The 101,604-nt window shown below is 48.1% G+C and overlaps 9 protein-coding genes across 23 annotated transcripts; 4 read left to right on the plus strand and 5 right to left on the minus strand.

The window, feature by feature from the left end:
* Nucleotides 1–1,889: 1,889 nt before the first annotated feature.
* SDHAF1 (succinate dehydrogenase complex assembly factor 1) lies at nt 1,890–3,746 on the plus strand. Of its 2 annotated transcripts, none has more exons than XM_016119771.2 (2): nt 1,890–2,095; nt 2,214–3,746. In XM_016119771.2, the coding sequence occupies exon 2, from the start codon at nt 2,723–2,725 to the stop codon at nt 3,077–3,079; it is 357 nt and encodes a 118-aa protein (XP_015975257.1). In that variant the 5' UTR covers nt 1,890–2,095; nt 2,214–2,722; the 3' UTR covers nt 3,080–3,746. The 2 variants fall into 2 exon arrangements, with proteins under 2 accessions (XP_015975257.1, XP_015975258.1); XM_016119772.2 differs by having other exon boundaries at nt 2,287–3,746.
* Nucleotides 3,747–9,987: 6,241 nt separating this feature from the next.
* SYNE4 (spectrin repeat containing nuclear envelope family member 4) lies at nt 9,988–13,950 on the minus strand. Of its 3 annotated transcripts, XM_016119748.2 has the most exons (8): nt 13,499–13,950; nt 13,166–13,316; nt 12,523–12,666; nt 12,143–12,322; nt 11,799–12,047; nt 10,915–10,992; nt 10,291–10,349; nt 9,988–10,212 (listed from the first exon to the last, which is right to left on the minus strand). In XM_016119748.2, the coding sequence occupies exons 1-8, from the start codon at nt 13,624–13,626 to the stop codon at nt 10,029–10,031; spliced, it is 1,173 nt and encodes a 390-aa protein (XP_015975234.2). In that variant the 5' UTR covers nt 13,627–13,950; the 3' UTR covers nt 9,988–10,028. The 3 variants fall into 3 exon arrangements, with proteins under 3 accessions (XP_015975234.2, XP_036088088.1, XP_036088089.1); XM_036232195.1 differs by lacking the exons at nt 9,988–10,212; nt 10,291–10,349; nt 10,915–10,992 and having other exon boundaries at nt 11,204–12,047; XM_036232196.1 differs by lacking the exons at nt 9,988–10,212; nt 10,291–10,349; nt 10,915–10,992; nt 12,143–12,322; nt 12,523–12,666 and having other exon boundaries at nt 11,204–12,047.
* A 115-nt stretch (nt 13,951–14,065) lies between these two features.
* Nucleotides 14,066–19,133, minus strand: ALKBH6 (alkB homolog 6). Of its 8 annotated transcripts, none has more exons than XM_016119750.2 (7): nt 19,020–19,132; nt 18,187–18,265; nt 17,823–17,891; nt 16,455–16,515; nt 15,945–16,096; nt 15,622–15,738; nt 14,066–14,499 (listed from the first exon to the last, which is right to left on the minus strand). In XM_016119750.2, exons 2-7 carry the CDS (start codon nt 18,238–18,240, stop codon nt 14,236–14,238), a joined length of 717 nt encoding a protein of 238 aa, XP_015975236.1. In that variant the 5' UTR covers nt 18,241–18,265; nt 19,020–19,132; the 3' UTR covers nt 14,066–14,235. The 8 variants fall into 8 exon arrangements, with proteins under 8 accessions (XP_015975236.1, XP_015975235.1, XP_036088113.1 ...); XM_016119749.2 differs by having other exon boundaries at nt 19,046–19,127; XM_036232220.1 differs by having other exon boundaries at nt 18,899–19,024.
* A 412-nt stretch (nt 19,134–19,545) lies between these two features.
* CLIP3 (CAP-Gly domain containing linker protein 3) lies at nt 19,546–29,600 on the minus strand. 2 transcript variants are annotated; one of them, XM_016119773.2, is made up of 14 exons: nt 29,429–29,600; nt 28,904–29,127; nt 25,900–26,039; nt 25,719–25,812; nt 25,370–25,531; nt 24,881–24,999; nt 23,733–23,969; nt 23,360–23,495; nt 23,077–23,205; nt 22,297–22,440; nt 22,105–22,228; nt 21,843–21,907; nt 21,437–21,509; nt 19,546–21,084 (listed from the first exon to the last, which is right to left on the minus strand). In XM_016119773.2, the coding sequence occupies exons 2-14, from the start codon at nt 29,067–29,069 to the stop codon at nt 21,030–21,032; spliced, it is 1,644 nt and encodes a 547-aa protein (XP_015975259.1). In that variant the 5' UTR covers nt 29,070–29,127; nt 29,429–29,600; the 3' UTR covers nt 19,546–21,029. The 2 variants fall into 2 exon arrangements, with proteins under 2 accessions (XP_015975259.1, XP_015975260.1); XM_016119774.2 differs by having other exon boundaries at nt 28,904–29,144.
* Nucleotides 29,601–31,657: 2,057 nt separating this feature from the next.
* Nucleotides 31,658–41,293, minus strand: THAP8 (THAP domain containing 8). The gene is given in 6 exon segments (XM_036232673.1): nt 31,658–31,808; nt 33,193–33,326; nt 33,329–33,510; nt 33,592–33,601; nt 33,829–34,021; nt 41,205–41,293. Coding segments are annotated over 6 exon segments (759 nt in total).
* On the plus strand, nt 41,269–83,292 carry WDR62 (WD repeat domain 62). 4 transcript variants are annotated; one of them, XM_016119666.2, is made up of 32 exons: nt 41,269–42,103; nt 44,912–45,003; nt 45,876–45,938; nt 49,949–50,006; nt 50,247–50,417; nt 51,292–51,429; nt 51,855–52,037; nt 53,319–53,479; nt 54,988–55,177; nt 62,263–62,400; nt 63,938–64,116; nt 65,558–65,649; nt 67,240–67,365; nt 70,431–70,498; nt 70,579–70,700; nt 71,525–71,600; nt 72,377–72,488; nt 72,584–72,647; nt 73,395–73,520; nt 74,556–74,689; nt 76,349–76,401; nt 77,868–78,086; nt 79,079–79,212; nt 79,525–79,628; nt 79,979–80,089; nt 80,379–80,513; nt 80,792–80,903; nt 81,018–81,159; nt 81,240–81,300; nt 81,484–82,155; nt 82,706–82,863; nt 82,960–83,292. In XM_016119666.2, the coding sequence occupies exons 1-32, from the start codon at nt 41,924–41,926 to the stop codon at nt 83,221–83,223; spliced, it is 4,638 nt and encodes a 1,545-aa protein (XP_015975152.2). In that variant the 5' UTR covers nt 41,269–41,923; the 3' UTR covers nt 83,224–83,292. The 4 variants fall into 4 exon arrangements, with proteins under 4 accessions (XP_015975152.2, XP_015975153.2, XP_015975156.2 ...); XM_016119667.2 differs by having other exon boundaries at nt 41,270–42,103; nt 81,529–82,155; XM_016119670.2 differs by lacking the exon at nt 41,269–42,103 and having other exon boundaries at nt 44,976–45,003; nt 49,847–50,006.
* A 3,059-nt stretch (nt 83,293–86,351) lies between these two features.
* On the plus strand, nt 86,352–90,077 carry OVOL3 (ovo like zinc finger 3). The gene is made up of 3 exons (XM_016119736.2): nt 86,352–88,570; nt 89,302–89,503; nt 89,820–90,077. The coding sequence occupies exons 1-3, from the start codon at nt 88,340–88,342 to the stop codon at nt 90,026–90,028; spliced, it is 642 nt and encodes a 213-aa protein (XP_015975222.2). The 5' UTR covers nt 86,352–88,339; the 3' UTR covers nt 90,029–90,077.
* On the minus strand, nt 90,071–91,667 carry POLR2I (RNA polymerase II subunit I). Its single transcript, XM_016119735.2, has 6 exons — nt 91,211–91,667; nt 91,079–91,133; nt 90,726–90,799; nt 90,560–90,634; nt 90,409–90,460; nt 90,071–90,180 (listed from the first exon to the last, which is right to left on the minus strand). Exons 1-6 carry the CDS (start codon nt 91,267–91,269, stop codon nt 90,118–90,120), a joined length of 378 nt encoding a protein of 125 aa, XP_015975221.1. The 5' UTR covers nt 91,270–91,667; the 3' UTR covers nt 90,071–90,117.
* A 202-nt stretch (nt 91,668–91,869) lies between these two features.
* TBCB (tubulin folding cofactor B) lies at nt 91,870–99,763 on the plus strand. Its single transcript, XM_016119734.2, has 6 exons — nt 91,870–92,054; nt 92,398–92,541; nt 95,549–95,645; nt 96,393–96,584; nt 99,234–99,306; nt 99,489–99,763. Exons 1-6 carry the CDS (start codon nt 91,941–91,943, stop codon nt 99,601–99,603), a joined length of 735 nt encoding a protein of 244 aa, XP_015975220.1. The 5' UTR covers nt 91,870–91,940; the 3' UTR covers nt 99,604–99,763.
* Nucleotides 99,764–101,604: the final 1,841 nt, after the last annotated feature.

Consider the following 101,604-nt stretch of genomic DNA (forward strand, 5'->3'; position numbering starts at 1 on the left):
TTCACCCTGGACTTCTCAGGACCCACTGACCTTACCTTTTCCCCAGACCTGCTGAACTCCTAGGAACTACTGAATGATCAAAACTGGAATAGAGGAAGCATGGGCCAGTGATCAGGGCTGGGATGAGGGAAGCACAGGCAGGCTGTGGGAGCCCAGAGGAGGTGCCCCCAGTTCAGTGAAGGCTTTTTGAAGGAGGTAACAAATGAGCTGAGCTGGGAAAGAGAACAGGGAGGAGCATTGCAGAAGAAGGCCAGTAAAAGAGGACTATATTTTGGGACTGTGGCAAAAATCAATAAGTATAAAATAGCCCACTAAATGTCCATGGACCTAGGGCCAAGGAGGCTGTTGGTGACTTAAATCATAAGATCCAGGAAGCAGGGGAGCAGCACCTGGATTGGAAGGTTGAGGAGTGAGACTTAAGAAGAGACAGCAAGCATAGATATCACTCTCAACAAGTTGTCCATGCAGAAAGAGAATAGATATCAGCCAGGAAAAGGTGAGGGTATCTTAGAACTGATTTATTATTATTATGATTTTGAGATGGAGAAACTCAGGGATGTTTAAGCCAGACAAAGGGAGGCTGGAAATCCAGCAGAGATGGATACCACAGAGTGGAGAATACCTGGTTCCCCAAGGAACATGGAAACCAGAGAGCAGCAGGAGAATTGAATCTGGGCGGACAAAATGGATGGTATTTATAAGTAAGAGAAAACAAACCTGAAATCCCATGCCGACAGAATCCAGCTGTGAGTTCAAGGCTAACTGTGGGAGTAAATGAGCCAGCAAGAGAATACTGGAATATCTGCCACAACCTTAGCAGGTAAGCTAAGCCAAAATCTTTGAGGTCAAGAGACCCTTGCCTGTGTCTTTTAAACACCTAGTGTAACCTTGGGCAAGTGATTCGACCTCTCTCTCTGTGCCTCAGTTTGCTCATCCACAAAAAATGGTAATAAGAATAGTACCCACCAGAAAGGGTAGCTGTGAGGATACACATAAAGTGCTTGGCATATACCTAAGTGCCCAGTAAGTCTAAGCTATGATTGCTCTTGTTGCTACTTTTATATTATTATTAGAGAGCCAGTATATATTAGCAGAGCAGTTAAGAACGCAGGTTATGAAATCAGACCCCCTGGGCTCAAAATCTGGTTCTGCTGCTTACCAGTCATGTGAACCTGAGCAAGCTGTTATTTCTCTGGGCCTGTTTCATTATAAGTAAGAGGCAAGAGGCATATAGTATATAGTATATACTACTGCAGACCTATCTTGTCAGAATACTGGTGACGATTTATTATAATTTAAAATGAATGCTTAACAAACTTTTAAATATTTACTATTTTTAAAAGAAATGTACTACATAATATAAATTAGGTGACAATATATTAAAATATCAATTGTGTCATAATATATTTCATATTACTAGACTGTCATACATTATCTTATAAAAGAAATGATAAAATGTGAAGGCAATTGGAATAGTTCCAGGCACAGAGCAGCTATCAGTAAACAGTTATTAGATCATGAAGACACAAGTAAAAGATGTGACAGGTTAGAGAGGCTTTTTTCTTTTTCCCTAAAGCTCCCTTTTAGGAAAGTGTTTATTATGGAAAATTTCAAGCATCACAAAAGAATAGCGTTATTAAACTCCATTACGGTTACAACTATTTTGCCATTCTTGTTTTCATCTTTTCCTCCCACTTTTTGTTTTGGTCGTGCTGAAGGATTTTAAAACAAATCTCAGACCTTATTCCTCTAGCAAAGACCTGGAGATGTATTTCTGATAGAGGCACTCGGCAGGATGCAGTGGTTTGTGAGGACCCCCTAGACTGCGATTCCAGCCCCAATCCCCGCCCCTAACCCGCCTCCTCTCTCTGCAGGCGACTCCCAGCGGCGCATGCATCCCGTGGTTGGTTGCACGCTGTGCGGAGGGATCCAGGAATACCATTCGAAGTTCCCCACGCCTCTGGGTGTTGGTGGAGTAAGAGGGCCTTCCCGGCGCTACGAGGACGCCTCCTGGCGGCCTGCGGGGACTGCAAAGGAATTACGTCCGATGACCAAATACTCCTAGGAGGTGCTGGACTTGGGGCTTCAACAGCTGGTAAGGACTCTCCCTCTCCTGTCCCGGAATCCGCCGGTCTCATGTAGACAGAGGGCGCAGCCACGCCAACCCCCTGCGCCACAGAAGCAGAATCCTCTTTCTGCCTCTCTTCCCACAGCACAGAGAAGCTTGTCCTGCCCGCCGTGACCCAACATTTCACCGCATGACCCTGTCCCTCTGCATGTCCCCAGGGTTGGAACACCCGATGCACATCCGCACTGAGGGTTCGAAAGCACGGAGCTTCGGCGAGCAAGGGTCCCAACCTCCAGCTGCCTCTTCTCCCAGGACCCAGGAGTTAAGTCATAATCCCCTGTCCCCATCCGACCCCAAACCTAAGAGTCCGAGCGCCTAGCCTCCTCTCCCATCTCTCCCTCAGGGTTCCCCAAACTGCTGTCCCCTCAAGGACGTAGATTCCCTTTCGGGCTGGCGTGAGAAGCAGCAGCTCCGCCCCTTACTCTCAACGTTGTGACGTAGCCGCAGCGACAGCCAATAGGGCGCTAGTGTGCCGGATAGCAGGAGGCGGGAGTGCGAAGGTTTTGGAGCGCGGAGCGGAAGTACCAGTCGCCTTGCACCCTGTTTTCTCTCAGCGCTGCTGCTCCAGTGTTCTGGGCCATTCCCAGCTCTACCATGAGCCGACCCAGCCGGCTGCAGAGGCAAGTTCTGAGCCTGTACCGCGAGCTGCTGCGCGCCGGGCGCGGAAAGCCGGGCGCCGAGGCGCGGGTGCGGGCGGAGTTCCGGCAGCACGCCTGCCTGCCGCGCTCCGACGTACTGCGCATCGAATACCTGTACCGCCGCGGGCGGCGCCAGCTCCAGCTGCTGCGCTCGGGTCACGCCACGGCCATGGGCGCCTTCGTGCGCCCGCGGGGACCGATCCAAGAACCTATCGGCGCAGAGACCCCGAAGACACCGCCTAAGAATGATGACGGTCGGAAGAGCCCGCTCGACGGCACGGAGTCACCGGAGACCCCGCCCGATGGACGGTGACAGAAGAGCTCACCTAATAACACACGGGAACCGAGGGACCCGTCTGACTGCGTGGAGGGGACCAGGGAATCCGCCCGAAGGAAGGTGAGAGGTCTTGAGAGACTTGCTCGACGGATTAGGGGAATCGGAGAGCCCTCCTGGCTACACGGGGTCCAAAGGCCACCATGATGGATAGCGAGAGATGCCCGACCTTGCCCGACCCATGGTAACTTGTCGCGCTACCCCATGAGGGCTTGGAGCAGCCTGGGCCGCCTGCTGGCGGGACTGTGTCAAGCTGAGAGCTACTTAGTCGAAGGCATGGAGAGCCAGGACGCCCCCTCTTGGACAGAAGGAGACTGATAAATCTTTCTCTTGACCCCGGGCGCCTGAACTCTCCTCTCTGTATTTAACTCTTAGAGGGGCAGACTTTTTGCTGAGGAATTTGAAAAGCTACCCTGATGGATGGTGAGAAGCCCCGAGTCCCCCTTTGGAAAACTTTCCCCCCATTAATTGGAACGCACTAGGAGCAGTGAGGAAGGGGCCAAGGGGTCTTTCATCCCGGCTGATCTTTTAAAGACCCCTCAAGACCTCTACACCTACTGGTTCTGACGGGGAACCCTGACTCCTGCGACCTTCCACCTTCAGGACTGTTGGACAAAGGGAATAAAGTTGAGGATGTGTTAACTTCCCTGTTGGTCTTAAATATTTTGTGTTTGGGATTTTTGAAGAGGCGCACACACACCAAGAAGTGACCCTGGGAGGGATGGGTGTGGGGAGCTGTCTCTTCCCTTCTGGAGCCCTCTAGATTGGCAGATTGGTTGAAACAGAATAGGTGTCTCTTCTGAGCAGATCATGGGACCCACCCTGGTTTGACCCATTCCCCCTTCTCCTCCCAAAAAAACCCAGTTGTACAACATAGGGAATATAGTCAATAATATTGTAATAACTATATATAGTGCCAAATGGGTACTCAACTAATCAGGGGATTACACAGTTATACAGATGTCTAACCACTGTGCTATACACATGAAACTGATATAAAATAATATTGAATGTCTACTCTAAAAATAAAAATTTTTAAATAAATATTTTCAACATTTCCTTACCATAGATGTTTTCAAAAACTTTAAGGCAGCCCAAGTTTTAATTATAGCATTCTCAATTGAAAATTGTTTATATCACAACTCATATTGCATATCAAAATTGTAATTATTAAAAAAAGAAACCCCAGTTGACCACTTACTGGAGAGTAGTGAGGCAGGAGAGGAAATGGTGGAGCTGAGGCCTGGCTGGTAATCCCTGAGGCAGTAGTGGGGACCTCCAACCGGGCTGAGGAGTCCGGCCTCAGCGGCCTCAGCGACAAGTTGGGATTTTTATCAGCAAGGCCAGGAGTCGGGGAGAAAAGATAAACCCATGAGCCACAGACAGACCCTCTCCCTCGTCCCTGTATGGGCCTGCCCTAGACATTCTCTGGGGTACTGCATTTTGCAAATAAGCCATGTTTGCATCCTGGTCAGTTAAATAAGTGGAAAGCAGATGAATTCTTAGCAGATGGAGTTTGAGGGGAGGAGAAGGAGGAGGAGGAGGACCTTAGGAAAGGAGCCCAAACCTTAGACCAAAGGGAGGATGGACAGAAGAAACAGTCTTTGCCCTAATCCCAGTGGGGGAGGCAGGTACCCAAATAGTTATAAAGTAGGGTTGAAATTTAAATAATTATAAGGATTTTACTGAAGGATAGGATTCTAAGCAGGAGGATCAGTATGGGCAGAGGCCTAGAGAAGGTAAAGGGGAGAAATACAGGGTCCCGGATGGGATCTGGGGTGCCCCCTGTGCACAGGCTGTGCAGCTTGTAGTTTAGCTTTTTCTCCAGTTAGTATTCTGTTCGCTCGGGACCTTCTGCACCTTGTTCATCTCTCTCAGCCTCAAGTTTTTTCATCAGGATGATTCTGTTAATCCTGCCCTGGCTCCATCTTGAAGTAAAAGATAAAGTCTTTTAAGTGGTTAATAGGTCCTCTCCATTCGGCCCCATGTCTTCTTTGAGCCCTAACGAGCTCCAGGATGAGAGCTTCTGACAATGCTACAGGTAATGAAAGAGTTCTCACTGGGGCAGGAGATGAGACATTCAGATGAATGGAGTTTGCCTGATAGGATGAGAGAGGGGAAGGCCTGATTTGAGGGAGGAGGTTGCAGGTGAGTGTTAATTAAGAGCTTGGACCCCAGAATTGGAGTGCCTGGCTTTGAATCCTAGCTCCACCACTTACTGATGATGTGATCGTGGGCAAGTGATTTAACCTCTGTGCCTCAACGCCCTTGTGTGTGAAATGGACATCACAATAGTGCCTCCCTCATGTAGCTGTTATGATGTTCCAGCGAATTAAGTACATGTTGTGGCAACAGATGATGTCCCAATCATAGGACCCTCTCGCCTATTTGAGTTCACTTGCAGCTGCAGAAGAGGGTTCCCAGGAGGCTCCCAGCTTCCTGCCCTGAGCCCCAGCATCTCTGCTTCCCTGCTTGAGGGCTTTCCTGGAGTTATGGGAGGTGAGTTAATGCCCTCAGGGGCAATCCTCAGCCTAGGGGAGAAAGCAGTCACTGGATGAGGGCCCCAGCCTGCGTGTTGTCTGGTGAGGAGGTTGCAGCATGTGTTTTACAAGATTCCTCAGAGGCCCACCTGTAGGACTGAGCCCCAGTTGCCCACAGTGGCTACCACTCCATGAGCACCTTTTTTGACTCCTCTGCCCGGTCTCCCTCTCCCCACTCCCTAACTCCTACCTTCTGGGATCAGGAGAAAAAGTCCCAAATAAAGCACCTCACCCAAGAACTTGACTCCAAGTGAGGCCCACGGTTGGTACTCTCTGCTGCTGTTTTTCACTCTGCTAAGGCGCAGCGTTGGCATTTCTCAACCCCCTGACCCAGTCTGTTGAACGAGAATCTCCTGATCTAAGAAAATTGCTGTAAAGGACTTCATATAGAAATCTTAAAAATATTGCTAAAAGGTATATCACCTGTTTCTACTGTTTCAATGTTACTACTTGAAATTTTGGAGTAATTTGGACTATGGATCGTGCGTGGGTCAATAATAGAATTTAACTGAGTTGTTAAATTTCCTGATTCTGATGGGCTCTAGAATGCCCTCGTTCTTAAGAACTACAGATTGAAGGATTTGGGAGTAAAGAGTGTCATGTCTGCAACTTACTCTCAAATGGTTCCAAATACATGCACGTATGTAAATATATTAGCGTGTGAATGGTGAAGTACATGGAGCAAAATGTCAACAATTGATGGATCTGGGTGCATATGGGATTTTGTTTTACACGTCTTAAAATCAGCAATTTAAAACACAAAACAAAAAGTTACAAAAACAAAAGTCACTGGTGCTGTCAGCGTCTCATTGGTCTTTTATCTTTGGGCACCAGAGATCTTCACACAGCACACTCTTTACAAGATGACAAAAGTAAAAGCTGTATCTTATAAGACTTTATAAATCTCTTATGCAGCTTCTTCATAGATTTAGCAATCAATTAAAATTAAAAGTTCTGCATGTTTGACCTTTGAAAAAAATAGCATCTGGTCTCCCTTGCAGATTCTAATCTTCACCCTATTGGGAATGACAGGTTACAAGAATACATCCTCATCTTGGGTCACAAATTCAGTTGTCCCAAGGGTCAAGCCCATGACCAGGTGCCTGAGGTGGTTCACTGGGGCCTTCAGGAACTTTTAGTAACCAGTGAGAAAGAAGCACCAGCCACACCAGCAGGTTCCTGTCACTCCTGCTCAATACCCTCTCAAACAGCAACACCCTGGGTGTGAATGCTGTGAAGAAATGACTGGAATTTTCTTTATAGTAGTAAAAGTATCATGACTAGATTCTAAAACAGAATCTTGACCCGGAGATGCTCCCTGAATGGTTGGCGAGTTAAATAAAGGATATAATGTCTAGAATTGTCTTCAAAGAAATCTAGGGAGAGTGGAGTGGGCACCTGGGAGGATTCAAGGGATTGGCCCTGAGTTGGTAATTGGAGTCTATGAGGACTTGTAATGCTATTCCTTCTTTTGTATAAGTTCAAAAAGTACCAGATGAAAGTTGAAAAAACAAAACAAACTCTGACAGCGCCCATCTCACTCAGACTAGAGGTCCTCACTTGTGGTCCACAAGACTTCACCTGGTCTGGCCCCATCACCTCTCTAACCTCACCTCCTGCCACTCTCCCCCTCCACCACTCAAGCCCTACTACCTGGCCTTCCTATGTGCCAGGCACATTTCTACTTTAGGACCTTTTGGCCTTGCTCTTTGCTCTACCTGGAATTTTCTTCCTCCAGGTCTGCACTGTCCAGTATGGTAGCCAAGAGCTACCTTTGATTTGAACATGTGAAATGTGATTAGTGTGACAGGAATTTTTTTTATTTTATATATTTTAAGTAACTTAAGTTTTAAAACTCAAGCAGTGTAAAATAGTCCATTAAATACAACTTATTGTTTGGGTAGGACTCTATTTTATCTGTTGAAAATTAAGTGTCTGAATTTAGATGTGCTATAAAGTGTGAAATATACACTTTAAAAACATACTATTTTAAAAACATAGTAAGAAAAAAGGATTGTAAATGCCTCATTATGTCTTTTTATATTGATTACACATTGAAGTGACATTTTATATATACTGGGTTAAATAGGGTATAAATGAAATTATTAAAATTAATTTTGCCTGTTTCTACTATTTAACTTTGCTAGAAAATTTAAAATTATATTTGTGCCTCACATTACATTTCTATTGGACAGTACTACTCTAGGGCTCTGTGTGACTCGTTTCCTCACTACAATTTGCTAACAATGACATAATTGTTTCCCTGATGCCTTCCTCAATCACCCTAAATTGTACCCCCCTTTCCCTTTGCCCACTTTAGTTTTCTTCTTAGCACTTATCACCATCTTTTATTATATATTTCACCTATTGCTTTTATTTATTGTTGATCTCTACTAGAATGTCTGCTCCACAAGGATAAGAATTTTAGTCTTATTTACTGTTATTGCCCTGTCTTTGACCAGGACCTAACTCATAGCAGACACTCAGTCAATATTAAGTGAATGAATGAATGAATGACGATTTGCTCTGTTACCTGGTCAGTAGAGTCAGTATTGCCAAGACCCCACCCACTGTTTGTAGTAACACCAGGGAGACTATGCACCTCCATGGCTGGGAACAGAAACTTGGCCTGGCATTTGAAACAGGACAGATCCAGGTTTGCATCCTGACTTGTCCCTGAACCTGGAGTTTCCCAGGATCTGCTGCTTTCCTGCCCCCTCCCTCAGTGTCCATCTTTCACCCCACTTTGGGTAGCAACTTCCTAATTTTCTTAGGAGACCCACATCTCCCCTTATTTTAAATGGTTCAGGCAGGGCTGACTGCAGCCCCAGTGAAATATGTGACACTAGCCAAGGGAGCCAGCTTTGGGACTTTGGTTGGAACTGTAAGGGAAGAGTGACTCTCCTATTGACTGCTAAATTGAGGTGATGTATGCTTGGAGGTTTTGAGGGACACTCTGGCCACCACCAGATATGAATGAAGTCAGATCGGATGAAGGAACTGAGAGACGGAGATATCTGAGGCCCTGGATCCAGCTGTGCCTGCAGTCCTGAACTTTTCAATGACCCACAAAAATAAATTCCCATTTCCGTTTAAATCAGTGGGGACTGGATTTCAGCCATTTGCTCTCTGTGTGTCCTCAGGCCAATGGCTTCTCCTCTAGAGCCTCAGTTTCCCATTCTGTTAAGTGGGGACATATCATTGGGTGGCTGTGAGAGTTAAAGGAGAGGAGCCTACCACAAGGCTCCTGCCTCTTTTCTTGAGTCTGATTCTGCTCTACCTCTTGTCCCAACACTTTAAGCTCTGGGGAGGGGATGAGCTTAAACACCTGAGGCTGGGTACTGAACTCCAAGACAGCTCTAGAAATTTAGCTTGGTGTCATCAAGACCCGAAGAGGGGTCTCACAGTCTTGCACACTGATAGCCCAGCCTGGGAAACCACCATGTAAAATGTTTGAACAGAGCACCTGTATGGATGCAGGTCAGGGGCTGTAGCAGATGCTGTCAGCAGCTTGCTCACATCACCTGCACCCTTTAGCTTCCTGTGGCAAGCACCTGTGCTTCTTTACCTGCAAGGACTTTATAGACAAGAGAGGCTGGAAGTTCTGGGGAGCTGAGAACTTCAGGAACCAGTGAGATATGGGAGCTGGTACATAAATGCCAATCTCTTTGACCTCTGGGTGTGTTCCACACAGTCTCCTACTGGTCCCTAGTGGGATAGCACCTCAGGTACCCAGAGCAGCAACCAACTCATCAATTCCCTTCCCCAGCTCACTTCTCCACTCTATCAATCTACCTAGCATCACCCCCTAAATAAATTACTTGTGCTTGAATTTTTGTCTCAGAGTGTGATGGACTGATTCAGTTCTGTGTTCTGTGCTCAAGGCAAAGGGATCTGTGGAGGGAGCTGTCCAGACATAACAGGGCTTTATCATAGATTCTGAGTACTCAGGCACCCAATATCCTCACACATCCTGCTAGAGACTGAATGTTTGTGTCCCCTCAAAATTCATATGTTGAAATCCTAATCCCCTATATGATGGTACTAGGAGATGGGGCCTTTGGAAGGTGATTAGGTAATAAGGGTGGAGCCCCCTCCTGTAAATGATCAGTGCCCTTAATCTCTTTTGAGACCCCAGAGAGCTAGCTCCCTGCCTTTTCCACCATGTGAGGATGCAGCAAAAAGACAGCAATCTATGAACCAGGAAATAGCCCTCACCAGGCACCGAATCTATAGGCACCTTGATCTTGGACTTGTTGGCCTGCAGAACTGAGAAATAAATTTCCACTATTTATAAGCCACCTAGTCTATTTTGTTGTAGCTACCCAAATGGGCTAAGACACATCCTTTGACAGTGACCATTTATTGCATATGTCCAGGCCGTATATTCAGATTGGAGGGGGACCATTGACATAGCTGAGCACCAGGTAAGGTGTCCTGGCCAGGCGGATGAGAGAGCAGCAGGGGCCTCCTGACTGGGTCACGAGCAATGTGACCCACACCAGGAGAAGGAGGAGGAGAAGGAGAAGAAGGAAGAAGCTCAGGGGCCGCCTGGAAACAGGAGCCGGGGCTCTGTGAAAGGAAATGCAGTGTTAAATATACAGTGGGCTGCCGCCATGAGCCCCCATACCCATCTGCCAGGCAGCTCACCCAGAATTAACCTCCAGCATCACATCCTGGAAACTGGAAGATGCTTGTCTCTTCTTGTCCTAAGGACAGATAGCCAACAGCATAATGGATGGAAGTGACACTTAGTGTGGACTTTCCTTTACTACTATGGACCTACAGGGCTGGGCTTATTTCTCCTTCTTTCCTGGCATCCCCTTGATCCCTAAGACCCCTGATGGGCTTGGATATCTACAAGTGTAGTAGATGTCTATCTGTGCCTGCCCTCCAGCTGATCCCCCTTTTCCTGGTAGCAGTGGCTCCATTTGGTGGGGTGGTGGTCACACTTCCCCACTCTCCTAACCCCACACCTCTATTATCATTGGGTATGTGATCTAGATCTGGTCAATCAGAGCCCTCCATCAGTTTGGCCACTGTGATTGATGTAGGGGGACCCAAGCTGGGCAAGTGAAGTCAGTCTTGGGACTTTGCTGCTAGTTGGTCCATAGCACTCTCCTGGAGTGAGTAAACCAGTGGAAAGTGAGTGTGTAGCTGCTAGAGCAGCAAGTTTGTTGAGAAGGAATCCACCTTGAGGAAGCAGAGTCAGGAGAGGGAAGGATCGAGCCCCTGAGATTCCCAAGTGATACACCTGGCTGAGGACCAGCTCACCTGAGACTTCCAGAGCAGAGAGTGTCTTCGGTGACCTGCTAAGTGTTTCCGGTGGCTGAGACCCGACATCAGTATGTCCTGTGGGGAGAGAGGGGTGTGGGGTTCTGGAAGAACCAGTGACAAAGAGATACAAGGTTGGGAAGGGGCCAAAATGGGGAGTGTCACAGAGGAATTCTGAGGGAAGAGAAAGATCTTGGGAAGAGAGGAAGAGAGGGGCAGAGCCAAAGGAACCAAGAGAGGAGAGACATTATTCATTCATTCATTCGACAAATATTTAATGAGTGTCTATTACATGCCAGGCACTACTCCAGGAGCTAGGGACACAGTGGCAATGGAAACAGGCAAAGTCCTGGCATCCATGGAGCTTTTATGCTAGCAGGAGAGACCATAAATTAATAAATATATAATGTCAAGATGTGCTAAGTGCCATTAAGAAATAAAGTAAAAAGATAAGGAGGGATAATGTTTAGAGGCCACAGCAGGCCTCTGTGAAGAAGTGACATTTGAGGTGAGAATGGAATGAAGCGAAGAGGCAAGAGGCGAGCTGGGCCTTTGAGATGGGAATGAGTTTGGAATGCTTGAATAAAAGCCAGGAGGCTAATGTGGTTGTAGTGGGATGAGCAAGGGAAGAGTGAGAGGAAATGAGGAAATGTAGATCTAGATGTACAAGAGAGAGAGAAAGAGTGAGATAGAGGAAGATACAGAGAGACAGGGAAAGAGGGAGGAAACCACTGTGACGATACCAAGAGAGAAAGACACTGAGAGACAGACAGACAGAAAGAGAATAAGCCACCAAACCTCCTTGAAAGGGAAGGACCCTGCTGGGAGGTGTGTAGAGGTGTCCTGTGGGTGCCTGAGTGGAAGCGTCCCATACCAGCTCTCACCTCAAGGCCTTGTCCCCTACTCTGGGGGCCCCTGTGGCCACACAGCTCACAGGAATCCCCTGGTGTCCAGGTTGTCTTTTGCCCCAAGGGCCCAAGGCCCCCAACGTCCCCTGCTGGGTCCCACTCCAATTCTGCAAGAGTGGGGAGACTACTGGGTGTCCAGGGGCTACAGAGCCCACCAGGTCCTGGCCAGTCTGGGTGCCCTTCAACCTCCAAATCCTGGTCCAGTGTGTTGGCCTCCTCAAACACCTGGACAAAAGACAGAGGTCAGAGGTCGTAGGGGTTGTAAAATTGGCACAAGAGCTGGGGACAGCCAGGGTGGGCCATACAAGGCTGTAGCTGACCAGCTGGGCCTGCAGCCGCCGCAGCCGCCGGAAGATGCTCTCTCGGTGGGCTCTTAGGGCCCTCAGGACCTGCTGCAGGGATGTCCAGGCCTGAGGCTCACTCCGCTGCGCCAGCCCCTCACCGAATGCCAGCAGTGCATCTACACGCTCAGCTGCCCCACGCAGGTCTGCCTGTAATGTCTGGGGACACATGGTTGGACACCACTCCACCGTCATACACACAACAGAGGCACCAGAGACCCGGGACCTAGAGCTACATGCCCCTCCTTTCCTACCCAGACACCTAGAACATGGAATATACCCACTTCCCACCCCAGGAAGCTGTCACCTACTCCCGAGATCTTGCCCACCCTCCCACGCCTTGGCCTCCCATTGCCCACCTGCAGCTGGACCATCCCGCTCTGGGCTGATGTCCAGGGCCCCAGGCCTCGTTCTAGGTGCTGCAGCCGGAGACCCAGACCCAGCAGGCAAAGGTGCAGACTGTCCTGCTCAGCCTCCAATACCTCCCAGCCAGAGGTGGGGGTCTAGGGAACACAGGGGCTGAGTCAGTGCCCAGGGGCCAGCCAAGACCTTGTCCCCACTGCCATTGCCGCCCCTCTTTCGCAGACTCCTGCCTTCTGGATGCTTCTCTGCAGCAGAATCCACCTCTGGGTCTGCACCAAGGCTGCTCCCACCTGGAGTCCTTCCCAGTAGAGCAAGGCCTGCTGACCTCTAGTTCAGTCTCCAGGTTTTCAAGGCTCTTAGAAACTTGGACATATGGGGCCTGGGGGTCTGGACAGGCAGAGGGTATGATGGAGCTGGATACCCCCACAAGGAATGGGGCTGCACCAGGGCCAATGACAAAATAGTTCTCTCTCAATGTGAAACACTTCTATAGTGATTGGTAAAGAATCATTTTCAAGTGTCCCTCCCTCCACAGGTGCCCAACACTTATCCAGAATCATTACCTCATCCCCAGTGTGGAGGCCAGATTCTGGGGGACAGAGAAGGCTTGCACAAGGGGTCTGGGTGACCTCAGCTCACCTCACAGTATTTGCCCCCAGCCAGGTCTTCAGGGAAAGAGGGCACTGGCAATTTGGGGCAACCAGCAGTAGGCTCAGTGTCCTTCAGCCCACCCTGAAAGTGCTCGGGAGGATTCCAGGAGTCCTGCCCCAGTTTCTGGTCCCATTCCAGCCTGGCAGGTAGGGGACATTGACAGGTCTTTGGGTGAGCCTAGGTGCCCATTACCCACCCTACCCTACCCATCCCCAGCTCCCTTTCCCCAGGTGATCACAGTCACAGTACCCTACCCTCAAAGCACCCCTGCTACTGCCCCCACCCTTTTAGGACTCAACTTTCAAAAGCCCCAGCCCTTACCTGATTCTTTCCTCTCCAGAAGTGAGGCAGATAGTGCATCCAGCAATGTTCACCTCCCTGGGGGCTCCAGGGGGATGGTTGACGGGCACCGAGGGGGGTCTAGGGTCCAGGGGTGGGGGCAGGGCCATAGCTGGGTGTCTGGAGAAAGAGAGTCAGTGAGGATCCATAGTAAGAGCCTTTCTAGCCAGTAGGGTCCCCCCACATCTCCGCAGCAGGGCTCACCCCAGCCTGAGGCAGCCAGCCGGAGGCCCAGGGGCAGGCTCAGCTCCACCTCCTTCCAAGTGAAACCGTGACCCAGGTAATCCGATGCTGGCTCAGGTGACAGCCGCGCCACTTAACTCCTTCCTCCCTAGCAGACCAGCTGAACTTCTCAAGCTCACCCCATCCTACCCAAGGGGGTTCCAGATATAACCCTGTCCTCTCAAGAGTCTTGGATTCTGCCTGGGTCAGTGACCCATACGTCTGACCCCCAGAACCCACACCATCCATCTAAGGTCCCAGACATAGCGCCCCTCATGAACACAAGCGTCTGGCCTCCCACCTCCAAAAATTCAAAACCAAAGAAAAGACTTTTGTTGGTTTATTTGAAATAGGGCCTTTTACTTTGGTTCCCACGGTTATTGGGAAAATAAATAACCCAGGGAACAGCCTCTGCCCCATGGTTTCAAGATTGCAGGGTCGCAGCTGTCCGGAGGAGGCGAGAGCCCGGGAAGCCCAGCGGGTCCCGGGGCCAGGTTTCACTTGCTGAGCAGAAGACCAGCGCGGAGCACGCGGGGCACCCGACGGATGGTCAGCGAGACGCGGGTGCCGCGGACCAGGCGGGCTCCGGGTCGTGCCGAGGGGCAGGCGGCTGCGTTGAGCGGCAGGGAGGCGGTGTCGAGCGGGTCTACGCGGGCGGCCGCGATGCCGTGGAGGAGCCGCGTGTAGGCGGTGCCACGGAGCACCAGCAGGCTGCGCGGTTCCAGCAGCAGCGAGGTGGCCGGCCGGGGCGGGGGCCGGGGCTGTGGGGGCGGGGGTGCGATTGACGGTCATTGCGTTCCCAGAGGTCGGGGGGTGGGGGTGTGGGCAAGAAGTGGGCAAGAAGTCAGAGACTCCCCAGAGGCAAGAACTGAGACAAGCGTGCTCCTAGGATTTGAGCTTTGAAGTGAAAATCTGCGGGTGCCAGGGCCAAGGCTATGAGGAATGGGTGGCGGGGCGGGGGGGGGGGGGGGGCGTGGTTAGAAGTCACTCAGGAGAGGCAGGAACTAGGCTGCGGCTGGGAGCGTCTAAGGGAACTGCAGATGCAAGCTCCAAGGGGCTGGGGACAGAGGGATCAGCAGTCCCAGGGCTGAGTGGAACTGGGCTGAGGGCTTGACAGAAGCCAGGAAGTGGGGTGGGGGAATGGGGAACAGAGTGAGGCAGAGATGATGGGGTGTGGTCTGGGGGTTAATCTGCAGACATCAGGATATCTGAAGACACAGGCAGAGAAGACGGGGCTGTCTGGGGTATCAAGGAGCATGTAGTACTAAAAAGGGAAGTCCTAAGGAGCAGTTAGGTCTGAGTGTCTAAGGGGGTTTCTGTGAACGCTGGGGTGTCAGAAACGCATCATTCAGAGAAAGAAGTCAGGGAGGCTGCAGTCATCAGCAACCCTCACAGATGACAGTCAGGCTATATGGGGGGGGAGGGGTCCTTGAGTAGGAAGTCATGGGTTGAGGTGCCAAGGAGAATCTGGGTGTGACCTAAATGGCAGATCACATTATTGGAGTGGCAGAGAGGTTAGTGTTGGGGTTCCTCGTGCTGTGGGCAAGAGAGAGAATATCTGAAAAGTTGTCAGGGATACCCACGAGGGAATGATATTGGGCTATCTATGGATATCCGTGTTTTTGGAGTATTGGGGAGCCCTGCAAGGGATATGTGGACCTTGGGCTAGTGAAGCATTCTGAATGTGTGGGGCCAGGGTATCAGTAGGTGGGGGTGTCGGGTGTCTGTGGATATCGAGATTTCTAGGGCATCTTGCAAGCAGATGGGTTGGGTGTCTGGGAAAGTATCAGGGGTACCCTACAGGCAGGTGGGATTGGGGCCTCTTGGAAGATGAGGGATGTCAGAGTGCCCACGAGTGGCTCGGGGAGTGTCCCAGGGCCCACCTGCTCTGTAGGATCATCATCCTTTGGCTGCCGCGGCTCGTAGAGATCCAGAATGGTGTGGGAGCCCAGGCTGATGGTGCTGACGGTCGGGTAGTAGAGTGGCCCGTCCTCATGGGGCTGGGGAGTGGGTACCAGGGCTGGAAAGGGCAGGAGTACACACACCCCCCACCCTCTGGGGTTCAAGGGGGCTCCCCAGCTGGGGACAGGGAGATGAATGCCTAGTTGGGGCACGTGGCTGCTTAATGAGTGGAGGTGAGTTAACATGATGCCCTACCCCATGGTAGATAAGAGGTCTGGGGGTCAGGGTGAGGGTGTGTGGTTACCATGATGCCCTCCCCAGGCAGATACTGGTTCACAAGGACGTGGTTGGCTGGGAGACCCCCAAAAAGACTGAGGTCAGACACTTTGTCCACGTAGCGCTGGAGCCACAGGGGCAGCCGCTCAGGAACCATGCCCCGGGGATGGGGGAGCCCACCTGGGGGAGGGCAATGGGGTCCTGAGGGCACCCAACCAAGGAGCCCTGGCACCTGAAGCCCCCATTAGGGGTATTCCAGGGGGTGGTAGCACACTGACCTCCTCAGAGACCCCTGACTCTTTGGAGATTGCCATCCAACCCTTCCCAATGCTTCCGAACCCCTGGATCCCTTGAGACCCACAGCTTGTAAGGAAATTCCTAACCTCTGAGGACCTCCACTGACCCTTCAGAATCCTCCTGGCCCCAGGGACCCCTTGAACCTTCAAGGACCCCCCAATATCTTGAGACAAACCAATGTAAACCATCTGCTCCAGGACACATCCCCAAATCACCCATGCTCCCAGGCAGGAATACTCACCCCAGTTCTGTAACTTCCTTCCAGACAGCTGGGTCCACTTTGGCTTTGGGGCATTAAAGACCTGCGAGGTGGGGAAGGAGTCACTCCTTTTTCAGGACCACCCTCTCTGATTTTCCCACCCAAGCCAACATAGGGGTCTTTATCTGGGGTGGAAATAGGTCATCTTAGTGTCTGTAGGATTGTTCTCTGGGATAGAGTTCCCAGGATTTTGCTGTTTGCTCTTTCCCCTGTAGAGGCTGCTTGCCCAAAAGCCCACCTGTTTCTCCTGAGATTGAGGAAGGGAATCAGGTCTACACAAATGTGGTTTGAATTTACTCAAGAGGTCCGACCTGGATTGGGCTTTTTTTGCTCAGAAAAATAGTCTGTGCCATGTAATTTCCTGATCCCTGGGCTATCTCAAAACAGTGTGAGCTCTAGAACCTCCTTGTTCTTATCAATTTGGGGGAGGGAATTTGCTCAGCTGGGCTATCTCAGCACAGCAAAGAGAGTACTTTGAAAATTCTCCACTGCCAAGATCCCAAGAATCTAGAATGGGCAATTTCCAAGAAGTCCAAGGAGTCTATACTCTACTCAGTAATCTCCTCATTCTCTTTATGGTTATGAGGCTGGAATTGGCTGAGTGCAAGAGCTTGTGTTCTGTGGCTAAGTTTTTCTTGGAACTCAAAACTAGACAGAATTAGTTGAAATAGCACAGGGAAGATGTGCTCTATAACTAAGACTCTGGGGCTGCAAAGGTTTATCCCAGTGCAAGGACTATGAAATTCTTCTTTCTTCAAACCATTAAAAATAGAAATACAGATGGGGTTATCTCAGCATAGGTGATCTGTGCTTGGAAACCATTTGAGACTCTGAGTCTATGCTGAGCTATCTCAGCAGAGGGAAGAGTTTGCTCTAACATTCTGAGGCTTGGGCTATCTCAGCACAGAAATCTGAACACTGCAAATTCTTCATTCCCTAAATATTAAGGGCCTGAAATGGGCTATCTTAGTATGGGCTCTGTAACTTCCCTTGTTACTGAGGCTATAAGCTTGCAGTGGGCTGTTCTAGCACAAGGAATCCGATCTCAATAACATCCCTGTTTTGGAATCTGGACTGGCCTATCTCAGCACAGAGAGTCTGAGCTCCATAGCAATCGCCTCCTTTCTAAGAATCAGTTTCATTTCTTCTTAGCCTCTTGGAAAAAGCTCTTTTTAACAGGCCCAGCCAGTCTGGAGAGAGGAATAAGGAAAATGAGGGATGGGTGCTCTATGGCACTCTCCTTCCTGCCAGGATCTTCACTAGAGACATGGGAGCTCTCACACAGGACCTAGGGGTTGGAGAATAATCTGGAAAGAGGGGAAAAACAGACCAGAAGGGCAATGGGGTCACCTGTCGCAGCAAATACTCCTCCTCTTCCTTGGAGATGAAGTCAGGGACATAGTAGATTACAGGTGGTGCCTAGGATAAAGAGATCCCCCTGAAGGTGGGGCCCTTTGACCTACACAGGGGCCCTAGCATTGCTGAGCAGCCCTCCCTCAGGATGTCTTCTGACAGGTCAGGGCTTGAAGTCAAGGGACCAATGCCCATTTTAGGGATTGTAAGTTGGGTGAGGGAAGGACTGGGCCCTGAGGGTAAGAATAAATTTGGAGGGAACAGTCCCAGCTCACAAACCCAGGAGTCAGCCTACTTACCCCACTCTATCTCCCACCCTGTGGTCCCCACCTTCACCCTCTGTACCCCCAGTCCTAACAACCTGCTCCAGCCTGAATGTTTCCAGGGCTGGGACCCTGGAGTCCTGATCCTCCATCGACACCGAGTCCACGCACCCAGTCCTGTGGAAAGGGGAAAACACACTGAAGTCACCAAGCCTCCCACTCTTGGGCTATAATCCTGCTTTCTGGTCTGTCATGGGCCAGATCCTCACCTCAGTCCTCTAACAAAACTACTTTAGTTTCTAAAATCTGAGTCCTCAGTATCTCAAAAGGCACCCACTGAGCTCCCAGACTCCCTGCTCCAACACAGTGAGCACCCAGAGCACTCACCCAAAATCCGTCCACCAAGGGCCTATCAAACTACATATATTTGTTTTCTCAAACCTTTCACAGAGAACATCCTCTGACTCCACTGGAGTCCTTTCTTGAGAGCTCCACACAAGTCTCCAGGACTGCACCCCAGGACCCCTTTAAACACCTTAGTTTGAGACCCTATCTTAACAAATTCAGATCTGCTACCATAAGCCCCGTTCCCTAACAACATTCAGGGTCCTTATAGACCCTCCTTCTGCCTCAAGCCCTTTCAGATGCCCCATTCTTAACACTCTTGTGCCCCCAATCTGAGTCTCCTCTAACGAAGCCACTGTGTCTCCTTGAATCCCCCGACTCTGCACTCCCTCAGACTTCTCTTCCAGAGCGCCCCTTCGCTGCAGCACCCCTGGACCTACATCCCTGACGTGACTCCTCTCAAACCTTCTTTCCTTCTTGAATCCCTTAGACGCCCACACTCTGGATCTTCTAGGACTCCACACTCTGAGCTTCCTCGAACTCCTATCTGAGCTTCCCCGGGTCCCCACCCTCAGCTCTCTTGAACCTCTATTTCCGCCCTCCGCCACTCACAAAACAGACCGTCCACCAGTGACCCCTCCAATATCCGAATTCAACACCCCTATTTCTTTCCCAGCTACTTCCGCCCCCACGTTCCTGACGCAGGAGTCCTCAGACAAATGGGAATTCTCAAAGGCCTTAAGGGTCCGCCTTCCACCCAATCAGCGCTCTCATCCAGCGCCGCCCCACCCCTTTCACCCTCATTCAGTGATAGGCTGTGCCTCCTGGCCTCTGAGCCACTGGGAACCCTTCGAAGACCTGTCATCTTCTAGCACCGACCAATCAGAGCTCCAGGACGAAACCTGTTCACGCTGCAGAGGAGGCCCAGATGGGGAGGGGCAGCCGTGGCAACTGCAGGAAGGAGACCAGACTCGGATTTCCCGCGGGCTGGACCATCTGATACTCATGATGCTGGGAGGCGAGACTGAGGAAAGGACTTCCTCTCCCATCCTCCCCCAGCAAGAGTACAGAGGCAGGGCCGTAACTCCTCAAACACCGGCACGACACAGAGATGCCATAGAAACGTCTTTATTGAAGGGCGCAGGGATCATGCTGAGTTCAGGGACATGCAGTGAAGGGGCAGTCGTGAGCTGTCCTTGGTAGTCTGGGTCCCAGGTCTGCCCTAGACTTCCTGGGCCTTCAAGGTCTCCCTCAGGCCGTTGGTCTGGCCAGAGTGATGTGAAGTCCTTTGGGGCTAGTGACTCAGATTTGGTGTTTTGGACCTGTGACCAGAACGTAGATTAAAACGGGGCCTCCAGGATTTGGGATCCCCCTCAAGGCCTTGGGGTCTTTCATGTATTAGAGATAGAGGCTTTAGGATTTGGGGTTCCCTTGGGGCTGGGGCTCTTGGAATTTGGGTGTCTCAAGATCCGTGACTCAGGGCATTGAGGTCCTCCGGTTTCCAATGATGAGCCTTCCTGTTTTAGAGTCTCCTAGGGCTGGAGATGCTGTAGGAGCCTGGGATGCATGTCCTAACTGCAGTCTCCTCCATCCCAGGCACAAGGACCTCTGTCACTCAGGTTTCCTGGGGGCTTGGGATTGGAATTTTAAATTTGGGATTCCCTGGGGATTTGAGAATGCCATGGTTTGGGGGCCCTGGGAATTAGGGCTTTGGGGTCTTCTAGGGGCTATAGGGTTTGGGGGCTCAGGGAAGTTTGGGACATGTACCCTAGGATTTGGGATTACCTAGTCTCAGAAAGGGGCTCCATATTTTGGGGTTCCCCAAAGGGGGAAGTTATTACTTAAAAAATAGAGAATTTTCTGGGAACCTGGCCAGCACATGGGCTGTGGGCCATATAGGATGGGCTTCATACAAGGCACTGGGGGTTTCTTGAGGGTGCAGAGGGTAGGAAGACTTGGGGGTCCTGTAATTAGCATTTCCAGGACTGTTTTGGTGTCCGTAAATTGGAGGTGACGGTGGGCTGGTTAATGTGAATCTCTTCTTAGGTTACCCCTCAACAGGGGGTCTTTGTTAATGGAGGGGGTCTCTGATTGCATTATTAAGATTTTGGGGTGACCATGGGGGATCACAACATCTTGAGGAAACTGCCGTTAAATGTGGGATAGTGACATAAAGGTTTGTAACTCTGTTGCGCTGGAGGTGTGACCTGTCTTTATTTCAAGGGGACCTGATGGGAGATGTTCTTTTTTTAATGGGGGAGGGTTATGATCCACTGGTGTGGAGAAGGTCACCTTCATTTAGGGTGATGGGGAAATCTGTTAATGGGGCTCTGCTCTGAGGGGTTGAGAATAGGGACTAACCTGAAGGTGCTACATACACTCTGGGAATCTCTTTCTGGGGAACACGGGGTCTGTATTTGGGGGGTTCTCATGGGAGAATCTGTTAATAATGGGGCCTCGGTGATTAAGGGCTGGCTAATGGGGGTCTCTATTCTGGATGTGTTACTGGGGATATCTATTTCAGGGTGACTTGGGGGCTCCTTGCATCAGGAGTTGCTAGAGGGGACTGTGTCTCTTTGTCGGCTGTCCAGGGCCTCTAAGACTGCATCTCCGCCCTCAGCATCCAGGGAAACCAGCAACAGAAGAGCAATCTGGAAAGGAGAACTGTGTCATCCCCTGATGCAGGGGTGGGAACATCTGAGTCTATCTCCCTCGGCTCTCCCCAGGTGGCCTTGCTGGATTCTGCTTCTACCTCTCTAGCTGTGCCTTCTCAGGCTCCTGTGGAGAGCATCCTGCCTCCTTTACCTGCCCCTTTAAAGTTGAAGTCTCCAGAATTCAGTGCAGGGCCTCACTCCTTAGTGTTTCTGGGTAAGCAAACTAGTCACAAGTTTTCCTAACCTCTATTTCCAGCCCCAACCAGAACTCCAGATCCCTGTGTCCAATGACCTGTGGAAACCTCTTCCTCAATATACAGAGGAGAGGGGGCAGGGGTTGGCTACAAACCTGGAGATTGAGTTCTCTGATGCGATGTCCTTTGGGGTCCGGACTGTTGTGAAGGTGCGTTTGGGCTGCGTCACTGAAGGGAAGGGCAGGGTCTCGGGTGAGGGGATTACAGACCCACCTGTGCCCTCAATACCCACCCAGACTCCTGGACCCCACATTCTCAATACCCATCTGGACCTCTTTTTTCAATAATATTTCATGTCCCCCAATAGCTACCCATGTCTCCAGTGCCTGCCCAAAGCCTTGCTGTTAACATCCCCATATCCTCTTTGGGATCCTACTTCATCATTTTCCTGGACCCTGTGTCCCCAGTTAGATGCTGGAGATTCTGTCAGTAGTCTATAGCATGACCCTTCCTCCTATCCCAAAACCCACACTCCTCCCCACACTGTAGCCCTCAACTCACTTGTCACTTGATGTACTTTTTTGGCTCCGACATTGTCCCCAGGGGGGTCAGTGGATCCACCAATCCTGGGGAGACACAAGGAGTGGGAGGAGTCAGAGACACAGAAGCCAAGGTGTGACCTGGAGCTGGGGACCCACGCGAAAAGAGCTCGGGTGTGGCGGTGGGTATCCACACTGTCCTACTGATCCAAGAACAGGAGACATCTGAGAGGGCATCAGCATTCTAGGTGGTGCCTTGGGTTAAGGTCAGAGTTTGGGCTCACCTCTGAATTCGTGATGCTGGTGCAAAGACTCCATGTTTTGAGGGGCAGGTGAAGTACCGGACACCGAAGACAGAGCCATCGTGCTTGCCCGTGGGCTGGTCTAGCTCAATGCCATACCAGTAACCTGAAGCAGAAGTGTGTCAGGATGCCTCGAGGCCCTGCCTGGCCCACAGCCCACATCCCCATCCTCACCTGGGGCAAAGTCTGTCTTCCCATAGAAGCGCACAACCCCTTGCTTCTGGCCTGCTACAAGGACTTGGTCTCCAACCTCAGCCTTGGCTCCCTCACGTTGCTGCAGGCTACCCAGAGATGGGGATGACGGGGATTTCTTCTTGCCTGGGAATGGAGGGTATGGGAGTGTGGGTGGGGCTCCCAGACACCAGCCCTGGGAACTCCATGCCACCAGAAAGCCCCAAGGCAGAAACTCCTGGCTCCAATCAGAAGAATTCCATAGCCTTTCCCAGAACTGCAGGGCTCTGGACTTGGAAGGAAACAATCCCAGCTGCCAGAGAACTTGCAGGGGGAGGCTTTAGGCCTTAGGACAAACTGAGTCAAGAACCAGGAGAACCCAAAAATCCTTTCTCAAAAGCTGAGGATATTTGGGCCAAAGGAAAAACTGAGTCACAGAAGTCAGGAATCCAGAACTTGTCCTTTTAAAATGCAGGAGGGAGCTGAGTCTGAGGATAACTCAAATCACTAAAGCCAGGAACCCCAAATATTCTTCCCTAAAACTGGGAGAAAGCTTTTGGGCCTGAAGGTAAACTAAGTCATAAAGGCAGGGAACCCTCAGATTCCCCCAAGAACTGGATGGAGCCAGTACTAAGTCAAAGGAGAAACTGAGTCACAGAAGTCAGGAGGTCAGAGATCATCCTTTAAAATTAGGGAGTTTGAGCCTGAGGAGTCACAGAAGCTGGCCTACCCAAAGAATATCCCCAAGACTGGCTCTCCTCGCCCCTAGGCTCCCCCTCTGACCTTTGTGTTCCCTGCGGCCTTTGCCAGTGACACGGGAAAAGTCCATCCGGGGAGTCCGAGGTGTGGAGGTGACAGATGAAGGAGGTGCATCTACTGCCTTAGAGATCTTAGACACAGATGCAAAGAGACCTGGGGGGACAGAGCCTGAGCTGTGAGTTGTCCAAGTCTCTGCCCTACGCCCTCTGCCCTACCATTATCCCCCAGCCCCCATTACCCAGTCAGCAACATCAGAAGCACTAAGTGGACCCACCAGCACCCCTTTTGGGCCCCAAGTAGGACTGACCCTGCTTGGGAGGGCAGATGAAATACCGGACACCCCCAACACTGCCATCATTCTTGCCCTCAGGTTCATCCAGCTCCACGCCTACCCACTGGCCGCTGGCAAACTCTGTGGTCCCACAGAACCGCAGTGTGCCTGTCTGAGGAAATAAGAGAGGACATGGCTTGGGGGAGCCTTGGGAGGCCATGACAGGTCACTGGCACAGGGAGCCCCAGGATCAAATCTCAGCACAAACATCACCATTAATTGGCTATACAACTTAACCTCACTGTGCCTCAATGTCCTCATCTGCAAAATAGGAACAGAAATCACGCCCACCTTATAGAATTGTTATAGAGCTGCCCTGTCCAGTACAAAATCTGAAGAACACCCTGACCTTCTGGCCATCCAGGAGTACACGATCTCCCAGGCGCAGGCCCAGTGCGCTGAGCATGAGATTGCCCGGGACGTTGTCATAGTTGGGTAGCGTGACCTTGGGGAGGGCGCAGGAGAGTGGCACAGCTTCCTCCAGCAGTGTTCGTAGCTCCTTGGCCACCAGCGCCGCCTCCGCCTTGTCCAAGGACATGTCCATGGGGTCTGGCACCACCTCCGCTGGCACCTGTCCCTTTCGGTTCTGGAGATCAACGGGAAGAGAGGGGGTGAGGACTCAGCAGCATCAGCTGTGCCCCCGCTGAGCCCATGCCCCAAGACCCCGGGTCTAGGTGAAGCACAGGTGGGACTAGGTAACACTTTGGGCCAACATGGGAATAAGTGTTGGGACATTAAAGTACAGACCATGTCCCCAGGGGAGTCCACTCCTGAGATCTAAGGCTGGGGATGTCAAGTAATGGGGGTGGGACTACCGTTGAAGCCAACACGGAATGAAGGTCACACACTTAAGTGCTATAGGTCATGCCTTCAGGAAGGTCATGTCCAGAGACTCCAGGCCAGGAATGGGAACATGCGAGACACTAACATTGAAAATAATGGGTCAGGGGTCCAACTAAGCCAATAGGGAAGGAAGAGAGGCAGGGTCTCAGGGGCACAGGTGTCACCCCAAGATATCTGCGCCTGGGATGCTGCAGAGTAATTGATGTTGGCAACAGGATTTGGAAATGGATGGGTTGGGGTCAGAGATCATATTGAGGGCTTATGCGAGGCACAACCCTCTCTTCATCAGTCTGACTTTCTTCATGATCTCGAAATGCCCTCTATATACAGCCACACAATCAGTCAAGACTGAAAGAAGATATTCCTTGCTGGATAACCCTGCACAAATCACACACACTCTTTGCCTCAGTTCCCCTATTGTACACTAGTGTTCATGATGCAGTTCACCTGATATATCATGAATACTAAGTAAATGTCGGCCATTATTTCATTTGTTGAAATGTACAGATGATTTTCATATTTTGAGAGCTGCTAGAGATGCAAGCGATCAGGACCCCCCTCATCCTCTGCAGAGGCCTGTTGGCCTAGAAAGGAATTGGGGGGGGGAGTAGGAAGGAGAAGGAAAATGACATTGCCGTGCTGGCATGGCAATACCCGAAGCGCTGGGTTGGCACCGTGCTCCAGTAAACATTTGGCCGCACCCAGGCACAGGTTGGAGGCAGCGATGTGCAGGGCTGAGCCATGGTTGAAGTCACTGCATGTAGAGTTCACCACTGGGAGGTGGGCAAGAGGAGAGATCCAGGTGAGTGCACTTAGCACCTGGGCCACCCCTCTACCTTCCAGCTTGCAGAAGTCCATCTCGTAACCCGCAGGCCCCAATGCTCCCACAGAGCCCTGGCCCTCTCTTCTCAGCCACTCCCTTCCTGAACAGGTTGTGGGCTACTGAGCCCCATCTCCCACACCTCCTGCCTCCAGACTCCCAGGATCTCCTCAGTCTGGTCCCCTCTCCCAACCCTATCACTTGGCATCCCTCCTTCACTCCACATCCCCTCCCCCAAAACCCTGGGCACCCTCCTTCTACTTCCAGGCCTCCTCCCTCACTGGGTCCTGCCCCACCTCCCTAGCCAAGACTTCCCCCCTCACCTCGAGGCCGTGCGCCCTTCAGCAGCACACGCACAAGGTCGGGCACATCAAAATAGGCTGCATAGTGCAGCGCGTTCATGTTGGTCCAGCGGCTGCGCAGGGTCACATCAGCGCCCAGCGCCAGCAGCTGCTGTGACAGGCGCACTGCCGCTGCGGGGTCCCCTGTGTGACAGCCCAGGTCAGCTTGCATGCCCTCCTCCAGAGCCCTGGGACTCAGGACTGCACTTTGAGATATCAGTCTGCAGGTTCACGAAGGGGAACTGGGGACCAAGGTTCTGGATGATTTTGAGGGTGTTGAGTCTGGGGGCCTAGGTTTTAGGGCACATGGTTTGGGGGTCCAGACCCTTACCAACTCCGTGGGCCCCAGCCTTGCACGCATAATGGAGCAATGTCATGTCTGTCAGCCCATCACGATCATTCACATGGCAGCCTCGACGCAGAATCTGGGAGTACCAGAGGAAAAGGGGGGCTTACCCAAACATGCGAGGGACCCCCATCCTCTCCCTCCCTGGCTTCCCAGTATTTTTTACCTCATTGCCAATGACATCAATTTTGTGCTGGACTTGGGGCACCCACTGGCGCACAATGGCGAACAGCTCAGGGACAGTGGTCTGTGGGTCGAACAGAATCTCCTGGCACGCCGGGTCATTGGGGTCAAAGAAGGTGAAGGCTGAGGAAGCGAGAGGGCCAAGGTCACCCCAGGCAGGCTGCAGGCTGACCCTCTCATTCCATCCTGACGTAGGGGACCTCCAGGTTTTTTGTCTTTTAAAACCCTTCCAAATGCAGGGTCTCAAACTGGTGGCGCATAGGCCACAGGTGTATTCCATGTGGTCAGCATGAGGTTTTAAAGTCAGAAGGTTTCACATAAAAATGTGGATGCCCAGTATCTCTTGAAAAATTGGAAAACTGGACAATTCCCATAGACAATTCCCATACCACACCTTGGAACAACTGTGTGGTAAGGAGTGTAGTACCCTCAAGTCTGCCTGCCCAAGGAGGCTGCTACTGCTCTAACCCACTATTGCCCTGGACGAGTATGGGCATACTTTGGCCAAATCTCCAGAGTAAAAAAAAAAAATTAATTAAAGACCACAAATCCTGGTTTATAAGAAAAATATCCCCAATTTTTCAAATGCTGTACCATCCACATAAAACGTATGCACGGTTAGGATCCAACCTGTGGCCAGCCAAGGCGGTGCCCAGAGGGCCTTCCATCTCCCCGCATTAGACTCTGAGGAGTACTGTTCTCTGTAGTAACATCGGCACCCAGCACAGAGCCTGGCACACGGCAGGAACTCATTGCATATTGAATGAATGAGTAAATGAACGACCAGATGTTACAGAGCCCAGGGAAGTGCCCCGTAGATGTCTCTAGGAATCAGCCTGTGTGCTTCTTTAAAAACCCATCACAAAACAGCCCTCTTGGTTTAGAACCCTGCCCTGATTCCCATCCCATTCCGAATATAGACCACAGTCCTCCTCACCACCCACAAGCCCTGTACAAACTGGCCTTATCTATTCTCTACCCTTACTTTCCCACTCATTCCCTTCCAGCCACACCGGTCTCCTTCTGTCCAACACACCAGGCAAACTCCTGTCTTAGGGGTCTTGCGCTTGCTGTTTTCCTTGCCTGGGATAGTCTTCCCTCACATCTTCTCAAGACTTTGCAGGCCTTTGCTCAAACGTCACCTCTTCAGAGAGGCCTCCCCGACCACCCTATCTAAAAGGGTACCTCTGCCCTTCTCCATCTGCTCAACCTTTTTATTTCTTTAATCACAGACACACCACTACTTAACATAACTTGTTTATACTTCCCTCCCTTCCTTTCTCCTTCCCTCTTTTCCTCTCTTCTTCCCTCTTTTTTGCTTCTTTTTCTTATGTTCTCACTTGTCTCCCTCACTATGTTCCCATTCTGCCTTGGTCCCTCTCTTATCCCCAAAGCCTGGCACAAAACCTGGCATGCAGTAGGTGTTCAGTCAATCTCTGCTGAATTAATGTGCAAATTTAATAAACAAATACATGAGTTCCTCTTAGAGGCCACCTTAGCACTCTCTCTGTCCTGGACCAAATTTCCAGCTTTCTTCACCTTCTGTACCCAACCTTGCTTGTTCTACTAGCAGCATTCCTGGGGTGAGGTGGGAGGCAGCCCAGACCCTTATTTTTCAGTCTCTGATCCACCTCTAGTGGGTGACATGTCCAAAGATGCCAATCCTCCTGCCCTATCTTGGCAATGCCTACTCTCTGAACCTGGTGCCTAGTTTCTGAGCCTCACAGCCAATGTCTTCTAAGAGGCCCCTCTTATATCCAACTCTGACTGAGCCCCACCCTCTCTACTCTGTAGCCCGAGGGAGCTTTTAAACATAAATCAGACCGCCACTCCTTTGTTTTAAACACCTCCTCAAATGCTCTCCATCACACTTAGAATAGCTCCAAAGTCCTCACTGTGGCCTTTAAAGGTCCTTCCAGATCTAGCCATTGCCAACCTCTCATCTCAACTCTGATCACTCCCTAATTGCAGCTTCAGAGCTTTTTTGTGTCCCAAGCTCGGTCCTTCCCTAGGGCCTCTGCACTTGCTGCTCTCTGCCTGGAACTCTCTTTCTCTAGCTCTCCTATGGTTGATTCCTCCTCATGCTCTGGGTCTCAGCCTAAATCCACCTCATCAGAAAGACCCACCCTGATCTCTCTGTTTCAAGTTGCTATCCTCTAGTCGTTATCTATTATATTTTCATCTCTTATTTCTCTCATAGCACTTGCTCTGATTGGAACGTATCTGATTTGTTTATCTGTTCATTATTCAGTCTCTTCTCTCATGGGAGCAGGGATCATGCCGGACTGTTCACCATAAAATCTTTATCACCCAGCAAAAGGCTTGTCACAGAAAAGTAGCAATGGATAAATATTGGTGAATGATTATTTTCAGTCTCTCCAAGAGGCCACCCTCTCAGTCCCACGCCCTCCTATCTCAGAGCTTTTACCCCTGTGGTTACCGCTCCTGGTGCCCCTTTCCGCCAACTCTTCCCTGGTTAACCCCCAACTTATCCTTAGGTCTCTCTCAAGTGTTACCTCCTCAGAGAAACTATGTCTTTTGAAGCTCTTACAGCATCCCATTCTTGGCAAGCACAATTCTTATCATGTCTTATTATTACAGATTTATATTTTTATACTTATTTGTATGGTCATTATTGAGGCGTGTGAGTTCAGGGAAAAGGCTGGGTCTGTCTTACTCCATGCTGTGCCCCCAGCTCCTAGCACAGAACAAGGTCCAAATCAGGCTTTCAACAAATATTTGTTGAAAGACTAAGTGAATGAATAATACATCATGAGCCAAAGATTAGAATCATTCTAATTCCATTCTCCAGTGGGTGAATGAATGAATGAATGAATTAAAAGGGAGCAGAATCCAAGGACTCAGCAGCTAAGACTTCTTGTGACCACCTTCAAATACCTCCCACCATCACCACCAGCAGAGCTCAGCCCAATCTCCCTGGCCATCCAAGGCTCCGGGCCAGATTCTAGGGTGGGGAGACTGGTTACCGTAGTCCTTGGGCAGGGGGGCAGGTGCCGAGGGGTGCACAACAGGCTTCTGCCGGCGCTCTTGGGTGGGGCTGGGGGCCTCCGGAACAGGCTCATCCTCCTCCTCCTCTTCTTCCTCCTCTCCCCTGAGCGGTGGGGCCATTGGGGCTGGATCTGTCTTAGTCATGGTCCTCAGTGGGCCCCAGGGGGCAGGTGCAGAGTTGGGGGCGGCCCTCAGGCAAATCCTGGAGGCAGAGGTGAGCTAAAGAAGGCACCCCATAAGCTCTGGGATCCCAGCCCATAGGAGCTCCCAGGGCTCCATGTCCCCAGCTCTGGATTTGGGGCAATCATAAGCACACCCGTTACCCATCAGAGGACCCTGATATGTGGGCCCGGAGCTTACCACTTCCCCTAGGCCCAGCCCCCATTATTCTCTCCCGTCAGTCCCCTGAGTCCAGGCCGCCCCCTCCCAAGGTTTGTTTATCTCGGGATGCAGGATGCTTCGCTCCTCCCCTTCTCTGCGGGCCTCCCCTCTATCCATCTTACCTTGGGCAGATGGGGCTTGAGACCAAAGCTGAGACTGAGGGGACTGGAATAAAAGGGTGTCAGTATCGGGGGACGTGGTGGTGGCTGAGGAGAGGAAGGGAGAGAGAAAGGGAGAGGGAGAAAGAGAGAGGAGAGAAGAGAACGAGGCCCAGACGCCAAAGGGGGATGGGGATGGAGAGGGAGGGGCGCTGAAGGCGCATGCGTGTTACCCCTGACAAGGCGCGGGGGAGGAGATACTGGCAGGCTGCTGGCATTGATGAAAAGGCTGAGGAATCGGTTAGACGCGGAGGATGGGGAGAGGAGGTGGAAAGGAGGAAGAATGTAAGTGAGACAGACACAGAAGACGAGAGATGAAGCACAGACAAGGGCAAAAAGAGAGGGATGGGAAAGCCAGCACAATTCTTTTTGACTCCTACCCTCTCTCATGTGATGGAGCCTTTCCTGTAACAGGCTTACAAACCAGGTCACTTAGGGCAGGCGCTCAATATTGGGGGTGATGGTATTTTCTCTGAGATCTCAGACGTGACCCCTTCTCTATGATTGCCTTACGTAAGGGATGTCTCAGAGGGATGATTTCTAGCATGATGGTCGTCATTCGACATTATCATCACATAGTGCTCATACAGCAATTACCAGGCCCAGAGAAGTTAAGCCATTTGCCCAAGGGCACGCAGCAATCACATGATGGAGCGAAGATTTGAAACCAGGCAGCCTGGCTATAGTCTGGGCTTTTAGTCACCGTGTTACACGACAGTAGCAGTGTCTAGAGGATAGATCTGCCAATGGATCCCTCCAACCCTCTCAGAACTGTATCTTCCCCAGGAAGGCCTCCTGTAGCCAACCCAGGGGCCAGGCATTCCTGGATCCATCAACCTGACTTGGCTGTCACACCTGCCTGGCTGTGGCCTGCACTGCCCACAATAACCCCAGCCTGAATAGGATTGGGTGACTGTCTTCAACCCCTTCTCCCCCTCATCCTTCTATTGGGCATGGTCAATAACTCCATCTCCAAAATATTTCCAGAATTTTATTTCTCACCACCCACCCCAGGCCCTCATCCTGGTCCATCCTTCATCCTCTTCCACCTGGACTATGGCAGCAGCCTCTTGTTCTCCCTGCTCCTCCCTTCCCCCCACAGCCTGCTCCCTATATGCAGCCAGAGGATCTTAGCACCTATCATATTAAGGCTGTCCTTGACTCACAGGCATCTGCTTGCTGCACCTTACTCGAGGTACAAGCCAGTGTTCTCAACCACAGCTCACAAGCCCCATGTGAAGTTTCCCATGTATCTCTCCAATATCACCTTTCACTCCCCCCTCATTCACCCTACTCAAACCACACTGGAGTCCTTGCTCCTCCTCACCCCAGGACCTTTGCATAGCCTTTTCCTTCTCTGCCTGAAATGCTCCTCCCCCAGCCACCAGATTTGCTATTTCCCCTTTTAGGTCTTTACTTACTGGTGCCTTTTCAGTGAGACCTTCTCTGCTTTAAAATTGCACACACCCCACCATACACACACATTTCCCTCCCTGCTTTAGTTTTCACCATAGCAATACTGCCCTCCTCCAGCTGACACCCTAGATGTTGGACATTTGAAGGGGCTGTTCTTCTCCCTGGAACATCCAGCCCACATGCCTTCCAGCCCGGCTCCTCATCATTCAGGTCTCTGCTCAAACGTTGTCTCCTTAGAAATTCCTCTTCATCGCCACCACTAGGCCTGCTTCATTACAATTTCATTCAGTCTTTACAGCACTTATCAGAATCTGCAATTATCTTGTTTATTAGGTTACTAGTACATCTTCTACTCAAGCAGAATATGAGCACCATGAGGGCAGGATTTTGTCTGCTGTGTTTACTTGCTGTATGTATTCCAAGCTCAGCATCAGCCTTGGCAAGAGGTTTGAGGGGCTCTTCAGAAGCAGGTACAACTGTCCCCAAACAACCCTTGCTTTGCTCTGAGGCTGTTTTACTGACTGCAAATATTTGAGCTGAGGATGGCAGGCACCTGGTACCCAGGGGAATCAGGACTGATGAGATTCTTGGGCCCATCTTAGCCCTAAGTTTTTGAAATTTAGGGTGGGGTCCCTGGAAAGGGGTGGTGGGGACCCAGGCCCTTGAAGGAGGCACTGCTATGCCACAAAGTGGGTGGTGAAACTGGGCCAAGCCCTTATGTGATCAGTCTCTTCCTGTCTTCGGTCATCTGTCCAGTGACATTATCTATCCTGGTCCTTATGCACTGGTGGTCTGAGTATCCAGGGGCTCAGGCTTGGCATCCAGTGTGGGAGGTGCAGGACCTTGGGCAAGGACCACAACTATGTCAGGTTCTCCACAGATGATAATGAAGACATGGGATTCCTCAGGTCCAAAGAGCTGGGCAGTCCCAGGCAAAGAAGTGGTAGAGATGAATAACACAAGGGAGTTGGGGGAGGGAAGAAGGGGAGAATGATGAGGAACAGGGAGGCCAAGGTGGGAGGGAAGTATCAGGAAACAGAGATGTGTGGGTAGAGAGAGATGAGGAAACAGGGAAGCAGATATGAGAGCCAGAGTGGCATTCATGGGGGTATAGGAAAACAGGGAGAGAGATGTAGAGGACAGGAGAAATGTAGAGTAAGAGACACAGGACATATGTATGGGGGACGCAGAAAGATTCAGATGAAGAGACATAGGGAAAGGGGGAGATAAATGAGAGAAGAGATTGGAGACAGAAAGACAAAGATGAATGTGGAGGAAAGAAGAGATCAAGACACAGGGATCGAGTGGGGAAGAGGAGGCAGAGAAAAGCGATAAGCCCAGGGGCCCTGTCAGGCTTCATGAAGAGCCCCAGGCCTGAGTCTCAGCTTTGTCCTTACCCCACTGTATGTCCCTCTAGTACCCCAGCATGATGCAGGCCACAGTATCAAGTATAAAGCCTCCAAGGGCAGCCACATTGCGGCTCCGGCTGGCTTCTACTAACTGGGAATATGAACCCAGTGCTGCTAGATCTGCTGAGCCTTCAGGAAAGACCAGAAATTATTTTACACATTGTTGAAGTCATACAGACAATATCTGTGGGCCATGTCCAACCCCTCGGCTGTCAGGTTGAGACACCTTAGCTCAGAGGTACTCTGGGGCTTCTTTCTGAAACCCAGAAAGGCCAGAGCCTTGGGACCTCAAGCTTGGCCTTGGGGTTTTAAGAAGAGAAAAGGCCTGGTCAAACTTTGATTTTTAAAGACATGAACCCCTCCCCACTCTCAAAATAGTCAGCAGTAAAATAGAGTGGCAAAAGGGATTAGATAAGGTGTGGGAGACTGGAGTAGAAGACTTGCAAATTTAAGCTCTATAGGGGCCAGGGACTCTCCAAGAGAAGGGCACAGAGAGACCTCCTCTAGAGCTAGACATGTGGTTTGAATCCTGGCTCTGGGTAGTTACTGGGTGCCTGACTTTTGGCAAGTTACCATATCATTCTGTGCCTCAGTTTTTTCATCTGGAAAATGGGGACAAGTATCAAAATCATAGCGAGTTTTCAGTAAGTTATTAAGTGTCTGGCAGAGAGTAACATAACGGCTCCTTGAATATTAATAAATGAAACAGCTACTCATCTGCCCTGACCAATTGCCACCAGCACCTATGCAGCGAGCATTGCTTGGCATTGCGAGATTGATTTCTTTTTCTTTATTCAAGAAAAGCCAGAAATTTGGAAATGGGTCAAATGTTCTGATTTTTAAATATTGTGCTGTAGCTTAAATGAAAACACACATGCTGTGTGGGCCAGACAAGCAGCACTCACCCTGCGCAGCAGGCCCCCGCGGGCCTGAACCACCAGGCTCTCCCTGCACAGCTGCTGTGCCAGCTCTTCTAGAGCCCAAAGCTGCACCCGCTGCCGTTCCTGGCACCGCTGCAGCCTCTGCACCAGCCGCTGGACTGGAGCCCTCCCAGGGCTGAGCCCAGTCCAGCCCGGGGGTGCTTGGCGGGGACTCCAGGGTGTGGCCCTGCAGGAGCCGGCGAAATAATCAAGGGGGACAGGAACTTGGTGGCCGTGGCCTCCAGGTCTCCGGATGCTGGTCCCAGCATCACCAGGTGCATAGGGCCAGGTGTCCTGACAGCTGGGCCCAGGGACAGGGATGAGGCCTCCTGCGGAGGCAGAGGCATGCCTGGCTTTGTGTAGCTTCAGGGACTCCGGGGACTCTGTTGCTTCTGGAAGATAAGGCACAGGGTGGAGGGCAGACTCCAAGGGGAACTTCCCTCAGGTAAGGCTAGACCGAAGGGGAGGGCTAAGGGTCAGTCTATAGGAAGGACTTTCCTCAGGAGATGAAGGCTAGGGATCAGACTCCACAGGTTATTTCCCAAGTGGGGAACGTGGGAGGTGGGGGTGGGGTTGGGGGACATGGTCAGCCTCCAGCAGCGAGACTTCCAGTGCTTACCTTGATGGTTGGCGCCCCAGAAAAGATGGAGGGCACTGCATCCAGTCGCAGGTAGAGTACACCGTAGCGCCACTGGAAGCAGGAGGGCGTGAAGTGCTCACTGCATAGGTGCTGGTGGCAATTGGGCCCCCAGTGTTCACAGCCCATGTGCCACAGCCAGGCCTGCAGCCAGGGTCCATCCTTCAGTGGGAACCTGCCGAGTGAGGGGGTTGCCATATCAGGTCCAACCCCACCGCTCTCTGAGAACACTCCCACCCAGAGCTCCCTGGACTCCAAACCTCCCTGGACTCCAAACCTCTGCATCTCACTCAAACTCTCTCTACCTCCTACCCATATTGCATTCTTCCACTCCACTTTTTAAACACCCAGCATCAACCTGCCTCTGCCACCTCTGCTGCTCATCCCATTTAGCCTCCATCCTTTTCCTGGAGATGGGTTTTGCAGCAGCCTCCTTCCTGTTCTCCCTGCCCAACGCCACTCCCCGCCACAGTCTGTTTCTCCACATAAAACTGAGCGAGGAGTTTATAAAATCAGACAACTCTAGAATGTGGGAGATTCTACATTCATGGTGGAGTGGAGCAGGGTGGGGTTGTAGATTAAAAGAGTTTTAAGAAATAGCAACCCAAATGCAGGATGCAAACCTCATTCTGCAACAAACTACTCTGTAAAAAGACATTTTAACATAGTTGTGGAAAACTGAACTTGAATTAGATGTTAGATAATTATGAGAAATTAACTTTGCCAGGTGAGATAATTGTTATTTATGCTTTAAAAATAGACACTTGTTAGAAAAACATTCTGAAATATTTATGGGTACAAGACCTAATGTCTAGAATTTACTTTAAAATATTGCATTAAAGGTGTATGAGGGAGAAAGGTGGATGAAAAAGATTAGCAAAATGTTGACAACTGGTAAAACTGAGTGATGGATACATGAAGATTCATTTATACAACTATTTTTTGTGTATGTTCAAAAAGGCCTGTTAAAGTTTTTAGACAACAACAAAAACAATTAGCCCTTTTAAAAATGGGCAAAGAACCTGAATAGACATTTCTCCAAAGGAGATATACAAATGGACAATCAGCATATGAAAAGATGCTGAGCGTCACTAATCATTAGGAAACCGCCAATCAAAACCACAAGATATCACCTCATAACCATTAGAATGGCTAGTACAAAATAAAAAGCAGAAAATAAGCACCACAATTAAAAATTAAAACTGAAAAAAAGTTATTTTAAAAAATGAACTAAATAAAAGCTTTTCCAGTGGGAGTGGGTAGGGATTATCTGATAAAACACCCTCTAGGGGAGCCCCCCCCCACTCCTAACCTTCTTGGTGCCACTTGTTCCCAACATCTATAAAGGGATACACTTTCTATTTAAACCTGGGTTCAAGGCTATCCACAATAAAAACCTTGTTCCTCAGCTTCATTTGCAGTCAAAAGCAGCCACATGATTAAGTTCTGGCCAGTTTGCCCTGTGGCTGCTCCCAGAAACAGAGACACTAAAAATTTATTTTAAACTGCTAAATTTCAGGATAGTTTGTTATGCAGCGTAACTATTACAGTCAGTCATCCACATCCCATCTTTGACTTAATATTTTTCTTAAAACTGACCAAATTCAAGTGTTAAAGATATCTGAAAGAGAAACTTTACACAAAATTGCAGATGGAAAACCAGTGTCAATTCCATAAATAGAAGTGAACCATAAAAACACTGGGATATCTTTACTTGCTGAGGGCTATGAGGCCTGCTCTCTTTGTTACAAAGGAAGAGTAGAAGTATTAGAGAATGGGGGACAATCCCATCTATAGGAGAAAGGGTAAATAAACTCAGACATATGTACACAAAAGAGTACTAAACAACTCTAAAATAGACTGTGGAAGCACTCTGGGAACTGACGCACTATTGTTAGGCATATATTCTGTGAAAAACACAAGGTTCCAAATATATCAGCTTTTAGTTATTATGGTAGGCTGAATCATGGTCTCCAAAAGATATCCATGTCCCTAGAACCTATAAATATTGTTTTGTGACAAAAGATAGGATTAAGGATCTTGAGATGGGAAAATTATTCTGGATCATCATCCAGGTTGGCCTTAAGTGCATTCCCTTAAAGAGGGAGGCAGAAGAAATTACAACAGACAAAAACGTAGAAAGTGATGTGACCATGGAGGCAGAGGTTGTAGTGAGCCAAGGAATGCCTGTGGACACTAGAAACTGGAAGAAGCAAGGAACAGACTCTTCCCTAGAGCCTCCCAGGGAATGCAGCCCTGCCAGCACTTTGATTTTGGCCCAGTAAAACTGATATAGACTGTGAGAGAATAATTCTTGTTGTTTAAAGCCACCAAGTTTGTTACGGAAGCCATAGGAAACTAGTACAATAATAAAGAGAGAAATAAGCACATATATTCGGATTTGCTTATATTTGCATAAAGAAACACAGGGAAGGACACATAAAAAAAATTAAGAGGCCATCAGTGGGGAGGAGGTGGATGAGACGGACAGAGATGGGAGCAAGATTTCTCAGGCAAAAGGCAGATAGGGAAAGGAGGAGGCAGCTGGTAAAAGAGAACAGAAGAGCTGACTCAGAAAAGAGCTGTGACACCCAATGGCACCCATAGACCAGAACCCCAAGGCCCACAGCCAGGAACTCTGGCTGCTGCAGTCCCTTTAGACTCAGTCTGGAATCCAAATGCTCTCAGCAGTCCCGTTTTGCCTGTACACACACAGGAAATCTCTTGTAGCACTTCTCAGTCCCTCTGGGGCCAAGACTACTAACTGATTATGCCATATCCACTCTCCTCCTTTTCCTTACTAACAAAACTCCAAATTTACTGAGGCCATAACATGTCGTTCTAAAAGACTGTTTTCTGTAAGGTAAACGCGTGACACACCGAGAGAAGTTTTGAAAAGCAAGCCTTTATTGGGAGAGGGCTCCCGGGTAAGGTTCACTGGTTCCGAGAGGATAGGGGTCAGAGAAGTCGCGCCCTGGGGCGAGAGGGCATAATTTTTATGGAGTTATGTCGGGGTAGGGTATAGAATGAGGGAATGTTAATTGAATGTTAGCTGAGCATCCAGATTAGAGTGGTGGCGCCAGGGCTTTAGGGTGGGCCCTTATCCATTGGACTCCAGACTTCTTGATGTCCGCTGGAAGGTCTGGATTCCGATATCAAGCTGGGAAGTCTCCAGGTAGGCATCTGGCTGGCCCTTCCCCCGCCTCCTCTGCCGACCTAACATTTCCCATGTTCCTTTGCCGCTAGGTGAGACCATATAACTAAGTCCTGGCCAATGAATATTTTCAAGTTATGTGAAACATCTGGGATGGTACCTTAAATGCAAAGGGGTTCTCAAATGGAATCAGAGCAGCTCTGGGGCAAAGGAGGAAAATGAATATCATTTAAAAAAAAAACAAAAAACACAACATCAACAAGAAAAAACCCTTTCTTTCTAATTTGGTCTTGTTATTCTCTTTTGTTCCTCTAGATGGCAACATTTATAATTAGCAATAGCCCTCTCTAAATATCCACCTTAAGTGATCAGCCAGTGTCCTCCTTTTTTATAGAATATTTTAGTTTTGTTGGTCATCTTACCTATAACATGGAGGGGCATACACTGCTAGAAGTTCTTTTCTTCCTTAATAACATAACTCAAAATTTCTTCAGGTGGTTAAAGAGTCCCCTAACTGACTACATTTCCCAGACTCCTTTGCAATTGAAGTGACCAATGATAACCCCAAATTGGGTGGATTTCTGGGAAGACTTTGTAAAAGGGGATGACTCATTTTAGAGTTGAATTCCTTTTGCTCTTCCTACCTTTCCTTTTCTTCCTGCTAGGAATGGTAGGGTATGATGGCTGGGACACAGAGCCATCTTGGATGGAAGTGAACGGCTAAGGATGACAGACAGAAAGATAGGACCCTTATCCCTGATAACTGTGGGAGCCACCACGCCAGTGCTGGTCTGTCAACCTCCATACTTGTTTTATATGATGGAAAGATAAATCCTGTGGTAGACTGTATTATTGTTCAAAATACTTGCTGCCCTTTCCCACATGAAAATTACACATCTTCATTCCATTAATCCGAGGTTTGCCATATACTTATTTTGACCAAAGGAGTAAAAGTGACATGGGCCACTTCTAAGTGTACAATTTGCCAGGAGCTACTGGGCGATTCTCTCCACTTTTTCTTCTCCTTCTCCCACAAGACCAGCAATATTCCATGTAAAGGCATCTCCTTTGGCCTGAATCCCCAATTAAGATAGTATGAAGTAGGGCCACAAATGACCTGCAAAGGACATAGAGTGAACAAGAAATAAACCTTTGTTGAGGTAAGCCACTGAGATTTTGTGAGTTTGTTACAGCAGCATAACTAAACCATGCTGATCCCTACACACCCCATAATTTCTTTAAGCTACTTTTATTTCAGGACTTTGTTACTGCCAACCAGATGCAATTTCCCTCCCCCATCAGAGATGACTGGCATTTGTTCCTGAAGGGGCCTAAAACAGAACCGTTTCCTTTGGCTGTTGGGCAGGCTTTTAAATTATTCCCTGGCAGCCACTTCCCTCAATTTGTTTCACCTTGTTCCTACCTGGCATCCATGCCCTCTCCTGAATCTCCTATAGAAAGTGCTCCTCACCCAATTCTTAGTTAAGTGGCTTCTGCAAGACTGGCTCAGGGGTTGGACTTGAGGCGGAAATGGACTAGCCTGTGTGAGGAACAGCCTGACAGCCACTGGTAGGATTTACATAACACAGGCATAAACTGATTTTTATAAAGTCATCTGGCTACTATGTACAGTTGTCATTGTTCTTCTCATTATTAAATATAAACACTTAGAACAGTGCCTGGCATACAGTGAGTGCTGTCTAAGTAAGTTATTATTGTTGTTGTAAGGAAGGTGAGAGTAAAAGCACGGAGATCAGCCAACAGCTGTAACAGTGTCTCATTAAGTGATGATGGCAACCTGGACTATGCTGTGACAGCAGAGGTGAGGAGAAGTTGTCAGACTGGGAACGTGAGTTTTCTTTTTCTTATTTCCTACTAGTTTAATTAAGATTTTCCCATTTGCATTTATAACTGCATTGTAAAGGTGTTAGGGGTTTTGTTGTGATTGTTGCATGATAGCAATGTGTTTGGATGAGTTAAAGCACTAGTTTGGGGGCAATGGTAATAAAGAAAAGGATTATGGATTATGCCCAAATTGTGTATCCAGTTCTTCAATTTTGACCCCTCACCCATCAGTGAGTTCTGTCAAGGCAGGAACAAGATCTGTCAGGGTCCTTTGTATTCAGCAGGGGCTTGCTAACTCCAGGAGACACTTAGAGTTGCCGAATTAACAAATGGTGCCAGAATGATATATTTTAAAAAGCAAGTCTGGACACACTGATTTATGTTTAAAGACTACTCTGCAATCCTCCTACTCTGTAACAAGGTCGGTCAAAGAACCTGGACTGCTGGGTTTCCTGGGGAGCCCATTTGAAATGCATTCATTGAATTCATCCAATAGATATGCACTGAGCACCCATTATGTGCCAGGCACTATTCTAGGTGTGGGGGACACAAAAAAGAATCAGACAGACAAAAAATCTTCACCTTCATGGAGCTGACAGTCCATGAAGTGGGGGAGACAATATGTGGTATGCCAGTTAGCAATGTTAAAGGGAAAAATAAAGCAGGAGGCAGATAGTATCTGGGAGAAGGTTATCATTTTATGTAGAGTAGTGGTAGTGATCATAAAGGGAAGAACTTTCCAGAAAGGGGGAACAGCACAAGCAAAAGCCCTGGGCAACAATGTTCCTGGTGTGCTAGAGGAGCATCGAGTAGGCCAATGACACTGCAGCAGAGTGAATAAGGGGCAGGAGAGAGATGAGGTCATACCAGTATTGGGGATCCAGTTCCTGTAGGGCTTTATAGGCTTGCTTTCTGCCTACTTCAGCCTTACCTTCTTGTCTTTTATAGAGTGAAATGGGAGCCAGGAGAGGGATCTGAGCAGAGGAGGGCCCTGATCTGACTCAGGTGTTCACTGGTTCCCTGTGACTGCGTGTGGGCGACAGGCTGTAGAAGCAGGTTGAGCAATGAAGAGGCTACTAAAATAGTGCAGGTGGCAGGTGATAATGGCTAGGACCAGGGTGGAGCAGAGAATGAAGTTAGAAGTGGTCAATTCTAGTTAGATTTTAAAGGGAAGGGAGAGCCAACAGCATTTGCTGGTGGACTGGATGAAGAGTGTGTCCTGGCCCAGTTAGACTAACAAACCTGTAGCCCAACAACGTCAGGTTTATTTACCACAGCAATAAGAGAGACTGCTCACAGAGGTACTGTGGAGCGTCTCACTAAACAAAGAAAAAGACAGGCATTATTTAGGGGAAGGGTGATATAAAGATGTAAATAAAAGTGGATAGGCTCAAAGCAAAGTAGAACTGTGTGTAAGGGAATAAGTATCAAGTCTGGATTATGAAGTGGACCCAAGGTCCTGTCCCCTTGGAAGCACTAAAGTTTAGATAGATGTGGAACACTGTGTCCAGAAATGCCTTACCCAAAGCTCTGCACCTCGATTGTAAATAGAGGCTGCTTCTCTGTGTCAAAGCGACTTAACTCCCCCAGGCGTTATAAGTGAGATGTTTCATTCTTACTGATATAACTTCAAACAGCAAAGTTTGTGATAATCTATGATTATCCTAGTGAAAATGCAGTGGTCACTAAAAGGAGAACTGTATCACTTTACATCTGCAGAATGTCCCTGAAAAAAATACGGAAATATTTTTCCTATTAACTCTTTTTCTGGCTTTTTTCTGTGTCTGTTATTACAGCCAAATAAATGGGAAATGCAGTTTTCTTGGATTTTTTTTTTTTTTTTTTTTTTTTTTTTTTTTTTTTTTTTTTGCAGTTCAAGCTAATTTTTACTTTCTCAAGTGTGAGGAAAGAGAAGAGGTAAGGATGACTCTAAGATTTCTAGCTTGAACAACAGGAAGGATGGAATAAGCTATTAACTGAGACAGGAGAAGTTGTGCAAGATTTCGAGGCAGACAAGATCAGGAGGAGCCCGGTTTCAGATATTTTGAGATTGAGATGCCTCAAATTCGTAGGAATGGCGCGTTGGCAGCTGTTACAGATGCTGGAACAACCTCATTTTTCCCTACACAGCACTCCCCTTCTTCTGCCTGCCCTATTCACTAACTGTAGTTAATCGGCTAGCTCTGCACCTTTATATGTGCGGTGCTTGCTGGTGAAATGCTGAGATACCGTCTCTTTAACCTGCTAAACCTGCTTGTACACAGACCTGCCGGAGGGACCAGTTGCCAGACAGCTGTTTACCCTTTGGCCCCGCCTCCCACGGGGCCCTGCCTCCCTGCAAGCCCCGCCCCGCGCTTGCGCTCTTTTGTAGAAGCGCACAAGGCGATTGTCCTCACTCAGCCGCCCCCTGGTAATGGGACAGTTCGGAGCACAGCAGTATTTGGGCATGGCTGTCTAGCCCCACTGAATTTTTGTCCGGTCTTCAGCCACACTTCAGTCGTCACTACGAGCCACCGAACCTCGCCTGGCCCGCGCGCTCTCCGTCTGCCTCACGAGAAGGCCAACAGTGCCTCATCTCACGTGCCGCGGGAAGAGAGCGCCTGCGTATTACCCGCCCTTCCGCGGTACAGCTACGCCCTGGTCACGCGATGAGCGAGGAAGAAGCGAACACCGCTTCTAGCTACACAATTTTGGGGTTAGATTAAGTCACGGCGTTTCGGAGCCTGAGCCAACTCGTGAGTCTCTTTCGACCGCCACTGGGGCGGCAGCACAAAGCGAAATGAGGCGGCTTGGTCTTAGCCACGTAAAAGTTAAAACCAGTATATTTCAGTGAATGAAGAAAACAGACCGGATAGAAAATCGATCGACCACCCGTGGACTAGCTGTGGCTCCTCCCCGCCAGACTCTCCTCTCCGCCTCTTAGCCCTCATTGGCCAAACGTGCCTCTGGGAAGCCTGGAGATTGGCCAGACCGGCGGCTACCGCGTCCAATGGGCAGTGGCGCCGGCTTTCCCGCGGCTGTTCGTTATTTGAGTGGGTCGTGGCGGTGGTTGAGTAACGGTCGCCCGGCTCCGGCGCTATGATGGCGACCTTGGGCCCCGGAGGCTACGCGCGGAACGATGCAGTCGAGAAGCTGCCGTCCGTCATGGCGGGAGTTCCAGCGCGGAGGGGCCAGTCCTCCCCGCCCCCCGCTCCAGCGCTCTGCCTCCGGCGACGGATCCGACTCCCCACGGCACCCGAGGATACGGTGCAGAACCGGGTGAGGAGCTTCTTGCCCTGCCCTTCCCTGGTCCTGCCCGTAGATCTTTGGCCCCGCCTATCAGCTCCCGGCTTTTTCCCTTCGGCAGCTCTTCTCAGCTTAATTCCTAAGCCCCGCCCTTTACCCCATGTTCTCTCTCGGGTACCGTCGGTCATTCCTAGCCCCACCTCTTAACTTCTGGCCCCACCCTCAGCCCTTGGAGGGCTTTTTAGGTCTGATCTCCTAGCCCCGCCTTCTTGCGTGCTTATTCCTTCAGTCTTTAAACGTCACTCTGGGCCCTCCCACTGTTGTTGACCTCTCCCCCGCTGGGTCTTTAGCGTCCTGTGTGTCCTACTTGTCCCAACTTTTCCTCAGCTCTACCCTGCCTTCTCTCACTTCCTGCCTTATCTTTCCTTCTCCCCTACCAAGATGGGATTCTTATTCCATATTGCCACCCTAAATTTTGGAGAGATGTAATATTTGTAAAATCTCAGCAGCACTGCCTGGGAGGAAGGCGTACAGAGCGGTTCCCTAAGTCCTAAGACACAGAAACAACCGGGGCGATTTTAGAATAGGTAGAGGAAATTCCATTAGCACAGCAGCAATTTAAAAAATTGTTCTCCAACTCCTTGAGCCACAACGTCTGTTTTTATAATATAGAGATAACAATAACCGTACCATGGAGTTGCAAGGAGAAGAAATGAAATTGTATGGCTGCTTAGCACAGAGTCCAAATAAAAGGTGGATAGATAACTGGTAGCTGCTGGTGGATCTTGTTCCTGCTTGTGCTTTCCTGCCTCACTCTGATTATATCACCCACTCCTGGCTGAAAGGCCTTGGTCAAGTGGCACCTCTCTGGCCCTACCTCCCTCATCCATCCCCTCAAAGGTTCAATCACACTGTCCTGCTGTCTGTTTTCCTGAGGCGCCAAGCTCTTGCCCACCTCTAAGCCTTTGTGGTTGGTGAGTCCTCCTTTTCAGCTATTTGCTGCAGTCTACCTGGCTGGCTCTACATCCCTCAATTCTCAACCCCAGCCTAAAGCAGACATCCACCTTAATCTCTGTACTTCATAGCCCTTATCTTGTATGTTTCTCCTGAAAGTGCCTTGGGAACTCTAAACTATATATAAAATAGAGCAATGGTCCCCAACCTTTTTGGCACCAGGGACAGGTGCCCCCTGTGGGAATCTAATGCCTGATGATTGATCTGAGGTGCAGCTGAGGCAGTGATGCTAGCCAGCCAGCACTGGGGAGCAGCTGCAAATAACAGATGAAACTTGACTCTCCCTCCAGCTGCTCACCTCTTGCTGTGTGGCCTGGGGGGTCCGAGTCACCTGAAATAGAGGAATAACAATAGCAGTTTCAGAGAGGCAGTAAGAAAGATGGGTTAGAGCACAGCCTCTGGACCTAGACTCTCTGGGCTTAAACCTTAAAATCTTCCTGTTTGGAATTTTTCTATGCCTCAATTTCCTCACCTGTAAAATGAGGAAAATAGTCTAAATATTCTCATAGAGTATGTTTGAAGCTTAAGTGAGGTCACTTATCTTAAGCACTCAGAACAACACCTGGCACATTGCAAATACTCTATTAGTGTTAGGTACTACTATTATGATTGTGTATTTTAGGTAATTGATATCATTTATTTTCCTTGTTTGGTGGTGCAGAGTCCACCTGGCTTGCAAAAGACCAAGTCTTAAAATGACCAATTATACTAATGCGCAGTAGTGCTGACAGATTTAAAAAAAAAAAAAAAAAAAAAAAACATGAGTGGCATTGCCTGGGTTCGAGTCCTGGCACTGCTTTTTCTTGTTTGGGCAACGCCTCTGGGCCTCTGTTTCCTCATCGGCAAGACGGAAGTGATGATGACAATAGTGACCAAAGCACAGGATTATTGAGGATATTAAATAAGTTAATAGTTATAGGTGTTTGAACAGTGTCTGGCTCCTAGTAAATGCTCAATAAATGTTAGCTATTATTCTTTTTTTTGCTTTCTATTTCTGAGGCCAAGGACTTGCTTGAGAATGTTTTACTTTATAATAATTAGAAACTAGTCTATTCAAAATATGAAAATAACAATTCTGTGAGTCCAGAATTATGTGGGGAATGCTATTTAACTCATTTTGCTTAGTGAGTTTTTTAATTTTAAATGTGATTATTCACTTGTTTCTTTAGTTGCTGAACCTCTAGACCATAAATTTGATGAGAGACTGGACATTGTCCACTTTTTCTCACTGCCGTGTCTCTCCTTCAGGGCCCAAAGTGCTGACTTTGGAGCCAGACTACCTGGGTTTGTATCCTCACCTTGCCACTCTGCAGAGGTGGGACCTTGGGCTCAATGTCCTCATCTGTAAAATGGGGCTGATATTAGTGCCTTCTTTCTTGGGTTGTGAGGTTTCAAGGCTTTAATCTACATAAAATACTTAGAAATTATTCAAAGGTCACCTTCTTAGTGAGGCCTTCTCCCCTTGTGCTCTCAATTTCCTTCTCTGCTTTATTTTTCTTTATTGCTTCTAACATCACTTGATATCTATTTTGCATATTTTTTTCTGTTCATTTTCTTGGAATGTCTTCCATCCTATCACCACCAGAATGTGAGCTCTAGGAGGGCAGGGATTTTTATTCTGTTTTCCTCACCACTCTTTACCCTTTACCCAGCACTGTGTATTTGTCAAAGGAATGTTGAGGAAGACAAGTGTTAGCTGCTGATAGATGGCCATGGAAGCTCAGTGAAAGTGTTGACTATAATAGGAACTGAATGGGTAGCTGGGATGGCTATGCCACATGGGGGATGCTGGGGCAGGTGTTTTTGACTTGGGCCTTTTCCCTACAGGTGTCACTGGAGAAGGTGCTCGGCATCACAGCCCAGAATAGCAGCGGCTTAACCTGTGACCCCAACACAGGCCATGTGGCCTACCTAGCAGGGTGAGTGGGTAGGCCTCAGCTTTTCCATCTGTAGAATGCAGATAATGCTGCCTACTTCTGAGGGCTGTAGAGAGGATTCCATGGGCCCATCTGTGTCTAGAACAGTACCTGTAGTGAATGTTGTGAAAGCCTTATTGTGACTACAGGTGGGAGGTGGCAGCAATTATGGGAAAGATGAGTGCTTAACACCCAAGCTGTGGTATTAGACCACCTGGATTTATATTCCAGCCCTACCATGTGCCCCTCTCTGCGCCTCTGCTTCTGTCTGTAAAACAAAAATAGTGAAATCCTCCACCTGAATAGTAGAGAGGACTGAAGGACATTCTGCAACTGTTTATTCCACAAATACTGATCTAACCTGACACTATTCTAGGCACCAAAGGGACCCCCTCACCCTACTCCTGCAGGGTGGGGCAGACCCATGATCATTCCTGATGAACAGTATCTGTTAGTGAGTCTTGGGGAAGGAAGCAGTACAGGTTAGAGTATAATGGTGGGCTCTTGAATCTGACAGTTGTAGATTCACAGCTATACTGGGTAGCCTTGGGCAAAGGACTTTCCTTTTCTGGACTTCAGTTTCCTCATCTATAAAATGGGACTAAGATTTCTGACCTTACCTTGCAGTTGTGAGGATTTAAAGAGGTTGTGTACATAAAATCTTTATTAGCCCAAGCATGGCAGGGCAGTTACAGAGGAGGTGTTGGTTTCTAGAATCCTCAGCATAAACACCTGGAGGAAGAGGTGACCAGAGAGAGAATCTTCTGCCCCGAGGGAACCTTGTCTATGTGTGAGCTCTCTTCTGTTGGGAACAGAATCATCCCTGAACCTCAGTCCTCCCCTTATTTTGGGCACATTTTCCTCTCTCTTCCCAGCTGTGTGGTCGTGATCTTGGATCCCAAGGAAAACAAGCAACAGCACATTTTTAACACTGCCAGGTAGGCTGGGCCTGGGTAAGAGGTGGGGATAGGACCAGGGTCCTGGGACATCTCCCCTTCCCCACATTGCATGGAAGTGCTCCTGGGTGGGTGACTCATTCATTCACTCACCCATCAGTTCAGCAACATTCACCAAATGTCTGCTCCATGTTAGGTACTGTCCCTTGTGCTGGGGACATAGCAGTGAACAAAAGAGATGAGAATCCCTGCTCTTTATAGAGCTGACAGCTCAGTGAAGGAGACAGACTAAATTAATTGGTTGGTAAGCCCACTGTGACCATTGCTATGAAGGAAATGATGGGGGATGTGTTAGGGCAGGTTTGCAGACAGAGAGTGGGGGAAGAGCCAAATCTGAGGGCTCTGGGAAGGCCTCCCTGATGTTAAGACTTGAAAGAAGTGAGGGGGTGACTCGTAAAAGTGAGGGAAGAGTGCTTCAGACAGAGAGAACATCAAGGGCAAAGGCCTGGCAGTGGTTAAAAATCACAGGCTGCTTGAGGAGCAGCCAGGGACTCATGTGCCTGGAATGGAGGAGTGGCTAAGGGGGAGATGAGACTAGAACAGACAGAAGTGTCATCAGATGGGCCTTAGGGATGGGGTTGGATTCCGATTGCAAAGAGAAGCCACTGGAGGGTGTTTATAGGCCAAGGATATGCTTTCCACACCCCAAGCAAGCTCAATCTCCCTTCCCTGTTTTACTTTTCTCCACAAAATATACTCCTTTCTCATACACTATTTAATTTCCTATGATATTCACTGTCTGTCTCCCTTCCATAGTGTGAGATCTCTGAGGGACTTTCTTTTAGTCAATTGGCTATGTCTCTTTCACTTAGAGCAGTATCTAGCACATCGATGGCACTTATTATTTCATGAATGAATGTGATATAGAAACATCCCTCCAGCTGTCCCTTTATTGAGAAGGCCTTTGGCCTTGAGTAGACCCAAGTTGGGACTGATTGATCACTGTGTTATCCTGTGACTTTGATCCCAATTGGGTTGTGACCTTTGTGAGAGACTGCATGTCACTCATTGGCAGGTCTCTTGGTATGGCAGGTCTCTTGGTATAGCAGGTACAAATTTTCTCTTGGAAGGGGCTTCTTGGGTCATTGGCTCCTGACCGTGGGTTCTGTCACTGGCAGTGAGGGCAGAACTGGGTTCCAGTCCTGAATCAAGAGGTTATTCACTATGTAATTTCAGGTGAGACACTTCTTTTTGAACCTTGACTTCCACCGAAATGTAATCACTACCTCCTATTGTTAATGTGTTTATAAGGCAACACACTGGTAAGGCAAAGGGCCACAGATTTGTTTGACGCAATACATTTTAAAGATTGGACTTGGTTGACAATATTTAAAGTTTTTTCATAAAAATCCATGTCTCTTTCATTTTTGGAAAATTAGAGATTCTGGCCCTCCGGGCCCACATTCCCACATGGCAGCTATGGACTGGAGCTTCATGACCTTTGTCTGAGCTCGCATCCTCCCTGCTGCCTTCCTGATTACTGTAGACAGTGGAGTAGGTAACCTTAATCTGAAGCAGATGGCATGGAAAGGGTCCTCTCTCAACCATTAATAGGGCTGTTTTAGGAGTGATGTGGCCAGAGTCGAGGTTTTTACCCTGGCTGCATTCTCAGAGTCACCTGACCCCTGGGCCTCATTCCCAGAGAAGACCTAGTCATTGGCCCAGAGTGGGACCTGGCCGTTGGCAACTTTTTAAACTTTTTATATTTAAATAATTTCAGACTTAGAAGAACAGTACAAAGAGTACATGTATACCTTTCACCCACATTCTCCAAATGTTAACATCTTACCACTTTTGCTTTCTCATTCTCTGTCTACATACAGATTCATTTTTTTCTGAACCATTTGAGAGCTGCAGATAAGATGCCCCTGTTTTTCTAAACACTTTGGTGTGTATTTCCTGAAAAAAACAAACAAACAAAAAATGACATGGTCCTTCAAAACTGCAATATTCAACAATATCAGGAAATTAAAATTGGTACATCACTATTATTTACTTTTCATTCAAGTTTCACCATTTTTCCCAAGAGTGTCTTTTATAGAAAAGGATTCTGTCCAGAATCATGCATTGCATATTATTGTCTCTTCATTCTTCTTCAGTCTGAAACCATTCCTCCATCTTTTCTTGACTTTCATGACCTTGACACTTTAGAGGATTATAGGCCAGGCATTTGGTAGAATGTGTCAACATTTGAGTTTGTCTGACGTTTCCTCATAGATAGATTCGGAGTCTGCGTCTTTGTCAGGAACACCTCAGAAGGAATGCTGTGTTCTTCTCAGTACATTCTATCAGGAAGTTCATGATGTTGATCTCACCCATGACTAGTAGTGTTCACTTTGAGCCCTTGATTGAGGTGGCGTCTGCCAAGCTTCCCCACTGTGAAGCCTCTGTTTTCCCCTTTGTGATTAGTGAGTACCTCAAGGGAACTTTCTCTGAAACTCTGCAGATATTATCCTGTTCTTCACCAGACTTGCACTCACTAGTCTTAGCGTGGCTTTGGCAGTTTGTAAAAGCTCCCCAGGGAATTCTGACATGCAGGATTGGGAACCTCTGACCTCAAGGCCAAGGCTCTGCACTGTCTGGTTAGGTAACCTTGGGCAGGGGATTTCCCTGTATTTATGTCTCCTCATCCCCAAAACCAGCTAATGAGAATCCTGACTTCATGGAGTGATTGTGAGGAATCAGTGTAGTGATGCCCATACAACATTTGGCAGAGGGCTGGGCACAGTCAGCTTGGAAATAGCTACAGACAACAGAAAACCCACAGTAAATGTGGTTTAAACACAAGGACATGCTTTTCTGCATGTAGGAAGTCTGGAGGTGGGCACCCAGGGGGCCGATGTCTCTGCGAGCATCAGGCACCCCCACTCTTATCTTTCTGTACCACAATGCTTATTGTGAGCCTTCTGTTCTTGAAGTCTCTGCACGGCCCCAAATGGAGTTCTGGGTGACATGTTTTTTCAGAAGGGGAACGAGTGGGGGGCAAAGGGTTCTCTTTGAGAAGCTTTTCTGGAAATCACACACACCCCTCTCACTGGCTAGACTAAGTCATGTAGCTGTACCTGTGTAGTTACAAGAGAGGTTAGGAATGTTCTCTAGCCAGGGACATTGCCATCCCAATTAAAATCGGGGTTCCTTCAGTGAGGGAGGAGAGGTGAGTGAACATCAGGTAGGCGGCTTGCCCTGTCTGCTTCTGTAGGAGCGATGGGAAGCCACCAGAGGGTTGAGTTGATGATGATGAAGGTTCATAGATTTACTCAGAGGCATTTACTTAGTGATCTGCACACCATTAACTCATGCGAGAGAGACAATTACTAGACTATTAAGGAACAGAGGTAAAAACAGTATTGAAAGAAAGAGGAGAGAGAAAAAAACAGCATGGTCTGGGAACAATGAAACTTCCTGCCAAATAACATGCAAACAAGTCTGGTCATTCCGTCCTCATGCAGGCTAGCTGAAGAGTGTCAGAGAGAAACACGTTGGTTGTTTATGGGTTTTCCAGAACACCTCGAGCTGTTAGCAGTGGAGCACATGCTTCAATTGTCTCAGTGTGATGTCTGCCAGCATCTTCCCTTCAGCACCACCTCCATTGTTAGGCCAGATCTGTACCGTTTCCTGCATCTGAATTTGTCAAGGTTACAGGGCTGAATGGTCTTAGGGAGTCCACTGTGTAGAAGGAGAGGAAAGGATGGATCCGCATTCAGTGTCCACCCCATCTGGGTTTAGGGTTTTAAGAGGAAGGGGCCTTTGTTTTACAGAACCGCATTTCCCTGTGCTGCTGCCCCCTTCTGGTAGCAGGGAATGCACGAACACTGCGTGCTATGCTGGGCACACAGGCAGTACTGGCTCTGTGGGAGCTGCTGGCACTCACCTCTCCTGGCCTTTTCCAGGCTTTGGAGCAAGGAGTGAGCAGAGTGCTATGAGCACAGCCAGGCTGGGATCTGGCTGCCCACCCTTTGGAACCAGTGGTCATCCCTTTTCCTTGCCCCCAGGAAGTCTCTGAGCGCTCTGGCCTTCTCCCCTGATGGGAAGTACATAGTGACGGGGGAGGTGAGTCATGATCATAATTGAGTGCGAGAAGAGGGAGGGGTATTGAGACCATTCCTTCTGTCCCCACCAGGCCTGGGGAGTCCCTGGAATAGCTCCTTCCTGGGCCAGAAAAGCCTCATGGCAGATGGGGGAGGTGGCTTTCGGGCACACCCATGGGTAACACCAACTTCAGCCCTGCCAGCCCCTCTAGCCCTGCCTGGTGCAGAACTCAGCAGCAGTAATGGTCCCAACCTTCCTCAGAATGGACACAGGCCTGCTGTACGCATCTGGGATGTGGATGAGAAAAGTCAGGTGGCGGAGATGTTGGGCCACAAGTACGGCGTGGCCTGTGTGGCCTTTTCCCCCAATATGAAGCACATCGTTTCCATGGGCTACCAGCACGACATGGTACTCAATGTCTGGGACTGGAAGGTGAGCCAACTGTTGGGTGTGTGGGCAATGCAGCCAGCTGCTAGAGCACCCTGAGTCTCAGGCATCAGGGGAACTAAATGAAATGAATTGGTAAAGTGCTCATTCATCCAGGAAATGTTTATTGAGCACCTACTCCATACTGATCCCTGTTCTAGGCACTTATTGTAGGGCATATGACAAGTTCTCAGCTAGTGGAATATATGATTATTTTTATACTGACCAGCTATGACCTTGATCAAGTGATTTAACCTCTCTGTGGGTCTTTTTCCTCATCCATAAAATGGATATAATAGTATCCGCCTGGTTGAGTTGCAAGAATTCAGTGAGTTGATATAGAAGACTGGAACAGCTAGGGGAGGACATGGAGTCAGCAGAAGTGGGTACCGAGTCCTGACTCTGTTCATAAGCTGCTACGTGACCTTGAGCACATGACATCCTCCCTCTGAGCATGGCAGAGTGCGGGGAGAAGCACCTTCCTTATAGAGCTATCAAGGGAATTCCATGAGTTATCCTGTGAAGAGCTCAGCAGGGCTCAGAGTGAGAGCACTATCTATGGCAGCCATGGTAGTGGCGTCCTCACCTCTCAGCTATGCCTGTCCTCAACCACATGTGAGCCGTAGAACTTGTACCCTTGGGGAGCTTACTCTCCAATTTAGTCACATGGGAACCTTTCCAAGCCTCAGTCTCCTCTGTAGTGGGAATGATAAGAGTGCTACAACTAGGTGTTCCCATAAAGCAGCTCACTGGAGGGCCCAAAGAAAACAGACTCGGAACTGGGGAGAGCAGGAGGACACAGGGCTGAAGGCAAAGGCTGAGGACAATAGTCCAGTGGGGTGAGTTACTGGTATGAATTTCTCTACACTGATTTTTCCAGAAAGATGTTGTGGTGGCCTCCAACAAGGTATCATGCAGGGTCATCGCCCTCTCTTTCTCAGAGGACAGCAGCTATTTCGTCACAGTTGGAAACCGACACGTGAGGTTCTGGTTCTTGGAAGTGTCTACTGAAACAAAGGTGAGTTTTTGTCCCTGCCCCCTCAGCCAGGCCTGGGGAGTAACCATCATGGGCAGTATGGATGCCCGTTTCTCTGAGTTTTGGGGACAGTGGTCTCTGGAGCTGTTTAGCTTCTCAGGGGTCTGGCTTCTGCTTTTGGCCTGCGCTCCAGGTGCTGGCTGGTAGGCCCTGCTAGGAAACCCCCACTGTGCTCACCTCCTCCCCCTACCCTGGGGCCAGACCTCATCCCTGGTTTGCTGTCTTCCAGCCAGTCTGCTGGAAGTGTGTGTTTTGTTTTTTTCTTCCCTTCTCCTCCACTTGGAAGAATTTCTTAGAGTCCTCCTATTTAGTTCTATTGTATCCTCTGGTCATGAGAGGCCCATCATGACCTTGTTGGGGTCTAGGCCATGTGGACATTGTCTTACTGTGCTCTGCTGTGCCTCCAGGTAACAGGCACGGTGCCCCTCATAGGGCGGTCAGGCATCCTGGGTGAGCTGCACAACAATGTCTTCTGTGGTGTGGCTTGTGGCCGGGGCCAGAATGCAGGCAATACCTTCTGTGTGTCCTACTCGGGCCTCCTCTGCCAGTTCAACGAGAAGAGGGTGCTGGAGAAGTGGATCAACCTGAAGGTACCCCACCTTCCCTCTGTGCTATTAATGAGGGAAACGCTCTTTCCTTGACATGGTCTCTGGAAAAACTCAGCAGTGTCCCTGTCTAGTAGTTGACCATACCAGCTCTGAGTTTGACTTCCAAGCTCTGCTTGTGTGACTCTGGCCAGTGACTATTCCTCTCTGAGCCTCAGTTTCCTCATCTGTAAAATGAAAATAACTGCTACATACTTCACAGAGTCAATAAAGAGTCACATGAGATAATATAGGTAAGGCATTTGGAACAGTACCTGGTACCCTGTAATTAATGGGGGTTAAGGTTACAATTGCTTTCCCATCGCTGTTTGATTCAGTTCACATTTCTCTTCTTTATTGAGCACTCTTGGCTAGTAGGAATACTGCCTTTTTTTTTTTAAATTTACGGTATCATTGATTCAATAATTTTCAGTCAAAAAAAGCCTGTAACAAAAACTGCATTTTAAACTAAAGGATGATATATGAATAAATTGCAGAACCACTTTCTTCAGGATCTAAGGGTTTGAGTTCATAATGTCTTCCCATTTCCAGATCTGGATGTCTGTTTGGCTGTCGGGATGAGCATCTCAGTTTCCCTTACTTTTTCTATTCCTGCACTGACTCCCCTCCAGTACTCACCTTTAGGGCTAATGGTATGGTGTCAGATGTATGGAAGAATTCTAAGTTTTATCTGTCTTTCCCAGTTGGTTAAACATCTTTTTTTCCTCCTTTGAATCCTTTGCTAGAACTCGTGCAGCTTTTAATCAAGTCAGAAGCTTTTGACTGATAGATGTGTAGCCCCTGACCAGTTGTCTTCAGTGACTCATAAATTAAGTCTATGGGGATTTGAAAAAACTCATAATTTGTGTCCAGAGTTCTGGCACTTCCTGCCCCTTCTATCTGAATGTCCTGGTGGGATAGACAGGCCTTCTTGTATGCAGAAGCTTTTTTCTATGGCGCTTTGAAGTATAATCTCTGTTAAGTTGTTTTTAAGTAACAGGGAATACAATTTAAGCCTAAAATTCAACCCTATTACTGAAAGTGACCTATCTGAAGTCACAGTCTGCTGAACAGATATTCTTCTGTAGGTAGCAGTGATAGCTGTATCCAGACTTGTACCTGTCTATTCCTGATTCTAAAAATCTTAAAATGTGCTAAGATGGGCTTCTTAGGCCCAAGAAACTATAGGCTTCTCTGAAGGCCCAAGACTTTCTTGTCAGTCCCCATGTCCCTGAACTGACCCATAAGAAGCACAAAGACCACTTTGGGTCACCTTTGCCTCCACAGGTCTCTCTGTCTTCTTGCCTCTGTGTCAGCCAGGAGCTCATCTTCTGCGGCTGCACAGATGGGATAGTTCGCATCTTCCAGGCCCACAACCTGCATTACCTTGCCAACCTGCCCAGGCCACACTACCTTGGGGTGGATGTGGCCCAGGGCTTGGAGCCCAGGTACTACATGGCAGGGGGAGAGGGAGGGGGAGGGGGAGACCACCTAGGAAGACCAGGTGCTGTAGGCATAAAAAAATAATAATAAAATAAAATAAAATTCCTGGTGGCTGCCCATGGACCTCAGAACAGACTATAAGCTCCCCCCACCAGCCTCTATCAATTCCCAGACCTGTCTTCTACCATTTTCCCCTGGCACAGTGGGCTCCGGCCACACAGCCCCTAGCTGTTCCTGCAACATGCCAAGCCCAGTGTGCTATCTCCTTAAGCCCTTCCACTTGCTGTCAGGACCCACCTCTCCACACAGCTGGCTCCTTCTCACCAGAGAAGCTTCCCCTGGCTACCCAATCAATGCGGCCCTCTGCTCTATTTCACTAAACCATTTATGACTATCTAAAATGATCTTATTTGTGTACTTATTTATTATTGAACTCCCTCACTAGACTCAAGACTTTATGGTGGCAGAGATTTTGCTGCCTCATAGCTGTATCCTTCCTGCCTAGGGCTGGCCAGTATGTAGGTAGGTCTGGAAGCATGGATAGATACCAGCAGGCAGACTCTTAGAAAAGGCACCCAGGAAGTATTGCTCAGGCACCCAGCATCCCCTAATTAGGTAGCTCTCCTCCCCACCAAACTGACTCACAACAAAGAGTAAATAAATATGTCACAACTCAGCCCTTTCACCCACTCTTGACATGGCAACCAGAGGGATCTAATGCTCAAAACCAATGCTTAAAATCCCTGGTGGTCTGCGGCCACGCCACTCCAAACACGCCTGATCTCATCTGATCTTGGAAGCTAAGCAGGGTCGGGCCTGGTTAGTACTTGGATGGGAGACCACCTAGGAAGAGCCTGGAGATTGCTATTGGGTATCTCAACGTAAAGAGGGTGGGTCAGCAACCCACAGACAGTGATATGTTGTAGTGGCTGGGCTGCCTAGCTCTGCCAGCTTCTGCTATGGGCCATGTGGCCTCAGGCAGGTAACTATCAACCTGTGCTTCAGTTTCTTCATCTGTCAAATATATTGCCTACCTCTCATGGAGATTGTGGGGATTCAGTACAGCTAAAGCTCTTGGTTCAGCACAGAGTAGGTGATCAGTAAACTCTAACCTTTGTAGAAGGGCTCCAGGCCAGGAGATGGCTCCCTGACACTCTTATATAGAGACTCTTGATCATGTGTCAGTGGGTCTCCGAGAGGGAAGGCCTGAGGTATGTGCTCACTGTCTTTCCATGCTCAGAGAGGGACGATGAAGCTTGAGTTGGGTGAAATAAGGGGAGAAAAATGTTAATAGGAGTCGAAAATTCAAATGCTCTCAGGGGCCAAGCAAAAGCTTCCACTTTTTAACCTCTGTATCAGAAACAAAGCAAAGGAAGAGGGAGCTGGGAGAAGTGGAGTTAGAGTAGGAGAGGTGGACCACCACGGTATTGACAGGCATGAGACAGCTTAAGTGTCACCACAGGTGGCTGTGGGTGACATTAATTGTGATTGGTGACCTGTGTTGCCTTGTTAGTTTCCTCTTCTGCAGAAAGACAGAAGCAGTCTACCCTGATACAGTGGCGCTGACCTTCGACCCCATCCACCAGTGGCTGTCCTGTGTGTACAGGGACCACAGCATCTATATCTGGGATGTCAAAGACATCAACAAAGTAGGCAAGATGTGGTCAGAGCTCTTCCACAGCTCCTATGTCTGGAACGTGGAGGTAAGCCCCTCTCCCTCCCTGCCCTTGCTCAGCCCCCATCTGGGGAAAGTTCCTGCAGAGTTTGGGGAACCCATTCAGCCATTACTTCATAAGATACTCATGGACTCCAGCTATGTGCCAGGTGCTGTTCTAGCTGCTATGGATACACCTGGCAAGGAAACGGACAAAAGTCCTGCCCTCGTGGAGCTCACATTTGGGTGGGAAAGTAAACCCATAAACGTCATCAATATTTAATACACAAGGCAGCAGTACCTCTCTGAAAAAAGTAGAGTAGGGGAAAGAGGGTTCAAGGGTGCTTCCTATTCTAGAGAGGAGAGTTGTGAGGGGGCCTGTCTGAGGACATGGCATTTGAACAGAGACCTGCAGGAAGCGAGGGGGTGAGATGTACATGACCACTGGGGAGGACAGTGAGAGCAAAGGTCTTGCAGTAGGAATATGTGTATTTCAGAGAGCCTGCTATGGAGGCCATTTGTGTCGTTCATTGCATTTTTAAGTGTTGAAGAAGTTTTTATTTTCTGCATATGAATCCATGGGGATTTTTTTCATTCTCTAAAGCTGTTCTGAGTACTTGCAGATAAGACAACTGGTGGAGAAAGAATTGTATTTTACTTTTTTCCCCTGAAAATTTCTTACTACTGCTAGGAATATTTGTCCTAGAGAACTTGTATTTAGCCTTTTAACTGTTTGCATTCATCTGCCTTTGTGGATGTGATACTTCTGTTGATAGCACTTTTCTTACTTAACAAGAATGTTTTCAAAATAACTTTAAAAATTTATATATAAATATATTCTCCTTGAAAAAAGGGTGAAATATTACAGATAAAGTCTTTTTGATGACCTCCCCTCAATTCTGCTTTCTCTCATCCTCACCCTTGTTATCAGTTTATCATGTGTTTTTTCAGTTCATTTTCTTTATATATGCCTTTTATTTATTTATGCTTATATATAAGTATTATTTTTATTTTATTGAATTACATAATATAAATGTTATTTATGTATCATATCTACATATCCTCAACAAAAATATCTGGATGGATCTTTTTTAGGATCTTTTTATCAGTTTTGGAAAATTCTCAGCCAATACAGATTTAAGAATTGCCTCTATTCCATTCTCTTTCTTTTTCTGTAATCTTATGTCCTACCTTTCTATCCTTCATTTTTAAGAATAAAACAAATGTAGGAAACCACACAAAAGAAATGTACAGTTTATCGACTATTGTTAGCAGCTGTTGACACTCAATGCCTAAACTCATTTATTCACTGGGGGTTGCAATATGGTGATATTCTAATTCTAATATGAAGAGATATTTCCCCTCATCTGGTCACCCAGTAGTACATTTCATATAGGAAAGTCAGGATAAATGCTTGATTCTTTCCGTTTATTTACCAGTTTTCAAGATTATGAATTGGTTACCTGTCCTCTAAAGGTAACTAGTTATTTTTAATTGATATCATTATAAACTCATATTTAAATATATTGGATGTATTTTAATCCATTGCAATTATTAACATAATTAGAGCTCAAATGATCCCATCTTTGGCCAGTGGGAGCCTCTTCAACTTAGCTCCTACATCCTTTGGACATAACCCTAATAGTTTCTAATAGCTACTTGCTATCGGGATGACAAGATATTACAGCCTCATTCTGTACATTTCCTATCCCAGTCCTGGAACCAGCCATTTCTTTGTATGTCTTGAAGAAGCCTTTGGGTTTTGTTTTTGTGTGTATGTGTTGAGTTTTTTTGTTTATTTTTTCAATTCAAATTAGTATTTCACTTGATCTTAGCCAAAATGCCAAGAAGCAATTAAGTTAGTATTTAGTCTGGGTGCTGGGGATGCTCATAGTTATTGAATTGATTCTTCTAGAATTCTAGTTTTCAAACACATAGGGGATGATGGAATTAGAATATGCTCAGTTAACCATTTACTTGTTCCCACTTAACCATTTACTTGTTCCCACAATATATATACAAAAATCTAAGGATGACAATTATTTGATTTTGAAAACAGTTAAAACAATTTTTTGCAGAGGTTCTCTCCATTCTCCCCAATTTAAAAAATTATATCTATATGATCTGATTATGTAGCCATTATATGCTATAGTCTCTCCCTTTTGACCTCATTCATTTTAGGGGAGGTATAAGTGTATGTAGTGGCAAAATACACAAAGCATAAAATTTACCATTTAAATCATGTAATAACCTAAATTTAGTGGCATTTAGTACATTCACAATGTTGTACAATTGTCACCGTCATCTAGTTCTGGAACATTTTCATCACCCCAGAAGGAAACTTTATACTCATTAAGCAATCACTCCCCATTCCCATTAACTCAGCCCTTAGTAACAACTAATCTGCTTTCTGTCGCCATGGATTTGCCTATTCTGAATATTTCATAGAACTGGAATCATAGGATATATAAACTTCGTGTCTGGCTTCTTTCACCTAGCATAATGTTTTCAAGATTCGTCCATGTTGTAACATGCTTTAGTACTTCATTCCTTTATATGTTTAAATAATACCCCATTGTATGGATGCCACATTTTGCTACCCATTCATCAGTTAATGATATTTGAGTTGTTTCCACCTTTTGGCTATTGTGAATAGTGCTGATGTGAATGAACATTCATGTACCAACTTTGTTTGAACATCTGTTTTCAGTTCTTTTGGATATATACTCAAGAACAGAATTGTTGGGTCATACAGTAATTCTATGTTTAACTTTTTGAGGAACCACCAAACTTTTCCACAGCAGCTAGACCGTTTTACATTCCCACCAGCACTGTACAATGGTTTCAGTTTCTCCACATCCTTTCTAATACTATTTATTTTTATATATGGTATTTTTAAAGTTATAAACATCTTAGTGTTTGCGAAGTGGTACCATATTGTGATTTTGACTTACAGTTTTCTAATGATGATGTTGAGCATCTCTATGTGCTTGTTGGTCATTTGTATATCTTTGGAGAAATGTCTGTTCAAGTCTTTTGCCCAATTTTTACTTGGGTTGTCTTTTTGTTGTTGAATGATTAGAGTTCTTTATTCTGTATACTAGATCCTTATCAGATATATGGTTTGCAAATATTTTCTCCCATTCTTTGTTATCTTTTCATTTTCTTGATGGTGCCCTTTGACATACAAAGGTTTTTAATTTTGATAAAGTTCAGTTTATCTAATTTTCTTTTATTGCTTGTACCTTTAGTGTCATATCTAAAAATACTTGCCAAATCCATAGTCATGAAGATTTACTCCTCTATTTTCTTCTAAGAATTTTATTGTTTTAGCTCTTTTGTTTAGGTCTTGATCTCTTTTGAGTTAATTTTGTATATGGTGTGAAGTAAGGGTCCAATATCATTATTTTGCATGTGGATGTATAGTCCCAGCATCATTTGTTGAACAGACTTTTCTTTCCCTATTGAACCATCTTAGCACACTTCTCAGAAATCAGTTGACCTTAAATGTATAGGTTTAATTTTGGACTCTCAATTCTATTCTATTCTATTTATGTATGGTTGTCATTATGCCATTACTATAGCTTTGTAGTAAGTTTTGAAATTGAGAAGTTACTATCTCCTATCCTTTCACTTAACCCTGAAGGACTCCCTTTAGCATTTTTTAAAGTCAGGTTTTTATTAGCAACAAATTCCCTCAGCGTTTGTTACTTGTGAAGGCTTAATTTCTCCTTCCTTTTTTGAAAGATAGTTTTGCTGGATATAGAATTATTGGTTGACAATTTTTTCTTTATAGTACTTTTAAATGTATTGTCCCACTGCCTCTTAGTTTCCATGATTTCTAATGAAAAATCAACTGTTAATTTTATGAGTATCCTTAGTACGGGGCAAGTCACTTGTCTCATTGCTTTCAAGAATTTCTCTTTGGCTTTGGCTTTCAATCATTTATGGTACGTCTTATGAATCTCTTTTAGCTTGTTTATCCTACTTGGAGTTTTTTGAGCTTCTTAAATATATCTTTTATCAAATTTGAAAAATCTTCAGCCATTATTTCTTAAATTATTTTCTGCCCTTTTCCATTTTTCCTTTATGAGATTCCATATATGTTTGTATTCTCTATGGTGGTCCCCTACGCTCTATTCATTTTTATTTATACTTTTATTTTCCTGATCCTTAGACTAGGTAATTTCAGTTGACCTATCTTCAGGTTCACTGATTCTTTATTTTACCTGTCAAAGTTGCTGTTGAAGCCCAGTGAATTTTTTATTTTAGTTATTATATTTTTTAGCTCTAGATTTCTATTTGCTTCCTTTTTATAATATCTGTTTCTTTTTCGATATTCCCTCTTTGGTGAGGCACCATCATTCTCCTGGTTTCTCTTAATTCTTTGTCCACAATTTCCTTGATCAGTATATTTAAGATAGTTGATTTAAAGTCTGCGTATAATAAGTCCAGTCCAAGCTTCTTCAAAAAAAGTTTCTGTTACTTTTTTTCTGACAAATGGACTATACTTTCTTTCTTGCATTCTTGTCTTATAATTTTTTTGTTGAAAACTGGGCATTTTGACTATTATAATGTGGTAACTCTGGAAATCAAATTCTCCCGATCCCCAGGGTTTGTTGTTACGGGTTTTAATTATTTGTTCAGTGACCTTTCTGAACTATTTTTGTAAACATTGTATTCTTTTTCATGTATGGTCACTGAACAATATATCCTATTATCTTAGTGGTCAGCTAGTGATTTGACAGCAATTTCCTTAAATATCAAAATTTAGCAGCTTCTTTCTTTATTAAGCACTCCCCTGGTTGTTGTAAGTTAGATTCCAGAGTTCTGAAAAAGTTAATTATGACAGTTCTTGCCAGCTTAAGTTTGCTTTAATAGAAGAATGGCTTTTTGGAATTCCTTACTGTGCCATTTTTAGTGAGGTCAGTTGACCCTCATTTATTCTTCATTCTACAAGTAGCTATATATTTAATTCTATGGCGGTGTCTCTCTAGTTATTTTTGTTGTCTGAAGCTCATTCTTTACATTTGTCAGGAACAGTTTATGGGGACATTTCTTGAGTTTTCACATGCTGATAACAGTTTGTCTGTGCCCTTTATACTTAAAAGTAACTTTTACTGTATAGAAAATGCCTGGCTCACATTTTCTTCCTTTGAATATGTTACTCCATTTTCTTATGATTATTGAAATGCCTAATGTCTTTCTTTCCCTTTTAACATGTGCTGTTTTTGCCTAGAAGCCCAAAGGATTTTTCTCTTTTTCTTTTAAGCCTAGAAATTTTACTCTAGAGTATGTCTTGGTGTCGGCTTTTATAGGTAGACATATTTTCGAATTATAGATTTTAGTATTTTTTTCTTTTCCCTTGATTTGGTTTTCTTCAGGGATTTCTATTATCTATATGTTGAATCTTCCTTGCCTAGCTTCAGTATTATCACTTTTCTCAAGTTCTTTTAGCTCTTTCATAATTTCTTTTTGATTTTTAATAATTTCCTTTTTTCACATGTTTCTTAATGCCTTATCTTTTGTTTTTATTAACTTTTCGGTTCCTTTTAATTTGTCCTTTATTTCTGAAATGATTTCTTCATTTATTTCTAACTCTGAATTCTATCATCTTATCTCTGAGTTTTTCTCATTGTGGTTTTTCATACTGGGTAATTTTCTTAATGTCTTTTAGCTTATTTTGAAATAATAAGTTATAGTTCTGATCTGTTTTATGGAAAGGTGTTTCTGATGTGCCATTTTCTTTTTCTTTTATTTTAAGTAGTAACTTTATTTTGGACTTAGTCTCGGTACTTTTTTTGTTGTTCACTTTCATATGATAATAGTTTTTCTGAATTTTTTGAGATTGGGGTGGTTCAGGACAGGTTTTCTAATATACCAAGAAAGAACTTCATCTTCTGATTTTCATATGGTTTAAAAAATATGGCTGCTTGCTTTCTGATATTTCCTTATGTCCCTATTTATGTATTATTTCCCTGCTTTTATCTGAACCTCCTTTTTACTTTGTCTCTCTTGTCTCTATTCTGATCGATTTTGTTTTGCCTTTGAACAGTTTTCTCATAGTGTGGGTCTTTGTCCTGGAAGAGAGCCCTGGAAGGTCAGTTTTCAGAGTTCACAAGGCTTCGACGGCTCCAGTCCTTCCAGAACTTACTGGCAAGCTCTTGCACTCTACCACTATTGCAGTAGATAAAACCCTCCCAGTTTCAGCTGCTGTTCAGTTTGGCCTTTTGTACTTTCCTGTGAATACCTAGCTGGCTACTTTGGGGTTATCCTGTCCTTGGATCTGTCAGGGGTCTCATTGATTTTCTTGTATACATGTTGATAACATGTAGGTCTTATAACTGAAAGTAGTTTGTCCCTACCTACTTGTATTTTGGAAGTTATGAGAAAAGCTCGTCACCTAGTAAATGTTACTTACCCATGGGGTTTGTTTCTGCCATCTGGCTGCTCTTTGTTATATGGGGACTTAGATTTAAAAATCTGCACTGCTTTGGTCATCATCTTCTCAGAACCCAGTCTTTTATACTCAAAATCTCTTTATATGTTGTCTTTTTGTCTCTCTGACCTACATTCTGAGTAATGTCAAATTCTGTCTTTCAAGTCACTTCATTTCTTTTCAACTGAGTCTAATCTTTGGTTTTTAATATTTTTTATTTTTTATTTCTATGAACAGTTCTATTTTGTTCTTTTTCAGCTGTGCTTGGTCATTCTTTATAGTTAGTTTCCGGTTGTCTACTCATACTTTTAATATTGTCAAAGTTTTTCTATTTCTTTAAACATATAAGCATAGTTATTTTATATTTTGTCTGATAATTCCAATATTTGATGGTAGACTCTGTTATTTCTGCTGCTTCTTGCTCATGATACCTTGTTTCCTTTTGTGCTTAGTAAACTGCCCACTTTCCTTGGAAATTTATTTGTGGAGATGTTTTATGGCCTGGGCTGAAAATGGGGCGTGGACTATATATGGTAGCATTTTTGTCCTTTTTCTCTTGTTTATTTTTAACATAGAAGGCATTAAACTATGCCTGTTTATCTGCAACTTTTTCCACGAAAATGCAACAGTATATTATAGTGCTGTCATTAAAGTAGTAATGAATTGCTCTTTGCCTTGTTCTCTGGGAACGGTAGGTATATCCTGAGTTTGAAGATCAGAGAGCTTGTCTGCCATCAGGATCTTTTCTGACTTGTTCTTCAGACAACACAATCCGCTTCTGGAACATGGATAGCAGCCCTGACTCTCCCTGGCAGAAAAACATCTTCAGTAATGTGAGTGGCTTCGTTGTGAACCATCTTTGAGGAGGAACAAAGACCCGCTTTAAGCTAGGATATTGGGGCAGGAGTGAGTCCAATAGAACTTTGATGTTAGGCATCACTAGGGGTATAAACCAGGAACCAAGGTGGGTCACTCTCTGTCTCCTGCTCCCTTGTTTCTCTCTCTCTTTCTTCTCTTTCTTTTTGAGTAACATAGCATGGTATCCCCTCTCTTATCTCTCTGCCAGTTAGCAACTGTTGTCCAGGTGTGTTGATACAGCTATTCCAGGCAACCTGACATATTCAACAGAAGATAAATTGCTCCCCAAGCTTGAGTTAGAGCTCCCTGAGAGAGCACCTGATGGACCAAATCAGGCAGTGCCTTCCCCTGTCTAGCTAGCTGCAATACAGTGAAGCCATGGGTGGGGTGTTGACAGGACCCCAGAGACAGCCATAATGGGAGGCGTGGGAGAAAACACTTTGCTGAAGAAATGGTTTGTATTGTTAGATCAATAAGGGAGCTTCTCTGAGGAGCTGAGACCTGAACGCATTATTTATTCTGCAGATACTTATTAAAATCTGTGCTTAGGTGCTATGCTATATGCTGGGAACACATCAGTGACTAAGACAGACACTTCTCCTGCACTTGTGGCACCCACAGTCTAGTGGGGAAAGGCAGACAATGAACCAGTAACTGCAAATTATGATATAATCACAAGTGTGGTAAGCACCATGAAAGAAAATTACAAAGTGCTAGTAGGATATGTATCAAAGTCATCTGATCTTATCTGTAGCATCAGAAGCAGCTTCCTAGTGGAAGAGATAACTAAGCTGAGATATGAAGAATTGGGAGGAGTAAAGAGGGAAGGGGAGAGTGTCCCATGCCAGAGGAATAGCCTGTCCAAAGGCCCTGAAGTGGGATTGAGCTTTGTGAGTTAAAAAATGTGAAAAGTCAGTGTGGCTGGAACAGAAAAGGCCCTTTAATGCAGGGTGTGTATGTTTGTGCTCATTTATTATTCCCTTCACCCTACAAACCAAAACTACCATCTTCTCTTGTGCACTCGTGATATATATGTTATATTTAGCTGCATACAATAGAAAAACCCAAAACAAGAGGTAAAAGTTTGTTTTTTTGACTCATAAAAATAGTCTGGACGTAAACAGTCTGGGCTGTTATGACAGCTGCAGGAAGCCCTCAGAGATCCAAGAGCCTTTTAGCTCTCCACCCTGCCATTTTGAAGGAGTGGCCCTTGTTTTAATCATCAAAATGGCTTTTGGAGCTCCAGTCATCACATCAAAATTCCAGGCAGGAAAGGAAGCAGAAGAGTTCTTGCTTGCTATACATTTCATTGACCAGAATTTATTCACAGAGTCTCATCTAGCTGCAAGGGAGGCTGGGAAACATAGTCATTATTCTGAATAGTGAACTTCCCAGGTCAAAATTGGAGTTCTGTTACTAACGAAGAATGGGAGACTAGCTGTTGGAAGACAAAACTGCAGAAGTGCTTCAGAGCTTCTCACAGCATTGACCTTAGCCCTCTCCTTCCTGCAGACCCTACTGAAGGTAGTGTATGTAGAGAATGATATCCAGCACCTGCAGGACATGTCACACCTCCCAGACCGGGGGAGTGAGAATGGGATACCTATGGACGTGAAAGCTGGGGTGCGAGTCATGCAGGTCAGTCCTGATGGCCAGCATTTGGCTTCAGGCGACCGAAGTGGAAATCTGAGGTAAGTGGGCTCTGGTAGTTGTCTGGTGTACACCTCCCAGCTCGGGCTCAGGTACTCAGGGTGGTAGGGAGGAGCTCTGGCCGTTGCACGTCCAGGTACACATTGAGAATAAGGGCTATGAGTAGCAATCCTGTAATTAGCCACCCCTGGGAACTTAAGTGAAGAAGTATCTTCCAAAAAGGCTGAGGTGTGAGGATAGCTACTGGGACCTCAGCAGTTGGGACATGCGAACTTTGCCCACAGAGTAAATAGGCAAATTTCCATGACTCTAGGACAGAGTGACACTTTACCAGCCATTTGGTACCACTGCTGAACCATCAGAGAAGATGCAGCTGGAGTTTGGGGGATCCTGGGGACACTGGGAGAGGGGCTATGAGGATGGGCCATTTGAGGGCTCAGTTCATACTGCAGAGGTTTTTCAAGATGTTACTGGCTCAATAGTTGCTGACAAAATATGAGCCCCTGTCACAGGGACCAGGTTTAAGCTGATAAATGACAGTTGTGACCACTTGGTTACTAGGGCCATTGAGAGACGAAAGGGACCAGGAGGAACTGAATAGCATGTCCCCCATAAAGTGACAGCTACCATAAAGCGCCAGGAGTACAGGCTCCAAGTTGTGTGTGTGTTCCCAGTGTCCAAGAAGGACAGAAATTTTTTCTCTGAAATTCTATGATTTTTAAATGCTGGCAACTTTTTAAATATCAGTCATTGTATGAGGCAAGCCAAATATGTCAATGGGCTGCTCCCATCGACAGCATTCTGCCATGAATGGTAGAAACAGTAACAAGAGCTATGTGGGCATAGCTCTCTTCCCTCCCAGCTGGCTGCTGGCCTGATACCAACCAATTTAGTCCTCTCACTGACCCTCCAATGTAAGTGCAATTATCAGCTGCATTTTCAGATGGGGTGAGGCAAGAGAAGCAAAGTGGCTAGGCTAAGATCACACAGGTAGAGAGTAGAGGAACGGGAACAATTGTCTCTTGTTTCAACCCTGAATGACCTGTCAATTGTTTGATTTCATTTGGAGAGAATGAAGAAAGTCTAGATTTGAGACTCTTTAAGAGTGAGAGATTAGAACCAGATATTCCCACCCATAGATCCTATCCTTGAATATGACCTCTGACTCCTGGCCCCTGCCCCACCGTCAGGGATCACCTCTGATACAGCTCTACCCTAATCCTTGTTCTTCAGAGGATTGTCCTAGATCTGACCCATGGAACCACAAGGGGCTGTGTGCTCACTGAGGTCCTCCCAGGCTTGGCACTGCTTCATTTAAGATGGCAGGTGTCCAGATAAGAGTAGCTGCGCAACTCTAGACTATTTGACCAAGGCAGGGGGTTCCTCATGTTGCCCACCTGGCTGTGGTAGAGTGCCTGGAATAAGGAGCAAGGGTAGGAGGGCCCTCCGAGCAGGGCACAGCAGGCAGTGTATGTCTCCCAGGATCCATGAGCTGCACTTCATGGATGAGGTGGTCAAGATGGAGGCCCACGATGCTGAGGTGCTATGCCTGGAGTACTCCAAGCCTGAGACAGGTGAGCATACCCCAGGGTGGCAGCAGGAAGGCAGTGACCTCCTGGCATAGCCACAGAAAGGGGAAATTGGTGTCTGTAAATATCAGCTGGAAGTCCTGTGGTTAGTAGGGGCCCCTGTCTTTGGCCCTAGGACCAGGGTGACTAGGACTCTAGAAAGCAAGACACTGGCAAGCAGGACTCCATTTGCTTACCCTGATGCCCATGGCCCTGGGCAGTGTTTGTGTTACAGAGATGAATGTCGAATGAGCGAATGTGTGAATGAGTTCACCCTCTACTGGAGACGATAGATTGACAGTTAAACATCTTATTTTGAAAAAGTTAAATGTCTACAGAAAAAATGCAAGAATGTTATAATGAATACCTGTGTGCTATTCACCCAGATCCCCCATTTTTCCTTTTAAATCCTGTCTGACTCTTTGACTATATAGTGACTATTTGCTTCTCCCTCTCCATTTCTCTGTGTTTTTTAATAAAATAATAGTATATACATTATTTCTTCTTTTGCTGAACTATTTGAGAATAAATTACAGGCATGATGCCCATTCATCCTTAAATGTTTCTGTGAGCATTTCCCAGGATCGAGGACATCCATTTACGTGCCCACAATGCTTATCAAATGCAGGAATTTCACTTTGATGTTATATTGTCATCTGTCTTATGGTCTTTATTCCCATTTTGCCAGTTATTCCAATACTGTCCTTTATAGCACCTTTGTTTTTCCAATCCAGAGTCACGCTTTAGTGGTCTTAGCTCTTTTGCCACCTTTATTCTGGAACATTTCTGTAGACTTAATTTGTCTTTATGACTTTGGCTTTCTGCAGAGCATAGACCAGTCATTTCATTTAATTTTCTGTTTGGGTTTGTCTCTTTGTTTGCCTCATAATTTGATTCTGATGATACTCAGCAGGAACATAACGTAGGCAGAGTTATGTCCTCCTATGGTAATAATCTTTCCCATGCTTTTTTTATTTCTTCCTGCCCCTGAACCCTCTGTCCCACCAAATTTTCTGTAAATCTCTTTTTACGCAGTACTCCTTTCTTGAGCTTCCCTCCACTTTAGGTCATGTTAGGCCTCAGACATACCAGGTGACCAGGGTAGGCCCTATCTGAGGGGGCCAGCAGGGAAGGCCTAGTGGCAGAAAGCAGTGTGGCAGCAGGTTGGTAGTCAGTAGGACCTGGACATGATCTATGAAGCCAGAGCTTAGAGAGTGAGGGGATACTGTTTCCAGGGGGCTGAGAAGTTGGCAGGGCTTCACATGGCATGCCAAGGAGTTGGACTTGGTAGGAAGGAATGTTGAGCTCTACTACAATGTCTGCTGCGGGCACGAGTGGAGGCGTGTTCATATGTTGGTGAAGATTCATCCTCCTTGAACTGGTAGTATGGGATACAAAATGCCAGGGTTTGGGGGCCCTGGAGAAAGACTACATAGAACTGAGGGAGTGGACTCCTTCTGGGTTTGGGGCAAGTTAGCAGCAGTTATAGAACCAAAGTCCCCTTCTTCAAGGCCTGGAAAGCCCAGTCATGCTTCTCTTTGGGAGGCCAAGGCATTAAGCAGCCTTCTGGGAACCCAGGCCACCCTCTCCACTCAGGGCTGACCTTGCTGGCCTCAGCCAGTCGAGACCGACTGATCCATGTGCTGAACGTGGAGAAGAACTACAACCTGGAGCAGACCTTGGATGACCACTCCTCCTCCATCACGGCCATCAAGTTTGCAGGTGAGCCCCTTCCTGCTCCCGGCACCTCATTAGATGGGCTCCTTTGGCTGCAGGGAACAGCAAAGACTCCCTTTACCTTAGACAAAATAAAGGGAAAAGCAAGCTCCGGATTCGGGCACAGCCGGATCCAAAGGTTGAATTTTTTAATTAAATTATTAGGACTCTGTTAGCTGTGCATTTCTCTGGAGAGCAGGATCTCAGTTGTCACTGGGCCACTGGAAAGAGATTTCCCCTCTTCCTATCCATTTTGGCAGAAATTCGAAGCTAACTTTTGTTTTGCTGGCTCGAGGCACCTGCCCTTTCCAGAACAGTTATCAGTGCCAGGGCTTTGGGGTGTTTTCTTGGGCTTATGTGCCAAGATCTGACCTATTTTTACTCCTAATCCAGGCATTAGGTGAGTGCTGGTTCCCTAAAAGAAATCAAGGTGTCAATCTTGTGAGAGCAGGATGGGCACTGGTAAACTTGGCAGAAAGAGAAGTGACGATTGCTAGAGGCTGAATCTGTGCTGGGGATCATCCTTGCACCATCTCAACGTCTTTCTCCCTCCTCCCCCATTTTACAGCCACAGTCATAGGTCGTAGGCACAGGCCTAGGATCTCGCCTAAGGCTGCCCTTTTCAAAGCCCTCGCTCAACAAAGAAATCAAAGGGATTCCTCAAAGACGGAAAAGATTCAGTATGGAGATCCCTGGCCCTAAGAGATTCCAAGGGATGGAGAGGCAGGCCCTGTGGGGTATAACTGATCAGAGCCAGGAGTGTGTTCAAAACTATATTGAAGAATAATATGTTCATGGGGAGAATACATTCATGCCCTCTATCAAAGTTCTTAACTATGAAGTGTTTTTTACATATAATCTTGTGACAGAAGAACATATTAATGTCTTGGGATCCTCCCTACTTCTTGCCCTGCTTCTCTTTAGCTAAGGTGATAGGGAGCCAGGCAAAAACAAGTTAATGTTGTTTGATGTGTCTTGACGAAGACCTAACAAGAGTTCATTAGCTAAAACGTTAAAAACCTGTTCATTCCATGGACTAGAGGTATTTAGAATAAATCAGTAAATCTGGCAGTTTGGCCAGCAATGACCTCACCTTTAATGAATGGTCTAGATCCAAGAAGGGTGATGACTGGCCCGGGGAGTCTGTTCGTTAGGCCACCTTCTGAGGGGTGTGGGCCTTCATTAGAACTTCAGCCAGTGTGAGGACATGCAGCTCCTAGACCCAGCTCCTGAGTGCCCTGCTCTGCCAGGCTGGCCCCCCTGGGGGTTATGCTCAAAACACTGATAGTGAGTATAAACTGGGCACCAGCCCATTTAACCTATCTGAAGCTACCCTGCTAAAGAAGAATTCAGTCTTTTAACTCTTTTCTGTGAAACATATGTCCAAACAAGTGACTACAATACATTTATTTTACAGTCATGCACCATACAATGACGGTTCAGTCAATGACAGGCCGCATATACGAAGGAGGTCCCATAAGATTATAATGGAGGTGAAAAATTCCTATCGCCTAATAACATCATACCCTTCATAAAGACATAGTGCAACACATGTCATAGTACTCACATGTTTGTGGTGACCCTGCTATAAACCTACTGCGTGCGCTGCCAGTCAGATAAAAGTATAGCACATACAATTAATGTATAGTACATAATACTTGGTACTAGTAATAAATCACTGTTACTGGTTTATATATTTGCACTATACTTTTAATTTATTTTAGAGTACACTTTGTACTTATTAAACAAAAATTGCTGTAAGACAGTATGCTGTGTTAGGCCGGCAGTGGCCTCATACATCATTTTCTCTAGTGCTTGATTTAATCTCCTGTTGTTTTGTGCAGTAACTTGCTGTATAGGCTTGTAGTTTGGGAACAAGAGACCAAACCACAGAGCCTAGGTATGTAGTAGGCTGTACCATCTAGATTTGTTTCAGTGAGCTCTGTGAGGTTCTCACAATGACAGAATTGCCTAATAATGCATTTCTCAGAACGAATTCCTGTCATTAAGTGGCACATATAATACAATGTACATCCACATCAGGGTTCATTGTTGACAGATGTGAACACACATACCCATTGTTTACAGCCAGCAACTGTTCTGATTCTTCATGGTCCTAACATTGTTAAATGTTTGGATCTACCACCCAAGGTTAAGAAGCAGAGTATTACCGGTAACTTGCACACCTGCTCTGGGTCCCTCCCATATCACACTCCTTCCCGCATATAGGGCTTACTCCCTTCTGTGAGCCAGAGACTCCTGCTTGAGTAACATCTTAACTTGTTTGTCAGGCCTGAGCTCTCTCAAATGCCTGTCATGAAAGGGCAGCATCTGTTGCACCAGGGCTCCAAGTGTTTATTCTGTCTTTTAATCCTTATCACAGCTCTGTGACATATTTGTGCTGTTGTTATTCTGTAAAGAAAGGAGGGTAAAAGCGAAGACATTTATAATGCTTACCATATGGCAGCCACTGTTCCAGGAGCTTCACACAGCTTCTTGGCTGTTATAGACCCATTGCACAGATAGCAAGCTGAGATTTGGAGAGGAAGCTGGATTTAGAGCACGTTGTTTAAGCAAAGAATGCCTGGCTTCAGTCCTAGCCCTATACTGACTCTCTGAATGTCCTGGGACATGGACTACATGACTCTGAGCCCCTAGGTCACACTTGCACAATGAAATGGCTAGTGAGCATTCAGGCTAGTACAGTGTAGCACAGGGTCTGGCCTGAGGTATATGTGAATATTCTGGTTGTTCTTGATGGCATGAGCCTCCTAGTGGTCTGCCTGTTTTAGATGTGGTGTCTTTTCTTTATCCTGTTGTTTGTTTCCCTATCGGCCTTTGCTCTGCAAAGGCCTCCCTATAACCGCTCCATCTGCATGCACCCCCTCAGAAACACAGCTCACACTTTACAGAATCCTACCTGTATCCAGCACCCACCTCACCTCTGGGAAGCCCTCCCTAACCCCCAGCAGAGTTCCCTTGCAGTGGAGTTCCCTGGCTTGGATCCCTGGTCCCAGTCAGGCCTAGTGGTGGCCCATCCTTGCCTGACACACTGCCTCCTCCTCTTCCAGGCAACAGAGACATCCAGATGATCAGCTGCGGGGCTGACAAGAGCATCTATTTCCGCAGTGCCCAGCAGGTAGACTGGAATGGCCTCCTTCAGGGTTGGGGTGGGAGCTTGTCAGGGTTGTCCTCTGAAGGCCCTGCCTGTCCTGCCAGGCCTCGGATGGGCTCCACTTTGTTCGTACCCACCATGTGGCAGAGAAGACCACCTTGTATGACATGGACATTGACATCACCCAGAAGTACGTGGCCGTGGCCTGTCAGGACCGCAATGTGAGGTGAGGAGCTGCTCTGGGCCCTTAATCGCCCTAGCCTGGACTGCTTTCTGAGTGGCATCTGTATGGACCTAGATGAGTCTGTTTTCTTGTGAGCCATCTGCTTTCCTTCCCCCCTGCTCATATGGTCCCTGAGAAGCTGAGTAGGGGGAAGAAACAGTGGGTATATCTTAGGAGCTGGGTTCACCCAGGCCTAGCCCCCAGACCAGCAGAGGGTTTCCAAGCTTTCCAGAAACCTATGTGGCATGACTGAGAGGTGCCTAAGTGGCTCATAAACTTATTCATTCTTCTCCATTTTCTGAGCACCTGTCTAGGGTGGACAGTATAGGAGTCACAGCAGTGAGCAGAGCAGTGCCATGCCCTGCCTCACAGTCCAGTGGAGGAGAGACTGACACTTCACCAGAAGTGACAGCATGCGGTGGTCAGAGCTGGGATGAAGGGAGCCTAGGGAGTTTGGGGGTCCTGGAGAGACACCCAACCCCACCTTGATGGAAGGAACATCTGAACTGAGACGGGGAAGAACATGGAGGAGTGAGCCGGAGGAGGGAAGGAATGTGCAGAAGGCAGAGCACGTGCTAAGATGTCCTCCACCTCCTTCATCTGATCATTCAAATTGGGTGCCAGGCACTCAGCTTGCTCTGTGGTGGGAGAGATGGACATTAACTCAATGGGCACACCAATGCATAATGTCTATTACCTCAGCCTGAGATGGGGTTTAAGTGCAGGCATTGGGCATCAGACAGGATAAGAGATGACAGGGTTTCCAGGAGAGAGGAGGAAGTGGGTGGGCAGGTCCATGTTGGCCCTGTTCTTTCCCCATGCCCCAGAGTCTACAACACCGTAAATGGGAAGCAGAAGAAGTGCTACAAGGGCTCCCAGGGTGACGAAGGGTCCCTGCTGAAGGTAAGGAGCTGGGGCCCCCAGGATGAAGACTGTACACAGACCCCACATGTGTGTAGGCACAAAGCTCTCATGCGTCTGCTGCCCCGATGGGCCACCTGAGACCTGTGTCCTTCTTGGCACCTGATCAAAGGATCACATGCTGGCCTGCACCCACTCTGGACTGGCTGACTAAGGATGCCAGGGAGCCAGGGGTGGACCAGAATGCTTCATCTTTATTTACTTAACCCTTTCCCAAGTTAGGCCACTTTAAGTGGTTTTTGTTTTGAATGGCAACAGAGTATGGTGGGAAGAATCAGAGAGGCCAGGGCTCCCTCACCAGCCTTGTCCCCTGCCTGTGTTGTCTCAGAGCCTTTGGATTAGTTAGGAGTCCAGGCTCCAGGGTCAGACTCCTTCACAGCTCTGCCTCTGGCTGACCATGACCTTGGATAAGCATCATCTCTCGAGCTGGTCTTATCTATAAAATGCAAATAGAAAGAGCCTCTGTCATAGGGTTGTTCTGTGAAGGAAATAAGTTATACACTTATAGTGCTTATTAGCACAGGGCCCGGCTGCCATCATTACTTTGTTGTGGTTGTTAATTTCTTTACCTGCGAAATGGGATCAGGAGTGTCTACCCTACCAGGGTGTGTTGTGAGGGCTGTCTGAGAGGAGTCCACATGTCAGGTATCCAGCACAAGGGTGATCTTCAGTCAGTGGGGGTTGCGACATTTGTCCCGGGCCTCGTGATAGGGAAGAAGCAGGCAGCCCAAGTATTACTTGCGCCTTCTTCTTGGCAGGTCCACGTGGACCCTTCGGGCACCTTCCTGGCCACAAGCTGCTCTGACAAAAGCATCTCAGTGATTGACTTTTACTCTGGCGAGTGCATTGCCAAGATGTTTGGCCATTCCGGTGGGTGTGCCTCCCTGCTTAAGACATCTCCCCACCTGCTCTCCCACAGCCTTCTGACTCAGAATGTCATCACAGCTTCTCTGTTCTGCTCCTAGAAATTGTTACTGGCATGAAGTTCACCTACGACTGTCGTCACTTGATTACAGTATCTGGAGACAGGTGGGAAAGGCCTGGAAGCTGCCTCTGGTTGGCCTCCCTCTGGGAGTGGGTGGGAGCTACTGTGGGGAGAGCAGGGGGTCAGCCCCCAGGAACACCAGGCTCACAGCCTGCCTGTGCAGAGCTCTTCTGAGTGTTTGGCCTTATCTGTCCTTGGACAGCATGCACCTTGGTGTCACACCTAGCCCTGGGTTCAAATCCCAGACCTGCCACTTATTTATTTGTGACCTTGAGCAGATCATTTTTCCTCTATCACCTTTACTTTGTTCCTTTGTAAGAGAGATGATATCCTCTACCTTGAAAATTATATGGTGAGAATCAAGTGAGATGACTATACATATTTCCTTATATATGTGTGTGTGCGTATATATATATATATATGTGTATGTGTATATATATAATCTTAAACATGTGGTTGGTGCCTAAGGATACATAGATATATAGATATAGAAATATAAAGTAAAATCCTTACCATGCAGTTCGTGCTCAAGGAAGTCCTTTTTGTCATTCCCTTAAATTTTTGAGTCTTGAGACCCTCAAAACAGACTCTGGTTACCTGGGGTTTCCCAGAGCTCCACCCAGGGTGTAGACCTGACGTAGTGGAGCCCCTGCACTAAGCCGATGGGGTGTGTTTTCTGGGAAGGTCCAGGGAATGGTGTCTTGGCTGTGGTGACCCAGGTGGCTTCATAGTCAGATGACTTTCATAGTCACTGTTCCTCCCCCTTCCACATCTCTCTTTGGCTTCTGCAGCTGTGTCTTCATCTGGCATCTGGGCCCAGAGATCACCAACTGCATGAAGCAGCACTTGCTGGAAATCAACCACCGGGAGCAGCAGCAGCAGAACACCAAAGACGGGAAGTGGAGCAACCACCCCAGGTCCTAGCAGCCACCTGTCCATCCTCCATCTTTCCTTCCCCAGAGGAATATTTTCCTACCCTAGGGCCCAAGAGGAGTGATGCTGGGGATGTAGCCGTGGCCAAGACAGCCCTGAACCCTGCCTTTTGTGCACTCCCAGCCTAGTGGGGCAATGGGCTTTTAATACAGTTATGGTAATACACATGAGAAGGGTTTTGAAGTGGAAAAGCAAAGTGCTTGGAGAGCCTGTAAGCACTGTGATGGAGGAAGCCCCAGGGGCCTGTGGGGACCAGAGAAGGCCCCTGATCAAACCAATGGTGGGGGTGGAGGTGGTTGGGGAAGGGTCCAGTGTGGTTGAGTAAGAAGTAAGAGATTTTTCACTCTTTAAAATCTGTATGCCACAAGATCACTTTTATCTGGAATGGATTTATATTCTAGTTTTTGATTTGGGATTTTGGTTTAGGGGTCTCAATTTGGGAGATTTGGGGTTTTTTCTTTTCTCCTGACCCTGGGAGCTATCTCTGTTTCTGTTTTGAGGCTTCCCAGTGGGGACCAGGCTCTGACATGGGCCACGTGTTCTGCAGTGGTATTGAAACTATTGCAGATCTAGACACCAGGGGAGAGAGCGGTTCCCTTTGTCTCCTGGTTTTGAGGCTTACACCCCACCCTGGGGCTGGAGCAGGGTCCTGGCTCTAATGCCCACCTCGTGTCGAGCATGTTTTAGACTCCTATACGCCAAAGGAGATAAACTCTCATTGCCACCCCCCCACTTCCCAGAACAGAACGTAGCAGCTCGGTACTCAAGACCCCTATCTGCTTTGCTTTCTGTCCCAGTGCTGTGGCTCTTGGAGAGTTTGTCTTATTTTCTGAGCCCAGCCATTCTTATATCTCACTTATTGTGGTAATACATTTCTAGAAGAATGAGTGTGGTACCATGTTGACCAAAAGCTAGTAATATGTTCATATGAAACCTAGCACAGAGCCCAACCCTAAGCAGGTCCCCCCAGCACCCCATTTACCTATTTCTCTCCTCGCCGTATTCATCCCTGGCTTCAGGCAGGAGACATATACATCCATGCCCAGCGAGATTTGTTCCCTAAGCCCTGGAGAGCAGACGGAGGATGAGTTGGAGGAAGAGTGTGAACCTGAAGAGTCGCTGAAGACACCATCCAAAGAGAGCTTTGATCCAGGTTGGGAAGGGGGCCCATTCAAAGTGGCCTTCTTTAGCCCTCTGTCAGCATAGCGATCATTGCTTGGTTTCCCCCTACTTTTTGTTTTCTGTGCCTGGCACACGAAGTTCAGTAATCATGTCGGTCAGGATTCTCTTAGTGTAATAGCAACCAGACTCTGTTGCCTTAAACTGGAAAGAGGATTTATATGTTCATATACCTGAAAATTTGAGAGGATCAGCTTCAGGCATATTGTCTGGATCCAGGTACTCTGGTGATGTTTAAAAAAAAAATGTATTTTTCTCTATCTCTTGACTTTAATTTTCTCCACATTAGTTTGCTGACAGGCAGGCTCCTTTTCCTGGGAGGGGTGTAAAGAGAGTATCCTGGGGGAAAACTGCGTGTTTTCTAGAATTCGGAATAGATTCCATTTTTAGGCAAAAGGGAGAGTAGTAGCTTAATGGCTTTATTAAAGGCCAGGTCCTCTATAAATTTCTGCTTCTCTGCATATCACCTGGCATAGGCCCTTGTAGGTGCAAGATGGCTGCCCAAGTTCCAGACAGCAGAGGTATGGTTGAATAGGACATTCCCTCCTAGAATCTCCTTAAGAAAGTAATTTTTTTCCCAGAAGCTCCCAGCAGGATTCTCTCAGGTCCCACTGGCCATGATTGCTCCAGCTGTGAGAGAGGCTAGAACAGTGACTACTGCTTGTTGCTTTTAGTGCTTTTCCCCACAGACAAGGGCCAACTGGATAGCTGGTTGACAGGCAACACTCCTGATCCAGTGTCCTCTCCAGAGTGGCCACTTTTATCAGTTTGGGCAGCAGTCTCCAACCTTTTTGGTACCAGGGACTGGTGCGCCTATGACAATCTAATGCCTGCTGATCTGAGGTGGAGCTGAGGCTGCGATGCTAGTGCTGGGAGCAGCTGCAAATAAAGATGAAGCTTCACTCACTTACCTGCCACTCACCTTCTGCTGCAGACTGGTACCGGTCCATGACCCAGGGGTTGGGTTCCCCAGCTTACAGGCCTTTTCCTGAACATTAATACACATATGTATCTATCCATAGGAAACACATCATATTTATGTCCATAATTCTATTATACTGCAAGTATCTCAAAAGCATCTTATCCCCCTGTATGCTGATGAGTACATAGCAGAGGTCTCCCTCTTTTAACCAGCAGCATGGTAGGATGTTTTAAGATACTCCCTCTGGGTGGGCATTTAGGTTTTTTCTAACTTTACACTGTTGGGAAGCTGGCTCTGCTGACCACTCCTGGGCCTCCTCGGACACATGTGAGAATGTTTCTCCGGGACAGAGGCCGAGGACTGGCACTGCTGGGCCCTGGAGTTAGTATACTTTTTGTTTTCAAAGAGAACCCCACAGGCACTCCAGATCCAGTTACTGCCTGACCCCACAGACAGGGTTAAGCTCTTCCTTCTCCCATATGTTTGCCGACATTTGATTGTATGAAGCGTTTTGATTTTGGTCAGATCTTATGGGTAAAACATTATATCCCATTGTGTAAATGTGCATTTCCCTGACAATGAGGTTGAGCTTCTTTTGGTATGTCCGTGGGTTCCTATATTGTCTTTTTGGAGAACTGTGTGTTTATATACATTGTCCATTTGTCTGTTGCCTTGTTTATTCTCTTTCATGGATTCTATGTCTCTTTCCAGATCCTCGGTGCCTGCTGACCAATGGCAAGCTGCCACTGTGGGCAAAGCGGCTGGTGAGTATGCCTGGAAGCCAGGGTACCTGGGGGTTGGCAAAGTAGGGGTGCCCTCCTCCATGCTCTTGTTTCTTCTAGGAGCCCTTTCCCCCTCCACATCTCTCCTTTCCCTAGAGAATCCCATCACCCTTCCAGTCTCAGCTCAGCTAGCCCTTCATTCATGCAACACATATTTATTGAGCACGTACCCTGTGCTAGGCATTATTCTGACCATTATACACAGCAGCAAGCAAGACGGACAGAATCTTTGCCTTCATGGGCTCATATTCTTATGTGGGAGATGGACATTAAACAGGTGAAGTATAGTATTTTGGGAGTTGATAAGTGCGATGGAGGACAAAAATTGAAAAGGAAAATAAAGAGTATTAGGGGAGGAAGTGACAATTTTAGGGTAAACAGGAAAGGCCTTACTGGGAAGATTATGTTTGAACAGAGTTGAAGTAAGTGAGAAATGCAGATCCCAGGGAAGAATGTTGCAGGCATAGAGAACAGTCTGCAAGGGCACAGGCCACGAGGCTGGATTATGCTTATCATGTTCAGGCAAGTGTAGGGAGTTTCGAGGGCCTGGGTTAAGGGTAGATGAGGGGCAGAATGAGGAGAAAAGGGCTCAGGGGCAATGGGGGCAGATGGTGTGGGGCCTTGTGGGCTGTGGTACGTTCCCTCGACACTCCTTGTTGTCCTTCTCCACTTATTTTTTCCCCATTGCACTGAGTGAGACAGAGACAAGGAAATCCTCCCTACCATCTCCTTCCTTACAGACCAGGTCAGGACACCTGGCCATGCTCCCTCAGGCCCCCAAGCTTCCCCTCATCGGTATATATTACAGTCGGAATTGTATTCAACAATAATCACTGCACACTCACTCTGTGTGGGCTCTGTTCCCTTTTATATGTATTATCTCATTTAATTCTCATTTAATTCATATCTTCATTTCAGATAGGGAAATGTAGGCCCAGAGAGGTTAAGTAACTTGCTCAGGGTTAGAGGACATGGGATCAAACCTAGGTAGGCTGGCTGCAGACCCTGAGTTCTCAAACACCCACCCTCTACCACCTCTCAAGCAACAGTCTTGGTAATAGGCAGCAGTGGGCTGGACCAGGGTAGGAAGAGAAGTAGCCATATCTTATATGTGTTTGAATGAAGGATGACCTCAAGATTTGGGGCCTGAGCAACTGGAAAGAATAACTGAGACAGAGAAGGCTTTAGGAGGAGCAGGTCTGGAGGGAAGATAAGTTGTTTTCAACATCTTCACTTTGAAATATTCACTAAACATCTGTATGGATCTGTAGAGAGGTCACATGTGTACTTCTGAAGTTTAAGAACAAGTGCAAACAAATAGATTTCTGGGAGTTGTTTTTGAGTAGTATTTAAAGCCAAGAGACTGGAGGAGGTCCATGCAGTTTCCCTGGCCCTCACTGGAATTGGTGATCACTTGGCTGACTGCTCAACCATCCCATCACCCTTAGCTAGGAGACGATGATGTGGCAGATGGCTCAGCCTTCCATGCCAAACGCAGCTACCAGCCCCATGGCCGCTGGGCAGAGCGGGCCAACCAGGAGCCCCTCAAGACCATCCTGGATGCCCGCAGCCTGCATTGCTACTTTACTCCCATGAAGGCGGACAGCCTGGAGGACTCTGTTATAGATACAGTGGAGCCGCAAAGCCTGGCAGGCCTGCTGAGTGAGGTAAGGATTGCCTGCCCCAAGCTGTCCTGCAGCGCCTATGCCACGACTGCCCACTCAGGACTTGGGGCTTCACCACTCTCGTTTTGAAAGTAGGGTTGACTGTCCCACTACAAGAAGGTTACCTGAGATGGTTGAGAGTAGGAGAGTGAGCCCCGGGCCTGGTACACAATGAGACTTCTCAGGGCAAACCAGGAATCTGGGAGGTGGGTCACTTTGGGGGTTAAGAGCTTGGGCCCAAGAGCAGACCTATGCCTGAGTGGGGGACATTTGAGCAAATGAAATCTAGCCCTACCTCTTCCCAGCTTGCTTCTCTGGGCTTTAGTTTTCAGAAATATGGACATTTTTTAAAAAGATGATCAAGAAAAAAGATTTCCAAAACATGGTCATTAAAAAATAGCCCTCAGAGGACTTTTACAGGAATCCAGTGCTAACAGCAGGGCCTGGGCCCCATTTGAGGTGCTAAAGCAATTTTAGCTCTTATTCTATTATTTTCCAAATATAATTTTTTAGCCTATTATGTTTTCTTTTTTATTGTGGCATAATATACATGCAGTTATGTGCTCAAATCTTAGGTATATAGCTTAATGAATTGTTTCCTGTGTATATACTTATGTATATCCACCACCCGGACCAAAATATAGAGCATTTTCTACCTCCAGGAAGACCCCTGTGTTCCTCCCAGTCAGTACTTTCACCCAAGGTAACCAGCATTCTGACCTCTCAGCATGGATTGGTTTGCCTGGTCTTAAACTTCATGTGAATAGTCTCTCAGAGGGTTGGACACATACCTATTCCTTATCTGTAAAGGGGATGATGACGATGGGATGAGCTCATGGTGAACAAAATGCTTGGCCCAGGCCCTAGTGCACTGTGAGTGTACAACAGTGGGGGCTGTCATTATCCCTGACTTCTTTACTGTAACATTTAGCAGCTTGCAAGTGTCCTGGCTGTCACAGCTACCTCAAATGGCTTAGTGCCTCTTCACCCCACAGTCAGAGAGTCCCCAGGAAGATGGCCACAGGGATCCCTCCTTCCTGCTGCCCCTACAGAGGGAGTCCTCTGAGGCCAGTGGGCTCATCCTCTTCTCCTTGGAGGCAGAGGTGATGACAGCCCCAGGGACAGACAGGTGGGTGTTCTTTGCACCAAGGGGAGTATTAGTGAGAGAGAGGAAGCCTCAGCTGATAGGCATACTCTGGAAGAACTGCTCTCCCTGTTGGGCGGAGGGGGTGAGGCCCAGATGGTGCAGGAGCCCAGCCTATTTCCTGGGTTCTGGGTGGAGGTGCAGGGTGTCCTGGGGGAAGGGAGCCTTTGGAGGAAGCAGAAGAGGTCAGGTAGTGCTCCTAGGAGGAGCAGGATGTGAATGCCTTGGGTTCTGAATGGGGGCCAGTTGTTCACTAACTAGTATGTTCTTCCCTCGTCCTGCACGTTGGCACCGCAGCAAGTACTTCGAGAAGGAGGTAGAGGGGGAGCGTGGAGACCAGCAAGGTGACTCCTACCTCAGAGTCTCCTCCATCGGCTCGAAGGATCAGAGTCCACCTGAGGGTGAGTGAGGGCCAGGCAGGGATTCTGGCCAGTCTATTTGTCTGGCCAGGCCCCTTTCTGGGCACCGATGATGACCTTGACCCAGTCTTCCTGAAACTCAGAGTGTCACAGAAGACAGACATGGTCCCTGCTGTTACCCAAGGATTCTGGAGTCCAACTGCCCACTGGTGGAAGCCCAGCTCTGTCACTTTCTCCAGTTGTAACCTTGCTGGTCCATAAAAATAGGGAGCAGATATTATCATCCCCATTCACCAGATGGAGAAAGAAGCCCAGAGAAACTGAGCCTCTTACCTGACTCACCCAGAAACGGCCTGGATTTGGGCTCCTGATCCCCTGCTCTGTTGTTTCAGATTCAGGGGAGTCAGAGGCTGACCTGGAGTGCAGCTTCACCACTATCCATTCCTCTCCGCCACAGCTGGAACTAAATGCTCAATTTGACATGACAATGACCCCCACACCAGGTAAACGAGCCAAACGAGGGAAAGGGCAGTGCATGAGCCTGGCAAGGGGTGGTTGTGATACATAACCACTGCCCCACATCAGCCCTACACTTGGCACCCACTGAGCCTCAATTTCCTCAGCTGGAAGACAGAGCCATTAGTCTTTCCTTCTTGGCCTGGTAGCAACAGGGTGTGTGCTAAGCAATCCAGCTTTCTCCATTGTTAAGTGTCTGGAGTCTTTGTCAGGGTATCTGCCATGACTCATGGTGTTGAATGTTCTCTCCTGCCTATCCTCTTTGCCTCTCCCCAGATCGCCCAGGAACCGCAGAGGAGTTGACCAGGCCTGAGGTGCCGGGCATATCTAATGGCTCCCTGCCCCAGACCCCTGAGCAAGAGAAGTTCCTCCGCCATCACTTTGAGACGCTTACTGATGCCCACCCCGAGGGTAGGGCCCAGCCCCTCTCCACCCTGCCTGGGTGTGCTGGGCACAGCGTGGGTGTCTCTGCGGGTAGGGCTTTCCCCAGCAGGGCTGGCGGGGGTGGTGGGAGGGCAGACATTGTATCTTAAAGATTGAGCTGCACAGCTTCCTCTCCCTGTTCTAGTTGCTCTGCACTGTCTGTTGGTGGGGTTTTTGAGGATCTGCTTGCTGGTCTGTGGGTCTGCCTGGGCCCAGAGCCAGTCGACTAGAAGGAGTCTGAGGACTCCTTTGACATCTTCCCCTAGAGCTCTTCCACAGATCCCTAAGAGATGTGAAGGCCTCTGAGGATGAGGAGTTCTTTAATCCCCGGCTGAGCATTTCAGCCCAGTTCCTGTCACGCCTCCAGAAGACATCCAGGTAGGAACTGGTGAACTAGCGAACCTTCTGGCTTTCTTTATTCCCCCAGGGCAAGGCTATGTCCTCTCAGGCATCCCCAGGGGCAGATACAACCACCTGGTTTCTTCCACACAGGCTCACTCACACCTTCCCTTCCCGGCTGCCCCTGCACCTCGTGAAGTCCCCAGAGGTCAGACTCACAGACCTTGAGGGTAGCCAGCCCAGAGCGGATCCCCTGAGAGCAGGTATTGGCTGCACTTCCCCAGGCAGGACCAATGTGAGTACTGGGCCCGCCTCCTGGGGACAGAGGGCTGGGAGCTGGGAGGCACTGTTCTCACCTCCAGGCTGTGTTTGCAGGTCCTCTCTGGGGGGAAGGCTCAGGAGTCCCTTGACACCCCGGAGGCCTGGTGCCCACTGAGTGAGTGTCCCCATCCCCAGATGAACAGCCCCGAGCTTCTCTGAAAATGGCCCTGAGTACCCAGCAGAATCATGGGTGGGGATGGACAGGGTCCACTGAGACCCTACAAGCTACCCTTGGATGGAGGCTCTGTCCATCAACTGCAGGTGGAGTGTGAGAGTGAGACGGCTGCTTCCATTACAGCTCCTTGCCTCACAGGTCTGGCGTCCTGTGTCCCCTCTGCTTTAGTTCTGCCCACAGACAGGAAGCCTTCGACACCTCCAGCTCTACCCACACCAGTTCTGGCTCCGAGTGTCCTCTTGCCCTCCACCTGCTCCTACATGGAGGCCACTGCAAGCCCCCGTGCCAAGATGTCACACAGCATCTCCCTTGAGAACAATGAGGACCCTGTCCTGGCTGAGCTGACCAGGCCCGTCCACAGGCCGTCATCCATACGGGACCTGGCATCTGTGGGCCAGGAGCTCCAGGCCATCACCACTACGGCAGCACCTGACAGTGAGGGCCATGAGCCTGCCCTGCCCTCCCAGGGCAACCATGAGGCCCGGAGCAGCCTCAAACTGACCCTGTCAAGTGTCTATGACAGGCTTTTGCTACCCCCACCCCCACTGGAGCCACCCAGTACTTGTGTCTGGTCCCAGGAACCTGTGGCCACCCAGCCTGATGTCATGGTCACAACAGCTAACTTCCCAGCTCCCAGTCCCGTGGATGTGAGTTCTCTGAGGCTCCACAGCTCCACCTGTCTCCCAAGGCTTCTGGTCCCTGAGCCCCTCAGCACCCATCCCAGTAGCCCCTCACTTCCAGAGGCCAGGCCTGGGGTTCCTGGCAACATCACTACCCTCCTGGAGCTCACTCCAGGTGAGTACCACCCTCAGAACAACGGATGTCCCCTAAGCTCATCCTATATAACAGCTGGCTTAGCTCCAAATGTGGGCACTTGACCTGGGCACAGGGGCTGTGCCATTCATTTACTGAAATATTTAGTGAGCACTTTGTGTGTGTTGGGCTTTGTTCTAGGCCCTGGGGACACGGGTCGTGATGGTAAATAAGACTAGAGAAGTGACACTTTAATTGGAGATGTCCAAATTAAATCTGTGAGGAAAATGTTAAGTATATCATGAAGTGATATGTACTAAGGAGAGAAATAAAAGAAAGAGTTTAGGGAATGAGAAGTGGGGGCAGTGGTTACAATCTGGAACAGGATAATGAGAAAATGCTTCAGAGAGAAGATGGCATTTGAACAGATACCTGCAGGAGGGACGGGACGGGACTGTGAGAAGTGTTCTTGGTGACTGAGGGAAGTGTTCTAGGGATAAGGACAACAGTTAGGATCAGCGCAGTCACCCTACTCTCTCTTAGACCAGCTAGAAAACAGAGGCATCTTTCTTGTTCCCTCTCCTGCCCCCAGATGCTCTCAGTCTGGTCCGGGACAACCCTGGACCCTGCAGGGAATCCAGGGTGCCAGCCAGGGTTCTGTCCTCAGCTCCCCTTGAGCTGAGCAGTGTGAGGACCATTGTGTACAGGCTGCAGACTGCCTTCCAAGAAGCCCTGGACCTTTACCACCTGGTAAGCCAAGACCTGGCGTCAGGGGAAAGGGCTGAAGGTGGTGCCCCAGGAATGCCTGGCCTGGGTGGTCCCTAACAAAGTGGGAACCTCTTGCAGATGGTCTCCAGTGACCAGATGAGCACCGATCAGCGGCAGGCACAGACTGAGTTGGCCTCCACCTTCCTTTGGATCCACAGCCAGTTAGAGGCCAGTGACTGGCTGGTTGGGACCAATGTGGCCCCAGCCCAGGCCCTGCCCAGCCCAGGTCCCCCCTCCCCACCTACACTGTGCCCCCTGGCCAGCCCCGATTTGCATGCCCTGCTAGAACACTACTCAGAGCTGCTGGTACAGGCTGTGCGGAGGAAGGCACGGGGGTACTGAGGGCTAGCAGCTCTGCCATTTTCTGATAAAGTAGGTATTTTACACAAATAAACTGACAACTTAGAAGAATGGTTTCTAGTGTTAATCCTGGCACATCCACAAAGTCCCCCTTCAGGTGTGTGGAGGAAGAGTGGAGAAAAATGCTGTGGTGGGCCAACCCAGGGAACTCTCAGAAGTCCCAATGCCAGGCCCCGTTCTTGGTGTTCTCAGACTCTGTTACATTCCCAAGAAGTTTAGGAACTGCAATAATGATGACCCCAGCACCTGGCTCCCGTGTCGCTTATCCCCAGCCCACTGAGCTGCTGAGAGATCATGTGTGGTCCTTGCCCAGTGGGGCCTAGCAGTACCCCAGGGAGGAGCCAGCCCTTCTTCCCTGCCACCTACTGATGCCCAGGAACCACTGGAACAGCTGCAGTCACCGTGTGCCAGATCCAGGCCACCAGTACACACATTGCCATACCACTGGCCCCTTGGCCAGACCCATGCTAGATTATATGAGGTCCAGGCTTTTGTCCCTATCTGCAGCAGGGGAAATTGAGGAGAGGCAAACGGGCTCATCAACTGCACAATCTGGGCAGCATGCCCAGGCCACCCAGGCTAAGACCAGTAATTCCTTCCCCAGCAGGAGAACTGTGTCCGTGTGTCCCATCACTGGTACTAGCTTCCCCAGGGAGCAGGCATGTCCCACCATGTAGACCGCTGTGGCCCAAACCCCCACTTCCTGTCAGTTCCTCCCTACTCTGTCTGGTGGTCACGGCCTACCAGAAACAGGGTCGGAGAGATTCCATTGTCTTGCCCTGGGTCCCAAAGAGCTGAGACTCAAACCTGTGCTTGCCTGGTAGCAGAGCCAGACCCTTCACCATGAGGACACGGCCCTCTGCTGCCTCCATAAACACTGACACACATGAAAGCCAATCATGCAGTTAAAATCTTGCTGGTACCCAGGTTCCTCTCACGGTGCTACACATTGCAGGTGGAGTGAAGAACAGGACAAGCAAAGTGTCTGCCCTTATGGCATTCGCCTTCTAGAGAGCAAAAAGCAGAAATCAAAATGATAACTAAAGGTAAGCTGAGGGAGTTCACTGTGCTGGTTTCAGTCAGGGAACGCCTTTCTGAGTTGGCATTTGAGCTGAGGCTTGATAGAGGACACAAGTTATATGGACATCTCAGGAAAGTATCCAGGCATACAGAACAGCTAGTGCAAAAGCCCCTTGGAAGGGGGGTGGGCGGGGGGAGATCAAACGTACATGAATAGCAAACAAAGCCAGGATGGCTGGAATGGAGTGAGCTACAGGAAAGGTGGTAGGAGGAAGAAAGTGGTCCCACCATGCAGGGCCATGTTGCTTTATGACATTTAAAGCAAAGAAATATTCACAATTTTTCCCCCTAAATAAAATCCTTGATCTTTGTGTTTGAGGAGGTACCCAGTCTTGTTTAATTTTTAAGGCCCCCTCTGCCTGTCTCGGTGAGCTCAGGTAGCCCAGGATTCGTGAGTGGGCTGTACCTCTGTCAGGAGGCTCCCCACCCCTGAAAGACAGGAGACCACTCTCCCTGTCCCTAGTTTGGCCAGTTGCCTAAGATCCCTGAAGCAAGGTTTAACATCCCGGCCCCTGGACACCCAGGGGACCATCTTGAGGCTCTGTGCCTCGGAATTTACCCCTCCTCCCGCCCTATTTTACAGTTACAGCTTCAACTCCAAATAGCAAATACTTGGCTTACGAGGGCTCACACTGTAGGGACATTTGTTACTCTTGATTACGTTTCTGTTCTGGCGTGCTCTATGAGTCTGAGTTTTGCCCTCCAGCTTAGGCCCTTGTAATTGTGACATGGCTGCCATAGCACTCAGCAGCACAAAGCCTAACCAACCAGTAGTAAAGGCATGAAGCAGGACAACTGCGAGGGTAGTGGGAAAAAAGTACAAAGCCTTCCTAGACACCTTCCCCTTCAAAGTAGTCACAGGCAATGGGAATGGAGATTGCTTTGATTTGCTTGGGCCAGCCACCTCTCCTGTCCTGGACATGCTGCTCAAACAAAATTGGGTTCTCAACACAAAAGGAGGGTAGGTTGGTAGTTCAAGAGGACCCAGTGTGTCTGCCACTCTCCACTTCCTAATGGAAGGACCAGACTCTCTCCTTGGACAAACCAGCTGGTTAAGAAACCACTGCTGATAAATGTGTTTGTGGGCAGTTTGTGGACCCACAAGATCCCAGCAGGACGAGGACAGCATGCTCTTGTGGGATATTTCAGAGAGTTTAGCAAAGGAATCATTTGCAAAGATACGGGCAAGGAAGAGTAAAACCACAGCACCCCAGACTGGTGCCAGAGGAGAGCTGTGTCACACACCCCCACCCTACGCCATGAGGCACAAGGGAGCAAAGTGGAACCTGAAAGAGCAAATCCTGGTGAGAGGACTGCCCTGAGAGGAGCAGCCCTGTGTCCCTGGCAACCCCACAGGGAGAGAGTTTGGGGGATCCCCTCACATCTACAGGGCTCCCCATTGTCTAAACCCTACTGGAAGCCAGAGGGCATGGGAACCCAGATGTTATTGCCCACCCCAGTCAGCCCCCCAGGACACAGAGCAGGGCGGAAAGTGGGCCTGGGGACAAATGAAAAATACTCAGCCCTAGATTTCTATCCTAATGTGTTTTCGGCAACAACAAAGGTATCAATTACCCCAAGAGACGAGTGTTGGGCATGGAGAACTGGGCACCTGAGCAGCAACAGAATGGCTCTCCATTCATCCGCTCAGTCTTTAATGCAACCATCCCCCTGCACTCCACATTGGGACGGCTCCTAGATACTGGGCTGTCAGACCTGTGCCAGGCATACCAGTCATTGCTGCATGGAATCCAACAATCGTGAGATGGCAAACACTGAAAACCCTATTTTACAGATGGGTCTGATGCAGAACAGGGCAAATTTCCTGAGTGAGAGGGAGCTCAAGCCTTTTACCAAGAGTGAAAAGGGTTCTTGACTGAGCATGGAAAAGAATTCAAACACACACCAAAGTGAGAATCAAAAGGAAAGTTTATTAGAGAAGGGGTAATGCTCCATAGACAGAGCATGGTCTCTTCTCAGACAGAGTGAAAGAGCCCGATAGAGACCCAGAGGGACACAGAGAGAGGCAGAGACAAAGAGAGACAGAGAAAAGGACACTGAGAGGGCCACCGAACACAGGGAATTCAGTTTATTTATCATTCTTAGTTTCTGTGAATTAAAGTTTAAAGGCTTTGTTTATTAATTTACCTTTGATAGTATGGACATATAGTATAAAAAGAAAAGCTATGTAGCATGAAAAGGTAAGACTATGTAGAATGAATGGCCTGCTGGCCATTCCCAGCCTGCGATCCATAGGTTCCCCATGGTTTTAACCATAAGGAATGAATTTTATTATGTGTAGAGTGTGACTTGACTCTGTTTTCCTGTTTTCCCTTCATAGTGTGGGGAAATGGTTTGTTAGCAATCCCATCAGAAATCTTCCTTTGTTCTGCAGGTTTCCTTGTGGTTTGGCCATATGCTATGGCCAGATCAGTATATTGCAGTCTCTGAATATAGCTTGATTCAATTTTTAATTCTCTTGCCTATTCCCTACATTAGGTCAAATGTAACACAGATGCTTGCCAAGCTACCCCACCCCTCAAGACTTCCTAACAACCCGTTTATATGTCTGCTGCATACCAGACCCCATGCTCAACATTCTTCCCACATGATCTACTTGGATCTTCAACACACACCATAAATAGGGAGACTCATTGGTCTTACTTTCCAGATGAAGAAACTAAGGCCCAGCTACAAGTGACTTGCCCCAGGTCCTGAAGAGATAAAGTGGCAAAGCTCTGGGCTAACAGACTCTAAGAGCTGCCTCCCTTGCTTCCCCAAATTAATTAGTAGGGCTGACTCTCAGGGAATGTGAACATATGAATACATATTGCTTCCTTCACCACCAAGCATTTGCATAGACTGTTCCCTCTGCATGGAACATCCTCCCCTTTCACTCTAAACTTCTTTGCCTTAGGGCTCACACCCAGAAAGTCATCCCTGAACCCTTAGGCTAGACCAGGAGCTCCCTTTTGTCTCCACAGAGCCCCCCCGGGGTTTTTCCCCATCATAGATTGGATCACACTACCTGTGCTTCTCCCCGCATCATGCCTGGGTCATTCTTGGTGGTTGCTGGTGTATCTCCCCCATGGACTCAGATATGTGTTCGTTTTCCGTGCTAAGGTAGGCCTGGCCTATAGTTGGAGCTCAAGAAAACTGCTGGGTGAATAAATGAGAGAAAGTAACTGCATGAGAAATGTTCAAAATCCTTAACCCCTGTTTAAGAGGTCAATGGCCAATCTAGAACATACCCTAGTCAGAGCTGAGGTAGGGCCCTGGGAGCCCCCAGCTACATTTCTGGAATGTAGAAAAGTCAGGGACAGTTGTGCCAGGCAGTCACTAGGAGCTGAATTACTAACAAACCAGTATTTTAATGCCTGCTACACCTGAACAGTGTGCTTCTGGGTGAATATCAGCTCTGGGCATCTGAGGATCAAAGAGGTGGAGCTTCCTGCTTGAAGATGCACAGCCTGGGTCCTTACTTTGTCCTAACCTATTTGACCCTGCTGTCCCCCTATCCTCTGGAGCAAGCAATCATAGTCACTCTCTCCCTTGCTTTCTCAGACAGCTGCTGTGATTTGAATAACCAAGCGGGCTGTTGAATGTCCGGTGCTGACTGATTTGCCTGGCAAACAGACTTTCAGGTTCTTGGCCTCGCTTGTACTATGGGAAAAAACAGCCCCCATGGGATGTTTCCTCTCCTTATACCCAAGAGCTGCCTAGGGTCATCTTGCCCTTGTTTAAGGATCCCAGCACCTGTCTGCCCCTGGAAGCTGGAAAGAGCCCTCAGGAACCTGGCTTAGAGGGAGTAATGGTAGACCCCAAGACAGAGGTAACTTGAGCCAGCTAAGTCTGTTCCCTGGGCCGGTCATGAAATTTGCATGGAAAGAATGAGTCTCCTTCACAGCTACCCCCTCCCTTCCCACCTGGGATAGTCAACCTGGGGCTGAGGTCTGACAACAGGTGGAGGAGGCAGCCTGGGTGTGTGTGTGGTATCATCTCACCATTCCCAGAGGTGATGCCCCGCGCCTTCCTAGTCAGGAGTAGGCGTCCGCAACCACCCGACTGGGGTCACCTGCCTGACCAGCTCCGGGGAGACGCCTATGTCCCAGATGGGCCCCTCACTGGGCCTGGAGGTGAGGGGCAAGGGAGACACAAAGCATCAGCATCTGGCTTCTCTCCTGACTGCAGCAACCTGGGAGGGCCACAGGCACACCAGTCTTCTGGCCTCGGGGACTCTTGGGCAGTGGTGAGTCTGCAGCTGGCCCATAAGACCCTGCTCAGTTACCCCCTTGCCCGCTCTCAGCAACAGAACCCGACTGCCCTATATTCCTCGAGCCCATTGCACACGTCCCTTCAGCCTCAGGACCTTTCCACCACATTTCCTTTCTTAGTATTCAGCTGTTAGGCCTCATCCCATGTGCCATTTCCCCAGGGTGGGCAGTGACAGCCCCTGCCCCCAGGGATCTCCGTCCCATGGGGGCAGAAGAGGATTCAAGCCAACAAGTAGATGGTAATTTGCTTTATGTCAGAGGACCAGACCAAGGTGACAGGAGCAGGATGGGGCATCCCCTTCAGAAAGGATATTCAGCTGTGCATGCACTGGAAGGACAGCACTAGCCGAATGTGAATGTGTTCAAGATTATTTCAGTATTTATTGAGAGCCAGGAACTGTTCTAGGTAAAGGGTTATTTAGCAGGAGTAAGACAAAAAATTATTTCCTGAGGTTTATAATCTGGTGGGGGCTGCAAGTATAGATAGTAACATTAGAAAAATATACATTATGTTGGAAGATAGTATGTACTATGGAGATATTAAAGCAAGGTAAGGGCAATCGGGGATGGTCAAGGAAAGTTTTGGGAGGTGGTACTTACATACACATATAGTCTCTGGCCTTCCCAGACCTCCTCTGTTTCAAGTTTTAGGTACTCCATTTGCTCTACTATGTGTGTGTGTCTAACTCTCATGTCCCTCCCACAGCCCACACAGGGCACTTTGGTCACTACTCCCAGGGGCCCTGGGACACTTGGCTGTCCACTCTGCCCCAAGGCCTTCCCGTTACAGCGCATGCTGACAAGACACCTCAAGTGCCACAGCCCAGCACGCCGCCATATGTGCCGCTGTTGTGGCAAGGGATTTCACGATGCCTTCGATCTCAAACGCCACATGAGGACTCACACCGGTGAGCAGTGGTAGGGGCCTGCTGAGAGGTGTAGATTGAGGACAAGTACTGGTTATAGGATTTAGGTCCCGATTGAAGGGCGCAAGGGAGAGTCCCCCTCTCCTCGCCCCAAGGGAAGGGACATCCTGGTGAGGAAGACGAGGACAGAGGTGTCTGGCCCATGTTTGTGCTGGGCAGAGACTGCAGATGGTGGGAGGTAGCCAAGGGGTCTGCAGAAACTTGGAGTAGGAATGGGGAAATACTCAGAGGACAAGGTGGGTTGGCTTTGTTTTGGAGGCCATTGCCCTGTCTTCTTTCCCTCCTCCCATCCGTGCAGGGATCCGCCCATTCGGCTGCGGAGCTTGCGGTAAAGCATTTACGCAGCGCTGTTCCCTTGAAGCACATCTTGCCAAGGTGCACGGGCAGCTGACCAGCTACGCTTATCGTGAGCGGCGTGAAAAGCTGCATGTGTGCGAGGACTGCGGTTTCACCAGCTCGAGGCCCGACATCTACGCACAGCATCGTGCTCTGCACCATGCCGCTTGAGACTGTGTATCCCTCGTTCAAACAATGAGAGGCAAATAAACATCGGTCAAACACGCACAGAACATTTATTACATGTGGAGGAGGATGGTTCACTCGGTCCAGCGGTGGCCACAGTGTGGTGCTGTGCACACATAGTACAAGCGCATGGCATCCTGGCAGAAAGGATGCAGGTTAGGAAGGGTCTGGATCCAGGGAAGCACAACATGCAGCCTCCGTCCAGAAGAGCCTCACCCCCAAAAGAGAGACAAGGGGGCCTTCTCCATTGGTAAGGGTCCAGGTCAGGACGCCAGACAGGGCAGGCTCCCCCTCAGTATTGGTATCCCCATTCCTGGAAAGGACTAAACCCAGGCTATGCAGAAAGCCTTCCTAATGCCACTCACCTCTGCCCGGGCACTGTGCGACTGGAAGAACACCGCCTCCTTGTGGCCGCACCTGAGGTGACAGTCAGTCTCTCAGAGTCTGCCACACCTCCCCACCCAGCTGCGTCGAGGACGAGCCACTCTCCCTCCCGAATACCAGCTAAGTGCTCACTTTTGGCACGGGTGGTCCTCAGTTCGCGGCAACGTGGGGTCCTGGGACACGTCAGCGATTATCTGGGTTAGTTCGCTGAGAGAGCACAGGGTGAATAATTAATTATGCTCTGACAGGGGCTCGCAAACGCACAACCCCATCCCCAAGCTCCGGCTCTAACACTCACTCCACTTCGTGCGTGATTTTGTTGACATAGATGCAGCTGTTGTCGGCTTCCTGCTGGTAATCACAATTCCGGCACTGCGGGAAGGCCAGTGTGGCGGGAAGGGGGTCAGAGAGATCCCTGATAGGACTGGAAAGGAGGGCAGGGTTCTCCCCGGAGGGGATGACTACGGGATAGTCTCGAGGTTGGATGGGATAATGGGGGTGTATCGAGAATCACTCCGGGGGTAGTCAGAAGGCGAGACCAAGACCAGTCGGGGCAAAACAGGGAGTAGGGATCACGTGGAGTAGGGCGGGCCACGATGGGGATCGGGGGACCCGTGGGGAAGACCCGGACACGCGCGGGCTCGCGCTTACCGCATAGAGCAGAATGCGGTTCTCCTTGTCCTCCTTGGGGTAAAGCATGTTGTTACTGTGGGGCAGGGGAAGTTAGAGGTCAGTCCTGGAGCCATTACTTGCTCCCCTTCCACACCTGTTGCCCGGCCTCACCATTCCTGGCAGAAACGAATACCCACGAAGCCCGGCTCGTAGGTCCCATCCGGTTCCATAGCGCCTCACGGCCCTTCAAGCCTTCCGCGCTTGCTCCGCCTCGCTACAGGTCGCAGGAAGGGTCAGATCTAGCTGCTTCGCCTAAAGAGCGGCGAAGCCGCGCACACGTACTGGGTGCTGACGGCTTTGTGCTCGGCTGTCTGCGCTGAAATCTGACTATATGCTTCAGTCTTTTCATATCTTACAGTAATTGCTTCCAACCCGTGGGCCTCACTTCCCTAATTTATAGTCTAGTACGGTACGAGAGCCAAAAACACAGCACGGCACGTAACCCACAAAGCACGGAGCATAAACGAAGACGCCATTGCTTTTTGCTGGCTGAAAGCCAGTGCACATGCGCGAGTTTACCCCCCGGCGGCTAGGGTAACTCCTGCCAGTCCTTCCTTTCGGCTTCAGCCTTCGCCCTCCCGGGCCGTTTCCCGGACCGCTATTGGAAGAACTGTGCACCACGGCAGGCCTCTCAGGATTGGCTGGACCTACCTTAGGAATACGAGAGAGCGGCCAGGTGGTGAGGAGACAGCGGCGATTGGCGGGCTTTCCTTGCGCGAGAGCGCGGATTGGCCAGGTCGGGAGCAGGGGGAGGGACTGATTTCCCAGAAGCGGCCGCAGCGGCTGCAGAGCGGGTGTGAGGCAGCAGACCCGGCTGCGGGACCCGGCAGGGCGCGGCGAGATGGAGGTGACGGGGTTATCAGCGCCCACAGTGACCGTTTTCATTAGCAGCTCTCTTAACAGCTTTCGTTCCGAGAAGCGGTACAGTCGCAGCCTCACGATAGCTGAGTTCAAGGTGTGGCCGTAGGGGCGGGGTCCGGAGGGGCGGGGCAAAGGAGAAATTGAGGGGCTTCGCGATCCCTGGGAGGGGCCAGAGATCAACCGAGGTTGCAGAGATTGGAGACGGGGTCTTAGCGGGACGGGGCGAGAGGTTCCAGGGAAAATCAGAAGTTTCAGAGGGCGATGGGCAGAGCAAAAGGATCGAGGCCAGGGATAACCAGGTGGGGGTCCTAAATGGTGGGTCTCTTGGAGGAGCAAGGATGGGGAGATACATGGGGAGGAGCCTAAGAGTAGGGGCGGGGCCACTGACAACCTTCTATCCCTCCAATGTCTCCCCATCCCCTCCCTACTCTTCTTAGTGTAAACTAGAGCTTGTGGTGGGCAGCCCTGCTTCTTGCATGGAACTGGAGCTGTATGGAGCTGACGACAAGTTCTACAGCAAGCTGGATCAGGAGGATGCACTGCTGGGCTCGTACCCCGTAGATGATGGCTGCCGCATCCACGTGAGGCCTCCCTACCTCCCTTCCATTCATTTATTCAACAAATGCTTGCCATACTTTGCCCTGTGTGATAACCAAGATAGGCCCTCATGGAGCCCCTAATTCAGCATGGAGCAAGACAGACTCATCACTAGACAATGACAGCCAGAGTGGTCTGTGTGCTGGGGAAAGCCCAGGGGACTGGAGACACCAAGAAGAGCTGCCCGACTCCATCTGGGAGTATCAGAGGGGCTTTCTGAAGGAAGGAATGCCTGAGCTGAGATCTGAAGGATGAGGAAAGGGCAACTTAGGCAAAGAGGTGGGAGGGGCATGCCAGCTGGAGGAAGCAGAATGTACAGGGCTTAGAGTGTAAGGCGGGTGGGGGTAAGCAATGAGACATGTTGGGAAAAGCCAGAACACAGAGGACCTCTGCACACATTAGCTCCCATTATCTTCTCTGTCCTCACCCCCCTACCCTCACCCCTCACCATACTCCTCAGACATCTCAGTATCCCAGGTGAGCTGCACCTTAGAGCCTTTGCATGTGCTTGAATCATTCTTTTTTTCCTATGCCCAAGTGACTCACTCCTTCCTTCCAGTCTTTACTTAAATGTTAACTTCTGAATACGAGGACTTCATTGGCTTCAGTGTAAAATTTAAACCTCCTTTTTACACTTTACTTGATTTATGTCCTTAGCTCTATCATCCTCTGACGTCCTGTGCATTTACCCCAACACCTGGAACAAAGAAGAGGCTTAGTGAATCACTGTTGGATGATGAGTTAAACCCATAAAATAAGACTTGGAAGATGGTGCAATTAACCCTATTTTGCAAAAGAGAAAACTTAGCTTAGGATGGAATTTACTTTCCTGAGCATGAACTATAGCTAGAATTTTTATTTCCGTCTGCATGACTCAAGAAATCAGTGTGCCCAGAGAACTGCTTCTTTTTTATCTCTTTCATTTATTCAGTAATTGTTCATTGAGCATCTATGTTATGCCAGGGGTATAACTGTGAACCAAGTGTGAGAAGGTCTCTGTTTAGCTCTATCCAGTGTGTGAGATAGATGTTAGTTAAACCTTCACAAGAACAAGTGTAAAGGACCGATGAGGCGAAGGCCATGCAGGAGAAGATCAAGGAGCTGGGAGATCCTGTACTGAGGGACACAACCCATCAGCGAGGTCTGAGGGGACTTCCTGTTCGAGATGCTGCCTGAGCAGAGACTTGAAGAATAAGAGTTAATTGAAGAAGGGAAAAGAATGCTCCAGGAGGAGGGTACAGCATGTGTAAACACTCTGAGGTGGGAGGGAGCACGGAAGATGCAAGGGACTGAAGAGTGGCCACTCCAGTGACAGAGGGAAGGGGGAATCAAGGGGGGACTCTGAGTTAGAAGGGGCCTGGTCTGACTCTGGTGTTCACAGGCTCCCTCTATGTGTGGGGACCAGACTGTAGAGGATAGAAGGAGTAGGGAGGGAGACCAGGGAGGACATTGCTATCATAGTCCAGATAATGTGGTAGGGTAGGAGTGGGGCAGGACTGCTGGGCCCGCAGCACTGACACTGGGCTGATCCTAGGCAGCGTCAGTCTAGGGATGCTGGTGAGCCAGGTATGGGTGGTGACAGCCTTAAACAGGAGGTTTTCACATATCGATTCAGGTATAGACAGACCTCTGACTTTGGAGGCCATTCAAGGAAGGTTTCCCAGAGGTGGAGTCTCTGGGGAACTTTTTTTGTTTCTAAATTTTTTAAGAAGTATCACCTATAGTTATTGTTTAAAATATAACAGCAACCTCAAACTTAAAAAAGTCCCTAGTATCAAAAGTAGAAATTCTTAGCGATATCTGATTAGAGATAAGAGCCACTTCTCTTTTGCTGTTAGCCCAGTGGCTCGTGCCAAACACCTCAGAGTGTTTCCTGACTCCTCTTTTTCTCTCATACCCCTATCTAGTCTGTCTGGGCTCTACCCTGTGGTCTCCACCTACAAAATCTACCCAGAGTCTAAACTCTTCTTCCCCTCCACTGCCCCATCCTGGCCCAGCCTCCATCTCCCTCCTGGACATCATAGCTACCTCCTCCCTGGTCTCCTGCTCCCACTTCTTCCCACACGGTCTGCTCCCTACACAAAGCTGGAGGGAGCCTTCGAACCCCCGAGTCAAGTCAGGGCCCTTCTGGCTGAGAGCCTCTCTGGCTGCACTTTATTCCAGGTAAAAATAGTCTACAGTGATCTGTTGTGTCTCCCACTCTCTCCCTCGCTCACTCCACTCCAGCCACGCTGGCCTCCCCGCTGTTCCTCAAAAGGGCTAAGGACAATTATGCATTCAAGACTTTGTGCCTGTCGTTCCTTCTCATCCTTCAGGCCTTGGCTCAGGCATCCTCTCCTTTCAGAAGCCTTTCCTGACCACCTTCCAAGGCTCCTTAAGCCTCTTTTGGTATTTTCCTACATTGAACCTTATTGTTTTCTGGTATTTAATACATGTGCCTATGCATTTTTTTCTGGTCAGTCTCCGAACAGAATGAGCACTTCTTATCTATTTTTGCACCATATCCCTAGCATCCAGCGCAGGGCCCAGCTGGGAGCCTTGAAAGAGGTCAGCAAGCCATGAATGAATGAATATGGAGGGTGGTACAGGAAGAAATGCTCCAGGGCCTGGAGGTTGGGTCCAGCTTAGGAGGATCCCAGAGGCCCAGAGAGGACAGATGTGCTGCCCAGAGGGCTCGTGAGCAAGACCCAAACTCCACCCTTTGATTCCATGACTTGGAGGCCATCAGAGATGTTGATGCCAGCATGTGGGGATCATCTGGGGCAGATCCAGCCTCCAGGGTTTGGAGGTGAGGAAGGGGAGATGGCCAGTGTAGACACCTGCCTCTCATCCTTTCTTTTGGGCTCAGGAGATGAGAGAAGGCTGAGGTAAAGGTGAGGGTAGAATGTAGTTTATTTCTTGACAGGAGAGACTTAAGTCTGTGGGATGCTCCAGTGTGCAGGTGTACCACCAGCACCCTGAGTCCCACCGACCTCCCTCCCCTCACTACAGGTCATTGACCACAGTGGTGCCCGCCTTGGGGAGTATGAAGATGTGTCCAAGGTGGAGAAATACAAGATCTCACAAGAAGCCTATGACCAGAGGCAAGGTATGGGATACATGTGATGAAGGGTGTGTGGGGGGACCAGAGGGAGTATGTGCAGGTGGCAGAGGTGGTAGGGGCCAGACAGGACAGGAAGGGACATTGAGGGGAAATTGGTGGTATGGGAAGTAGGGGCTGATAGGCAGGTGACGTGGAGGGGGTGGGGCGAGGTCGATGTGGGGACAGTTAGAGGCATGGGAGAGCATTTGGAGTGGAAGGGGAAAGGGGGATAAATGGGGGCTGGGAGGTGTGAGGGGATGTAGGCAGTCAGACGGGTGCTTGGGAGAGTGGCAGGAACGTGAGAGGGAGGTCCGGAGTGTGAGGGGTCATGTGTGTGGTGAATGGTGATGGTCACATGGGGGCATCGTGGTGTAGCCAGGGTTGGTGGCAGAGCATGGCAGAATAGGTGGAGTGGACAGGGCAGTGTGCTGATCAGTGCAGGCATGAGTTGAAGATGAGGGATTCAGGGGCCAAATGGAGGTGAACGTGATACTGAAGGAATGTGGGGTGACGGCGTGATGCGAAAGGCTGAAAGCATGCATCTTCCCTTTAGCTTCTGGATTGTGGAGAGGCCCCAGGAATTCCAGGGAGAGGCCAGGGTCATGGTGGGAGACTTGGGGTGCTTAGGTGATAGCTCTTTGACACCTAGAATAGAAGAGTTCCTCTATGGATGTGGCTGGAAGGGTATCTCATTAGGGCAGAGGTTCCTCCTGGGAGACCATGTCTGATCCCCATCCCCCACTCCACCCACAGACTCAGTTCGCTCCTTCCTGAAGCGCAGCAAGCTGGGCCGATACAATGAAGAGGAGCGGGCACAGCGAGAGGCCGAGACCACCCAGCGTCTCACAGAGGAGAAGGCCCAGGCTGATGCCATCTCTGTGGGCAGCCGCTGTGAGGTGCAGGCACCTGGGCAGTCCCCTCGCCGGGGCACTGTCATGTATGTAGGTATGTGGCCTACTGAGGCCTTATGCTCTGCCCTGAGGTGGGCAGTGCTGGGGACCCAGCCCTTAAGGAGATCCTAGTTTAGTAGGAGTGACAGACACAGAAGCTGACGGTGACAGCTCAGAGTGTTCATGGCAGATAATTGGGAGGCAGAATGATCTAGGTTGTGATAGAGGAAGTGGTGGCCAGAGTGATCAGTTCTAAGGAAAAAGCATGGAGCACAGCGGTCAGAGCCAAGATGAGGAAACAGGCAGAATTATTAGGGCCGTGATGGGGAATGCACAAGCCAAAGTGATCAGGACAGAGATGAAGGAAGTTTAGGAAGCCGTATGAGCTGAGAGGAAGTACCAGACCTGTCCTCGAGAATAATCCGGGAGGGCTTCCTGGTGGGTAGGACTAGCTGAAGGAAATGTAGACGTGAGCCAGGTAAACAGGAGATGAGTGTTCTAGCCAGAGGGAGTAGAAAGGGCAAAGGCTGTAAGCAGGAACAAGCTTGGCCTGTGTGAGGCAGAGAAAGTCAGCAAGGCTGAGGGAAGTGAGTGAGAGGAGAAGTGAGGTCAGGGGCATGGGCAAGGCTGGACCATGTGTGGCCTGGAAGATAGTAGAGAGGAGTATGGGGTATTTTTTTTTTTTTAATAGCTTTATTGAGATATAATTCATATATCATAAAACTCACCCACTGAAGTGTACATTATTCATTCATTGGTTTTTAGTATGTTCACAGTATCGTGCAACCAACTCCACAGTCAATTTTAGAACATTTTCATCATCCCCAGAAGAAACCCCGTGTCCATTAGCAGCCATTCCACATTTCCGAAACCCCAGCTCCCCCAGTCGTAGGCATCCACTAACCTGTGTTCTGTCTCTCTAGATTTGTCACTTCTGGATGTTTCATGTAAACGAAATCCTACAATATGTGGTCTTTTGTGACTGGCTCCTTTCACTTAGCATAATGTTTTCAAGATTCATCTATGTCATAGCACGTGTCAGTACTTCATTTCTTTTTACTGTCAAATAATATTGCATTGTATGAGTAGACCACATTTTATTTATTCATTCATCAATTGATGCCCATTTGGGTCTTCTCCAGTTCTTGGCTATTATGAATGGTGTTGCTCCGAACATTCTTGTGTGTTTTTGTGTGGACATGTATTTTCCTTTTGCAATACTTACGAGTGCAATTGCTGGGTCACGTAGTAACTCTGTGTTTAACCTTCTGGGGAACTGCCACACTGTTCCCCACAGCAGCTTCACCATTTTACATTCTCACCAGAATGGATGAGGGTTCTAATTTCTCCACATCCTCTCCAACACTTGCTATTATTTGTCTTTTTGATGCGTTATTCTAATGGGTATGAAGTGGCACCACATTATGGTTTTGATTTGCATGTCTTCAGTGGCCAGTGATGTTGAGCATCTTTTCATGTGCTTCTTGGCCATTTGCATATCTTCTTTAGCAAAATGTCTATTCAGATCCTTTGCCCATTTTTTTAATTGGGTTGTTTGTCTTTTTGTTGTTGAGAAAGGAAGTCAGCATCTTGTGTATTAGTTTGCTGGGGCTGCCATAACAGAATGTCACTGGATGGCTTAAACAACAGAAAGTTATTTTTCACAGTTTTTGGAGGCTGGAAGTCCGAAATCAAGGCCTTTCTCCTAGGCTTGTAGAAAGCCCCTTCCTCGCTGTGTCCTCGCGTGGTCTTTCCTCTGTGCAGGCCCATCCTTGTGCCTCTTTGTCCAAATTTCTTCTCATAGGGACACCTGTCAGATTGATTAGATCCCACCTTAATGGCTATGTTTTAACTTAATCACTTCTTTAAAGGCCACACCTCCAAGTGTAGTCGCATTCCGAAGTACTCAGGGTTAGGGCTTCAATGTGTGAATTTTTGGGGACACATTTCAGCCCATAACAAGGTATAAGAGCTCTTAATATAGTCTAGATACAGTTCTCTTATCAAATATGTGATTTGCAAATGTTTTCTCTCATTCCGTGGGTTGGTTGTCATTTTACTTTCTTGATAGTGTCCTTTGAAGCACTAAAGTTTTTAATTTTTATAAAGTTCAATTTATCTTTTGATGCTTGTTCTCTTGATATTACAGCTAAGAAACCAACACCTAATACAAGGTTGCAAAGATTTCTGTCTGATTTTCTTCTAAGAGTTTTATAGTTTTACATTATACATTTAGGTCTTTGATGACCCATTTTTTGTTAATTTGTGTGTATAGTGTGAGGTAGGAGTCCAGCTTCATTTTCTTGCATATGGATAGTTGTCCCAGCATCCTTCGTTGAAAAGACTATTCTTTTCTCATCTAATTGTCTTGGTATCCTTGTCAGAAATCATTTGACCATAAGCAGTGTGGATGTTATGCTGAGTGGGATGGGCAGCCTTTAGGAATTTGGGTCAAGGCATTGATGCTATTTCCCTTTGATTTTTACAAAGACCCCTTTGGCTGGGGGTGTTGAGTGAATGAATAGGGGGGTCAGGGGTAGGAGCAGTGAAGGGGCTGTCATATCAGTCTGGGCAGGAGATAGCGGTGGTTCTGGGTGGTAGTAAGGAGTGGTTTTTGCCAGGACAGGCTTTCCACTCAGTTGGCAGGCACAGATCTGGGGTGAGCCTTGTCCAGAAGTTTCTTTGAGATTTTTCCCCTGCGCAGGACTCACAGATTTCAAGCCTGGCTACTGGATTGGTGTCCGCTATGATGAGCCACTAGGGAAAAACGATGGCAGGTAATAAGTATGCCCACTGATGTTTCTGTGTGTGTATCTTTAACTGTGTTTATGCTTGCATATGTGTGCATATATGTGTAAGCGTATGCATGTACTACTGGGTGAGCCTGTCTATCTTGACATCTGGGCAGGGAACCACTTTGGGGCCCTCTGACCCCCGCCTTCCCCATCATGCCCTGCAGTGTGAATGGGAAACGCTACTTCGAATGCCAGGCCAAGTATGGTGCCTTCGTCAAGCCATCAGTTGTGACAGTGGGGGACTTCCCTGAGGAGGACTACGGGTTGGATGAGATGTGACGCCCAAGAAAGGACATCCTTCTGCTCCAGCTAACTTGCCCATTTATTGCCTCTCCCTATGTGTAGCCCCCTTTCCCTGAACTCAGTTTTATTTTATTCACTTTGTCCTTGCCATTGACTTTTGAGACTTGTGTATTAAATTTGCCGGACCTGGGAAGCATTTGGAGGACTCAGTGATTATAGGAGGGTCTTGGGGCTGCTGGGTAGGTGGGGGTGAAATAAGGAGCTGGGCAAAGTAGAAGTTGGGCAGGGTGAGGCTTTATCTGTTAGCTGGTAGCTAAAGGCCCATGACACTCTTCTTTGTCCTTTTTTAGTTAATATAATACTCTGCTGCCATGACAAATAGGCCCAAAATAATAGTGGGTTTCACAGATGGAAATTTATTTCCATGTACAGTCTTATGTAATCACCAAGAGTTAACCTTCCAAGAGTGACCCTTCCATGTCAGAGGCCAGTCTTCATCTCCATATATCTTGTTGTGCTCCCGTCGCCTTGTGATTCCCACCTTGTGCTCCAGGCACAAGAGAAAGGGTTATCCCTTGTCTTTAAGGACTACATACATACAACTCAAAACTTGTTCCCGTTTCCTTAGCCAGAATTTTGTCTCATGGCCACTTGTAATTGCAAAGGAGTCTGGCAAATGTAGTTTTTATTCTGGGCAGCCATGTTCCTAGAGAAATATCAGAAGTTCCTGTACTAGAGAAACTAGAGAAAAGAGATATTGGGGGTCAGCAAGTAGTTCTACCACAGTCTCTGTGGGTAGGGAACCTTATCTTTTCATTTAATACAGTTGACCCTTGAACAACATGGGTTTGACCTGTGTGGGTCAACTTATATGTGGATTTTTTTCAATAAATATTATAAATGTATTTTCTCTTCCTTATGATTTTTGTAACATTTTCTTCTCTCTAGCTTACTCGTTATAAGAATGCAGTATATACATTACAAAATCTATGTGTTAACTGAATGTTTATGTTATCGGTAAGTCTTTTGGTTAACTATAGGCTATTAGTAGAGTTTTAAAGAGTCAAAAGTTATATGTGGATTTTCGACTGCGTAGGAGGTTGGCATCCCTAACCCCTATGTTGTTTAAGGGTCAACTATTTGGAAGAAGAAAGAAATCTAAAGTCTTTAGAAGTAGTTAAACACTGGAGACACACACAAACATACATGAGAGGTCACACGTAGAAACACAGTTGATCCATCCGCACAGATTCTCTCACAGGGGGGAGCCACACATATACACAGGATACACTCAGAGATTCACATCAAACGCCCACCAGAAATAGACATAAACCTACACACACACAAATCAATGAGTTGACAATCTACAAAAACAAAACAAAACTGGTTACTTTAGAAGAGGACCCCAAGACTCAAGCCCCTTCCATGTCAGGGAGTTGTCAAAATGAGGAGAATTAGAGGGGGTGTCCCCAACTTTCCACAGCACCTACCAACCAAAATTCAGCACCCAGAAGAATTAGCTCACCTAATGGATCAGCACTGAGACTCGCTTTAAGATATGGCCTCAATGCACCTGCATTTTAGGAAGCCAAAAGATAGTGCAGGAAGATGATCACCAAAATCATACCTTTGAGCTCCAAGTAAGGGTCATGGTCACTGTCGATGAGAATCTGCCAAACTGCCATGGGAGATCTAAACACAAATTTCTGGGATGTGCTTTAATGCCTTCCAGCTGTCAACGTGGAAAAAGCTGTCCCCATAAGAACGTGGGGAAACAGACTGTTGATGACAATGGAAGGGATCATGCTGGTAATTTCACCTGGTATGTGAAAATTAACCACAGTTTGGGGCTAGAGGCTCATTTTACAGAATGGCCCAGTACTTGAACTTTAATAGTATCAGGGAGCCCAGGAAGGAAAGGGACAGTAGTCAGTGTATTATGGTAATACCAGCTACTGTAACAAATACTCCCTCCCCACAGTCCAATGCAGGGGTTTTGTCTGATTGTCAGCAACCTCCATATGGTGATTCACACAT

Source organism: Rousettus aegyptiacus, unplaced genomic scaffold (assembly GCF_014176215.1).
Source record: "Rousettus aegyptiacus isolate mRouAeg1 unplaced genomic scaffold, mRouAeg1.p scaffold_m13_p_14, whole genome shotgun sequence".
Taxonomy (NCBI): Eukaryota; Metazoa; Chordata; class Mammalia; order Chiroptera; family Pteropodidae; genus Rousettus; species Rousettus aegyptiacus.

Excerpts from the sequence above, each read along its gene's own strand:
- SDHAF1 (XM_016119771.2), top strand. The coding sequence starts at position 2,723 with ATGAGCCGACCCAGCCGGCTGCAGAGGCAAGTTCTGAGCCTGTACCGC.
- SYNE4 (XM_036232195.1), bottom strand. The coding sequence starts at position 13,626 with ATGGCCCTGCCCCCACCCCTGGACCCTAGACCCCCCTCGGTGCCCGTC. Across the intron at positions 13,317-13,498 it reads TCTGGAGAGGAAAGAATCAG|GCTGGAATGGGACCAGAAAC; the intron begins GTAAGGGCTGGG and ends CCTACCTGCCAG. Across the intron at positions 12,667-13,165 it reads CTGGGGGCAAATACTGTGAG|ACCCCCACCTCTGGCTGGGA; the intron begins GTGAGCTGAGGT and ends TGTGTTCCCTAG.
- ALKBH6 (XM_016119750.2), bottom strand. The coding sequence starts at position 18,240 with ATGGAGGATCAGGACTCCAGGGTCCCAGCCCTGGAAACATTCAGGCTG. Across the intron at positions 16,097-16,454 it reads AAGGAAGTTACAGAACTGGG|GTGGGCTCCCCCATCCCCGG; the intron begins GTGAGTATTCCT and ends GCCCTCCCCCAG. Across the intron at positions 14,500-15,621 it reads ATGATGATCCTACAGAGCAG|CCCCGGCCCCCGCCCCGGCC; the intron begins GTGGGCCCTGGG and ends CCGCCCCCACAG.
- CLIP3 (XM_016119773.2), bottom strand. The coding sequence starts at position 29,069 with ATGACTAAGACAGATCCAGCCCCAATGGCCCCACCGCTCAGGGGAGAG. Across the intron at positions 26,040-28,903 it reads CCCCCTGCCCAAGGACTACG|CCTTCACCTTCTTTGACCCC; the intron begins GTAACCAGTCTC and ends TCGCTTCCTCAG. Across the intron at positions 21,085-21,436 it reads TCAGAGAACTCAATCTCCAG|ATTGCTCTTCTGTTGCTGGT; the intron begins GTTTGTAGCCAA and ends TCTCCTTTCCAG.
- WDR62 (XM_016119666.2), top strand. The coding sequence starts at position 41,924 with ATGATGGCGACCTTGGGCCCCGGAGGCTACGCGCGGAACGATGCAGTC. Across the intron at positions 70,499-70,578 it reads ATTTCCGCAGTGCCCAGCAG|GCCTCGGATGGGCTCCACTT; the intron begins GTAGACTGGAAT and ends CTGTCCTGCCAG. Across the intron at positions 80,090-80,378 it reads GACAATGACCCCCACACCAG|ATCGCCCAGGAACCGCAGAG; the intron begins GTAAACGAGCCA and ends GCCTCTCCCCAG.
- OVOL3 (XM_016119736.2), top strand. The coding sequence starts at position 88,340 with ATGCCCCGCGCCTTCCTAGTCAGGAGTAGGCGTCCGCAACCACCCGAC. Across the intron at positions 88,571-89,301 it reads TCGGGGACTCTTGGGCAGTG|CCCACACAGGGCACTTTGGT; the intron begins GTGAGTCTGCAG and ends TCCCTCCCACAG. Across the intron at positions 89,504-89,819 it reads CCACATGAGGACTCACACCG|GGATCCGCCCATTCGGCTGC; the intron begins GTGAGCAGTGGT and ends CCATCCGTGCAG.
- POLR2I (XM_016119735.2), bottom strand. The coding sequence starts at position 91,269 with ATGGAACCGGATGGGACCTACGAGCCGGGCTTCGTGGGTATTCGTTTC. Across the intron at positions 90,800-91,078 it reads ACCGCATTCTGCTCTATGCG|TGCCGGAATTGTGATTACCA; the intron begins GTAAGCGCGAGC and ends GCCTTCCCGCAG. Across the intron at positions 90,181-90,408 it reads CGCACAGTGCCCGGGCAGAG|GATGCCATGCGCTTGTACTA; the intron begins GTGAGTGGCATT and ends CCTTTCTGCCAG.
- TBCB (XM_016119734.2), top strand. The coding sequence starts at position 91,941 with ATGGAGGTGACGGGGTTATCAGCGCCCACAGTGACCGTTTTCATTAGC. Across the intron at positions 92,055-92,397 it reads TCACGATAGCTGAGTTCAAG|TGTAAACTAGAGCTTGTGGT; the intron begins GTGTGGCCGTAG and ends TACTCTTCTTAG. Across the intron at positions 99,307-99,488 it reads CTAGGGAAAAACGATGGCAG|TGTGAATGGGAAACGCTACT; the intron begins GTAATAAGTATG and ends CATGCCCTGCAG.